Genomic DNA, 121,896 nt, shown 5'->3' with positions numbered 1-121,896 from the left:
TCAGAAGCATCTTAAATATTATTTAGCATATACTTAAATGTCATTTAGCGTATTATTTAGAATATACTGCCTTTGTCCAACACTCCTTTCCCTGAGACTCAATTCATTCTAGTAGGCTTGTTTTGTCTGTCATTAAAATACTGACTTCCTCCAGCTGCTAGTACCTCTTTCTTGGTCCTTTAATTGTTCTCCTCAACCATGAGTCAGCAGCTGGACTTGATGGTCAGAGCTCTCATGGAGAAAAGAAATTTTCTCTGGGTTCCAGCCTTATGTGATGTGTGCATTCTTGGCTCAGAGGGGCTCAGTGTTGGGCTGCACTCAAGGTGAGAGCGAGGTTTTCATTAGAAGGAGAAAAGCTCTACCTCAGGCTCCCACCTGTGAAGCACAGTGGAGGAGCAGAAGGTAGGGATGTTGTTGCCGTCTGGGGCAGGGGACAATCCTAGAGTCTGCCAATAATAATAAGAGCTAACTGTCAACAGCTATTCTATTTAGAAAATGGCTATCAATTGTTATTATTAGTACATTGGCTCCATTCTGCATTAATTTGTCTCTAGGAACATTACCAGCACAAACATTCAGGGCTTCTTATGGTCCACCAGTGGATTTTGGGTCAGTCTCAGTAAAAGATACCTTTTGGGGAGATGCCTCCCGAAGCACTTGGACAATGAGTATCTTCTCTGGTCCTCTCCAGGGTCAGTCCCCATACTAATTGCCTGCTCTATCCTTGACTATCAATATCTGTCGTAGCCTAATTTTATTGCTGAGTCAGACAATCCGTTTTAATTGCCCATTTCCACCTCCAACTGTGCCTCTGTCTCGCAGGAGGGAAAAATCTTTCTCTTAGGGCTTGGTGCCTGCTCATGCCCCTGGATCAGATGCCCAGGGTGGCAATGCAGGCCACCCAGAGCAGCTGTCCTCAGCCTTTTTTTGGCACCAGCGACCAATTGCGTAGAAGACAATTTTTCCATGGACCTGGGGTCAGGCCCATGGTTTTGGAATGATTTACATGCATTACATTTTTTGTGTGCACTTTATTTCTCATCTAATGCTGCCGATGATCTGACAGGAGTTTCGGGACTCCTGACCTAGAGGATCTCTTATAACTCCTGAGGCCCCAGGTTCTCCATTTTCCTGGGCTGTACTGGGGAAGATGAAGGTTTTGTTCATATGCTGAGCCTCTCCCACTAGCTTCCTGCCCACCTTCAGTGTGTTCTCTTCTAGAAGCTGGCCAGTGCTGTGTCCAGGTCCCTTTTTTTTTTGTCCCTCCAGACTCATTCTTCCATATGTTCCTCCTTGTCCTGGGAGGTGGGTCTGTTTGGACCCCATCAAATGGTTCCTTTGCTTCTTGGCTTCCAGCTGGTCTAGCGGTGAGATGACTGCAGGAGACCTGGGCAGGTCAGGACGTTTGTTCCCCTGGTGCTCTCTTTGTGGGATTCCTCAGGTTATCTCTCTGATGGAAGGTCAGAGCACCTCCCAAGGGGGCCCTCTCCTCACGGTTTTGAGTTCTGCTAAGCACTCCATCACTCAACCCTAGGAATGTGATAGATTAAATTATTGGCCCGAATTCTTTGTCCTTCCTGGTAGCCACATTTTTTGCCAGGATGTGACTTTGCAGCTACTCTCATAAAGGGGGTGGGGGCAGGGTGTATATTTCTCCTTGCCCTTGGGCCTGGGTCTGTGACTCACTCTGGTCAATGGAATGTGAATGAAACCAATTGTTTACACCAGTTTCAAGCCCAGGCCTTTAGAAGTATCATGTGTTTCTGTGTGTCTTTTTGTGCCTCTGCCAGCTCCGTGAGAAGAGCTTCCCCTGGGCACTGCTGCCTTCCTCAGTCTGGGTCGTAGAATGAACCTATGTGGAGCAGCCCAGACCTTTATCTGCAGAGGAGGGAAGCCCAGCTGGACACCAGCTTGAGGCAGAGCTCCCAGCTGAGCCAGCTGACCTCCAGTGAACCCACAGCCTGGGAGAAGCACATGCATATTGCTGCATTTCACCGAGATTGTGTGATAAAGGGTAACAACACCTTACTGCTACTAGCACCAGGGTTCTGCTCTTACACCACAAATACTCCCTTTATTAAGCCCTTGGGGAACCACACTACTTTGAGTGTCATCTGTTTCCTGTAGTGACACCAAGTGAATGACATAGGCACCAGTCCAGCTCTTCCCTAACATTATATCACATTGCCAGCAAAGCTCAAAATATGACATTTGATACCAGCAGCCTGTCTTCTGTTTCCCATTTGCTACTCAATATTCTCCTGAAAGCCTGTTCTTAGAAGCTAATAATGACATTTAATTCTTTTTATGTATTATTAAAATTTTCAGCCTTTTATTTGGAAAAATTTTGGAACATATAGACAAGTAGAGATATTATCAAGAACCTCCAGGTACTCATGACCCACTTTTAACAATGATTGACACTTTGTCAATCTTATTTAATCTCTTCCTCTCCTGTTTGTTTTCTAAACCTAATGACCTTTCAATTTCAAGAGGGAATCGTAGCTCTAATCTTCCTTACTTTTAAACATTAATCTTTATTGGAGTATAGTTGCTCTTGAATGTTGTGTCAGTTTCTACTGTACAGCAAAGTGAATCAGTTATACATAGACATATATCCACTCTTTTTCGGATTTTCTTCCCATTTAGGTCACCACAGAGCACTGAGTAGTTCTCTGAGCTCTACAGCAGGTTCTCATTGAGTGAAGTGAGTGAAGTCGTTCAGTCGTGTCCGACTCTCTGCAACCCCATGGACTGTAGCCTACCAGGCTTCTCCATCCATGGGATTTTCCAGGCAAGAGTACTGGAGTGGGTTGCCATTGCCTTCTCCAAGGTTCTCATTAGTTATCTATTTTATGCATAGCATCCCACCCACACTGCCCGCACCCCGCCCCCCACCTCCTTAGCTCTAATCTTCTATGATTTCTGTGCAGCAGTCGCTACTATGGCTTACCCTTCTTTTCTCTGCCCTTGCTATCTGTCTCCTGAGTTTCCTTTAATCTTTTGTGTCTGTTCTCAGTTTCCTGTGTTTGATTTCTGACTTGGCTCTCAAACGTTGGGATTCCCAAGGGACTTGTCCTATCCGTCACCTATTTTCCTTCTCTCTGTGCTCTCTTCCTGGGAGAGGTAATCTGTGAGCCTGTTCTGTGTTTCTGGGCTCTACTTTCTGTCTATCCACTAAGTGTCTTCACTTGGATGTTGTATGTACGTCACAAACCAAACTCAGCAACTTCTCAAAACTTCTCCACCTCCTCTTCTGGGTTCCCCACCCCTGTTCGGACCTTCTGTAGTGCCCTGTCATATAACTAGACGTGTTATTCCTTTCTTTGACGCAGACCTGACCAATGTGTTCCTCTAAATGCTAGCATCATTATTCTAAATCACATCATGCTAACACCATCCCAACTTGGAAATCTTCTATGGTTCTGTTCAGAATATATTGTAAACATTTTGGTGTGATATTGAAGCCTCTCCACCCCTCTCGTTCTAATCTCAGCTTCCATACCCCGTCCTCCAAACATCTGGCCCTGCTTGTTTCCCCATAATGCACTACATACTTTCATGTGGCCTGGCCTCATGCTCATCACTCTTTTATTTTTTAAGATTAAAAACAATGTGGCTCTGTTTCTCAAACGCTAATTTCAAAGTGACCCCCTTCTGTCATTCTTGAATTACCCTTGCTCTTCTGAGATTCTTGCTGACATTTGAATTTGCTGTTCCTGCCAAAGGAAACAGTCAACATGGTATTTTTTTTGAGCAGCCTCATTAGAGCTTCTCTTTTCAAAAGGGACCAATTTACCATGGCGATGAGATATTGTCTCCATAGAAATACTGGCCTGTAAAGTTTCTGACTCTCTGTAGGACTTTGATTCCTGCCCCTCAAGGCAGGAATGGTGTGCTACTCATCTCTTTAAGTATCTCCAGTTCCTGGCATGCAGGAAATGGTAAGTGTTTGTTTGAATTGCCGCTAAGTTAGCATTGGGATGAGGAAGTAAGATCTGGAGAGGGCACACATGTTGACAGCCAATTGCAGAGAAAGCTGCCAAACACATAATCTATGAGCTGAGAGGCTAGGGTCATGCCATTCCCTGCAGTGAGGGCCTCTAAGCCTGTCAGATGTCAATTGCGTTTGCAAAGCTAGGAGTTCAGGTGGAAGGTTGGATTTTTCTTCATTAAACTTGTCATTCCCCAAGGTGGGGCTCTGACAGGCACCCCGTGAGATGTCAAGCTGAGACAGCTGTTGCCAAACCTGGCGGAGGCATTTCAGACAGCTGCCTCAGACTTCATGGGCAACATCCTTTTCTTCTTAAAGGACATCAAAACGCTTAACAAATAAATAGGGTCGCAAAGAGTTGGACACAACTGAAGTGACTTAGCAGACACACATGCATGATGGAGACAGAATTGTATCTGATTCAGATCACGTGGATTTGAGTCTTGACTCTGATTGTTAGCTCTGTAACTAAAGAAATTATATCACCCCTCTGAGCCTCATTCTCCTTACTCATAACACTGGTTGCTGTGAAGACTGAATGAGATAATGTATATGTACATGTTTTATAAGTTGTTGGTCACTGTTCAAATATGAGGTAAAATTAGAATTAAAATTATGTTTAGTCTGCATGTCATGCACACACAATAAATATAGAATGGTTAAATCGATACATATTTGCTCACTCTGTATTATATGTCCAGCTCACTGCTTGAAACTGTGATAAACACAGAAGTTTATATAAGTCAGTTTTCTGACTTTAAGAAATGTATAATCTAGTTGGGAGAAGAGACCAGTTTATTTCTCCCCTTGTTTCTACACAGGGGAAGGCATTTCTACTCTACAACTGAAGGAGACCATTTCTCTCTATTTCTTTTCTCATTCTTCCTAAGAGAGGGAGCTGCTGCTGCTAAGTCGCTTTAGTTGTGTCCGACTCTGTGCGACCCCACAGACAGCAGCCCACCAGGCTCCCCCGTCCCTGGGATTCTCCAGGCAAGAACACTGGAGTGGGTTGCCATTTCCTTCTCCAATGCATGAAAGTGAAAAGTGAAAGTGAAGTTGCTCAGTCGTGTCTGACTAAGTAACCTACAATGTTGGTAAACTTGGGCAAAGGTACTAAGTGTGGTGGCTTGGCATTTTTTTTCCCTTCTCCCTTCGGAACTAGTAGATTACTGGGAATTCATACTGTCTTTACTCTCTGCCACAGTGTAATGTTTCAGGTGGTATAGGCTGGGTGAGAGCAGGGCTTGTTCAGATTTCTTTGTGATTGGATGGATAGGTTAAGTTCCGGGGGAGAGTGTTAGAAAGTACATTGTACCTTGGCATGTAGTACCAGTTCTTAGCCTTGATTCCATCCTAAAGTATGTTTCTTTATTTAAAACCTTGACATTTAAATCTCCTCCCAATTGTGGGGAAGCACCAGCCACTCACACTTGGGGTTTGAACCTATCCCAAGATCGAATGACCTCTCCAGGTTTAGATGATTTATTTATTTGTTTTATTATTTTGGGTTGCGATGAGTCTTTGTTGCTGTGCGTGAGCTTTCTCTGGTTGCAGACAGCCGGGGCGACTCTCCAGTTGTGGCGTGCGTGCTTCTCACTGCAGTGGCTTTTCTTGCTGTGAGCGTGGGCTCTAGGACACGTGGGCTCAGTAGTCGTGGTACACGGGCTTAGTTGCTCCATGGCATGTGAAATCTTCTCGGACCAAGATTGAACCCGTGTCCCCTGCACTGGCAGGCTGATTCCTACCCACGGTACCACCAGGGATGTTCCTAGATTTTTAAAATTAGCCCAATGCCTTAGGAATTCTGGACGTCTTTCCAGGTGGGCTTGCTACTCCAAGTCCTACAGAACAGGTCAGAATGTCCTCCAAATCTGATTCTCTTCTGCATGACTCATCAGTGTGAGTTGGTAGGGTGCTTCTCTATCTTGGGCTTCAAACACTGTTGGGTGTGGCTTTCTTTCTGTTTACCCTGCTGCTGCTGCTAAGTTGCTTCAGTCTGTCCGACTCTGTGTGACCCCATAGACGGCAGCCCACCAGGCTCCCCGTCCTACGTGGGGTTTATTGAGAGTCTTGGATCTGTCACTTAATGTTTTTCACCAAATTTGGGAAGTTTATGGTCATCATCTTTCAGTATTTTTTCTGTCCTGTATCAGTATCAGTCATGGTTCCAGCAGAGAAACAGTGGGATATATAGTAGGATATGTGTCCAATAGGATATGTGTGTGTAAAACATTTTTATTGCAGGGAATATTGCCTTCCATGAGTGTGGGGGCTAATGAGGCAAGTCTGAGACTTAGAGGACAGGCTGTCAGGAAGGGCAGACTGGGGTTTCTGGGGCAGGAATTGATCCTGAATTCCACAGATGAAATAAATATATTTTTCCCCCCTCAGGGAATCCTCAGCTCTGTTCTTAAAACTTTTTAACTGATTGGCTAAGATTCACCAAGATTACTCAGGAAAATGTCCTTTATGTAAAGTCAACTGATTATAGATGGTGGTAGTAGTGATGGTAGTGAAGTCGCTCGGTCGTGTCCGACTCTGCGACCCCATGAACTGTAGCCTACCAGGCTCCTCCATCCATGGGCTTTTCCAGGCAAGAGTACTGGAGTGGGCTGCCACTTCCTTCTCCAGGGGATCTTCCCGACCCGGGGATTGAACTTGGGTCTCCCGCATTGTAGGCAGAGGCTTCACCGTCTGAGCCACCAGGGAAGTCCGATTATAGATGGTAATCACATCTGAAAAAAAAAAAAAAAAAAAAAAAAACCATCACAGCAATGCTAGATTAGGGTTTCATTGAATATAGTGTTCTCATTTCATGGGTATAGTTTTTAATAGTCCAATATTATTAATATTAATACCAATTTTCTTTAAAATATTTAAAAGCCTCATAAGGAGATCCGACCAGTCAATCCTAAAGGAAATCAGTCCTGAATATTCACTGGAAGGGCTGATGCTGAAGCTGAAACTCCAATACTTTGGCCACCTGATCCCAAGAACTGACTCATTGGAAAAGACCCTGATGGTGGGAAAGATTGAAGGCTGGAGGAGAAGGGGATGACAGAGGATGAGATGGTTGGATGGCATCACCGACTTGATGGACAGGAGTTTGAGTAAGCTCTGGGAGTTGGTGACGGACAGGGAAGCCTGGTATGCTGCAGTCCATGGGGTCGCAAAGGGTCAGACACTACTGAGCAACTGAACTGAACTGAACTGAATATATACAATTCCAAATATAAATACAGTTTAAAGAATTACAAGGAAATAAACACAGTCACTACTTGGTTTGAAATAGAAGATTAGTCTTTTGAAGCACTATGAGTCTTTCTTTTTTCAGGTGCATCCCTTCCCTACCATATGGAAAGTTTAAAATATGCAGAACAATACTATATGTTTTTATGTAAAAGTATAAAAACATACGTATAATGATAAATACCAACTGAAGATAGTTATCTCCGGGAGGAAAGAGAATGGGATTGGATAGGTATATGAGGGTTTCTAACCTATCTGTAATGTTTCATTAAAAAAAAATGATGTCAAGCAAATGGGACAAAATGTAAAGATCTGGCTGTGTTTGCTACATTATTCTCAGAGAGCATAAAGGTAAAATAGCACAAGGGGTTGAGTACACAAGTTCTGGTACCAAATAGGTTTAGATTAATTTGTGCCTACTTAAGTTATTAACTGTAGAAGTTATACAAATGACGTAGCCTCCTTGCAACTCAGTTTTTCTTATCAATAAAATGGAGATTATAATAATACTTATATTAACTTTATAGTATTGTTGTGAGCATGACATTAGTTTACAGAAAACAGTGAAACAGTGTTTGGCACATAATGAGCAGGCAATAAATGTTAATTAGCAGCAGTAGAAAGTTTTACAAGTTTCATAAACTTCTTTTAAGAAACTGCAAATACACAAACACACACACACACACACACACCACAGACCCAAATTCCTAAGCTACAGAATCACAGTCATTTATTTGAAACTCTTGGGGCAGACATTTCATATTTCAGAACTTTTTGTTATTTATTATGTCATATCCCTAGTGGGGTCTGGGACAACATGTCCTAATCAAGCACATTATTATTTCTGCAATAAAAATTATGAATATTCATTAAGTAAGATACTTAAAGACTGAAAATCTTCATGTTAGTTCAGGTCAGGTTTTACCACCAAAGGCTTTTGCTGCCAGCTTTTTGAAAACTTTCAGTTTTCAGAGTGTTTTGGAATCTAGACCTGCATTTAAAAGGATCATGGACCTTTACTGTACTTCATCCACCTTATGAGTACCAGTTTGTTCTTAAAAAGAATGAGGCAGCTGGACATATTGAAATGATGAGGTAAGGCATATGTTAAGTAATAATACCATATGTGTTAGAGTATTTGGCAATTGGCCAAATAATATATATAATTCCTGTTACATTTATAGAAAAAGACTTCCCCATTTTTTTTTTAAGTATATAGGATAAATGCACTGAAAGGAGACACAGTCAGGTCAGCTGCTTGCCTCTGAAAAGCCAATATTTGAGAGGCAAGATTGAAAGAAAAGTTTGCTTTATTTTGGAGGCTAGCAATTGGGGGAGAGGGTGAATTCATGTCCAAAAAATGACTCCCCACTGACAATCAGTGGGCCAGAGCTTTTAAAGGGGAGTTTCAGGGGTGCAAAAGTGGAGGGAGCAGGCTGCGTGCAGAATAGCACAGTCAGTTCTGACAATCACTTGAAATTAGTCATGTGGTGGTCTGATCAGCATCATCTTGATTAAGGATAGCTAATCTTTAGTTCCAAGGTCAGTTTGTTCTCATTTCTTTGAGATCAGTTCTCAGAGTTGTGCAAGATGGAGCAACTTATGTCATGGCTACAGTCTGGTCATCATGCGTTAGGTTGGCCAAAATGTTCATTTGGATTTTCCCATAACACCTTATGAGGAAACCCAAACAAACTTTTTGGCCTGCTTAATTTCCACCTGGTGGCAGTTTGGTATCTACAAAGCAGCTCAAAGGACATGGATTAGAATATCATCTATAGCCGTTGAGAAGGAATAAAAGGTCCTTGACTTTGCTTAGTGACTAAACTGTTATTATTTTGTCCCATTTGATTTCTTTCCCTTTGTTTCTGCATTTTATCATTTCTCCGATTAAATTTATTCTTTGACTAAAGTTTTTCTACAGACAAAAGGCAAGTGGAGGACATGGGGGTTGGGGGGAGGGGGAGGACCATAGTGTCCTGGTCAGTTTCACTGCCGAACTTGTCACTTCTGGAGAGGGAAGTGGAGGAGGTGAGGGGGGGGCCACCACATTTCCCTCTACACACATCTGAATTTTTCTGAGTCTTTTGTGAAAAGGCACTAACTTACATTTGAGTAGTAAAAATCGGGGGAAAAACTGTGGAAAAGTAAACGGAAGCAGTATTGTGGACAACTTGTTAAGTTAATGTAAAAAGCAGTGGCTATTTTTGAGCAGATTAGTAACAGCAGGCTCAGCAGAGAAGTAAGTTGTAACTATAAGGTTAGGATTTAAGTATGGAAAAGAGAAATACCCAGAATCAGCCTGTGAAACTTTTCCACTTGGGTTCCAACACCAGGCTCAGAATAATAATACTCTGGATTACTGCCCCCAATGTTTGTAGTTCATGAAGAACCCAAGAGGTGATCTGTGATAACAATAGAAATGAATCTAAAAAGCTTCTTAGCCTCTACCAGAGACCTAAATGCTTCCATGTCACAGAAAGTGAGGGAAGATAGAATTTCATTAAATAGTTGGCCAGCAAGGTCATGTGGTGCTTCCACTTTTGCTTCTATCCAACATATTCTCCAAACAGCAGCCAGAGCAATCTTTGAAAATTCACAAACTTTGCTATGGTGCAGCTTCAGTGGTTTTCCTAGGATCTTTCAAAGTAGAGCCGGTGAGGAAGAGTCCTAGGTTCCTTTCTGGTTGTAAGCCTACAGCTCCCTAGGGTCATATTTCCCTTCCATCCTCTTGCTTGGAGAAGTCAGCTTGAGATATTCTGATAAAGGAGAGTACCAGGGATGAAAGACAGAGAGAAGGAAGACTAACAGTATTTAAGCCCTGAAATCCAGTCTCACTTTGAAGCCTGGTATGCCAGAGCTCTTTTTGAATTTGGTTATGTTTTTGCCCATGCTAATTTGAATTGTATTTCTATCTCTTGAATCCCAAAAGATTCTGAGTAATACCCTCCCCTTCAGTGTTGGGTTTCCTAGAGCATCTATCTGGGGCTCAATGTTTTTTTTACTTTTTTTTTTTTGCTTGTTCAATAAGTTTATTATTGTCTTTATCTGAAAAATCTTGATAGAAGTTTGTGGTCTGGTTTATTAACTCTTGGCAGCCCATTTGAGGACTAAGGAGCTTGCCTTCTTCTGAGCTACCTGATCTTTCTTCTGGGCAAGTGACATTTTGGGCTGATTCCACCTTTTCTTTTTAACTTCTTTCTTAGGCTTCTCATACACTGGATTCTCTTGTATTGCAGCATGGGCTTTTTTATACATCTCCTCCATCATGTATGGAGTTATGTTGTTCTTTATGAATGGAGAGAATTGTTTCTTATAAGTACCCTCATCTTCTTCAATCAGATAACACATGTTATCTGCAGCATTCTGCCCCATGATGTGCTTTCAGTGTACCTCAGCACTAAATTCTTTGCTTTCTGAATCATAACTAGGGAACCGTTTGGTACTGTGAGGGCTAGACAAACCTTCATTGCAAGCTCCCTTCAGGGCCCCAAAAACTTTATTCCCAATAGTAGTTCTGGCAAGTCCTGCATCGAAGTAACAGGTGAAGGCACCAGGTTGACCATCAATGTTTTCCACATTGTATTCGTCTCCAGTCACCTTGACTTGGCCTTCGTAAATTTTGTCCATACCAAACCTATTCAGAAGCCTGCAGGCCAGCAGCAGGCCAGTACAATGTGCCACAGCATAATTTGTCAGGCTAGCCTTCACACCATACTTTGGGAGTTCATGAGCATAAGCTGCACAAATGATCAGGTCTCCTTCTATACAGGCATAAGCAGTCTGACATTGATATCTCTGTTCATTACACAAACAATCATTCTGTATTTTGGTGTGCTGTACTTATTTTTATCTTGGATTACCAGTTATTTCCAAGCATAGTAGTCAGTTTTGCCCTCTTGCTGTCTTCTGAACGTTACTTGGTATCTCTTGAAGTAAGCCTTGTTCTTGACAGCTTTAACAAACCCCATCCAGCAGAACAGAGCTCGGACACTGCGGCTTGCCACTGAGTTGCAAGACCAGTACGGCTCTGGCTGGGGGTGGGCTGGGGTGGGGTGGGAAGCTCAATTTGAATTGTCCTTCTGGTGAGGTTTATGAGGATTTATGGGATATAAAGTCTTTATGTCTGCCTTATACAAACAGAATTCTACATAATTGAAGGGGGAAGTAGTCAGAGGTGACTCAAAGAGTCATGACATTTATATCCTAAAATAAATCTTGTCACTGTGGTAGTCATTAGGGCCGCTTACCATTATTCCAGTTCCTCTTTGAGTCATCACCCCCCTTGACAGTGGATGTAGCAATAAGATTTGCTTTGACAATGCAATGCAAATGGGAGTGACATGGGACAGTTCTAGACGGAATCTTCAAGAGGCTGCATGAAGTTTACATGTTCCTTTCTCACTACTCTGGAGATGATGAAAGCACATGTTGAGATGAAACTTCTATCATCTGAGTGAGTGATTACGGTGGGCTGAGACCTCCTGCCAGCCCACTTGTGATCACGTGGATGAGAAATAAATGTTTGTTAAGTCACTGAAATTTGGGGGTTGTTATTGCCATAAAGGAGAAGGCAATGGCATCCCACTCCAGTACTCTTGCCTGGAAAATCCCATGGACGGAGGAGCCTGGTGGGCTGCAGTCCATGGGGTCGCAAAGAGTCAGACACGACTGAGTGACTTCACTTTCACTTTTCACTTTCCTGCATTGGAGAAGGAAATGGCAACCCACTCCAGTGTTCTTGCCTGGAGAATCCCAGGGACGGGGGAGCCTGGTGGGCTGCCGTCTCTGGGGTCGCACAGAGTCGGACACGACTGAAGTAACTTAGCAGCAGCATTGCCATAAAACCTATCCTATCCTGACTGATACAATCATTCAAAAAGTTGAGTAATATAGTTCTGGAAGACTTCGACTTTGGACTTGAGAATATATAATGAACATAATTATGGGGAGAGTGGAAGTAAAGATCTCAACTGATATCTAGAAGACTTCACAGCTGCCTGAGATTTTGTAGACCTTGTGTTACATTTTTGATGGGGTCTGCTAATGATTCCTCTCAAATCTATTTTAAAGCTCTAGATAAAGGCTTTATTTTGCTGTTTTTCCAAAATTTGTTTCTTCTGATCCTTATTAAGCATTTTTCATGAACTCCTCAAGTACAATTCAATCTAGGTACACTCAAAATAGAAGCCATTTGATTTTTATAAACAGAAACCTTCTAGCCTTCAAAATTCCGTTTTTATTCATGTGGTTTGCTGTATTTTTGTTCAGTTTTTGTTCTAGTCTCATTTTTAGGAAAATTCTTATTTGGGTCTCCAGGACAGAATTTTATATGCAGAGCAAATGGTCTTTAGGGATATCTACAACATTATTTGTTGAAGGTAATGTATACAAAGGATATTTCCAATGGATTTGAGGTGACTTATCCTTACTGAGATTAAGGTGAAGATTTGCAATCATAACCTACAGTGCATTTATAGCTCTTACATCTTATGTATGTAAAATCACTGTATAAGGTCACATATGATAATTAGATTTCTCTATTTTTTACAGTTGTACTAATTCAAATTGAGATTCTTCTTTTTCCCCAAATTTCATATATAGATTTTGGTATTTATCTCATTTATCATTGCTTGCTGTAGGAGAAGATATGAATATTTAAGTAATATCTTGATGCCAAGATATTGGGAGCACCTAGATCCACCTGGATACTTTTTGATACTTGGGAGTAGATGTTAACAATTGTCACAAGATACCAAGATCCCACAAGAAGGTGAAATAATCAGATGAGACCCTTGAAAAGTAGTGTCTCCAGCGTGAAGTTGAAGTTCAAATTTGTAGATGATTCAATGTGTGTAGTGTGCCTGTATATGTACATCTTTCATTTAGAGACGGGTTCACACTGTCAACCACATGATACTAAGGGCTATCACAAAATTGACAAAATTCTTATGACTCTCCGAGTCAAATTGCTTTTGGTTCCTTTAATCATCCAGGGAACCCAGGGAGGCCACAGCTAGGAAGAGGAAAGGAAATTGTAGAGCGGGTAGCCCACTGATCATTGTGCAGAAATCTGGCAAGAATATTATTGACCTTCCATTGGTCTGTCACTCTAAGTTTGATGAGTTTAATACAGACACTACATTATTGCTGATTCTACAAAATCTGCATGCTAATATCCCTAAAGAATTCAGAATTGATAGAAATAGCCTTACATCCTAATGAGTCTCAAACTGTAGGTAAATATGGATGCCTGCCCTCCCAGAAGAGGAGGGTAAGTGTTCTCCTGGGTGCTGATGATATGGCTTTAATGTCATGGCCATAAAAATGCCTCAGTAATTGGTTCTGAATAATTAACCATTGTCAGTACTTTTGATGTAAAGTATTCAAAGTTAATGTTACTCTCATTAGTAGTTATTTCCCCAAATTTAGTTAAATAAATAACAAAACTAAAACAATAATTACAATAAAACTGGACCCATGTTCATATAAAAAGTTCAGTCATTTAATTTTCTTGGGGCTAGTTCATTCAGTCAAATCCATTGGGAAGTCACATGATTCAGGGATATATTATTGAGAGTTTTTAATAAGCCTTGGGGTGACTGTTAACATCTGCTTTGGATATTTTCTATTTCAAAACAATCTCAACCATGCTTTGTGGGACATAATTTTGTGTGGCAGGATCCAGGCCACTTCCTGAATAAAAAATAATTTTGCTAGTAGATTCATTTCTGTGGGAAAGGGGTAACTTTTGAATCAGGTGGAAATCCTGCCTAGATACCTCATTTTTAAAAATAAGGCAAGGACATTACTACCTGTGCAAGTATGTTCTCACACAGTGGTATGCTGGAGATGGTTCTCTCTGGTTTGTGAGACTGTACACATCTTTTCCCACATCCATGGTCGGTGGTGTCAAGTAGGTAGCTTGAAATTGGTCAAAGCAAGAGTATTAACACCAGGAGTTCTATGAGAGTGATTTTGCCCCTTTTGGGGACACTTGGCAATCTCTAGAGACATTGTTGTCACAACTTGGGGGTTGCTGCTGACACCTAGTGGGTAGAAGCCAGGGATGCCGTTCAATATCCTAAAATGCTAAAGACAGCCACCCCCCCACACCCCCTCTCACAGCCAACAAAGTATTTGTGTGTTCAGTCAGTCAGTCATGTTGGACTCTTTGAGCCCCCATGGACTGTAGCCCACCAGGCTCCTCTGTTTACGGAATTTTCCAGACAAGAATACTGGTGCCTGTGCTAAGTCACTTCAGCCGTGTTTGATTCTTTGGGACCCTATGGTCTGAAGCCTGCCAGGCTCCACTGTCCATGGGATTTTCCAGGCAAGAATACTGGAGTGGGCTGTTATTCCCTCCTCCAGGGGATCTTCCCAACCCAGGGATTGAACCTGAGTCTCTCGTGTTTCCTGCATTGGCGGACGGATTCTTTACCATTGTGTCACCTGGGAATTATCTAGCACAAAATGTCAACAGTGGTGAAGCTGAGGAACTGTGATTTATACCATGGAAATTGGAAAACTTTACAAGTGTGGTTTTTTTTTTTTTTTGAATGTCAGTTTATCAGCCACCAACCCCTCAAATTAATTCTTATGCCCTCATTACTGTATAATTTCTAATTCCTATCAGAAGTTGGCTAGGAGAAGTGATATTCTTGGGAAGACTGAAAGCTATGTTCTCCCCAGGGTAATCATATAGAGCACAGGTTGGCAATTTTTTTTTTTTTTCTGTAAATGGCAGATATTTTAGGCTTTGCAGACCATATGGTCTCTGTTGCAAATACTTACCTCTGCCATTATAGTGTAAAAGCATTTATAGACATATGGAAATTGAATGAGGATGGCTGTGTTCTAATAAAACTATTTACAAGGCTGGTCACAAAGTTTTCTGACCTCTGACTTAGATTATTAGCTTAGCCCCACTTTAGAACTGCCTTCACTGAGGCTTTGGTACTACACCTTCAGGTTTTACTACTAATAATTTATAAGACATAACCAAATTCTGTTTGCTGCAACATTTGGCACCAAAGGAAAAAAAAGACATTGAGAACACTCTCCATTGGGTCATTATGTACTTGATTCTTAAGGTCCCATAGGATAAGTTTCTTAAAATTCTTGGCTTCCCATTGAGGAACTAATTATGCTTACCTTTTTACCTGATTTACTTTGTATACTAGGATGCTCAAAAATATCTGTCTTCATGGGGGAAATTTAGATCAGTGCTCCAAAAATTTCATGTACGTGCAAGTCATCTGGGAATTCTGTTGGAAGATTCTGATATAGCAGGTCTGGGGTAGGGCCTGAGATTCTGCATTTCTGAAAAGTTTCCAGGAGATATTGACACTGTTGGTCTTGGGACCACAATGTGAACAGTAAGGTCCTGGAATATCATAGTATTTTGGTAACAAATTCTTCCCAGAAGATTCTTACCTTGGAATTTATCTCAACTACATTTCTCCTTTTGTGTTTTGGCTGCTTTAATTTATAATTTGAAATTTTATTTTTGGAAGTGATGAGATGTGGCATAGAAATAAATCTAATATGAATAACTTTGGATGCACATTTTTGTTTTTACAAGTTTAGTCTGATACTACTCAGTTGTACAATGAATCCATACATAACAAACAACAGGGTTAATTTTATGTTATTTGTTCAGGACAGGGATTTTTTTTTTTTTTTTTTAAGTTTTCAAACTTGGGATCTTCACTTTTGCAGCTGGGCAACATATTCCTGTCTACTTCATCTTAAACATGTGAAAGCTTAGAAAAGTCCCTCTCCAGCTTTTGCTTATCCTCTGGGCCAAGAAGTTTCTTAAATGCTGATTGCTTAGCCCACGAAAAGCTTCTGTACAGGATCAAGTTCCTTATTGAATGCTACTGCTATAACATCGATGGTCTTCCGCAAAAGGACCTAGACGGACAACCGAATGGCAGGAGAACCTGAGGACCTCTGAAGAATGGTCGAGATTCTGTTACCTGTTCAGAATCTCTATGGTCCCGAGCGCCGGCTAGAGCGGCCACGTTTCTCCTGGCTCCGCCCGCAGCTTCCGGGCTCCCAGCCTCGCAGTGCAGTACCGGGCGCCTCTTCAGTGGACGAAGCTCAGCTGACGAAAAGCTTCTCAGAGAAAGCGTACCCAGTCGTGTACTGAGTGCCCCTTTAAAACACACGTTCCTTCAGTTCATATTCGGGAATGAATAGGAGTTTTCGTGTCAGCGTCTTGTATGAGCAGGAAGATTTGTGAGTGAAAGTTATGCCATTTCGTGAGGAGATAATAGACTAATATTTCCACTTCTCCTTCCTGATGGTGGAACCTCAGGATGAAAATGGCCAGTTTCAGCGTGTCTTTTTCAGTCTTCTGCTGTTTCCCCTCGAAGCCCTTGGCAACTGGCAGGAGGTAGCAGAGGGACCAGTGGACCCTGTTGAGTGACAGAGGTTGGGCCTTTGGGCTCCGCATGATGTCTATCAGCCCCAGACTGAACAGCTTCCTTGGCTGTTGAGGTATTTGCAATGTCTCCTGAAGTTCTGGGCGAAGCAGAGAGGACAACGGTGGACCAAAAGCTTGTGGGACACCATGCTCTGGCCTCCAGGTGATGGAGGGCCGCTCTCTGTTCTCAGAGACTGGCTAAGCAAGTATGTTAAATTTCCTTTGTCACTAGGTGGCAGAATATAATTAAGATGTCTTTTTTTTTTCTTTTTTCTTTCTCATAGGGTTGAAAGGTGTTTCTAGTTCTTTCTTAATGACCTCTTTAATTACTTTGCAGTATTTGCTAATGCCAGTTAGGGCTGAAGGAATGAAATAAAATTTCTTCTGCAAACATTTCCTGTACTTAGGAAGGAATTTAGTTTTTCATTTAATTGGTTTGTGTCTTAAAGGGAAGTACCCTTATAAAGTGCATTCCCTTCCTAAAGTCTATCATTTGGACAATCCAGGCTTCTTGTTTTACAAATAACTGTTATTTTTAAAAAAATTTAATATTATTTAAAGAATGATTTTATTTGTTTGTTTTTGTGCTAGGGTCTTCATTGCTGCTCGGGCTTTTCTTTGGTTTCGGAGCACCAGCTCTAGGCACGTGGGATTTAATAGTTGTGGCAGGTGGACTCAGTAGTTGCGGCTCCCAGGCTCTAGAACACAGGCTCAATAGTTGTGGTTCAGAGGCTTAGCTGCTCCATGGCTGTGGAATCTTCCTGGACCAGGAATGGAACCTGAATCTCTTTCATTGGCAGGTGGATTCTTCACCACTGAGTCACCAGGGAGGCCCTTGTTATTTTTTTGAAACAAACTGCAGACATTATTTCACGTCTCTTCCTCCTATTCGGAATGCCTGTATCTAAAATAAGGACTAGTGGGAATTCTTTTTGTGGTCCAGTGGTTAGGACTTTGTAGGTACTAAGATCCTGCAAGCCAAGTGGCTTGGGGGAAAAAAAAGTACAGTTTTGATGATTAACACAATCAAGTAATTAAATATTCTATGGATCATAGTTTCAGGATATGTACAGTTATCCACAGAAGCCCAGTTTTGCAGGGGTGGGAGTGGTCTGACTGCTGTCTGTGAAATTTGGGATTTATTCTGCTGGGGAGAATACATCCTTGACTCAATTCCTGAATCTTCATTCAGCCCTCAGATAAATGTATACAAAGAGGTTTTTTTTTTTTGTTTTTGTTTGTTTTGTTTTATCAGAGTATATAATTGCTTTATACTGCTTTGTCAGTTTCTGCTGTACAGCAAAGTGAATCAGCCACATGTATACAGATGTCCTCTCTTTTTTGGATTTCCTTTCCATTTAGGTCACCACAGAGCACCAAGTTCCCTGTACTGTATGCAAAGAGTTTAAATGAACAGAAAGCAACAGACCAAATGTGTGGTCGGCATATACAAATTGAGAATCTTTCACATGGCCTCTGCCCTCTTTTCAGTCATCAGAGGGCCAGAGAGTCTTCAGCTGAATCTTTTGTGGCTGGAAGTACTCGCTTCTAGGCCTCAGTCTTGTGCTCCGTTCTCTGCTCTTCTAGGGTTGGTTTCACCCTTCATCTCTTTCTCAGTTGGAAGTTCACCTTCTTCATTTACCCTTGATTAGCACTGGCCCAAAGTACCCCTTTTACCCCTTTGCCTTAGTTGGGTTAGCTATACCTTTTCTGCAAGGGTTGCTGTATTTTCCTCTCTCCTCACTTCCTCTTCAGATTCCCATTTTTACATGAAGGCCCCTGTTGATTCTCCTTTCTAGAGTGCTAATACCACAAAGTTGACTGGTCGGCTTGCCCTCTTTCTTCTCTTTTTCTGACTTTCAGTTCCCCATGAGCTGGATGTGTGCCACACATCAGGGACTGTACTATGTACTGGGGCTACAAGAATGAAAGAAATAGAGTCTTGCCTTAGAAGATCTCAGAGCTTGGAGAGGTCTAGGTGACCAGGGTAATGGAGCATAGATGAGGGCGGTGCAACATGATATGTGTCAGAAAAAATGTAGGCACAGGTGATACAGGAACATGGAAGAGGGGTGGGCTTACTGTGTTTGGAAGAGGGTCTGAAAAGGTTTGCTCAGGCGAGCATTTTCTTTATGTTTTTGTATTTTAATTTTGGATCAGGTTATACATTCATATAGTTCAAATATATATGCATATATTTTAAAATAAATTGGTATGTAGATGTGTATATATATATATATATATATATATATATATATCTCCCCTAACCCCCGTTACTCTTCTGTCCAGCCCCATGCTATCCAAAAGTAACTATGGCTATTAGTTTCTTGTGTGTCCTTTCAGAATTTTGAATGCATATACAAGCAAAACATAGTTTTTTTCTTTCTCCCTTTTTTTTTTTACACCAAAGGTAGAATATTATATTTACTTGTCTGAACTTTGGCTTTTAAAATTAATATTCTTGTTTAGTGGTTAATAAAGTGAACTCTGGAATCAGAATGCCAACATTCAAATCCCCATTGTACAATTTACTAGCTGTGTGAACTTGGTAAATTTCTTAATGTTTCAAATTGCTTTAGTTTATACATCTATATCTGAGGTTTTCAAAATCTGGCAAATTTATCATATACTAAACTTTATCATAAACTTTAAGCAGATACATATGCAACTTTATCATATACTACATCTCATATCGCCATTTTGTTTTGTTCTATTGGTCTATTCATGTACCAGTGGCACAGTGTTTTAACTATTGAAGTTTTACATTATGTTTACGATTTAGTAGAGCTAGTCTCTACTTGACAATGGAAGGAAGACTGGAATCCCCCAGGCAGAGATAATGACAGCAGCAATGATGACCAACAGTACTAACTCTTAGCCCTACCACCCACGTTTTTACTTTATGCCTACTGTGTGCAAGTAGGCACGTTCCTAATTTTACTCTGTTTTTTACTATACTTGTTTTCCCTTTGCTCTGAATTTTTTTACTTATTTTAAACTAATTTAGTTGATCGTAGGTTACTTTTTAAAAACCGCTTTCAATCCTTTTGGAAACAAGGAGAGGCATAAGTAGAAAAAGATCCAGGAACTGTATTAGGTGCTTTGTATAAGTCCCTAATTCTCAAAACAACCCTACAAGGTAGGTATTATTATCCTCTTTTTACAGTTGAAGACACTGACACTTGGACAGGTCAAGTAATTTTCTCAAGTTTATATAGCAAATAAATGTAGATTCAGAATTCATACCAGGATTTGTTGGTGTTGTAATCTGTGGTTCTTGGTGCTTCTTAAACCATACTGGATGGGGTTCTTTATCAGGGTCCTTAGAAGGATAGCAGAAAGAATAACTGAGAAAGAAACTGGACCCATAATAGGGAACAATTTTACACATTTTCCTAATGGCTAACATACATATATAACTACAGACTATGTAGTACTACAGACTGTGTAACATGATCACTACCATGTGATTTTGGTGTTAACCCATTAATTCACCAAACATATATAGACTCTACCATGTCAGGCCCTGTACTAGGTGCTGGGGGTATGGTTGCAAGTGGGATCTGGTTTCTGGCCCTTACCTCTTCCTGTGGGAGTTAGCTAACAGGTCTTCCTGGTCTGGACCCTTGACATCTGTTGCACTCTGAGAGTATCTAATCTGTTTCTTCATCCCATGCTGGTTTATGCCTGACTTTTTTGCTTCAAAGCTGATAATTCATTTATGATTAACTAGTAGCAGCTTCTTGGAGTGTTGTTTTAAAGATTATGGGGCTGTATCTATAATCAGTGGCAGAGTACAGTGACTAATTAGTTCTGCTTGTGATGGGGGCAGGAGGGAGAATGAAGGCAAACAAGCTGTGTATTTTTCTTACCTGAACTAGTTGTCCAGAACAATTCATTTTTCTCTTCAGTTGTTATAAATGACACCAACTGTATTTTATTGCTTGAATTCACCATTTCTCAAACTGCTGCATAATCTCTTTTCCTCCTGGGAAGTCCTAGAGTAAAGAAATCCATTTAACTTGATTGAGACATAGTTTCTCAAACATATTTTTTTGTAAAGGAATATTGTATCTTCTTCATTGCTAATTGCACAGTCCATACCAGTGCTGGATGTATCACTTTGTCCTCGTCCACTATCACTGCCCATGAGTGCCTTTGATTTCCTGATGTTATTGTAGTGACTTCTGTTGGGAAGGAAAAGTCCTGGATTGAATGTTACTGCATTCTATGCAAACCCTTTATTCAATATTTTCTTCTTCTGTCTTACTATCTAAAATTCCTCTTGCTGCCATACCGGAAATGGCCATTGGTTGTTTGTCTGCAGTTTTACTGTTTAACTTTTTCAACATCACACACAAATGAGTCCTCGCATTTCTGAGGTAGCTCTGTTCATTCTGTTTGTTGGTTGAGTGTGTTAGTCACTCAGTCATGTCCGACTCTTTGCCACCCCATGGACTATAGCTGGCCAGGCTTCTCTTTCCGTGGAATTCTCCACGCAAGAATACTAGTGTGGGTTGCAATTTCCTTCTCTAGGAGATCTTCCTGACCCAGAGATTGAACCCAGCCTCCCACACTGCAGGCAGATTCTTTACCATCTGAGCCACTAGGGACACCCATGTTTGTTGGTTGAAAGCCACGCTAAATAATGGAAAACTTCCTCTAAGAAGTTAATCCTCAAATGGATCTTGCCTTATGAGAAATGCATTTGAATTGCTGAACAGGTTTCTCTCTGTCCACTTGTGGTTACCTCTCTGGCCAGGGAGGGTAAGGAGATGGTGGTAGTTGTGCTATAGAGTGTTATAGTCATGCAAAGAGTATTGCTTTTGGAGTCACTCATTCTATGTAAAGTTCTGGTAACATTGCTTCATTGCTATGTAAACTTAAGCCAATCACTTAAACTCTGAATGTCAGTTGACTTAATTATAAATGATGATTATAATAATAATTCTGATCTTCCGTCTTTAGGGAGTTGTTGAGAGGACTAAATGGGATGATATATAGAAAGTAATTTTGCAAAAATAAGTTGTTATTATTAGATGTCTGGGTTTACATTTTCCCTGCTGGTTTTCGCACTGCTCTTGTGTTAACCAGATGCATTATGTGCAATACAGTCTTTCTTGTGGCGTTTCCAGGTGTGCTTTATATGAAAAACTCGTGGGTGAAACTCCTGATGTTAAGTCCAACTTAGTTTTGGTGGTAGAGTTTGTCTTGTTTTTTCTTTCACCACTTCCTTTGTTCATCATTATTTATAAATTTTAAGCATAGTGTTGACCCTAATTCATAAATTATGCCACAGTGTTAATGACTTTTAGCAAGTCTGTGGAAAGAAGGAATAAAGAGATGTGCTTCTGTCCTGCAAAACTTTAAAAAAATTTTAGTTGAATAATTGCTTCAAATAGCTGAGTCTCTGGAAGAAATGAGAATATAAGAACAGAAAGGTAGAGTGTTAGAATTATTTATTTGGCAAAAGGTTAAGGGTCTATACTCTGTGCCTTAATGTAGGTGAAGATGTGAGGAGTTATGAGGAGGAATACCATTGCACACTTGGAGAAGGAAATGGCAACCCAATCCAGTATTCTTGTCTGGAGAATTCCATGGACAGAGGAGCCTGGCGAGCTTCAGCCCGTGGGGTGACAAAGAATCGGACATGTCTGAGTGACTAACACACACACACACACACACACACACGCCATTGCACACTATAGGGCTTTTTGCCATCTTACTGGCTGTGTGTCACTCGCTCCTTTTTTTCCCCCTATCATTTTCTCTTTCCTTTCTGGAACAAGTATCACATTCTTTCACTAGTGACCTGCAGGATGTTTACACTCAGACCCCCTCCTAAGAAAGTCTTATTGCTCAACTCCAGCAAGTGGGTCAGCAGACAGCTGCCCACTGTCAGCAGGGTCTGCTTCAGCAGCAGTACGACACCTTATCTGAGGCCACATCCTCCCCAGGGTGACCCACATCCAGTGACTGAGTGAGGTGGAAGTATAACGACTGTGCTATTTCCGCCTCATGTGAGACACTAATGGGCACCACTCACTCCAGAGCTCCCAGTCTGGTTAGCTGGGGCTTTGCTGGGCCTGCATCACAGTTCAGGTTCTTCCTCTGACAAGTTCTGCTTCTTCCTCCTTCCTTTCACAGATATTGATCCCTAACAGTTACCTTAAAAATTGTTTATTTTTGTTAATGTATAATTTATGTATTATAATAATCACTCTTTAAAAGTGTTCTACTCAGTGGTTTTTAATATATTCACAAAGTTGTGCAACTATTCTTACTATCTAATTACAGAACATTTTCATGATCCTCAAAAGAAACTCCATACATGTTAGCAGTCACTCCATACTACCTCCTTCCCCATCCTCTGGCAACTCTTTGTACTTTCTGCCTGTATAGATTTATCTGTTATAGATTTTTTTCATATAAAAGTGGAGTCACTCAGTTGTGTCCAACTCTTTGCGACCCCATGGACTGTAGCCTCACAGGCTCCTCTGTCCATGGGATTTTCCAGGCAAGAGTACTGGAGTGGGTTGCCATTTCCTTCTCCAGGGGATCTTTCTGACCCAGGGATAGAACCTGGGTCTCCTGCATTGTAGGCAGACACTTTACCATCTGAGCCACCGGGGAAGACATGGTATCATATAATATATGGCCTTTTGCAACTGGCTTCTTTTCACTTAGCATAAGGGTTTCAAGGTTATCTGTGTTATACCATGTATCAGTACTTTATTCCTTTTTATGGGTGAATAATATTCCACAATGTAGTTTATAGATCTACTATGATTTAGTCATCAATTGATGTACATTGGATTGTCCTAATGAATATCTTGGGCCTCAAACTCTGTATCAGCATCTACTTCTGAAGAGCATAACCCGCGAACTATCCTCATTTGGGGCCCCTAGGACCTCATCTTCTGCACCAGTGGGGGTTATCAAGAAATTCTTCCAATAAAGGTGCATGCATGCCAAGTCATTTCAGTCATGTCTGGCTCTTTGTGATCCTATCTACTATAGCCTGCCAGGCTCCTCTGTCCATGGGATCTCCAGGCAAGAATGCTGGAGTGGGTTGCCGTGCCTTCCTCCATGGGATCTTCTCAACCCAGGGATCAAACCTGCATCTCTTATGTCTCCTGCATTGGCAAGTGGGTTCTTTACCACTAACGCCACCTGGGAAGCCATCCCAATAAAGGCGGTTCTTCCCAAAGAAAAATTTTAGCACCAGATGCCAAGATAATTAAAAGTTCTCCATCTTATTATAATAAGTACTATAGGCCAAGTTGTTGGCTACTTAATCTTAAAGTAGGTGTGTTTGGGGAAGAGGTTAAGTGTGGTTGAAATCTGGTGAAAAAAGGAAAAGATGGGAGGGCCAGGTGAGAAGTGGGGCCAGCAGGACCAGTAGGGGCCACATTGTGAATGGCATTTATGCCATGATCAGATATTTGGACCCTGCCTATAGTAGTGAAGACTCGTGGAAGGCAAGAGAGGTGAGATCAGGTATGCTCTCCCTTCATTTGTGGATTATGAACAGTAGGCAGCTCATCTATCTTAAAAGGCATTGTGAGTTGGACAAAATCTGAGTAGCAGAAGTTGCTGGAGTTTAAGAGACGAATTGTAGGTTGAAGAAGGAGTTAGAATGACTGTTGCATTCTGGAGAAGATGCATATGAGACTCCAGGAAAAGTGGAAAAGAAGCATGGAAAGAGAGACAATGTGGCATATTGGAAAGAATATGGACTTGAAGTCTGATACACCTGGATTTTTATTCCTCTTTCATCCTTTATTAGCTCTGTGACTTCTGACAGGTTACCTAACTTCATCTTTTAGAGAGGCTAATAATCTCTACCTCTGAGCGTTTTGTTGTGAATTTGAAGTGATGTAGCCTATATATACAACAGACTGGTTCCAAATAGGAAAAGGAGTGCGTCAAGGCTGTATATTGTCTCCCTGCTTATTTAACTTATACGCAGAGTACATCATGAGAAACACTGGGCTGGAAGAAGCACAAGCTGGAATCAAGATTGCTGGGAGAAATATCAATAACCTCAGATATGCAGATGACACCACCCTTATGGTGGAAAGTGAAGAGGAACTCAAAAGCCTCTTGATGAAAGTGAAAGAGGAGAGTGAAAAAGTTGGCTTAAAGCTCAACATTCAGAAAACGAAGATCATGGCATCCGGTCCCATCACTTCATGGGAAATAGATGGGGAAACAGTGGAAACAGTGTCAGACTTTATATTTTTGGGCTCCAAGATCACTGCAGATGGTGACTGCAACCATGAAATTAAAAGACGCTTCCTCCTTGGAAGGAAAGTTATGACCAACCCAGATAGCATATTCAAAAGCAGAGACATTACTTTGCCAACAAAGCTTCGTCTAGTCAAGGCTATGGTTTTTCCTGTGGTCATGTATGGATGTGAGAGTTGGACTGTGAAGAAGGCTGAGCGCCGAAGAATTGATGCTTTTGAACTGTGGTATTGGAGAAGACTCTTGAGAGTCCCTTGGACTGCAAGGAGATCCAACCAGTCCATTCTGAAGGAGATCAGCCCTGGGATTTCTTTGGAAGGAATGATGCTAAAGCTGAAACTCCAATACTTTGGCCACCTCATGCGAAGAGTTGACTCATTGAAAAAGACTCCGATGCTGGGAGGGATTTGGGGCAGGAGGAAAAGGGGACGACGGAGGATGAGATGGCTGGATGGCATCACCGACTCGATGGACATGAGTCTGAGTGAACTCCGGAGTTGGTGATGGACAGGGAGGCCTGGCGTGCTGCAATTCATGGGGTTGCAAGGAGTCAGACGTGACTGAGCGATTGAACTGAACTGACTGAGCCTATATATAATGGAGAAGGCGATGGCACCCCACTCCAGTATTTTTTCCTGGAAAATCCCATGGACGGAGGAGCCTGGTAGGCTGCAGTCCATGGGGTCGCGAAGAGTCAGACACGACTGAGCGACTTCACTTTCACTTTTCACTTTCATGCCTTGGAGAAGGAAATGTCAACCCTCTCCAGTGTTCTTGCCTGGAGAATCCCAGGGACGGGGGAGCCTGGTGGGCTGCCATCTATGGGGTCGCAGAGTCGGACATGACTGAAGCGACTTAGCAGCAGCAGCAGCCTGTAGAAGATAACCGGCTCTTCTAAACTCACTTGCCCCGTCCTCCTAACCCAGCAAGGTGTGAGAGGCAGGACCCAGGACCTAGCATGGTGTGAAGAGTCCAGTCACCATGTAACCAGGGGCAGAGGATAGTGATGGTTAGGGGACCTGGGGACCAAGGAGTAGGACGTGGAAATGAGAGGAGGCCCAGACCCCAGGGAATTGTAGGGCTGGACCCAGGCAGAAGCACATCTGCAAGGATAACATTTCTCTCGAGCTTTGTCCTTTTTAAAGGCTCAGAACAATCTCTCCCTGACCCACCAGCTCAGGCCTCTCTGCAACTTCAAATGGTGGCCGCTGGGGTCCATTTGGATGGGGCATCTTGCCACACCTCACAATTTTAGACCTCTTATAGCTGGATGAAGTGAGGACAAAGGCTACATTTGGCAGGTGCAACTGCCTGGTGCTAAAGAGTTTCTATCAGCTTTCTTCTTCCTTCCTTTCTTGCTTACCTTTTCTCAAACTCTTTCACTGACACATGTCTTGATTTTTAAGATATTTTAGTTATTTTGCATCTGCTAATTTTCACTTCCAAGTGATATATGGTTGGGATCCGTGACCTCTGAAGCTCCTTGCTGTCCCGTGATGCTGGGACTGAAAATCAGGTAGAGTTCAGCAGCTGCTTACTGAGCTGTCTTGGACACTTGCCATCTCAGAAAGTTAATCTCATCCATCTCAGAGTCTGTCACTTAGCTGTGTGGAGATACTACCAGCCTCTGAAAACACTACAGTGGTAACAGAAAACTGTGTATTTGACCCTTTGGGGAATCACTCATCTTCTGTGTGGAGACACTGCCAAGCTCTAGAAACCTGAAAGTGCTACGGAACTTGTGTGTTTGATGTGTTGGGGCTCACTCACTGGCACTTCCAAATTCAAGGGGATAGAGATAACTGAGTATGTAATAGGGAGCTGGCGTCTCCTTACATCAAGTACTTTTCTTTCATTGATGCTTAACCAGAAATTGTGAGTATGTGGTTGTCTTGTGTTCACTCACTTGGTTAACATTTGCTAGGTACCTCTGAATACCCTGAAATTTATGAAATTCTGATTTTTTTTTTTTGTGGACCGAAGATGGTATAATTGTATAATTTTGCATGATTTGACCTAACACATGACAGGAACTATGCCAGAAGCTGGAGATAAAAAGAGATGAAGCACACATTTTGGCCAGAAGGAGCTTACAGAGTCCAGGGAGGAGGTGGACACAATAGTTGGAGCACAAGTGACACAGGTTCTATTACAGAGGTGTACAAAGGGCAGTGTGTGTTATACCCCACAGGGAAAGAGTAAAGGAAACCCTTTGAATAGGCCTCCTGGGCTTTGGTATAGGGACTAAGTTTTTTTGGTGAAATTTCAAAATTGACCAGCCTTGCCAAGGAATGTACAGTGTGGTGGCTTTGTACAGTTTAACTTAAGGCCTAACCACTTTAATAAATCCTATTCTGTATCACTCATCCTCACGCTGCTTCTCTGATCATCCCCTGACTAACGTATCCTGTAAGTCTCAGTTCACCTTGTATTTGATTGATTACTGTTCTTTATTTGGTGTTCACTTAAGTAGCAAAGAATAATGTGTTTGCAAATGTCTGCATCTATGAAGATGGCCCCTTGGGTTGAATCAGAGGCTAACTACCACATCCTAGCTCCCCACTCAGCAAGTCATGTCTTCACCTCCTGCATTATGTTCAATTCAAAGCAGTACCATCTACAGATTTCCTATTAGGATCTAGGTACTGTTTTAAGAGCTTTGCTTGCATTAATTCACGAGCTCAATCTGAGGTAGGTACAAGGGTTATCCCATTGTATGGCTTAAGAAACTGAGGCACAGAGTAATTAAGTAACCAGTACTCCATGTGGTTTCTGAATGAAAGAGAAACTGCTTACATCTCATTTTTCCAGCTTTTCATTTAGAAATAGAGATCCTGAACTGCATTCCTTTAACTGCTGGCTCTCTCCTCTGCTTTCCCCCATCAGAGGCTGAGTTCCCTAAACCAGACACAGGACTCTGAGTGTTCAAAGTTTCCAGATAGAAAAGCTTAAACCTGAGTGCATCCCTTGGGGAGGGTCTTCCTGGACCTGCTGCCTTCCTCAGTTAGCACTGTAGGAGTCCAGCTGCTGCCAGAAGAGGGCAGGGGGAGGGAGTGGTTCTAGCTTTTAGAAAATAAAACAATTTAGTAGCTGAGCCTTGAAAGGAGAGAGAACAGGGAAGATACAGGGCTAAGCAGTCTCATGTTCAAGGGCTTCCACGGTCTCTCTCCCGTTTGCCTTCCAGATTATGTCCACCCCTGACCCCCAGAAACAACAAATGATTCCTGGTGAATGAATGAACATGTTGCTGTCTTTTGTGCCTCTGTTTGCTGTGCCCTCTGCTGACTCACTCCTACTGACTTCAAGACTGAGCTGAAAGTCACCCTCTGAGACATCTTCCTTTAGGCTAGTGCATCTCAGACTTTAAGGTGCACCTGAGACAAGGTCTCACTTGGAGACCTTGCTGAATTGCAGATCTTAATTCAGTAGGTTTGAGGTGGGATCTAGACTGTGTTTCTAATAAGTTCTGGGGAATAGAGATCTATGGACCGCATATTGGTCTGTGGACCACATTTTGAATAGCAAGGCTCTAGGTCTCATTGTTTTTTTTTTGTTTTTTTTTTTTTTTTGGTGGGGGCACTTAAGTCTGTAAAAGTAATTATAGGGGAAACAAGATGTTTTGCAATGACTCAAGCTAATTTGGCATTGGTAGATTGTTCTGGTAGATATATAGGGTGGCCAGTGTCCTGATTTGCCTAGCATGCTGGGGTTTCCTGGGACATGGGACTTTCAATGTCCTGGACAAAACAGATTTTCATAGCTCTAATAGTTTCAGGTGGGTGGGACTAGAAATCATCTTCCTTACAGGCTCTACACCAGCTGAGGTCTTGGATAAAATTCTGCTAAATTTACGAATGTTTATTAGCTAGACAGTAAAAGAACAGTCCTGTAACTCACTCTTGAGGCTTTGGGGGGCCATTCTCTGCCTTTGGCACTGTAAACAGCACTAGCACGATTGGTTCTCTTTAAGGTGAACGTGAGGATTTTATAGTGATGGAGCCAGCCAACGTTGGAGTAGGTTCAAGTGACTGTCCTCTATGGAAAGAGACGCAGGACAAAAGGAACACTAGACCTCAGGCACAAAACCCAAAATGTTAGACTGCTTGGTTGAATTCATATATTTTATTCAAGCGTGAGCAATGGGTTTAATTCTGCACCCAGTGAGGAGCCCTGAGGGTTTTAGAGCTCTTCAGGGGTGTTAGGTTCAGCCAGGGAATCAACTCTGTGCCTCTCTCAGACTTAATTAGATTAAGGTTTTGTTGGTCTTTTTTGATATTTTGCCTGGAAGGTGAGTGAAAGTTCAGCTCAAGAAAGGACTACCATTCAAAGCTATTTTATTCCACATTGCAGTATATCCCAGATAAAACCCCCTTGAGACTCCTGTATTCTTGTTCAACATCAGAAGAAAGAGGGGCACAAAATTGGTTTCTCTGGGCTCTGAGGAGCACACAAAATAGCAAGACCCCTCCCAGGGTTCAGAGAAGCCAAATCGTGTGGGGTCCAAGGGCTGCTTTGAAGTTGCTTCAAGCTTTTTTTCCTGAAGATCTCTTTCTGATTGAGCCTTAGTCTCTTAAAAACATTTAGAAGAATCACTTCTATTTGTATTCCTGGAAAAAAGGAGAGAGAGGGAGAAAAACTATATCTTTGCCTCTAGGCCTTTCAGAAGAAACCAGCTGGGGGACGGGAGGCCGGGCTGCTGAGACGGAAGTTCTGTGAACAGATTTTTCAGAGCAAGTGCTAGCGTTAGTGAAGCTTTCATCCTCCCTGTGGATTTGTACGCCAACCTCTAATACCCATTCAGCAAAGCAACTTCCCCTTTCACCTACTTTCTTTGTTTTCCAGCTGTTTGGTGTATGCTCTGTGTGCACATGTGAGCAATTCTTGATGATATTGTTTACTTATACCATTTTTTCCTCAACAGAGAAAGAAAAGACATACTCACTGAGGATGTAAAAGTTGGGATACTAAGGGGCTATGAGTATGTTAGTGTAGGAAGTGACCCCAAGGGGATCCAGATTATGGCCCACAGTTGGATGGCAGCCCTGACTTCACACAAAGATCCTTCATTTTGTAGATGATGAAACTGAAACTTGCAGAGGGGAAATAGCTTATGTTGAGGCTGGGAAATAAGTGGATCTGAAAGGTTTTTTTAATGCTCAAAATTCATGGAGTCTCAGGGTTGAAAGGGTTCTTAATTTCATCTGCAACTTCAAGTAGATGCCTGAATTCTGGCGTCTAAGTCCTTGTAAAGTAGCCCTATGGCCAGTGCTGGCCTCATTGAGTAATGGGGTGATCATTACTGTTACAAAAGTGGGCCTTCTTTTGATAATTTCTTTGGGTATAGGATATTTTGACAAGACCATGTTTTGAACTCTCTTTCTGAATACATTAATTTCAGTTAGAATTATATCAATATTGATGAATTTTCATTGAGAAGGTATTTCTTGGAGCAAATTTCATTTAACTTTGATCAGTTCATTGTAGGACACCTAAAAACCTTTCATTTCCACAAGGGATGAAGCCTCTCCTAAATATAACTCTATTATTTGGGACAGAATATCTTGTAACTAAGAGTTCTATAGAACAAATTTAGGAAAATGTTGATCTGAGCTGTGGAATGAAATTCTAAAAAAGATACATGTCAATCTCAGGTTTTTGAATCAGATAATATTTTAAATATAATAGAGGAATTTACCACTGAAAGGCAACCAATGGAAAACATATTGCTAAGTGAGAAGAACTATATTTGTATAACATATATCAATTTTAATTAATACATATTATAAATCATTTGGAAGTATGTATATAAATGTCTTAATGCTTATTTTGAACATGAAGTTTTGGGAGACTTTCATTTTTTATTTTGCTTGTTTATATTTTCTAAATTTCTATATTGAATAGTACCCTAACAACAAAAAGTCTCAAAATATCCAATGATAAATCCTTTAGAAAAACGAAGGATGCTTTTGGTAGGGAGAATAAGCTTTATCTCCTCTTTTATCTTCTTTGTAGCTCAGGGAGAGTCTCATCTTCTGTGAGAGATACATAGCTAAACTATTGTTTTCCTTCTTTTTAAAAAATTTATTTGCTTATTTTTATTTTTTGGCTGTGCTGGGACTTTGTTATTGCACAGACTTTCTCTAGTTGTGGAGAGTGGGGGCTACTCTCTGGCTGTGGCATGAGGGCTTCTCATGGTGATGGCTTCTCTTGTGGCAGCGCACACGCTCTAGGGTGCATGGCTTCTGTAGTTGCAGCCTGTGGGCTCTAGAGCACTGGTTCAGTCGTTGTGGTGCATAGGCTTAGTTGCTCTGTGGCATGTAGGATCTTCCTGACTTCAGCGATCAAACTGGTGTCTCTTGCATTGCAAGGCACATTCTTAACCACTGGACCACCAGGAAAGCCCCTTCCTTCTTTTTCTGTCAAAAACTACCATGATACCTGCCTGCATATCAACTCTAATCTCCTCTGCCTTATTGTTAAGACCTTGTATAATCTCTCAGATTCACCTAATTTGGTCCCATTTTTTTAATTAAAATTTTTATTTTATATTGCAGTATAGTTGACTTACAATGTTGCATTAGTTTCAGGTATACAACTGATTCAGTTATACACATTCATGTATCCCTTCTTTTTCAGATTCTTTTCCCATGTGGGTGTTTATAAAATAATGAGGAGAGTTTCCTGTGCTATACAGGAGGTCCTTGTTGATGATCTATTTTATATGTAGGAATGTATATATGTTAGTCCCGAACTCCTACTTTATCCCTCCCCTCAACATTTCCCTTTCATTAACATAAATTTGTTTTCAAAGTCTGTAAGTCTGTCTCTATTTTGCAGATACGTTCATTTGTATCTTTTTTTTTAGATTCCACATATAAGTGATACCATATGATATTTGTCTTTGATTTACTTAGTATGATAATCTCTAGGTCCATCCTTGTTGTTGCAGATGGCATTATGGTCCCATTCTTTTTTTTTTTTTCTTGTTCAATAAGTTTATTATTATCTTTACCTGAAAAATCCTGATAGAAGATTGTCATTTGGTTTATTAATTCCTGGGCTTCTCTTGTGGCTCAACTGGTAAAGAATCGGCCTGCAATGCGGGAGACCTGGGTTCAATCCCTGGGTTGGGAAGATCCCCTGGAGAAGGGAAAGGCTACCCACTCCAGTCTTCTGGCCTGGAGAATTCCATGGACTATACAGTCCATGGGGTCTCAAAGAGTCGGACATGACTGAGCAACGTTCACTTTCACTTTATTAACTCCCAGCAGCCCATTCCTGAATTCTAAGGAAGCTTGCCTTCTTCTGAGCTACCTGATCTTTCTTCTGAGCCAGTGACATTTTGGGCTGATTGCACCTCTTCTTTTTAACTTCTTTCTTAGGCTTCTTCTCATACACTGGATTCTCTCATATTGCAGCATGAGCTTTTTTATATATCTCCTCCATCATGTATGGAGTTATGTTGTTTATGAATGGAGAGAATCGTTTCTTGTAAGCATCCTCATCTTTTTCAATCAGATGACACATGTAATCTGCAGCATTCTGCCCCATGATGTGCTTTCAGTGTACCTCAGCACTGAATTCTTTGTTTTCTGAATCATAACTAGGGAACCGTTTGGTACTGTGAGGGCTAGACAAACCTTCATTGCCAGCTCCCTTCAGGGCCCCAGAAACTATTCTCAGTAGTAGTCTTGGCAAGTCCTGCATTGAAGTAACAGGTGAAGGCACCAGGTTGACTATCAACGCTTTCCACATTGTATGCATCTCCAGTCACCTCGACTTGGCCTTTGTAAATTTTGTCCATACCAAACCTATTCAGAAGGCTGCAGGCCAGCAGCAGGCCAGTACGATGTGCCACAGCATAATTTGTCAGGCCAGCCTTCACACCATACTTTGGGAGTTGGTGAGCATAAACTGCACAAACTGTTATATGTCCTTCTATATAGGCATAAGCAGTCTGACAAATGATATCTCTTGTTTGTTACATGAATGATCATTCTGTAATTGGATGTGTTGTACTTATTTTTATCTTGGATTACCAATCGTTTCTGAGCATAGTAGTCAGTTTTGCCCTCTTGCCGTCTTCTAATTTTACTTGGTATCTCTTGAAGTCAGCCGTGGTCTGGAAAACTTTAACAAACCCCATACTGTAGAATAGAACCCCGACTCTGCAGCTTGCCACAGAGATCTGTGGTCCCATTCTTACAAGACTCACTCCAGTCGAGTTCATTTCTTGACTGCAGGCCTCTGGACCTAAGCTCTTTTCTGCTTCATTGTCATTATTTTTTCTAGATTGGAATGTCCTTTCTATCTCTCTAAATTCTAGCTGTTTGTTTTATAAGACCCCTCACTGATTTTTCCCTTTTCTGACTTTCGATGGCAGTTCTACTCTATACTGTACTATGCAACATTCACAGATTTATTATGCTTTTCTAGGCTCAGCTCTTGATGCTGGATGGCAGTGGCTAACTTATCTTGCTGGCTGGAGGGTCTGAATACTTTGAAGACACACTGATAGTGAATAAATAGCCAAGAATGATGCAGTGAGTTGGAATCCAGAGAAACAGACCAAGTAGACCTCAGTTGGAGTGGCTGAGAAACACTAGAGCAAGTAGAGGGGCTTGCAGTGTGGATAAGCATAGACTGATTCTCTTATTCCAGTTGAGAGAATCCCAAAGAAGGGCTCTGGTTAGCTCTCCTAGGGTCAAGAGCTTCATCCCTAACTAACCAAATGTGTTGGGAAAGACAAGGCCACATAGGAATTTACCATGTGGATAGGGGTGGGGTGAGGAGGGGTTTTGGCCAAACATGGTTGGCCTATGGATATCTAATATATTAAAAGCACAGCAGTGACTGTCCACTGGTAATGTCCAGTATAGGCGTGTGGGTCAGTATGCTGGCAATCAGGAAGGAAGAACTATGGTGTAGCATACCACCCTTCCTATTGTTAGAACAGAGTCAACAAGTCTTTATTGAGACTTACTCCCTGGGGACTTGATAATTGTTGGACTAGCCTTCAACTCTGTACACTGTCATTTTTTTTTTTTTCCTGTTACATTAACCCTAGGACCTGCGGCTCCATTTAGACACCCAACAGCCTTGACATTTCTCTGCTCTGCGAGGAACCACTGACAACTTGCACTGTTATCTTGGTCTTAATGACTGCTAAGTCACTTCATTTCCCAGAGGGAGATTGTGAAATCATCAACAGTGTCAGATCACTGGCAGCCTTAAGCTCTGGATGGAATGTTTCCAGGAAGAAATGCGAGTGAGAAAAAGAGCTGGACACTTCCTTTTAGAGGAAGACTATTAGCTCATCCTGGGAAGGTCAGCTGGATGGTGGCATAGTATAGAAGTATTAGCATTAAATGCTTAACTCTGGATCGGTCTTCCCCAGCACTAGGGGGCACCAAAGTCAGCAACTTCCTGATTCTTAAGGCTGGTAGCATGTCAGCTGTTAGGAAATAAGATGAGGGACAAAGCTGTGAGGTAGGGAAGGTGGCATGGCATGAAGACCCTGGCATGTCTAGGTCCCTTTGGTCCATCTCTACTTGCTCTGTTCTGGCTTCTGCTGGTTGATCTGGGCTCCCCAGCTGCCTACCTGCCACCATATCCCTATTTCTTATAGCTGCTGGGTTTTGGACCCACTACTTCTTTCAGAATTTATGCCTTTGCTTCATTTGTTTGGCATGTGGATATTTTGTTAGACTCTGCAGTGCTCCTTTGAACCTTGTCTTTTTGTGACATATTATGGAGGTGGTTTATCCAGGTGACTCAAGGCAGCACAAGCTCCGCATCCCACATCCGGCACCTGGTTCTAAGCTTACTAGTACAGCTTCCAAATATACTGGGTGGAGTTTCTTTCCTTGCTGGGCCTCCACAGTGCTGTATTAGCATTGCCTGTTAACTCATGACTGCGTCCCCTCTAGCCCAAGTCAAACGCATCTCTGTACCCTCGGCCTCTGTCACAGAGCCTGGCGCAGAGCGGCATTAACCATGACTGTGAAGTGATTGGAAAATGCTTACTGCCACCTCTGAGTGTGGCCTGGACTTTTCCTCTGAAAATATGACTTGCTTTTCCCTGTCTGTCTGTCCTTGGGTTCAGATGCAACTAATCACCACACTCCTCTTCTCCTTTTCCACCTACTGTCTTTGCTTTTCCTACCAGTCTATCTGAGAGAGAGTGCAGTGTAGTGGTTAAGAACATAGATCCTAAATAGGATTTTCTGGTTTTAAATCCTGGTTTTATTACTTATAAGCTGTGCAACTGTTAGCAAGTTGCTTTGCCTGTCTGTACCTCAGTTTCTTCCTCTGTAAAGTGGGAATAATAAGAATAGGACCAATCTCACAGGGCTGTTGGGAATATTAAATGTGTTACTATGAACAATGTACTTGGAATAGGATTTGGTACACAGCAGGCATTCTAGAAGCGTTAGCTGTTGTTACTGTTCTCTACCTTCACTGCTCAACCGAAAGTAAAGGTCATCTGACTTTGTTCCCTCTTGACTTCTTGGGCTTACCTACCTTCTTCTTGTACTCAACTTGTGTGCCTCAGTCTCATTCTCTGGTCCACTTAGCTGAATATTTACAAATATTTACCGATTTCTAAAATGGCAACCCACTCCAGTGTTCTTGCCTGGAGAATCCCAGGGACGGGGGAGCCTGGTGGGCTGCCATCTATGGGGTCGCACAGAGTCGGACACGACTGAAGTGACTTAGCACAATAAGCTAACACTGAGTTGTAGCCCAGGAGATATCTAGATTCATTCCTTTTAAGTATCACCTCCTCTACTCATGGTTCTTTCCTCAGGTCAAGTCCTGATTCAGACCTTGGTCTTTTAATGGCTGACTGTGGGGGCTGTGAAAAAGTAAGATTTATCTCTGCTGCTAGACAAAAATTTGACAAAGTTTTTTTATAATGGGCTGGACAGTAAATTTTTTTTTTGATGGAAGTATAGTTGATGTACCGTGTTGTATTATTAAGTTTCTGGTATATGGCAAAGTAATTCAGAAACATTTATGTGTATGTATATATGTATTTTCATATTCTTTTCCATTAAAATTGTTATAAGATATTGAATATCGTTTTCTGTGCTTTGCTTGTTGTTTATCTATTTTATGTATAGTGGTGTATATCTGTTAATTTCAATCTCCTAATTTATCCCTTCCTCCCTTTCCCCTTTGGTAACCATAAATTTGTCTGTGAGTCTGTTTCTGGTTTGTAAATAAGTATCACTTTTTTAAAGATTCCATATATAAGTGATATCATTTGATATTTGTCTTTCTTTGTCTGACAATTCACTTAGTATGATAATCTCTAATTCCATTTATTAATATGTTTATTTGTGTGTGTATCACATCTTCTTTATCCATTCATCTGTTGATGGACATTTAGGTTTCTTCCATGTCTTGGCTGTAGTGCTGCAGTGGTTGTTGGGGTACATGTATCTTTTTGAATTAGGGAATTAGAGTTTTCTCTGGATATGTGCCCAGGAGTGGAACTGCTAGGTCATATGGTAATTCTAAATTTTTAAAGCAACCTCCATACTGTTTTCCATAGCAGCTGCATGAATTTACATTCCTACCAACATTGTGGGAGGGTTTCCTTTTCTCTATACCCTCTCTAGCATTTATTATGGTCATCATTCTGACTGGTGTGAGGTGATGCCTCATTGCGGTTTTGATGTGCATTTCTCTAATAATTAGCAATGATGAGTGTCTTTTTATGTGCCTGTTGGCTATCTCTATGTCTTCTTCAGAGAATTGTCTGTGTAGGTCTTCTGCCCAGTTTTTGATTGTGTTGTTTGTTTTTTTGGTATTGAGTTGTATGAGCAGTTTGTATATTTTAGAAATTAAGCCCTTGTTGCTTGCAAATAAATTCTTCAGTCTTTAGGTTGTCTTTTCATTTTGTTTATGGTTTTCTTTGCTGTGAAAAAGTTTATAAGTTTGGTTAGACCCCATTTGTTTATTTTTGCTTTTATTTCTATTATTTTGGGAGACTGACCTAAGAAAGCATAAATACGGTTCATGCCAGAGAGTGTTTCGCCTATGTTCTTTTCTAGGAGTTTTATGGTATCATGTCTTATATTTAAGTGTTTAAGCTATTTTGAGTTTATTTTTGTGTATTGTGTTGAGGGTGTGTTTTAAATTCAATGATTTACATGAAACTGTCCAGCTTTTCCAACACCACTTGCTGAAGAGACTGTCTTTTCTCCATTTTATATTCTTGCCTCCTTTGTTGAAGATTAATTGACCATAGGTGGGTGGGTTTATTTCTGGGCTCTTTATTCTGTTCCATTGATCCATATGCCTGTTTTTGTGCCAATACCACAATGTTTTGATTAGCTTTGTAGTATTGTCTGGAGGGTTATGCCTCCAGCTTTGTAAATATTTTAGGCTTTGCAGGCCACACAGGGTCTCGGTCTTGTCTCCTCTTCTTCCTCTTCCTTCTTCATTACAACCCTTTAAAACTGCAAAAACCACCCCTAACTTGAAGGCTGTATTAAATGAGTTTAAAAGCCACATTTGATCATCAATAAGTCCCACGAAGGCAGGAACAATCTGTCTCATTACCCTGATGGTCTAATGCTACCCAGGCACATGATAGGCCTTTGATTAGTACTTGTTGAATAAATGAATAAACAATAAATGAGTTCAAACAAGCCTCTGGCTTCCAAATTTAAGAGAATTTCTGTGTAAGTTCTACAGTGAATAGGAGAACCCCAGGGAAGCATTCTATTAAGCTGACTCCTTGCTCTGTCTGCAGTTGTCAAAGGGTACAGGTGCTTTCCATGGAGTCTACCTTAGCCTAGGTACCTACCTGCAATTCCACTGCCATCTTCTAGTTGAGAACCGAGCCTTCCTGTAGCCTCAGTTCCATACTAGCAGCGTGCTGATAAATATTTAACAACCAGCTACCCAAAAAACAAGCAAACAATCCCTGATTTATAGTATTTGCCAATTTCCATGGTGTCAATACTTCCACCATGGCCAATTTCATGCTATAAAATGAAGCCTTCAAGCCCAACTTGAAGCTGGGAAGAGAGATGCCATTAAACCATACTTCCTGCCCTGCTCACCTCTGCAGTCCTAAGAACCATATGCCTCCTTGGAGAGTAATTGAAAGAAATGTTAGCTCTCACAGTCTCTGCCTTTAGGATTGGGCTCTTCTCTGTGTTTTGGTGGATGGGTACCATTATCTTGCCTTCCCAGACTTCCTGGATTTTGGCTTTTGCCTACTTTGATCCCCAGGCCCTGAGTGCTCATTGACCTCCTGACTCCCTGTTTCTTGCAGAACACAGATGGCTGGACTCTTCCTGACCCACCCTAGCTTCCTGGCTGTCAGGTTTCTGATGTGTTTCCGAGCACAGAGACACACAAGCCACTCTACCTCCTGCAGGGTCTTCTGGTTTCCAGGCTGTGATGTGCTTTGACCACTCACTTCCAATTCTCACAGCACACCTCTCTTGACTGCTGGGAGGTTAACTCTCATCCTACTGATTGGGAACTCATTTCCCAGCTCATTTCTTCTTGCTCTGTCTTGGCTTCTGTTTAATTAGTACCATCTGCTTCTAAATCTGTATATAATTTTCACCTTTATTGATTCACACAGAAATAATTACTGGGTGCATTTTTTATGTACCATGCTGTGTCTAGGCATTCTCTGTCCTTGGGGGGCTTATAATAAAGTGTGAGGAAGTTCATACTAAACAATAGGAGTAATAAATCCTATATTACAAAAGAAGGTGATAAGTAGGATGGAAAAAGCAAGTAGGGAAAGATGGGTTGACAGTGCTGATAAGAGGCACATGGTTAGAGTGGCCTCTTTGAGAAGGTAACATTCAAGTAAAGCCTTGCAACACATACTACGTGTTCTGTACTCTCATACACGTCTACTCATCATCAACTCCTGGTCATACAGATATGTGGCTCACTTTAGCCTGAGAATTTCCAGGATTTGTTTCTCACAGAGGGACTATTTCCTGTAAGAGAGAAGGAGAAAGTATTGTGATTATACGCTTGGGCTTTGGTATATGATTTTGAATCCCTGCTCTCTGGTCAATTAGGGCAGCTATTGAGGTTTACATAATCTATTGGACAATGAGTTTCTTGAGGGGAGGGACTGGATATCTCTTGCTCACCCTATAGCCCCCATGCCTAGTAGAATCCAACCTCTGTCACTGTTGCTTATTAGCCTTTTTTGTCCTGGGAAAATTCCTTTCTGAGATTTCAATTCCTTATATGTAAAATTGGGATGTTAATAACGATAATATAAGTATCCACCTCATAGGGTTGCTCTATGAGTTAAATCCAGGTGTGTGGTGCTGGAGAGGCAGCTGTACAGCACTGGAGTGACTTTGAGGGGATACCCCATGTCCAAGGTCAGAGAAGCCACAGCAAGACGGTATGAGGGGCAAATTCACATTTAGAATCAATCCCCATTCCCCCCAGAGATGCTCGGAGGGCTCAAACAAACCTTGTTGCACCAGGACCCAGAGACCCCACAGAGACTGAGACAAAACTGTGTTTAAGCATCTCCTATGGAGGTACAGGTCAGCAGTGGATGGCTGCAGGGACAGGGGCTCTGGGTCCAGCAGACTTAGGTAGGCATAAGCCCTCTTGGAGGAGGTCACCATTAACCCTACCATAGAGCTTCCAGAACTTACACAGGAATTGGAAATAGACTCTTGGAGGGCACAAACAAAACTTTGTGTGCACCAGTACCCAGGAGAAAGGAGCAATGACCCCTCAAGAGACTGCCCAAATTTGCCCGAAAGTGTCCAGGACTCTCTAGTGGAGGTGTGGGTCGGTGGTGCTCTGCTGCAGGGTTGGGGGCACTGAGTGTAGCAGTACACACATGGGACCTTTTGAAGGAGGTCACCATTATCTTCATTACCTCCCCCATAGTTTCAGTTCAGTTCAGTTCAGTTGCTAAGTTGTGTCCGACTCTTTGCGACCCCATGAATCACAGCACGCCAGGCCTCCCTGTCCATCACCAACTTTTAGAGTTCACTCAAACTCATGTCCATCGAGTCAGTGATGCCATCCAGCCATTTCATCCTCTGGTGTCTCATCCTCATAGGGTTGGTCTATGAGTTAAATCCAGCTGCATGGTACTGGAGTGGCGGCTGCGCAGTGCTGGAGTGACTTTGAGGGGATACCACACGTCCAAGGTCAGAGAAGCCACAGCAAGATGGTATGAGGGTCAAATTCACGTTTAGAATCAATCCCCATACCCCCAGAGACACTCGGAGGGCTCAAACAAACCTTGTTGCACCAGGAAGGAATCAGTTCTTTGCATCAGGTGGTGAAAGTATTGCAGTTTCAGCTTCAGCGTCAGTTTGGCCACAGGCAAATAACTGGAGGGAACACAGCTCCACCCATCGACAGAAAATTGGATTAAAGATTTACTGAGCATGGCCCTGCTCATCAGAACAAGACCCAGTTTTCCCCTCAGTCACTCTCTCCCATCAGAAAGCTTCCATAAGTTTCTTATCCTTCTCCATCACAGGGCAGACAGACTGAAAACCACAATCACAGAAAACTAACCAAACTAATCACATGGACCACAGCCTGTCTAACTCAGTGAAACTCCGAACCATGCCATATAGGGTCTCCCAAGATAGATGGGTCATGGTGGCAGGTTCTGACAAAATGTGGTGCACTGGAGAAGGGAATGGCAAACCACTTCAGTATTCTTGCCTTGAGAACCTCATGAACAGTATAAAAAGGCAAAAAGATAGGATGGCATTGAAAGATGAACTCCCCAAGTCGGTAGGTGCCCAATATGCTACTGGAGATCAGTGGGGAAGTAACTCCAGAAAGAATGAAGAGATGGAGCCAAAGCAAAAACAACACACAATTGTGAATGAGACTGGTGATAGAAGCAAAGTCCAATGTTGTAAAAAGCATAGGAACCTGGAATGTTAGGTCCATGAATCAAGGCAAAATGGAAGTGGTCAAACAGGAGATGGCAAGAGTGAACATTAACATTTTAGGAATCAGCAAACTGAAATGGACTGGGATGGGTGAATTTAACTTAGATGACCATTATATCTACTACTGTGGGCAAGAATCCCTTAGAAGAAATGGAGTAATCATCATAGTCAACAAAAGAGTGCGAAATGCAGTACTTGGATTCAATCCCCAAAACAACAGAATGATTTCTGTTCATTTCCAAGGCAAACCATTCAATATCACAGTAATCCAACTCTATGCCCTGACCAGTAATGCTGAAGAAGCAGAAGTTGAATGGTTCTATGAAGACCTACAAGACCTTCTAGAACTAACACCCCCAAAAGATGTCCTTTTCATTATAGGGGACTGGAATGCAAAAAGTAGGAAGTCAAGAAACACCTGGAGTAACAGGCAAATTTGGCCTTGGAGTACAGAATGAAGCAGGGCAAAGGCTAATAGAGTTTTGCCAAGAGAACACACTGGAGAACATATTTGCTATGACACTGGTCATAGCAAATACCCTCTTCCAACAACACAAGAGAAGACTCTACACATGGACATCACCAGATGGTCAACACTGAAGTCAGATTGATTATATTCTTTGCAGCCAAAGATGGAGAAGCTCTATACAGTCAGCAAAAACAAGACCAGGAGCTGACTGTGGCTCCGATCATGAACTCCTTATTGCCAAATTCAGACTGAAATTGAAGAAAGTAGGGAAAACCACTAGACCATTCAGGTATGACCTAAATCAAATTCCTTATGATTTTACAGTGGAAGTGAGAAATAGATTCATGGGATTAGATCTGACAGACAGAGTACCTGAAGAACTATGGACAGAGGTTCATGACGTTGTACAGGAGACAGAGATCAAAACAAACCCCAAGAAAAAGAAATGCAAAAACCCAAATGGCTGTCTGAGGAGGCCTTACAAATAGCTGTGAAAAGAAGAGAAGTGAAAAGCAAAGGAGAAAAGGAAAGATATACCCATTTGAATGCAGAGTTCCAAAGAATAGCAAGGAGAGACAAGAAAGCCTTCCTCAGTGATCAGTGCAGAGAAATAGAGGAAAACAATAGAATGGGAAAGACTAGAGATCTGTTCAAGAAAATTAGAGAAACCAAGGGAACATTTCATGCAAAGATGGGCTCAATAAAGGACAGAAATGGTATGGACCTAACAGAAGCAGAAGCTATTAAGAAGAGGTGGCAAGAATACACAGAAGAGCTATACAAAAAAAATCTTCACTACCCAGATAATCACAATGGTGTGATCACTCACCTAGAGCCAGACATCCTGGAATGCGAAGTCAAGTAGGCCTTAGGAAGCATCACTACGAACAAAGCTAGTGGAGGTGATGGAATTCCAGTTGAGCTATATCAAATCCTGAAAGATGATGCTGTGAAAGTGCTGCACTCAATATGCCAGCAAATTTGGAAAACTCAGCAGTGGCCACAGGACTGGAAAAGGTCAGTTTTCATTCCACAGAAAGGCAATGCCAAAGAATACTCAAACTACCTGCACAATTGCACTCATCTCACACACTAGTAAAGTAATGCTCAAAATTCTCCAAGTCAGGCTTCAACAGTACGAGAACTGTGAACTTCCAGACATTCAAGCTGGATTTAGAGAATGCAGAGGAACCAGAGATCAAATTGCCAACATCTGCTGGATCATTGAAAAAGCAAGAGTGTTCCGGAGAAACGTATATTTCTGCTTTATTGACTATGCCAAAGCCTTAGACTGTGTGGATCACCACAAACTGTGGAAAATTCTTCAAGAGATGGGAACACCAGACCACCTGACCTGCCTCCTGAGAAATCTGTATGCAGGTCAGAAAGCAACAGTTAGAACTGGACATGGAACAACAGACTGGTTCCAAATTGAGAAAGGAGTATATCAAGGCTTTATATTTTCACCCTGCTTATTTAACTTATATGCAGAGTACATCATGGGAAATGCTGGGCTGTAGGAAGCACAAGCTGGAATAAGATTGCCGGGAGAAATACCAATAACCTCAGATATGCAGATGACACCACCTTTATGGCAGAAAGCAGAGAATAACTAAAGACCCTCTTGATGAAAGTGAAAGAGGAGAGTGAAAAAGTTAGCTTAAACCTCAACATTCAGAAAACTAAGATCATGGCATCTGGTCCCATCACTTCATGGGAAATAGATGGGGAAACATTTGAAACAGTGACAGACTTTATTTTTTGGGGCTCCAAAATCACTGCAGATGGTGATTGCAGCCAAGAAATTAAAAGACACTTGCTCCTTGGAAGAAAAGTTATGACTAACCTAGGCAGCATATTAAAAAGCAGAAATATTTCTTTGCCAACAAAGGTCCATCTAGTCAAAGCTATGGTTTTCCCAGTAGTCACTAATGGATGTGAGAGTTGGACTATAAAGAAATTTGATTGCCGAAGAATTGATGCTTTTGAACTGTGGTGTTGGAGAAGACTCTTGAGAGTCCCTTGGACTGCAAGGAGATCCAACCAGTCTATTCTAAAGGAGATCAGTCCTGAGTGTTCATTAGAAGGACTGATGTTGAAACCGAAACTCCAATACTTAGGCCACCTGATGTGAAGAGCTGACTCATTTGGAAAGACCCTGATACTGGGAAAGATTGAAGGCAGGTGGAGAAGGGGATGACAGAGGATGAGATGGTTGGATGGCATCGCCGACTCAATGGACATGAGTTTGAGTAAACTCCGGAAGTTGGTGATGGACACAGAGGCATGGTGTGCTGCAGTCCATGGGGTTGCAAAGAGTTGGACATGACTGAGCCCCTGAACTGTCTGACTGATGAATTAGATTGTAACAATTTATAATATGTGTAGAGCACTTGGCACAGGGCCTAGTAAACAGAGAGTGCTTACTAAATAAATATTAGAAGTGGTCACTGTTGTTAGAGTCACCATATAGAATTAATGTTCTCCAGTTGAAGAGATGTTATTCTGGAAATATTCCTTGCTTCCCTAATAACTTGGTCCCATTGCCAAACCTATACAGTGCTTGTTAGAACTCTGAGGAAATATGGGGTAAATGGTGGATAGGGGGTGCGAGGAGCCTTGGGAGGGGGAAAGAGCCCAGGTGGCAGGACTGAGGTGGTGCCCAGAGCACTGTGGCCAGGCCCGAGGCTGTTGTATAAACAGACAGTCAATCAGTCACAATAGAGAACTGGAATAGCAGTGACTAGATGTATACACAGAGCAAGGGGATTAATGGAGCTGAGATTAAACTGTTAGCTGAGATTAAAGAAAGTAATTTTCCTTAGGGCATAGGCATCAGTGGTGGGGTCTGGAAACAAGACGTTGACCATGTGTCCTATACCTGGGTCTTTCTTCCTCTTAAAGTGTTCTCTCAGACCCAGTTCCTTAGCTTTCCTAGCAGCCCCCTTGGAGAAGGAAATGGCAACTCACTCCAGTGTTCTTGCCTGGAGAATCCCAGGGACAGGGGAGCCTGGTAGGCTGCCGTCCATGGGGTCACACAGAGTCGGACACAACTGAAGTGACTTAGCAGCAGCAGCAGCCCCCAGTATCTGCTGAACGAACTCTCTTGTCTCTTTGGCTGCTCCCGTCTGGTCTAGGTTTGTCTCTCATAAAGCCGTCAGTCTGGATGAGGACCCCTGCTGCCTCTGTGGGCACAGCCAGGGGCGCCACTTGCTAACTCATTAGGAATGTAGCCCCCGCTGCAGCTGTTCACAGGCAGCGTAGGCCGTCCTTAACGCTGTGACACAAAAGGCAGCATCCTGACCAAACAGACCTAAGCAGAAGAGGCTTCTCTTCCTACTAGGTGCCTGGCTGGAAGCAGATGCTTTATGCAAGTCAGTTGCCATCCAGATAGTCAGCAACATTTGTTTAGGAGCCGCTGCACGTCTGTCCCTGTGATGAGGGAGACAGTATTGCAACGCAGAAAAGATAATGAACCTCATCAGAATCTCTGATTACTTCCTGAGGATTGATTCTGAGAAGTGCCTTTAAGGGTAAAAACACTTTTAAGGCTCTTGATGCATATCGCTATATTGCTTTCCAAAAAGGATAGACAAATTCACATGCCCTTTTATTGCATTTGATTGTGCCCATTTTATTATACCTTTGCCAGGACTGAGTATTGTTAAAAATTTAAAAATATGTGTAACAGAGAGGCAAAGTGACATTTCTCTGATTGAATCTTTATTATTTTATTAACAGGGGTGTGAGCATTTTGACGTTTCTTTGCCATGGAGATAATATTTGGTATCGTCTCCATGGTAGGTCTGGAGGAATAGTGACTAGATTTTTTTTTTACTGAGTTTTATTTATGTTACTTATTTTTAAATACCCATACAGTAAAATTTACTTTTGTTGTTGTGTAGTTTTGTGATTTTAACAAGTACACAGAGTTATGTAACTACTAAGACAATCAGAATTTAGACAGTTTTCTCCCTCCAAATTCCCTATGCTGCCTCTTTGTAGTAAAACCCTCTACTAACTCTTAGCTCCTGGCACTTAGTGATCTATTCTATGCCCTTTATTTTGCTTTCCCCAGAATGATATTACAGTGTATTTAATAGAGCAAGATTTTAAAAATTTAAGTCCAATTTATCAATATTTTTACTTTGTTTATTGTGCTTTGTTGTCCTAAGAATTCTTTGCTTAACCCAAGGTCACAAATATTTTCTGCTAAAAGTTTTCTAACTTTACCTTTTACATTTAAGTCTATGATCCATTTTGTTAAATTTTGTACCAAGTGTAACATATTGGCCAAGATTCAAGTTTTTGAAGTCTACAAACAATAAATCCTGGAGAAGGTGTGGAGAAAAAGGAACCCTCTTTCACTGTTGGTGGGAATGCAAACTAGTACAGCCACTATGGAGAACAGTGTGGTGATTCCTTAAAAAACTGGAAATAGAACTGCCATACGACCCAGCAATCCCACTGCTGGGCATACACACCGAGGAAACCAGAATTGAAAGAGACATGTGTACCCCAGTGTTCATCACAGCACTGTTTATAATAGCCAGGACATGGAAGCAACCTAGACGTCCATGAGCAGATGAATGGATAAGAAAGCTGTGGTACATATACACAATGGAATATTACTCAGTTATTAAAAAGAATGTATTTGAATCAGTTCTAATGAAACTGGAGCCTATTATACAGGGTGAAGTAAGTCAGAATGAAAAACACCGATACAGTATATTAATGCATATATATGGAATTTAGAAAGATGGTAATGAGGAACCTATATGTGAGACAGCAAAAGAGACACAGATATAAAGAACAGACTTTTGGACTCTGTGGGAGAAGGCGAGGGTGGGATGATTTGAGAGAATAGCATTGAAACATGTATATTATCATATGTGAAATAGATTGCCAGTCCAGGTTCTATGCATGAGACAGGGTGCTCAGGGCTGGTGCACTGGGATGGCCTTGAGGGATAGGATGGGGAGGGAGGTGGGAGGGGGGTTCAGGATGGGGAACACATGTACACCCATGGCTGATTCATGTCAATGTATGGCAAAAACCATACATTGTAAAGTATGTAAAAAAACCATACAATATTGTAAAGTGATTAGTCTCCAATTAAAATAAATTAATTAATTAAAAAAAGAATTCTAAAAAAAAAAGATTCATGTTTTTGTAGTATATTGATGGCCATTTGATCTGGCACCATTGCTCACAAATCTTTTTCCTATTTTATTGCCTTTGTATCTCTTTCAAAAACCCATTGGCCATATGTGTTTTTTTTTTTTCCTGGCCCCTCTGTTTTGTATTATTGATCTATCTTATATTCATTAGCATCTGGTCTTGATTATAGTAAGTTCTTATAGTTTTGTCTCTTCCAGAATGACATGCAAATGGAATCTTATAGTATTATAAAATTTGTCTGGCTTGTGTCACTTAGAATAAAGAATGTGTATGAGATTCATCCAAGTTGTGTATGCCAGTCTTTCATTTTTTTTTATTGTTCAGTAGTATTTCACTGTATGGATATACTAGAGACTATCCATCCAATTGCTGTTCGTTTTTAGATTTTGTTTGTTTATTCTAGTTCATTTGCCTTTTTTAGAATCAACTTGTAAATAGCTGTAAAACTTGATTAGGATAATGTTGGGATTTCCCAATGTAAGTCTAGAAATAAATTTTAGGAGAATTGATATATTAGCATATTGAATCTTCCAATCTATAAATATGATATATCTTCATGTATTTAACTCTTATAAAAAATTATTTCATCAGTGTTTTATAGTTTATAGCTGACATCTAAGTATTTCACATTTTGGAATTGCCAGAGGTACTGTTTCAAAAATTTTAAATTCAGTTTCAAATTGTTATTGCTAGTACAAAGAAATACAATTGATTATTTGTATATTGGTTTATTTCTAATGTTGCCCTCTTGTTAGCCACTTGCTGTGTAAAGAAGTCCAGTCTACTCTGGTGGAGAGAGATCCTAGAACACAAGCGATCATGTGACAAAGAACTGAGGTTTCCCATCCTACGGTCAGCCACCACTGCCAGTAGCGTGAGTGAAGCCATTTTCAGTATTCTTGGCTTCAACAGCATGTGAATGGAGAACTTCCAGATATACAAGCTGAATTTAAAAAAGGCAGAGGAACCAGAGATCAAATTACGAACATCTGTTGGATCATAGGAAAAGCAAGAGAATTCCAGTAAAACATCTACTTCTGCTTCACTGGCTACAAAAAAGTTAAAGCCTTTGACTGTGTGGATCACAACAAACTGGAAAATTCTTAAAGATATGGGAATACCAAACCACCTTACCTGCCTCCTGAGAAACCTGTATGCAGTTAAGAAGCAACAGTTAGAACTGGACATGGAACAATGGACTGGTTCGCAACTGGGAAAGGAGTACTGTCACCCTCCTTATTTAACTTATATGCAGATTACATCATGCAAAGTGCCAGGCTGGATGAATCACAGGCTGGAATCAAGATTCCAGGAGAAATATCAACAACCTCAGATATGCAGATGACACCACTTTAATGGGAGAAGTTGAAGAGGAACTAAAGAACCTCTTGATGAGGTTGAAAGAAGAGAGTGAAAAAGCTGGTTTAAAATTCAACATTCAAAAAACTAAGATCATGGCATCTGGCCCTATCACTTCATGGCAAATAGGGAAAAAGTGGAAACAGTGACAGGCTTTATTTTCTTGGGCTCCAAAATCGCTATGGACTGTGACTGCAGTCGTATTAAAAGACCATTGCTTCTTGGAAGGAAAGCTATGACAAACCTAGACAGCGTATTGAAAAGCAGAGATATCACTTTGCTGACAAAGGTCCACATAGTCAAAGCTAAGGGTTTTTGCAGTAGTCATGTATGGATGTGAGAGTTGGACCATAAAGAAGGCTAAACGTCAAAGAATTGGTGCTTTTGCATTGTGGTGCTGGAGAAGACTCTTGAGAGTCCCTTGGACAGCAAGGAGAACAAACCAGTCAATCCTACAGGAAATCAACCCTGTAAATTAATTGGAAGGGCTGATGCTGAAGCTGAAGCTCCAAGACTTTGGTAACCCAATGTGAAGAGCTGACTCATTGGAAAAGACCCTTATGTTTGGAAAGGTTGAGGGCAGAAGGAGAAGGGGATGAAAGAGGATGAGATGGTTGGATGGCATCACTGATTCTATGGACATAAGTTTGGACAAACTCTGGGAGATGGTGAAGGGCAGGGGAGCCTGGCGTGCTGCAGCTTATGGGGTTACAAAAAGTCAGACATGACTTACTAAGTAAACAACAAAAGCAACAAGCCACAGCCCTGCTCAAAGCTGATGTAGCCACTCAGCCAACACTGCACGGAGCTGAAGAACTGCCCCTCGGAGACTAACCAGCCCACAGAATTGTGAGAAATAATACATCTCTGTGGTTTCAAATCACTAAGTTTTGGGGCATTATTTAATATTGTCCTAGATATGGAGCTTAACAGCAGTTCACTTACCCAACTCTTGGTTCCATGGCCTGGCCATGAGTCTTCCTGAGCCTCCTTGTTGCCAGTCAGACTGAAGCCTGTGTCTCTAGAAATAGCAGCTGGCTGCCAAGTCACAGCTCTCCCTCTAGCCTACACACTCCACAGTGGTGCAGTCCAAATAGTCTATATTTTTGCTTGAACTCAAGTTGGCCACTGTGAGGCCTCTGCCAGCCTTGCTGTGTTGACCTTTACCGCTGTCTGCTTGCTCACTTGGCTGACGACACACCTGTCTGCCTGGCTCTCCCTGGCTCCCCACAATGTCCTCTCTCTGGCCTGATTGAATGCCCCAGGAATTCTATTTGCAGTGCCTCCTTCCCACCTCCTGATATGAGATTCTTTCTCTGTGGGGCTAGTTTCATGCTGCTACAAGTGGATCAGTATTCCTCAGGCCTGAAACCCCAACTCTAGTTCCAAGAATTGGCAACTGTTTAAATCTGACCTAGAACTTCCGAGTGGTTGGATTTTATTACCTGTTCAGTAAAAAGACTTGGAACCCTGGAGATGTTAATTGGTTTAAAAAAGTAAATCAGGGCAAACACTTCCTGGCCTGTTCTTACTAGCTGTTCAATCTGGGACAAATTCCCAAGCTCATGTAAACCACATTTTCTTCACTCATAAAGCAGGGATAATAATACATGAGAAGATACTATATGTGCATTGCTGAGCAACATGCCTGGCACACAGCAATTGCTTAACAGTGGTAGTTACCATAATTTGTATGAAAGTGAGTGATAAAAGGGGCCCTTAGAGATTATTTCGTCTGAGCACCACATTTTTCAGCAGCAGAAAGTAAGGTTCAGAGAGACTGAGTGATTTGCCCAGCGTCACCACACCTCCTAGTTGAATAAAGACTAGAACACTAATTTTCCAGCCTCTAATCTCATACCTTTCCCACTGCGCCATGGTTTTTTGGCTTAGGAGGCCCTGGAGAGAAAAGGGGGAAAAGGAAGAAACTATCAACTACTAAGTGTCTACTCTGTTTTTGCTTTTATATATATTGTGCCATTTTATCCCCATAATAATTTTTAAGTTATTATCTCTGCTTTACACATGAAGACACCAATGCTTAGAAAAATTAAATTCCTGCCTGAAAATCCCATGGGTGACAGACTAGGGGTTGCAACTCATGCCTGTCTGACGCCAAAACCAGCCCACGCTCCTCCACCATCTCATGCCCTTTCTGGGTCAGGCTGGGGAGGGGAAGAGTTTCTGCATAGCCTGGCACTACCCTGGCTGTGTTTCTTCTCAGTCCTCAGATGCAGTAGCTGGTCTGCACGCAAGAGCCTTTCATCCTTCCTTCCACACAATCCTTTTAACTGAAACCAAGTGGCCAAAGCATAACTGTAATTCTGCGGAACTGGCGGCGAGAGGCCTGGTGGGGGCTTGGGCTGCTCACCCTGAACGTGATGTGCACAGAGAGTGGGGCTGACATTGTTTAGCTCTCTGCTCAGCAGTGCCCAGCCAAACCTCTTGGTCTAAATTGAGCCCTTAATCGTTTTCCTGGCATTTGCTCAGACAGGATTTTATTTTCTAGTAATAAAGGCGCCTACATTGTAGGAAAAAAACCAACAAAAACTGATCTGCCTCTTTTGTAGCATTTGTGAATGCTTCACCACCTGTCCATTGCCTGCCTTGTTTTCATGCTTGGAGCAGAGCCAGGTTGTTTTGTGCCCACTGTCAAGTTTGGGGGAGCTCTGCGTGGGCAGAGAAATGCACTCACATTGACTGCTTCTGCTCATTACCTGGGGCCTCGCACCTCCTGGATTGAGAGGTTTGACTTCTGAGTCTGCAGGCTTGACTTCTGGGTCTGCAGGTGGCGCAGGGGAGATGGTTCTGAGGAAAGAGGAACAAAGTGAGTCACCAAGGGCCTCCCATCTAAGTAGTTCTTGATGGCTCACACTTGGTTAGCTCAGTCTTTCCCTTAAGAATTTTCAGTGACTCTCGAGTGCCTGCAGAATGAACTGCGTACTTCCTAATATGATATTCAGACGTACATTCTCAGCCTCTTTTCTTTCTTTTTTTTTTTTGGTAAAAAATAAAATACAATATGGATACCTAAGAAAGTAAAATTGAAATTCACCAGAATCTTCTCCACTATAACCAATGTTAAAATATTGGCGAGTATTCTTCCAGACTTGTGTGAATATATATTGTTGTTGTTGTTCAGTCTCCCAGTTGTGTCCGACTCTTTGCAACCCCATGGCCTGCAGCATGCCAGGCCTCCCTGTCCCTCACCATCTCCTGGAGTTTGCCCAAGTTCATATTCATTGCATCAGTGATACTGTCCAGCCATCTCATCCTCTGACGCTGTCTTCTTCTGCCCTCCATCTTTCCCAGCATCAGGGACTTTTTCAGTGAGTCATCTGTTTGCATCAGATGATCAAAATACTGGAGCTTCAGCTTCAGCATCAGTCCTTCCAGTGAATATTTAGAGTTGATCTCTGTTAAGATTGACAGGTTTGATCTCCTTGCTGTCCAAGGGATTTTTAGGAGTCTTCTCCAGCTCCACATTTCAAAGGCATCAATTCTTTGGTGTTATGCCTTCTTTAGGGTCCAGCTCTCACAACTGTATGTGACCACTGGGAAGACCATAGCCTTGACTATACAGACCTTGGTTGACAGAGTAATGTCTCTGCTTTTTAACACGCTATCTAGGTTTGTCATTGTGAATTTCATTGTCATTTGTGTTTATGTATATATATGTACACATATTAAGATTTTGAGGCCTTTTCAGTTTCAATTTGCCTTTCTAACATTCAGTTCAGTTCAGTGCAGTCACTCAGTCATATCTGACTCTTTGCGACCCCATGAACTGCAGCACGCCAGGCCTCCCTGTTCATCACCAACTCCCGGAGTCCACCCAAACCCATGTCCATTGAGTCGGTGATGTCATCCAACCATTTCATCCTCTCTCATCCCCTTCTCCTGCCCTCAATCTTTCCCAGCATCAGGGTCTTTTCCAATGAGTCAGCTATTCGCATCAGGTGGTGAAAGTATTGGAATTTCAGCTTCAACATCAGTCCTTCCAATGAACACCCAGGACTGATCTCTTTTAGGATGGACTGCTTGGATCTCCTTGCTGTCCAAGGGACTCTCAAGAGTCTTCTCCAACACCACAGTTCAAAAGCATCAATTCTTCAGCACTCAGCTTTCTTTATAGTCCAACTCTTGCATCCATCTTTTGACAACTCCCACAATACACTAAACATTATCTAGACTGAATTCACCTTCTGTAAATATATCATGCACTTTCATGTTTCTAAGACTTTATTTCTGACAATCTGTCTGCCCCAAATACTCTTTATACATTGCCTGGCACATAGTAAGCTCCAACAAAGCTGGTTACTCCACTTTCTTTCTTGCCTGGTAAGCTCCTACTTACTATTTAAAATTCTGCTGAAATGACCCCCCTCCCCTTCCCCTTCATAAAACTACACTCTCTCCCAAGTGCATACTTGTCCACTCACTAGTTAGTCACTCACTGTCCATTTTGGGACCTGCTGCCTCCCACCCCGACCTATTCTAATACTAAGTTCTTCCAAGGCAGTCAGGGGCCATGTCTCCTTTACTCCGAACCATGACTGGCACCCAATATGAGCTGGGGAAACTGGCATCAACTCTGTCAGAGGCAGCAATCTGCTGGTGAAGCTGAGCTGCGATGAAGCTGGTCAGGGTGGCCTGTGAGTTGCTGTTTGGACGGAGATCCCAGATTGCTAAGTAGACCCCTTTTCTTTATTCCTCCCTGTCTGGCAAGAGCCAACCTTCAACCTCAGCAAGCACTGTAGTACCAGCGAACTGTCTTGGCAGACCTTGGATGAATTATTTACTCTCTTCTTGCTAAGTGAATGCAGGTGTCTGTGTGATGCATCCAGTTCTGGGTATGTCTAAGGTGCCTCTCAAGGGCCAGAATTCTGGACATAATGATAGTGGGCTGCAGGGAGAGAGAAAAACCCAGCATTCCTACCCATGGCCAGATTGCTTGCTCTGTCTTCAGAGGGGGGACATTTTGTTCTCTATGGCTCACCTTTGCCCCCAGCTCCCTCCATTGCCCTCCCACCCCCGTCTCCACTTACAATGGAAATTTTACATTTTTTTGCTGTTGTAGTCCTTGCTCCTCTCTCCTTCTTTGCCACACACCATGCAGCTCCTACGTCATAATCTTACACACTTTCTATTGGTCTTCCCTCTTCTTCCAGACTCGAAACACTGATAGGAACCAGGGAAAATGGTTTACTGGATACTGTAGCTGATTTGAGCAGCTTTTGTTGAAAGTGTGAATTGGGTGCTTTCGAATGCCTTGGATCACTTTTGGGTGGTCATCCTCAAGAGAAGGGGTTTCTAGTCTTCCTGGGTTTCACACTTCCATCTCCAAATTCCCTGAGAGAAAACAAATGAAGCAATAGAAGTGACTGGAAACAGTGTCTAATGCTACCTTAACTCACATGGTATCAAACAGTCAGCCTGACTTAATAATAAAGTTTCTGAGTTTCTCCAGGCCTTATCAACCTGTGGGTATCAATGTTGGAATCTTATTAGGGGCAATGATCTATATTTTGCTTTCTCTTGCTCTTGCGACTTTGTTCCTTAGAAAAACTTCACAGTTGCTCACAAGTACCCCTCTCATTCTTCCTCTCACACCAGTATTGGCAGTGTTTCTAGATCACTTGGCAGCTGAGGGGATAGGGTGCGGTGGGTGCCTTATGTGCTCTTGTCTCTATTAAGAACACTTTCTCCTCATGTGGAAACTCTTCAGGTGACTAAATAGTATTGATTGGAGTTTTCCTGTGGGAAGACCACTCCCCCTTTCACTTCTCTCTACCTCTACCCCCAAACTTGCACTCTGCCACATTTTGTATCTTGGTTTGTCACTAGGCCCTAACGTGGTGATGTCCCTTTCTGGAAACAACCCTCTCAGGTCCTGCAAGAAGGCCCTTTGTCTGCTGAGTTCTGACTGTTGCCATGGGGTCAGCCAGACACAGATGTCTGAAGCTTCTCAGACTCATCTTTGTTCTTTTTCTGGCTTGTGAATCAAACCACTTCCTCCTCTTCACGTGGAGTGACTCCCAGACACCCTACATACCAGTTCTTCAAACACACCACCCAGGGCTGAAACCAGTTTAGGCTCACGTTGGGACCTCATTGAATTAATGTTTTTCCCAGTTCTTTCCAGTTTACAAAACTCTTTCACTTACACTTTTTCACTTAACCCTTAAAATACCATTTTGAAGTATGTGTTGTCTTTATTATCACTTTATGGGGAGTAAAACTGAAGTTCACATAGGTTAGGGAATATGGATATGGCTACTAGTTTTCTTAATTGAAGTATAGTTGATTTACAGTGTTTGTTAATTTCTGGTATACAGCAAAGTGATTCAGTTATACATATACATGTTGTTGTTGTTCAGTCGCCCAGTCAGGTCTGACTCTTTGTAACCCCGTGGACTGCAGCACACCAGGCTCCTCTGTCCCTCACCATCTCCCAAAGTTTGCCCAAGTTCATGTCCATTGCATCAGTGATGCCATCCAGCCATCTCATCCTCTGACACCATCTTCTCCTTCTGCCTTCAATCTTTCCCAGCATGAGGGACTTTTCCAATGAGTTAGATGGTCGCATCATATAACCAAAATACTGGAGTTTCAGTTTCAGCATCAGTCCTTCCAACAAGTATTCAGGGGTGATGTCCCTTAAGATTGACTGATTTGATCTCTTGCTGTCAAAGGTACTCTCAGGAGTCTTCTCTAGCACCATAGTTCAAAGGCATCAATTCTTCGGTGCTCTGCCTTCTTTACGGTCCATCTCTCACAACTGTATGTGACCACTGGGAAGACCATAGCCTTGACTATATGGACCTTTATTGGCAGACTAATGTCTCTGCTTTTCACCACACTGTCTAGGTTTGTCATCACTTTCCTGCCAACAAGCAAACGTCTTCTGATTTCATGGCTGCAGTCACCATCCGCAGTGATTTTAGAGCCCGAGAAGAGGAAATCTGTCACTACTTCCACCTTCTCCTCCTCTATTTGCCATGATGTAATGGGGCTGGATCCCATGATCTTAGTTCTTTTAATATTTAGTTTTAAGCTGGCTCTTTCTCTATCCTCCTTCACCCTTACCAAGAGGATCTTTAGTTCCTCTTCGATTTCTGCTATCAGAGTGATATCATCCGCATATTTGAGGTTGTTGATGTTTCTCCCGCCTATCTTGATTCCAGCTTGTAACTCATCCAGCATTTCTCATGATGTGCTCAGCATATAGATTAAACAAACAGGGTGTCAGCAGGCAGCGCTGTCATGTCTGTACATGTACATATAGTTATATATATACACACACATGTACATACATGCATACATATATAGGCATACACAAACATATGTATTGTTTTTCATATTACTTTCCATTTCAGTTTTTTCCAGAATATTGAATATAGTTCCTTGTGCTATACAGCAGGACCTTATTGTTTATTTTATATATAATAGTTTGTATCTGCTAATCCCAAACTCCTAATTATCCCTCCCTCACCCCTTTAATCCTCTGCTCACCATAAGTTTGTTTTCTGACATGGGTACTTATTTAGTAAATGATGGAACTAAGATTTGTCAGTTCTTGCTATTCAGAATCCTAGGTTCTCTCTTAGAGGACCACAATGGCCAACATTTAGATAGTTGAGGGGGATGTGGAGAAAGTCAAAATGCCTATAACTTTAGACCTGAGTTAGATGCAGCCGGTACCATCCAGAGGTGATTGAAATCTCTGGTAGAGTAATGACTAGAATTGTATTGTCCAGGCCACAATAGCTATGGTATTTTCTCAAGAAGTTTATGAGACTTTTCTGTTGTTTTGGCTGGTCTTCTTATTTTACCTGTGCTCCAAGTATTTGGCTAAGATTTATCACATAGTTGTTTTTGTGGGTCTCTTACTATGTTTGCTCTACTTTAGGATACTTGAGGGCAGACACATGTTTTTGGCATTGTTGCATGCTCCAAATCAAGAGCTATGAATGTAGTAGGTGCTATAATATCTGTTGTTGGAGTGTTTTAGAATGAATGACTATTTCTTAATGTTACCCTCTTGGATTTCCAAGTGGATAATTCAACTGTAGCCATTTCTTCCCCACTGGCACCTCTGACAGAGGGTGAGCATGGTGCATGATCAAGCAAAATAACTCAAACCTATTGGTCTCTTGCCTCAATTTTTCCAAGTACTTAGGTTACCCAGCTGTCCCCTTTTGGGCCCACTGATACACTTTACTGTCAGTTGCCCTCTCTCCCTGTCCCCCCTCCTCATTTCTGAGTGCAAACCAATTCAGGTAGGAATTAGATCAACAACCTCAGTGCCATTGGAAGGACTTGCTGCTCAGTCATCTGACTGATCTTGGGTTGGGTATAGTGACATATTTTCCCAAGTGACATTTGTTCTCTTCCCTGTTCACTGTTGGTCTAAGCCATAGATCTGGCTTATACCAATCATTAATTTTCCTGCTCAAAGGCACTGTTCCCTTTTAGGACTTGACAGTGGCCCTGGACTCAGCCTGGGACTGGGTCCTGATGTCCTATGGGGTACTTCTCCCTGGGACAAGAACCTGGATCTTTATACCAGTTTGTTGTTGCCCGTGGACAATTTACCTGGAAATCACTTCCCACCTGTCTGTCTGCCTGACTGGGGAGGGCAGACAGGATGCTAGAATTCTCACCATTGTGCTCTACCCATTTGATTGGAAGAGTTGCTTCAATCATGCTTGGGCTTGCTGTGTCCTTTGGCCATTGTGCCTCTTCCATCTGGCTGCCAGTCTTGTGTTTACCTTTGCAGCTAGGCCTATTCCTCCTGCTAAAGATCTGACTGTATACTTCCAGGGTCAGAATTTCACTTTGTCTTCTCTTCCTGCTCTGCATGGCTATGAGATGCCCATAGTGTCCTGTGCAAAAACAAAAGCCCCTTTGGTTTCATCTTATTGTGCCCTTTAAGAGGTTTGGTGCGAAGGACAGTTTGAAACTAACTGGATAAATTAAGGGTTAATGTTTGGGATGGTTTTTATTGGTTAATTCTGTCTCTATTATTGCCATTTTTTTGGACCCACATTCAGTCAGATACTAAATATTGCTTTCTAGTGTTTCTGAACTTGGGTTCAACTGCTTGCTGCTTGAATCAATACTCATGAAACAAGTGCTGGTAGGGATGGAAAGGTTGTTTTAATCAGAAGACTAGCTATCTAAAGAGAAGGTGGACTTATGTCCCAGAAACAACTCTGAAGATGCTGCTCAGCCATGGAAGTTTTTAAAGGGAAAAAGGGGATGTAATCCAGCCATGAAAGTTTTTAAAGGGACAAAGGGGATGTAGTCTCAATTCATCATTGAGGTAGGTGGTCAGATTTGTTGCCATCTCCCACTGGGTACGGGCTTGTTGACTCCTTATAATCTATCTCTAGATGCTGTCTGGTTCACAGTTTGCTCTTGAGAAGGAGAAGCTGAGGAAAAGTTCTAGACATCCATTAATTACTTATTCTTTGTTCCCATTTCTTTGATCTAATGAAAGAAACAGCAGGTCATGCAAGGCATTGTGTGATCAAAAGATTTGAAAAGTGTGCTTAGATCAGAGGTTAGTTGAAATACAGCTTTGCTAAAGTGACAAGACAAAAGGGTCTCCTGCAGAGAGCTGCTTCCTGCCATGGAGCTGCCTGCATTAAGCTGCTCACAAATCCCTACTGTGCTCTTTAAGAGGTTCCACCATTCCATTTCTACGGGATTATGAGTGAAGATCTATCTTCTGTAATTTCTTCATGATGATATAGGACACCACATTCTCAGAGTGGAATATGTTGACATGGGTCTGTGGCATCTTCTTGGTAACAATTTTAGTTGCCTGCTTACATATACAGGCAGAGCAAGCTACAATCATTTTGATGCCCACAGAGATACAGATGATTATGAGCAGTAGTGTTAATCCCATTCTCTTGAGGCCAGTTCTTGGAATAACGCTACCCATAGGTTCAGTATTGCTCAAGATGGAGTAGCTTATGCTGTGGCTATTGTGTGAAAGTCGCTCAGTCATATCTGACTTTTTACGATCCCATGGACTATATAGTCCGTAGAATTCTCTAGGCCAGAATAGTGGAGTGGGTAGTCTTTCCCTTCTCCAGGGAATCTCCCCAACTCAGGGATCCAACCCAGGTCTCCTGCATTGCAGGCTGATTCTTTACCAGCTGAGCCACAAGGGAAGCCCCATAATAATGTGCATCAGACACTAAAATATTTGGTGACTCTGTCATGATAATCATTAACTGAGTTGCTCTTTTATGACTTTGGAAGGCTTGGGAGGCTTCAGTTTTTTTCTATGAACAAGAGGCAGGGGACATGGAAGGGCCTTTGTACTTGGCGGGGGGTGCTTGCAGGGTTCTGCTCAGTTTCACTAGGAAACTACTATAGAAAAAAGACAGTGAAAAAGCTGGCTTAAAACTTAGTATTCAAAAACTAAGATCATGGCATTTGGTCCCATCATTTCCTGGAAAATAGATGGGGGAAAAGTGGAAACAGTGGCAGATTTTATATTTTTGGGCTCCAGAATCACTCCAGACAGTGGCTGCAGCCACAAAATTTAAACATTCTTAGTCCTTGGAAGAAAAGCTATGGAAAATCTGTGTGTGTGTCAGTTGCTTAGTCATGTCCGACTCTTTGTGACCCCATGTACTATATAGCCTGCCAGGCTCCTCTGTCCATGAAATTCTCCAGGCAAGAATACTGGAGTAGGTTGCCATTCCTTTCTCCAGGACAGTGTATTAAAAAGCAGAGACATCACTTTGTTGACAAAGGTCTATATAGTCAAAGCTATGGTTTTTCCAGTAATCATATACAGATGTAAGAGTTGGACCATAAAGAAGGCTGAGTGCTAAAGAATTGATGCTTTTGAATTGTGGTGCTGGAGAAGACTCTTGAGAGTTCCTTGGACTGTAAGGAGATCAAACTAGTCAATCATAAAGGAAATCAACCCTGAATATTCATTGGAAGGACTAATGCAGTAGCTGAAGCTCCAGTACTTTGGTCACCTGATGCAAAGAGCTGATCCATTGGAAAAGACCCTGATGCTGGGAAAGACTGGAGGGCAGGAGGAGCAGAGGATGAATGATTGGATAGTATCACCAACTCAATGGACATGAATTTGAGCAAACTCTGGGATAATCCCAATAGTTCATGGGATTGCAAAGAGTTGGTCACAACTTAGTGACTAACAACAAGAAACTCAGATATATCGGATATATGTCAGATATATCCCAGTCATAAGGGTCCAGGCTTCTTTTGGGTGTCATACTTCATTGGGCTGGATGTCCTACACAGTATGGAAAAATAATTGGCAATCACCATTTGCAGACTCTTTTAACATAATTGTAAAAGGTTTCTTAAAATAGCAGTAAGTTTCATTAGTACCTTTTAAAGAAGAGTGATACGCACCGGCTCAAATAAATTAATGTTCCCATCTAGAGAAATAGGTGAGGGGATGCACAGTGAAGAGAAGTGTGCAAGAACCATGTTACAATTCGATGATAGATCAGATCAGAACCTCACTCTTTAGGGAAAAAGAAAACATCAGGATTGACAGACATAATTAAATATTACAGCCTTGTAAGGAGGCTTGAGGACTGTATAGCTCCAGACTTCCAAAAGTCGCCTTCATTCTATGAGATACCTCCATTTGGTTTTCTAAGATGTATCAAATTTACCTTGTCCCTAACTGAACTTCTAATTATCATTGCCGCTCCCCCCCGCCCCCTACTTCTCATGCCTCTTTTACAACCTGCTTCACTCAAAGTAACTTCACTTTAGTGCACGGCAGCTCTATCCTTTCAGTTGTTCATATCCCAAACCTTGAACTCATTCTTGACTCTCTTCTTTCTTTAACACCTTATATCCAGCTTCTCAGAAGTTCTGAGTTCCAGTTTCAAAATAAATTGACAATATGACCATTTTCCACCATCTCTTATTTCCCTGGTCATAGTGATCATTGTTTTCTGCTTGAGATACAGAAATAGCCTTCTATTAGTCTCTTTGAGTCTACTACAGCTCCCTCTTCTTCTCCCCTACTTCATTCTGTACACAGGCTTTGGTTTCAGCCATGGCTCCTGATGTCTGCTATGGCTCCTCAGTTTACCCAGAGAAAAACCCAAAGTCCTCATCATAGCCTCCAAGGGCTTCAGGCCCTCAGTTACTTCTGATCTCATATCCCTTTACTTTCTCCTTTTTTCACTGCCTTCTGGCCATGCTGACCTTGGTATCAGACATGTTTTTGCCTCAGGGCCTTTTTGCTAGATGTTGCTTCTTCTTGAATAGTCTTCCCCCATAAATATGATATCTTCTTCTTTTTTGGCTGCACTGTGCAGCATGTGGATCATAGTTCCCCAACCAGTGATTGAACCCACGCCCCTTGCAGTGGAAGCATGGAGTCTTAACCACTGGACTGCCAGTGAAGTCCCAATCTGGTATCTTCTTGACCAACTTCCTTTCATTCTTTGATTCTTTTCTTAAATGTTACCTTCTCAATGAGGCCTACTGGGACTAACCTCTTAAATACTGCTCTCTGCAATGCTGTCTATTCTAATTTTTTTTAAGTCTATTCTACTTCTTTCCGCATAGTACCCATCACCTTCTAACATACTGTAGTAATTTACTTAGTATGTCTACTGTTTATGGAAGTGCTTTTAGCACAGAGTCTTTCCAAGAGAAGATTCTGAACAAAGGTTAGTTCTTGTATTGTCAGAGATGTTTAAAAAATCTTTTAATTTAGGTTTGCTTTACAAACTATAGAACTTTCTTAAACATTGTCTTTTTTTTTTTTATTGAAGTGAGAGTCACATAATAAAAAAGTTAATCATTTTAAAGTGAACAGTTCAATGGCAGTTAGTACGTCCACAGTGTTGTGTGGCATCTACTTTTGGTTGTACTTTTACATATATATTGTGTGTGTGTGCTCAGTCATGTCCAACTCTTTGCTACCTCCAAAATACATTTGAATCAGCAGTATCTTTAGATATGGTCTTCTAGCAATTTCTTTTGCCCCTCAAATTTAAAGACAAAAAAAAAAGAAAAAATGAAACCACAGCGACAAAGGAGATTGTCTGACCTCTTAACTATTTTTCAAGAGGGAAATCTCAAACCAGACAGCATAGATATAGAGTTAAAAATAAATCCCTCTATGGTTATAGGCCTTAGAAAAACAAACTAAGTTTCTGTGAAGTTCAGTGGTTTTGTTAATTGCTTCAAGATGTTGGATGTTTTAAACTATGTTGTAAAAGCCTGATATGATGACAAAACAGAACTCATTAGCTAGTACTTCTCTGTTGGAATTTTACTTAAAAATGTAAAAATGTAAACGTTTGTGCTAAGGCAGGCTTCCCTGATGGTCTAGTGGTTGAGAGTCTGCCTAGTGGTGCAGGGATCACCAGCTTGATCCCTGGTCTGGGAAGTTCCCGCATGCTGTGCAGTAACTCAGCCCCGTGCAGCACAACTACTGAGCCAGTGCTCTGGGGCCCGTGAGTCACAGTTCCTGAGCCCCTGGCTGCAGCTACTGAAGCCCACGTGCCTACAGCCTGTGTTCTGCAACAAGAGAAGCCACCGCAATGAGAAGCCCACATACCTCAGGGAAGAGTAGCCACTGCTCACCACAACTAGAGAAAGCCTGAGTGCAGCAGTGAAGACCCAGCACACCCAAAATAAATAAATAAATCTTTTTAAAAAGTTCATAGTTAGGCAATCTTACACCTGCCAATTTAAACATATTAAATCAGAAAAGGGAAAAATAGAGATAACACTGATGCACCTCTGCTTTATTGAGCTAGATCTGGGAACCACACATCTCATTCCCTTCATTCTCTCCTTGTCCCTTTAGAATGCTATAAAGTGAATTCAAGAAAATTCCTGGAAGGATACACGAGAAATTGCTAACAGCTTTTGCCTCTGCAGAGGGGCTCTGAAGGTGGCAGGAGGAAGCCTTATTTCGTAATTGCATAATATACCTTGGTGTACTGTTTGAATTTTTACCCTAGGCATGTATTACAGTTTCAGTAAAATAAAAAATAACACCAGGAAAAAGCTAATATTTCCCCAAGTACCACATAGTTCTGGGCATTTATTAGTCAGGGTTCTTTAGGATGATGGAAGCCCATTTAAACAGGCCTCCACAGATAAGGGGGGTGGTTTATTGGATCACAGGCAGAGATGGAGTAGTGCACAGAATTTAAGGAAAAACTGCAATAATCAGGGCCTCAGGGATTAGAACTAAGGCCTCTGTAAACCCCCGAATTTTTTCTCCTGCTCTCCTTATCATCTCTACTTGCATTTTTGCATGTCGGTATCATTCTTTCCTACTTTTCCATATAAACATGGCTGCTGATAGTCGTAGTTTAGGAATCAGAGAAAAGAAAAAACTACCTATCTTCCAGAGTTTCTAGTTCACTCTTGATGAAAGACTTTGATTGGCTTTACTGTACCTTGAACCACTGTGATTGTCAAGGGAGTTGCCTTACCTGGATCACCTACTCGGCACATGGTCAGGGTAGTAGAATTTCTTAACAGAAGGAACATATGAAAGCTTCCTGAGGGGAAAATAAGTTACCACAGTCTTCTACAATCTACCCCTTGACTGTTCAGTCTAACACAAACTCTCCTTCCATAAACTAGTATTTTAAAAATGTTCTAGGCCAAAATAACACAACCGTCATACAGATCCCTAAAATGTACTCACCCCCTCCCAGAATCAAAAACAATTTGTAGTCTTTACTAGCTGATTTAATGCCAAGTCCAAGTTGCTGGGAGGTCTTCCTTCTTCTCAGGTAACTTTGAATCCAACTTCTCTTGGTCAGAAACCCATGTCTAACTGAGGTGTTAACACCCACAATGAAAAGCAACTATTTAGAAAAGAGAAAAAAGGAAACACAATATGCAACAGTAATTTTTCTGTGATAAATATAACCTCCTACTGATCAGGGATAGCAGAGATTCACCTCTGTGGAGAAGGAATGAGTTTCTTTGACACAAAATACAGCAACTTCAGGTTCTCCCGACGAGAAGCAATCTTTCCAAAGTGAAGTATAGAAGACCCTTGAAGAATACAGAGTTTAGTGGAGGTGACCCTCCAGTGGAAAATCTGCATATTACTTATAGTTGGTCTTCCATATCCTCATTTCTCTACATTTGTGTTTTTGGATTTGTGGGTTCAACCAACCAGGGATCGTGTAGTGCTATAGTAATTGCTACTGAAAAAAATCTGTGTATAAGTGGACCCATTTAGTTCAAACCTGTGTTGTTCAAGAGTCAGCTCTAATTACCCAGGGCTTAGAGGCCAAGCTTTCAAGGTCCCCCTGGTCCTTCAGATAGCCCCATTCCAATACCTACAAGTACCCAGTCTTTTCAATAAGAACATTTTTGTTAGTGGAACTTAAATCATTATCTGCAGGCAGAACAGACTTTGTAATAAGACTATATATTATATATATTTATTTACTTAATGTTTAATTTCTGTTAAAATAGAAACTCAAACTTTATTTTTGTTACAGTTTTGAATTAGAAAGAATCACAACTCATTTCTGAGTGGTGGATACCTTCCTCCAAGTTGTGTATGTATATGTGTGTGTGTATGTGTGTGTGTATATATATATATATATATATATATATATATATATATATATTCATTCCTCTCCAGGAAATAGATAATATTAGACAATGTTAAGCAATAACATTAAGCAATATTATTTTGTAGATTATTGTTTCAAAAGTGCTTTCATGCTCTTGAGAAAGGGGGAGAGGATGCTATTTGTTATTGATTTCCTACCTTTGCTATCCTGCTTTGATTTTTCACTGGCTGTAAAAGTTCTTTCTGATGTTCCCGAGTCTAGTCATTGAGAACTTTAGTGAGGAGGATAGGCAAAGAGAATAAAACTTCAGGTGTGAAGGATGAAAGGTATGTGGTGAGAAAGTTAGAAGGGCCATTGACTCTAAGTCAAAAAAGTAATTCATGAGTAGTTGGGAAGACTTATGTGATTGGCCTTGTCTTTATTGCCTTGGAGTCATATTGGATCAGAAACATTGCCAGCTGACTATGAGGTTTTCATAGGACTGAAAATCTTCATTACCTGTTCTGAAGATCAAGTGTTCACTCTTCATGAACCCTTTTTATATTTTACATCAGACATCCTCAAAAATGTTCCTTCTAGCAGAAGCAAAGCCCAACTTACCAGCTTATACTGTCTACTTCTGCCACTAAGTAGCTACTCCTTATGGTGTTCCTACTAAAATTATGAGACTAAAGGGAACCTCTAGACCCTCAGATAAATGATGGGAAGGAGTTTCCACACCAGAGCCCCAAGCTGGGGTGGTAATAAGTTGATATTTTCCTCAGTCTATTTTAAGTCAGGCAACCTGGAGCTGGATTTTTTTCTTTCCTCTTTCTAATGATACTTTGCTTAAGGTTGCACGGAAGCTTAAGGTAAAAGTTTAACTAGCTGATTCCCCATTGTATATCTCAGAGTTTTATCTCCTCTGCTAGTGTGGAGTGTGGTGATGGAAAGGGAGGAAAGTGTCATCATTCTTATACAACAATCATTCTTAATTTCTTTTGAGTGTTTATTTTTTACATCTACTCTTCCTGGAACCAAATTGTTCTCAGTTAGGGACTATTTGGTTTCAAGGAAGAAAAGCACTCAAATTAGCTCAAGTAGAATGTTTACTGTGTGGTTACAACATCTCATGTTCTGGACAGTGAGGCAATGCCATGGATGTTTATGGAGAAGAAATGAAGTATAGTTTGGCCTTAGAGCGTCTGAAAAAGGGAAATAGAGAATAAGGACATAAACCTGTTCTTTTTAAGAGACTCTTTGATCCCTGTAATCTGTTTCTGTCTACTCTGATCTCTCTGCAGAGCATGAATTTTTCCTTATTCATGGTATCTTTGAACCTATAGTTTCAACTTGGTTCAGTGTCTTATAATGGAGGAAAGGTAGTTATCCAAAAGGAAACTGGAATCCAAAAGGAAACTCCCTTCTCCTAAGAAGGGAGAATGAATTATGGGCTAAAAAATGAAAAATTTCCATGATAATAACCAATATAATCAAACCAATTCAAGTTGATTGAATAGTTTTCTGTGTCTAAAGTGAAAGTTACCATGCCACCAAGCCAAGGTACATGGCTCTATTCCTGAAACTGGAATATATCTAGCAATTGTTTGCTGACTAGTTGAATAAGTGAATGAATGATTAGAGGTGAAGCTAGATCCATGTCTGATCTATTGTGATTTGTCTTTATAATATTCAAATAGCACCTCATATGCTAGGAGATTTTGTACATGGTAGTTGCTCAGTAAGTATAATATTAACAGAGTAAATTTCACTTCCTTTCTTCTGAGTATTTCACTCTTTTAAATGACCGAGTCATTGTGTAGTACAGTGGTCTCCAAAGTAGATTGCACTGGGGTATGAAAAAGTCATGACTTCTTTGTGTGTTTACCTGAAAAATAAGAAATATTAAATATATAACATAGGAACTGACACTGGTGCATTCACATAAGTCAAATGTCAACTGTAGTTCACAAAGTGCTCTGAGGAAGAGCGACATGGGAGGCTTAACCAAGCTGTTTTCTCATAGGTGTTGGCTTTCAGCATACTTTCATTACAGTGGATCCATGAACACCATGGGTTTGAACTGTGGCGGATCCCCTTGTACATGAATTTTCTTCACTAAATATGTACTCCAATATCCATGTACTCGTGATCCATGGTTGGTTGAAATTTCAATGCAAAACCATGGATATACAGAGGGCCTACTATAAAGTTATACATGGATTTTTGACTGCATGGGAGTCAATACCCCAACGTTTGTGTTGTTCAGGAGTCAGCTGTTTATGTGTGCAGCTTATGTGTGCCTATGTAGATTGTGAAAGTAGTACAATTTTATATTTTTAATTAAAGTAACTCACAGAGTGGATAAAAGGCTTATAAAGATATCTATAAAGGAACTGTGAATTGAAGATAATACTTATGATGGCAAAACAAGGAAACAGTGAGAAAATAGGCAAGTAAACTCTTATGCTCCTGTTATGAGTTATTTGTTAGTAATGTTAAGAGATAAAACAAATAATTATCTAGTCAGATCTGACAAGAAGTAGTAAAGAAAATTAGACATTTTCCTGGAGCCTCTTTGTACTGTGGGTTTAAATATAATACTGTTAACAATAGGCATTGACCCAAAATGAGCATTGTGCTTGACTTTTATCCATGCAGCTGTCAGTATTATCATGACATTTAGAAACAGCATCCAGAACACGAAGGTCAGATTTCTACACCTTTTTTACAGTGATGTTGTAGTTAGGCAACACTCAAATTCACTTAGTATGATTTTACTGCCTTTACAGTTTTTGCTTAACAGAAGTTAAAAAGTATACGTGGTAAAAGCTGCCTGAAATAATAAACAAAAATGTGTTCCTTTGTTGGCAAATATCACTGGAAGACGCCTAGAAAACACTGCTGAAGATCTGAAGAAACTGTCATTATAAGGAGAAATTTGACAGTGTAAAAAGTTTGTGATATGGCTGGATGAAAGTACAGATGTTTCTAACTTGTCTTAGTTTATGATATTTGCTAGATTCTGTTTCAATAATGAAATACATTAAAAACTTTTTTTTCTCTGTCTCCACTGAGAAAAAGATATCCTAGAAGGCATATATTAATTATACATATATTAATGACTTCTTAATAAAAGAAGGGATAAAGCTAGAGGGACAGAACCACAGGAGAAATTTAATCATGGCATCATCCATAGGCAGATATTGCAGCAAAGAACTCAGAACCATAGTGATTAAAATTCCAGGAATGTAGGTGTGGTGAATCTTGTGAAACAGAACCTTTAATAGTAAAACTTTAATAATGATCTATAGCAGGGGTTGGCAAGTTTTTTCTGTGAAGAGGAAGACAGTCAATGTTTGCAGGTCTCTGTCACAACTATTCAATTCTGCCTTTGTAGGTAACTGTATTGTTCAGTTGCTAACTCATGTTCTACTCTTTACAACTCCATGGACTGCAGCACACCAGGCTTCCCTGTCCCTCACTATCTCCAGAGTTTGCTCAAACTCATGTCCACCAAGTCAGTGATGTTATCTAATCATCTCATCCTCTTCTACTCCCTTCTCTTGCCCTCAGTCTTTCCCAGCTTCAGGGTCTTTTCTAAAGAGTCGGCTCTTCGCATCAGGTGGCCAAAGTACCAGAGCTTCAACTTCTGCATCAGTCCTTCCAATGAATATTCAGGGTTGATTTCCTTTAGGATTGACTGGTTTGATCTCCTTGCTGTCCAAGGGGCTCTCAAGAATCTTTTCCAGCACCGCAATTCAAAAAGGAGCCATAGACTATATAGAAATGAATGCTTGTGACTGTGTTCCAAAATACAACTTTATTTATAAAAATAGGAACAGGCTGAATCTGATACGAGGACTGTAGTTTGCTGACTCCTGCTTTGTTATGAACAAGGAATAGCCATGAACATAGAGATTCATTGTTTATCTTGTGCCAAAGCACTTTAAAAGGTTGTTGAAGTTATAAAGACAAAAACTCTGATTTATTTACCTTTTTGTGTGATGACAGGTAGTTGTTGGTGTTGTGCAACCCAGCAGATAAATTAAAAGAAAAATAGGCACAGATTAAATAGCTTGCCTCTTCTTGGTAAAAGTGACATTTAATAATAAGAAACAAAATACTTCAAAAAAGAAACCCAGAGGGCATTTTTGAAAATAGTTCTTGGGGAATGTTTCTGTTATTATTATATTGTTCAATTATAGAAATTATATATGTTTGTCACCTACATACCTAATAAACTTGGAAACAGAATTTTCCAATATATTTAATAATCTCCCAGAGAGCCTTAGTTGGTTTTAAATATGTTTATTGAAAATACCAATAAATATGTTTATTGATATGTTTATATATCATATCATAAATAAATATGTTTAAATATGTTTATTGAAAAGTATTCAGTTCCTTATAATTTGTTTGCAGGAATAAATTTTTGGCATCAAGAATGATGGGAAAATAAAGAATGATGGAAATTGATTAGCTAAACTTAAACAATAATCTCTGTATAAGTAGTGACCAGAACTGAAAAATGAGTGTTATGACTTAATAAGTGTAGTCAGTAAAAGACTTATTTAATTCTATTCCACTCAAAGTTCTTTTCCCACCTATGACAAACATTACAATTAAGTGTTGATATAAACTGAACATAGATGCAAGCCCTCAAACTGCCCTGACACAAACCATTAAACCAAGATTCTAAAAACAATAGCAAAGCATATTCAAATGCATTGCTTACAGTTTTTTGTTCTAGAAATTAATGAAATAAAAGTTATTTAAAGGTATTTTTTCATACTGTACTGGATTTTTTAATGTTTATCTTCAGTTTTAACATATAAAGTAGCACATATATATTACATAAATAAGTACACGTGTATTGAAGTATATATGCTAACATTAAAAAAATTTATAGTGTGATATATGATCTAAAAAGTCCAGAGGCTGTTGTGTTGGTAGGAGGCAGTGCAGCATAGAAAAACAGTCATAGACATTGGTGCCACATAGATCATCTGTGATTAATAATGGTAATTACCATTTAATAAGTTACTCCTAGAGCTAGGCATCATGTCAGATGCACTGTAGAAATCATCTCATTATATCCTGTCCAAAATCATATGTGGGAAGCATGACACGGCTGCATGTCCTTTTGTTTCTACCAAGCACATTTTCCAAGATACTTGGCAGGCTGGGTCTTCTGCTTATGAGTGAGGGCTTTGGGCCTCAGGTTCTTTTCAACTCTAAAATTGCTAGTTGAGCTCTAGTCTCCCAGGTGCTAAAAATCATTAAAAGGTATTTCTGTGGCATCCATTGAACAAAAGTAAAATAATCTGTAAAATCACCCTTTCAGTTCAGTTCAGTCACTCAGTCATGTCTGATTGTGACCCCATGGCCTGCAGCATGCCAGGCCTCCTTGTCTGTCACCAACTCTGGGAGTTTACTCAAACTCATGTCTGTTGAGTCAGTGATGCCATCCAACCATCTCATCCTCTCTCGTCCCCTTCTCCTCCCACCTTCAATCTTTCCTAGCATCAGGGTCTTTTCAAATGAGTTAGTTCGCATCAGGTGGCCAAAGTGTTGGAGTTTCAGCTTCAGCGTCAGTCCTTCCAATGAATATTCAGGACAGATTTCCTTTATGATGGACTGGTTGGATCTCCTTGCTATCCAAGGGACTCTCAAGAGTCTTCTCCAACACCACAATTCAACAGCATCAGTTCTCCGGCACTCAGCTTTCTTTATAGTCCAGCTCTCACATCCACACATGACCACTGGAAAAACCATAGCTTTGACTAGATGAACCTTTATTGGCAAAGTAATGTCTCTGCTTTTAAATATGCTGTCTAGGTTGGTCATAACTTTTCTTCCAAGGAGCAAGCGTCTTTTAATTTCATGGCTGCAGTCACCATCTGCAGTGATTTGGGCAATGGCACCCCACTCCAGTACTCTTGCCTGGAAAATCCCGTGGATGGAGGAGCCTGGTAGGCTGCAGTCCATGGGATCGCTAGGAGTCGGACACAACTGAGCGACTTCACTTTCACTCTCCACTTTCATGCACTGGAGAAGGAAATGGCAACCCACTCCAGTGTTCTTGCCTGGAGAATCCCAGGGACGGGGGAGCCTGGTGGGCTGCCATCTATGGGGTCACACAGAGTCAGACACAACTGAAGCGACGTAGCAGCAGCAGTGATTTGGGAGCCCCCCCCTCCAAAAAATAAAGTCTGTCACTGTTTCCATTGTTTCCCCATCTTTGCCATCAAGTGATGGGACCAGATGCCATGATCTTAGTTTTCTGAATGTGGAGTTTTAAGCTAATTTTTTAACTCTCCTCTTTCACTTTCATCAAGAGGCTCTTTAGTTCTTCTTCACTTTCTGCCATAAGGGTGGTGTCATCTGCATATCTGAGGTTATTGATATTTCTCCTGGCAATCTTAATTCCAGCTTGTGCTTCATCCAGCCCAGTGTTTCTCATGATGTACTCTGCATATAAGTCACCCTTTAACATATGATTATAGTCAACTCTCAATTCAGTGAAGGTTTTAGCAGGTAAGGATGGAATGGCAGCTTCAGAAAAATCTACTGCCACAGTTAAAACAATACTGTAGTCAACTGTTATCTAGAGATGATTAAACGTAATGTTGGCTGGACCTTGGACAGGTTCATTTTCCTAGTGGGTCTGGGCTTTCAGATGAGCCAGAGTAAGTCCATTCTAGGAAAGCTCAGAAGGCAACTGGTCCCCTCTCATCTTGCTTCTTGTTGGAGTAGAAGCAGGTAATACAAACTCATTGTTTGCTGACTAGTTACTGACCCTGCAGTCTGGGAAGGCTCTGCTGCACTTTGACCATCATTGTCCTACCCTGATAATACAATGTGTACTGGGCATTGCCATTTCACAGGTGAGAAAATGGGCTACTTTCTCACTGACAGAAAATGATGTCAGAATTGGGATTGGAGCCCAGGTGCGGCTGATTTCAAAGCCTCCATGTCTTTCACTGCTTCTCTACTGATTATCTTGTGGGGTTTAGTCCTACTGGGACAGACATTTTGGACCAAGATTCTTTCTTTTTGACTCTCAAAACACGTTACGTTGGCAGATGCCAGTTCTGCTTATTCCAAATGATACCCTTTGCTTCTTTCCTGTGACTTTGCTGAGAATTATAAGGGACGTTGAAAATTATCCATTCCAATGCTCTCATTTTGTAATGAACAAAATTAATACCCAGAAAGATAAAGTAACTTACCCATGTCCCCATCGTAATTAGTGACGGCTATAAACCTGCTGTGTTCAAACTTTTGAACTCCTCACATTTTGGGAAAACAGATGCCAGAATATAAATATGTGTGATTCAGCTAAAGTTTTCAAACATCTATAATTGAGCAACAGAGTTATAATTTTCTTAAAAAAAAAAAAAAAAAGGCCAAATCATGGTTTTCCATCAAACTTGTTTGTGAAATCCACTTGGGGCGGCCCTTACAGTCTACCAACCTTGGATTTGTTCTTATTCTTGTTTCCTTTGACTTAAAAAGATGAGCCATGTGATTCCCAAGAGTTGGGAAGGTTTTCTGATGTTTTCAATACAACAGTGTGTAGACTTGGAGCTCTTCTATTTTAGAATTTTTTTCCTGGTCATGAGGCAGTTAGTAACCATCACTAAACTCTTTCCTATTTCCATCTGAGATTGAATTTCTAAAAAACTCTGATTAGTTTTTTTTTAGCTTGCACCTGAGCCTGTGGAGTTACACAAAGCCTTTAACTGGCCCTTTCTTCTTGTTATAGCAACTGAATTTACTAAATAGCAGCTAAAAGCAGAAGAATTATTTGTTCTCATTCATTCATTCAAACAATTAAAAAATATATTGAGCACTTACCAGGAGCCAGGTCCTGTGCTCACTGTCATCCTTGAAAAAACATTCATAGTCTAGGAGAAGAGATATAAACATAAAGAAATACAGTATTTGCAGGGATACATCATGATTGTTGTCACAGAAGTGTGTGGCACTGGGAAGCATTTCTTTGTCCAGAGGAGGTGGGGAAGACATTGGAGGAAGTGACATTTGATCTGGGCATTAAAAGATGGCTAGGATTTCATCAAGTGGTATAGAAGGGAAGCTTATTTCAGAAGAAAGAATAACACAAAGAAAGAGAGTAGTGGATTTCCATTGAGTAATACATTTTCGGTGGTTGATAATGTATATGTGAATGAGTGGTATTTCAAAATATTGAAGTCTATGAAGACTGATTTCAAGTTTTTAAAATCCACTTAAAACTTAATTTTTAAAGCTAAGCTGTAATTATTGTTGGTGTTGCTGGCTACTCTTGTGCTTCACTGTGCTATGTGCTTTAAAAAATATTTAATCTTCACACCATTCAATGATGTAGCTACTTAGGAGGAAATTGAGCCACAGGGAGCATGCTTTTCCAAGGTCAGAAGGCTGGTAAAAAAGCCTACTAAGAGCTTTACTCTTCACTTGCTCTCAATAAAATTTTAATATTTAACCAAAATGATAGTCTCTACTATGAAGTGTAAAACATTTATAAAAGACCTTTAAGAATGATTTATTATATGGACTTTAAGGTATTACATAAGATAATTTAAAAAGAGTTCATCATATCCAAGGCTTTGAGAATGAATCACCCAGAGAGGTCAGATGACATGTCCATTACATGGCAAGTTGGGGTAGCAACTGATCGCCAGCTTCTTTAGACGCTGCTCTGGTCCTTTGACACTGGGGGCCAGGTGTGCACCTGTTAGATACAAAAGTGGATAAGAAACAGTGCTTGCAGCAAAGTTCAGTAACTGTCCAAAGCTCGCAGAACCCACAAAGAAGGCAACGGCACCCGACTCCAGTACTCTTGCCTGGAAACTCCCATGGACGGAGGAGCCTGGAAGGCTGCAGTCCATGGGGTCGCTAAGAGTTGGGCATGACTGAGCAACTTCACTTTCACTTTTCATTTTCATGCATTGGGGAAGGAAATGGCAACCCACTCCAGTGTTCTTGCCTGGAGAATCCCAGGGACGGGGGAGCTGGGCTCTGGGGGACTGCCGTCTCTGGGGTCGCACGGAGTCAGACACGACTGAAGCTACTTAGCAGCAGCAGCAGCATAGAACCCGGGCAGTCTGGCTTCAGAGCTTTGCACTTATGGAGGAATGGAGATGGGAATGGGATGAGTAGCCTCATTTTAATTCTGCTCTAAGACCTGAAGTTTCTTAAATATATTTAGTGCCTTAGTGTCCCCATTTGTAGTCACATTTGCCTAATATGTCATAATTTATAAGGTAAATGAAGAAGTTTGGCTTTGATGGTACTTCGCAACAACCCCAAGAGGTACAGGGGAAGATTTTGTTATGCTTATTTTACAGATTAGGAACCATGCTCAGAGAGGCTAAAGGAGTTGTTCAGCTTTATGCAGCTCTATGCAGAGATGGGATTAGAACCCACAGAAGAGTAATCACTGTCCCTAAAATTGCACTCATCTCACATGCTAGCAAAGTAATGCTCAAAATTCTCCAAGCCAGGCTTCAGCAATACGTGAGCCATGAACTTCCTGATGTTCAAGCTGGTTTTAGAAAAGGCAAAGGAACCAGAGATCAAATTGCCAACATCCGCTGGATCATGGAAAAAGCAAGAGAGTTCCAGAAAAACATCTATTTCTGCTTTATTGACTGTGCCAAAGCCTTTGACTGTGTGGATCACAAACTGTGGACAATTCTGAAAGAGATGGGAATACCAGACCACCTGACCTGCCTCTTAAGAAATCTGTATGCAGGTCAGGAAGCAACAGTTAGAACTGGACATGGAGCAACAGACTGGTTCCAAATAGGAAAAGGAGTATGTCAAGGCTGTATATTGTCACCCTGTTTATTTAACTTATATGCAGAATACATCATGAGAAATGCTGGACTGGAAGAAGCACAAGCTGGAATCAAGATTGCCGGGAGAAATATCAATAACCTCAGATATGCAGATGACACCACCCTTATGGCAGAAAGTGAAGAGGAACTCAAAAGCCTCTTGATGAAAGTGAAAGTGGAGAGTGAAAACGTTGGCTTAAAGCTCAACATTCAGAAAACTAAGATCATGGCATCTGGTCCCATCACTTCATGGGAAATAGATGGGGAAACAGTGGAAACAGTGTCAGACTTTATTTTTCTGGGCTCCAAAAGCACTGCAGATGGTGATTACAGCCATGAAATTAAAAGATGCTTACTCCTTGGAAGGAAAGTTATGACCAACCTAGATAGCATATTCAAAAGCAGAGACATTACTTTGCCAACAAAGGTCCATCTAGTCAAGGCTATGGTTTTTCCTGTGGCCATGTATGGATGTGAGAGTTGGACTGTGAAGAAGGCTGAGCGCCGAAGAATTGATGCTTTTGAACTGTGGTGTTGGAGAAGACTCTTGAGAGTCCCTTGGACTGCAAGGAGATCCAACCAGTCCCTTCTGAAAGAGATCAGCCCTGGGATTTCTTTGGAAGGACTGATGCTGAAGCTGAAACTCCAGTAGTTTGGCCACCTCATGAGAAGAGTTGACTCATTGGAAAAGACTCTGATGCTGGGAGGGATTGGGGGCAGGAGGAGAAGGGGATGACAGAGGATGAGATGGCTGGATGGCATCACTGACTCGATGGACATGAGTCTGAGTGAACTCTGGGAGTTGGTGATGGACGGGGGGCCTGGTGTGCTGCGATTCATGGGGCCGCAAAGAGTCGGACACGACTGAGCGACTGAACTGAACTGAACTGTCCCTAAAATGCTTATCATATAGACTGTGGTAAATTTGTGTCCACAAATGGAAAGCAGAATGTGATATGTTTTCTAAGAGGTTCTGAGCAAGGTGTCTAAATGTTCAGAGGAGAATTAAATTATGTCCTGTTGGCTTTCTGTTAGAGAGGCTTATGAACTGGGTTATGTATATAAGAAAGATATGGACAGGCATTCCAGGGGGAGCATAAATGGAGACCTAGTGTGTGAATGTTTCATCCTCCACTCCAGACAGCTGGTTCATTCATCACTGAATTTGAAGTCTCAGATTGTCCAGGCCCATCTGAAAAAGAGGCAGGTAGCCTGGCTGCTTTCCTTAGAACTGAAATCAGCTTCTATGATGTTCTCTGGATTCCCATGATACTCCTGAAGCCATGGCCTGTGGCTTTAGTTTCTGCTGTCCTGGTTATCTGACCACCCCATTAGGCCACTGGCACCCCAGTCTAACATTCAGAAAACTAAGATCATGGCATCCAGTCCCATTACTTCATGGCATATAGATGGGGAAACAGTGGAAACAGTGGCTGACTTTATTTTTCTGGGCTCTGAAATCACTGCAGATGGTGATTGCAGCCATGAAATTAAAAGACACTTACTCCTTGGAAGGAAAGTAATGACCAACCTAGACAGCATATTAAACAGCAGAGACATTTCTTTGCCAACAAAGGTCCGTCTAGTCAAAGCTATGGTTTTTCCAGTGGTCATGTATGTATGTGAGAGTTGGATTATAAAGAAAGCTGAGCGCCGAAGAATTGATGCTTTTGAACCGTGGTGTTGGAGAAGACTGTTGAGAGTCCCTTGGACTGCAAGGAGATCCAGCCAGTCCATCCTAAAGGAGATCAGTCCTGGGTGTTCATTGGAAGGACTGATGTTGAAGCTGAAACTCCAATACTTTGGCCACCTGATACGAAGAGCTGACTCATTTGAAAAGACCCTGATGCTGGGATAGATTGAAGGCAGGAGGAGAAGGGGACGAGAGAGGATGAGATGGTTGGATGGCATCACTGACTCAATGGACATGGGTTTGGGTGGACTCCAGGAGTTGGTGATGGACAGGGAGGCCTGGTGTGCTACAGTTCATGGGGTCACAAAGAGTCGGACACGACTGAGCGACCTCACTAAACTGAACTGAACCCCAGTCTAATATCTGTGGGCTTTCTGTTCTGTGGATGATATTTACTGTCCTCAGCATTGGATACCATCCACTGTCCACTCGGTTGACCCTATACAGTTACTCAGGCAGCTCTGAGCTCTAGCCTACTTTCCAGTTCTGTTCTCTTCTCAAGATGCCTCAAGGACCTGATCTCATCTGCCTGAGAGCTTGACAGGAGAAGGAAATTCAGAATTGCCAGAGTATTGGATGTACTTTATGAACTGTATAAGCTTTCTAAGAATGGAGATATGTCTTTTTTATAAAAAAAAATTTATTTTTTGCTGCGCTGGGTCTTCACTGCTGCAAGTGGGCTTTCTGTAGTTGTGGTGAGTAAAATAATCTATTTCTCTTTGTAATTCTATTCTTGTTGCTGAGTGTGGGCTCAGTTGTAGCACACAGGCTTAGTTGCCCTGTGGCGTGTGGGATCTTCCCAGACCAGGGATCAAAACTGTATCCAATGCAGGAGGATTCTCAACTCACTGGACCACAAGGAAAGTCCAGAAATACGTATTTTTTAAAAAAATTAATTATTTGGCTGTACTGGGTCTTAGTTGTGGCATGCAGGATCTTCAGTTACAGCATGCAAACTCTTAGTTGTGGCATGTGAGATCTAGAGCATGCTCTGCGACAAGAGAAGCCCATGGTCCACAATTATTTGGGTAATTTTTTTCCTTAAATGTTTGGTAGAATTTGCCAGTGAACCCATACAGGCTTGGTGCTTTGTTATGGGAGGTTATTAATTACTGATTTAATTTTTAAAAATAACATGGGCCTGTTTAGTTTATCTGTTTCTTCTTGTGTGAGTTTTGCAAGTTGTGTCTTTCAAGAATTCAGTCCATTTAATCTAGTCTATCAAGTTTGTGTGCATAGACTTTTTTATAGTATTTATTATCCTTTTAATGTTCAGAAGTTTGGTAGTGATGTCATCTCTTTTATTTCTGATACTAATAATTTGTGTACTCTCTCTTTTTTCCTTAGTTAGCCTAGTTAGAGGCGCATTGATTTTCTTGATTCTTTCAAAGAACCAACTTCTGGTTGCATTGGTTTTCTCCATTGATTTCCTATTTTAAGTTTCATTGATTTCTGCTTTAGTTGTCATTATTTCTTTTCTTCTGCTTATTTTAGATTTAATTTGCTTGTCTCTTTCTAGTTTTCTGAGGTAGAAACTTAGATTATTGATTTTAGATCACTCTTCTTTTCTAACATGTGCATTCAATATTATGCATTTCTCTGCAAGTGCTGCTTTTCACTGTATCCTGAACATTTTGATAAGCTGTGTTTTCATTTTCATTTAGTTCAAAATATTTTAAAATTTCTCTCGAGGTTTCTTATTTGATTCATGTGTTATTTAGAAATGTGTTTTTTGTTTTTGGCTACACCATATAGCATGTGGGATATTGGTTCCCCTTCCAGGGATCAAACCAGTGACGCCTGCATTCAATGTGTGGAGTCTTAACCACTGGACCACCAGGAAAGTCCCAGAAGCATGTTTTCTTTTTAATTTTTTTTTCAAAATCTCCACATATTTTGAAAAATTCCACTTATCTTTCTTTCATTAATTTCTAGTTTAATTCCATTGTCATCTAAGAGCAGACATTGTATGATTTCTATTCTTTTAAATGTTGTTTTCTGGCTTAGCATGTGTTTTCTTTTCATGAATGTTCCATGTGAGCTTCAGGAAGAATCTTTATTCTGTTGTTATCAGATGAAATAGTCTATGGATGTCAATTATATTCAATCCATTGATGATGCTGTTGAGGTCAGCTCTGTCTGGATTGATTATCTGCCTGCCGAACCTGTGAATTTCTGGTAGAGGGCTGTTAACACCTCCAACTATGAAAATGGGATAATCTCTTTCTCTTTGATACTGGCTTTTCCAGGACACTAGCTTGGTCTTGACCAAAATACTTCAGTGTTACCCCACTGCCTTTAGAATAAAGACAAAATTTCTTAACCTGGTTTATAAGGCCTTTCATGTTCTTTCATTAATAGCCAAATGTGGAGAGTTTAATAAATATTTATTGAATAAATATGTATATGAAAGCATCCAAATAGCAAGGAGAAATAGAGACTGGTCTTTGCTTACCTGTAAGAGATGCTTACAGTTCATCTCTATACCATGTTTATCTCTACTTCACATGCTATATTCTAGCAATATTCTTCTGATTTCTTAAAATCTCTGTACTTGATGTTATCCTCACATATGCCATTTTCTCTTCCCCCACTATCAACACACACACACACAGACACACACACACACACCCCTAAATAACTTTTATTTGTTCTTCAGGACTCGCCTTAAAAGACATTTCCTCTGGGAAACTTCCATCCTTTTAGAGTTTGTGGTTCTCATTTCCTGTATTTCTCATTTATAGCAGTTAGCCTTTTGTGTTCTAGTTATTGCCTGTTTTCCCTGTTAGACTAAAAATACTCATACATATATTTTAAAAACTTTTTTTTAGTTAATAAATAATGAAAGCTTCTAAACAGAGAATGGAAACAAAGAACAAAGGCTGTCCCACTCCTGTAGACAGGATGTCCCAGTTGAACAGAAAGCAAGGAGGAGCTGAGCCCTGATCTGGAGCCCCCAACTAGAGAGGGATATTTAGATGTGTAGCATCAGGTCGCCCCTCTACAATGACTTAACCCCTTCTGGGAATGCAAAGAGAGGGGCTGTCACACTGTAATAGGCTACCTGCCTTTGAGGAACCTAATACAGTAACCCTTCAATGTCTAGCAGTCCAAGATTTGTCTGAAAGAGATGGACTCTTGTCTCCTTACCTTGCAACAACCTTTGAGGGTCTGAGAGTGGAACAGCTTTTTGAAGGTGGTGGAGCACTGAAAAGACTCCCACAGTTTTGTAATGGTATTGATCAAGGAAGCATCAGTAGCCACTGAAACATGTCTCTGAAGAATAGATGGCTTCCAGTAAAGGAACAGGCAAAGGATATTTCTTGAAGCTAAATTATTTATGTTCATTGCTTTTCTTTTTTAATTGAAAGACATTCCATTGGAAAGAACTTCTCAAAGACTGAGAGGGAAATTTTTAAGAAAAGGAGTTAAGAAGGTAACTGTGGCTTGGAAAAATAGGTTTGCTGGGTCAGCTGTCATTCTTATACCCCTTTTAGAGGAGGTGGCACTTCTCCGACTATGGCATTTCTTTGGCTATTCTGATCTCACCTTCTTGCTTTGCCCTTCTTCAGAGCCACAGAAATTATAGTAGTGGTCTGCTTTTCCTTATTTCCATTCCTGAGGTTCTCAGAGCTCAGTGCATCTCTTCTTGAACTGTTTTAGAACTATGAAACCTCATTTTAAGCAAAATGCATATTCCTGAAAAAATTGTGGATAAATTAAGATAATTTTGAAAAATAATCAGGAAAACTTACTGTTTGCAAGCTGAAAATTATTTGTAACAATAATGCCCTGATGTATTTGTCTTATGAAGTTAAGTGAAAGTCGCTCAGTCGTGTTCGACTCTTGTCCATGGAATTCTCCAGGCCAGAATACTAGAGTGGGTAGCCTTTCCCTTCTCCAGGGGATCTTCCCAACCCAGGGGTCAAACCCAGGTCTCCTGCATTGCAGGCGGATTCTTTACCAGCTAAGCCACAAGGGAAGCCCATTTGTCTTATAATTTCAGTTTTTAAATGTATGGCTTATTTAAAGCTAAAAATGTAATTTCCATAACTTCCAGCATTACTCCCTTAACATAGGATAGAGTCTCACTTGAAGAGATCTTAACTAAGAGGTAATAACAACTGATAGTAACAACTCAACATGCTTTCCTGAAAATCCTGTCTTTGGACCCCATCATAGCCCTGTAGACAAGAAGGGACATAAGATGCAGAGGAATAAAGCAACAAGTCTTTGACTTTGAAGTACGACAAGAGAGATTTATGTGATTTTTTTTCATTTTAGAAACAATATGGTTTGAATTAATTTCTTTCTTGTCTTGCTTAGGGGACCTGCTCTCTGCAGGTTAGTACTGGGCCTTGGTTCTTATTTATTCCTGTATTTTGGGGAGAAATAATTTTGTTCACAACCTTGAAGTAAAATCTGAACCATTATTGTCATTTTGGGCAAATTACTTAAAGATGAAGAGAAGAAGAAAAAAAGGATGAAGAGGAGGAAAAGAAAAATGTCATTAATTGTGTATTTGCTACATGGCCAGAAGTAAATTGTCCATTATCTCATTTAATTCTCTTCTATGAGACAGATATTATTTTCATTTTACTTTATAAAAAGTAACTCAAGGTCATGACAGTTTTTTTTTTTTTTTAAACAGAAAAAGTCACAGAATTTCCTATCTACCCCAAATGTACTATAACCACAATCATTATTTTCTTGGATTGCCTTCCAGAAATATTCTGTTCTTAAATGTTTTTAGAGAGTGTATTGGGGAAAGAGAAGTGATTGAAGCATTAAAATTACTGGAGTTGGGTGGACAGACTTGTATAAGGAATCCAGGGGCCTTTAGGGAGGGAAAGGACTCATAACTTTTCTTATCTAAGAGCCAAAATTATTGACATTAATGATTGACAGGGAGTGGCATTGAGACTCCTAGGATAAAATCTCCATTAGGAGAGAAAGAAATGGACTATTGGGCTGAAGGTGTTAAGTAATGATGGATCCAGGTCTACATGCTAGATATCTTTCTTTGTCCTTTCCCATCCTAGCTAAAATCTAGAAGCCTGACTTGTATAGACTAACAGAAGACACCGATGGGGACTTCCCTGGTGGTCCATGCTTTCATTCCAGAGTGCACAGGTTCAATCCCTGGTCAGGGAACTAAGATCCTGCATACCTGTTAAGTGTGCCCAAAAATAGAATAGAAAAGAATAGAATAAAACCAGTAGACTTCCTTGACTTCCACTTTCTGCTTGATTCTGGTCAATGAAAGCAGGAAATCAGAGGGAGGTCATGGGAAGAAAGTCTTCATGTTTATTCCTCTGGCTCATTTTCTAAAACGTTACCTGGGTCTGTCTACCTCTCTAGACTAAAGTACACAGTTCATCTTAAGACGGCCTTCTCCTTATGCCCGTGTTCAGTTTCTGCTAACTGCTCCTTTCTCTCATTCTTATGGACACAGAGGTCGTAACATTCCACTGTGGTTGCTAGATTGGAATTACCCCACTATTCCCTGTGGGGGCTCTATATCCACTCTTTGTAAATAGTCCTTTATTTTTTCTAATTTGAAAATATTATATTTTTTAGTTGGGACCCTGCTTGATACAGTCAGTTTGGCAGTGGATCCTAGTACCTATTACAACTGAGTTGTCCTGGTGGCAGGCTTATGTCCTGGAGAAGGGGTTGGAGAAATGGTCTGAATAATCGTGTCATAGGGCAATCTTGTTCAAGTATAATGCAGACTGGAGTCATCCTCCCTTGCCTTTTGAGGAACAGTGTCTTCTGGGAAGGGATTTCCACTAGTGACGCTGCAGCAATCAGAAGCAGAAGCTTGGTCACAGTCATGGGCTTCTCATGTGCCAGGCGACAATGGTCTGTACAGGGAGCCCAGCCCAGCCCTCTGTGATGACCTAGAGGGGTGAGATAGGGGTGTGAGGGAGGGAGGCTCACAAGGGAGGAACTCTAATATATATACTTATGGCTGATTTGCATTGTTGTAAGGCAAAAACCAGCACAACATTGTAAAGCAATTATCCTCCAATTAAAAATTAAAAAAAAAACCCCAAAATTATGGAGAACAGATTAGTGGTTGAAAAGGTTAAGAACATACAGGAAAGTAGCTGTAGTTATTAAAAGACAACATGTGTGATCTTTTTGGTGTTGGAACTGTACAAATAAAACTGATGAAATCTGAAAAAGGTTGGTAGATTACATGGGTGTCAAAATTCTGATTATAATATGGTACTATATTTGGGGGAAATGAGTAAAGTTATGTGGGATATTTCTGCATTGTTTCTTACAACTGCATGGGAACCTACAATGATCTCAATGTAAAAGTTTAATTTTAAAATGTATGATTTGGCATAAGAGAGTCAGAAGCTGGCAAAGTCTATGAGAAATGATTTTTTAAAATTCATAAGAAGGAAGCCATCTAATAATGCTGTATTTTCATAGCTAAATTGGAAGCAGAATTATGAGAAGTATTTTTATGGAAAATTGCTCTATTGGTCAACTGTGCATTAAAGGAAAAAAATAGAAATGTGAATATAAATGGAAATGGCATGCTCTTATCTTCTTTGGAAATAGTGTTAAATTTACTTCTTAAAAATATAACAAGCAATTTTGTTGGTAAAAAATATTGTACTCAACTATCTATTGCTGTATATCAAATTTCCCACAAACAGAGTAGCTTGAAAACAACAGCCATTTTGTTATCCCTCACTGTTCTGGGCTCAGTAAGAAATTTCTCGCTGTGTTCTGTCATGCAATAGCAGTCAGATGGTGATTGGAGCTAGAGTTATCTGGAGGCTTGAATGAGTTGTTCGTCCAAATAGCTTCTTCATTCTCCGTCGGGCAAGTTGGTGCTAGCTACTGAGCAAGAGTAAATCTGGAGCTCTCCATCAGAAGTTTGGTTTTCTACCCATATTCACATGTGCCAAGTTGCTTCAGTTGTGTCCGACTCTTTGTGACCCCATGGACTGGAGCCCACCAGACTCCTCTGTCCATGGGATTCTCCAGGCAAGAATACTGGAGTGGTTTGCTATTTCCTTCTCCAGGGGATCTTCCCGACCCGGGGATTGAACCCTCATCTCTTGGGTCTCTTGCATTGGCCAGCAGGTTCTTTAAAACCAGCGCCACCTGGGAAGATATATTCACATGGGTAGCTTGGAATTCCTCATAGTATGGTTGTCCCAGAGTAGTTCGAATTCTAACACGAAGACTGGCTTTTCCCAGAACACATTTTCCAAGAGAGTTAGAAGCTGCATCAATTTTTATTCAGCCATGGAAGACATGCAGCATCACTTTGGTCACATCTATTGGTTAAAAGCTAGTTCCAGGTCGGCCCAAATTTAAGGGAAGAGAATGAATATACTGTGGTTGATTCCTAGGGTAGTCTTTTAGGACTATCTACTATAAACTCCAGGGATAGTTATTCTGGCACCAGTGTTGACAGCAACAAGGATTAGAGATATCTCTTTGGAATGCCAAAGTTTCTGTTACAGACAAGGCTATAACCTTGACAGCAAACAGAACTAGCTTTTCATTTCATGTGTATGCAGGCTGGGGGTCCCTTTGGAAAATCAGGAAAGGTACCGAACTGGGAGTCTTGCAAACTGGGGGCTTAAGTGTTCTACTTCAGGGCATTTAGTATTCTGGAAGCAAAATACCTCAGTTTCATATAAATGAAGAACCTGAAGTTCAGAGAGATTAAATAAATGGTAGTGTCAAGATTCAAACCTAGGTTTGCTGCCCCAAATTCTTAATACTATGCCAGGGGTACAGAACTCAAAATGTCTGTAGGGGCCAGACAAGTTCAATAAATGCATCAAGCTAGAGTAAGACACCTGGCAAGAAGCAGCTCATATTGTAGCCAAGCTGAACACCTGCATAAAATAAACTGCCCTTTAACCTACAAAACCAAACTAACCAGCCAAACAAAACTCAGCCTGAAGGCAGTGGCGTAGGTGGTGTAAATGATGGCTGTGGACAGTTGAGATGTATTTGTGCTGCTTCTTCCAAAGAATGGGATTAGAATTTACAGACTGGTGTTTTTCATCATCTGCCTGTAGAATTGCACATAAAGGTACAAGTACTCTGTGAAGAGCCTTTTCCTACACTCCTACCCAAGGGCTGTCAATTAGATTTTACCACGATTTCCCCAAATATATTATTTCATTTAATCTGCACATACCCTTGGAAGGCAAGTATGATTATCTTCATTTCACAAATAAGGAACTGATTGCAGAGAAGTTACACAACTTATACAAGATCGTAAGGTATTAGGACCAGAATTCAAAGCCAGGTCTATATGATCCAAAATCCTTATATAGAGAGGACTTTTTCTTCTATTATAATGCCATCTTCATTGCTTAACCTTTCTCCTTTATGTGCAAAATCAGGATAATAGTACCTGCTTTGCCTACTTGAAAACATGATTGTGAAAATTAAATAAAAACAAATATTAAAATGTGTATCATTTGTAAAGTGCTAAACACAAGCGTGCAGTTGTGTTAATTTGTTTAACAGAAATGTATTGAGGATTTACTGTGGTCAGGCACTCATGCTGGAATACTGCAGTGCTAACTCACAACAGATGAAAGAGCCTACATTTGTGAAGTTTACATTCTCTTGAAGCATCTGTACAACAAACTAAATAAATATGTAAGTTACATATGGCATTTTGAAAAAGTGATAAATGCTAAAGAGAAAAATCAAGCAAGAAGGAAGATCAGGAGGGGTGAGGGGTAGATTCCCTCATAAATAATGTGGTCAGGGAAGTCCTCTCTATCAGGACAAGAAAGACCTCATATCTTCTTGGCTGAGAGGTAGCAAAATGTAGCACATTGGTCAAATCTGCCTGTGGCCTGTCCTCATAAGGCACACAAACTAAGACTTTTTAAAAACATTTTTTAAAGGATTATAAAATAGCAAAGAGGAATATGTGCCTGAAAAGTTTAAAATATTTACCATCTGATCATTTACAGAAAAAGTTTGCAGATTTGACCCATTTTTCATCCCACTACTGTGGCAACCAGCTTTTCACAGATAAACCTGACAACATCTGGCTTAAGCTCCATTGAGCATCCCTTGATTTCTGCCGCCTCCCACCCCTCATTCTCCATAGAAAGCTGTCTGACCCTCACACATGTGTAGCCTGGAGGTGTGAAGTCCTTAACACACATGGAGAGTGACAGTGGGGAGTGGGGGCTAATAGATAAATACCTCCCCCCATTCCTCTCAGGCAATTGCTCTCGTCTGTGTCATATTCTATATGCCTCCCCAGAAGGTACTGGTAGGATTAAGCTCTGCTTCCTTAAAGTAGTGACCAACTTTGGCTTTTCCTTTCTCTGTTTCTTTCCCTTTAGATCCTCTCCCTTCCTAACAGCTCTTGTCTCAGGCTCTGCTTTTGAGGGGAAACCCAGTCTAAGACAACTAGTGTCAAGAGTGGCCCTAGGAAGCTGTCTTGCAGGCTGAGACTCTGGAACTGGGTTGTGGTCAGTCTTCTGTGTGAAGTGATGAACCACAGAACAGAAATGTTTTGAGCAGAGAAGTAACCTGACCTGACTACTATTTCAAAATAATCAGTTCTAATGAGGTGGATGAAACTGGAGCCTATTATACAGAGTGAAGGAAGCCAGAAAGAAAACCACCAATACAGTATACTAATGCATATATATGGAATTTAGAAAGATGATAACGATAACCCTGTATGCGAGACAGCAAAAGAGACACTAAGGTATAGAACAGTCTTTTGGACTCTGTGGGGAGAGGGAGAGGGTGGGATGATTTGGGAGAATGGCATTAAAACATGTATAATACCATATATGAAATAAATCACCAGTCCAGGTTTGATGCACGATACTGGATGCTTGGGGCTGGTACACTGAGACGACCCAGAGGGATGGTACGGGGAAGGAGGGGGGTTCAGGATGGGTAACATGTGTACACCCGTGGCGGATTCATGTTGATCTATGGCAAAACCAATACAATATTGTAAAGTAATTAACCTCCAATTAAAATAAATAAATTTATATTAAAAATAAATAAGTAAAAATAATCATTCTAGCTGTTGTATTGACAATGGACCTTAGGGAAGATGTTTGCCCTGGTGGTGATGGTCACAGTGAAGGTGGTGAGGAATGGTTGCATTCAGAATATAACTTGAGTCAGTTAGGTTTGTTGATGATTGGATGTAAATTGGGCTTTCCAGGTGGCACTAGTGGTAAAGAACCCACCTGCCAATGCAGGAGATGTAAGAGACTCAGGTTCCTTCCCTTTGTCAGGAAGATCCCCTGGAGGAGGGCATGACAACCCACTCCAGTATTCTTGCCTGGGGAATCCCACGGACAGAGGGGTCTGGTGGGCTACAGTCCATTGGGTCGCAAAGAGTTGGCACAACTAAGGTGACTTAGCATGCACAGATGTAAGTTATTAGAGAGAGGCATCAGAATAACTGTTTGGCCTGATCAACTTGAAAGATTAATTGTGATAGGAAATACTATGGGAAAAACAGGTTTAGAGAATCAGTGTGATGCATCATTATTGTTTTTTATTATTCATTCTTTCAATTTGTCAAATATTAAGTGGGCAGCTACTCTATACCAGGAACTGTGCTCGGCTCTGGGAATTAAATAGTGAGTTAGAAAAATACAGCTCAATCCTCCTAAATACTCAAAGTCTAGCAAATTTGGTTTTATAATTTAGTGTGATAAATGCTATGGTGATTAGATGAAGAGTCCTAAGATCAGAATGAAGAAAGAGGAGGAGGATCAAGGGAGGAAGAGAACAAGGAAGAGGACAAAGAAGAATTTCCTTGATATTGAGCTTCTACTCTGCACATGGCTCCGTGTGAGCTGCTTTATCCTATTTAGTCTCATTTAGTCCTCTCTACGCCTCTGTGACATAGACATCAGAAGGAGTAGTGGTGGGGCTCAATGGGATGACATTACTCAAGTTCTGTAAGAGACATGTCCTGATTCTATAAATGAAGAAAATACCTAGGCTTGTGTTAGAAACCTAGTGCAAATCTTTGTGATACAGGCAAGGTGAGGTCTTTTGAAGTCTTTTTTCCTAAATTTAAACCCAAATCTTAGGATGCCACCATCCTGTAGCCAGCTATATCACAGGAATTCACAGAAAGGAGTACACGATGGCTGTGCCTCCTTCCTTATGGGAGAAGGCTCTGCTCCTCTGATTATTCTTACCCCTAGGGAAGGAGGTATAGGAGCAGGTAAGCTACCAGTCTACATGACCTTCAAACCCACCCAGATACTGTATGTAACTGAGATTAGTGCTTGGTCTTCTTGGGAGAAGAGAGAGATAAGTGGGCAGAAAAGTGGAGAATTTCTTTTCCTCCCGAAGCTTGGATTCAGTTTAGTTCAGTTCAGTCGCTCAGTCATGTCCGACTCTTTGTGACCCCATGGACTGCAGCATGCCAGGCCTCCCTGTCCATTACCAACTCACAGAGCTTGCTCAAACTCATGTTCATCGAGTTGGTGATGCCATCCAACTATCTCATCCTCTGTCATCCCCTTCTCCTCCTGCCTTCAATCTTTTCCAGCATCAGAGTCTTTTCCAATGAGTCAGTTCTTCACATCAGGTGGCCAAATTATTGGAGTTTCAGCTTCAGCATCAGTCCTTCCAATGAATATTCAGGAATGATTTCCTTTAGGATGGACTGGTTGGATCTCCTTGCAGTCCAAGGGACTTCTCAAGAGTCTTCTCCAACACCACAGTTCAATAGCATCAATTCTTTGGTGCTCAGCTTTCTTTATGGTCCAAAAAGGTAGGATTACTTCCCTTTTATAGATGAGAAGTTTAGTAACTGGTTCAATCAGCTGAGTAGCAGAGCCTGTGTCCAACCTAGGTCTGTCTGATTTTTTTGGCAGAACCAGTGTCTGTGGCCTTTGAAAAGAGAACCTGTAGTCAAGTGGAGAAAAAAAAATGTGGCGTATTAGAAGCTGCTTTAAAAAGTCTAGAGGGCACAGGAGTTCTTAAGGGACAAGAGAGTACCAGGACAAATGAAATTTATGGGACATGTGACTGAGCATGCCATGAAAATACTGGGCTTGCCAGATTTCAGTTCTTTCTGAGAAGAATTTAGATCAAGAAAACAAGCTGAGATTGGCTAATTGTTACCCAGATTTCTGACCCTGCTGAAATGTCTCTCATGTAATTCTCCCTGGGTTTCAATGTACCATGCTCATGTTTCTTTCTTTTAATAGTTTAAAAAATATGTAAATGACAATTTGACTATAAAAACAATCCATGTTAATTGTAACAAACAATAAAATAATTTATAAAGAATATTAAAAAAATTATCCATAATCCCCCAACTCAGGAGATATCACAGTGAATTTGTCAGTACACATCCTCCCAGATTTCAAAACTGCATCTATGTTTCCAAGTGTGACATCATGTCCTTTCCCTCACTTGTTAATATATTCCAAATTGGGTGTAACTGAGGAAAGTCTTGAACAATGCAACTCCAGGAAGATAATGAATCAGATCTACCATGGGGGAGACTTTTTTCCCTTTTTCTCTGTCACCTGTCAGGTCCAGGGTAGCCTCCAGGGGTATCCTGAGAGTCTATAATGAAGGCTCCAGACTTGTTGAGAAGTTGGAAAACAATTGAATAGAGAAGAGAGGCCAACTCTGAAATCTCCAGGCCTGTGGATTCTGTTTCATTTAAAATATAGGACTTGAAACCTATGTTAAAGTTTTGATTATTCTTTGGGCCTCCATGTGTATTCTCAATGCACTAAAGCAAGAGTCAGCAAGCTTTTTCTGTTAAGGGCCAGATAGTAAAATATTTTAGGTCTTCTGGACAATACTTTCTTTCTACTCAACTCTGCCACATTAGCAGAAAAACAACCATAGATATGTAAATGGTGGCCATGATAGTATTCTTATAAAACTTTATTTATAAAAATAAATGGGAAGCTGGATTTGGCTGGAGGACCATAGTTTACTAATCCTTGCCTAGCTAAGGAAGAACACTTAAAAAGAAATTATAGCATTTCTCTCCATCACCAAAGGCAGGAGCACTGGGCCTACACACACACACACACACACACACAGACATTCAGCACATTCACTCACACATTTCAGTTTTTAAAATTGTGGTAAGTATACATAAGATTTACCATTTAAATGAGTTTTAAGTGTACAATTCAATTGTATTAAGTACATTCACATTATTGTGCAACTATCATTACCATTTATCTTCAGAACTTTTTTTGTTTTGCAAAACTGAAACTCTGGATCCAGAGTTAAATAATAACTCATCACCCTTTACCCTCAGTCCCTGGCAACTAACATTTTACTTTCTGTCTTTGTGAATTTGACTACTATAGGTCTCTCATATGAGTAGAATTTTTCATTACTTGTCCCTTTTTGACTAGCTTATTTCACTTGGAAAACCTACTTAGGAAAGTATAGTTGCAGAACAAACAAAATTAAAACAGGTCACACTGTGACCCACAGTGAAAGGGAAGCTCCTAGTTAACTCCATCACAGTAAATAATCTGAGTTTGTCTTTTTTTTTTTGTACCCTTACTAACTTGGCAGGCTAAACTAGTATATCTATCACTGGATGATTGATGTTTACAAATAGTCCCCTTTGCTGGACATTTAGGTTATTCCCAATGTTTTGCTGTTACCAGCAATGCTTCAATAAGCATCTTTGTACATAATCCTTTTCTGCACATCAAATCACTTTTTAGTGATGGCTGAGTGATTGTATCTTCAGCAGTAGCTTTGTTGTGACCGTGGATTGTTTGACTCCAAAAAAGTTGCGGATCCAAGATGACTACTGCTAAAAATATTGCTTGACTGGTCTTCAAGAGAACTGGCAAGAGCTAGACAAGACTTCCAGACTTCAGCCCTACAGGTTTCTTCTCAGGGCAGAGATGAAGGTTGGTGGTGGAGGACAGGAAATCAGGAAGGACATTAGAGCAAGACTGACCAGGAAGAAAGGCCCTGGACTTAAGCCCAAGCTGGTAAACTGAGCCTGTTTATTGTGGATTCCATTGAGGGTGAAGGAGAAGTGGGGATAGAGTTCTCTGAAGAGTAGTTATAGAAGTCAGAGGGACTTCCCCTAGCTTGGGGAAGATCCTTGGTCTGTTGGATTTACAGGAAGCTTGGAGGAAGAAAGTAATCACATGGTTCTATTCCACACTGTGAAACTGGCTATTTTAGAACTAATCAGCCATATACAATTGTCTCCACTTTCTAGGCATATGGAAGGATATGTTTTCTCATCTCTTGCATGTCATCAGGGCCATGTGACTAGTTCTAGCCAGTGGACCACAAACAGAAGTACTGTATTATTTCCAGGATGAGATGGTGAAAAACTCAAGCTTTAGCCTCCCACCATCTTAGAATGCCAGAAGATGTTGTGCTGTGATGGCGATATTACAATATAGAATCTCTTTTAACTTGGATCCTTGGCTGATTTTGTGGAGTACATGTGATGAGAAATAAATTTTAAGTTGCTGAATTTTTAGCACTGTTGCCTATTCTATTCTGACTGTCCCTGTGCAAGGTCTAAGGGCAGAGTTGGAATCTAACTCTAAGTCTCTGTAACCTTAAGACCTGTGTTAGTATTCTTAAATCATGCAAGTCTCTGGTTGGTGTGTTTTTGGGAACACAGTGGTTTTGAGGCTAGGACATCAGATCTTGGATCTAGGAATATGACTAATCCTGAAACTCATAAGATTGAGAGAAGGAGAACACAGGCTACTGACCATACCTCCTGCTCCTATTAGAAGTAGGAACTGATTTGGGATGCTGACCCCACAAGCAGAGACATCAGTAGATTCAGTGTTAGATAGATGAGTAAAGCAAAGAGAGGAAAAATGAGAGGAGGATGTGGGTTGGTGATGCTCCTTGTTACCACTGAAATCAAGTAACTCTCATTTCTAGAAAGACAATGCAGATTCGTTTAAATTTACCTCAAACTTCCATCCTAGCTTACATTGCTATGTGTGGGTAGGCAAGGCATCAGAAGTCACAGATATCTTAGTGTCAAAGAGTTGTTAATCCGGCACAGAATAGAGTTACTGCTCACTAAGAATTAGCTTTCTTTTGGATTTAGTCACCTTGTCTTTACGTCTTGCAGTCTCAGCATCAAATGATCCCTCCCAGGCTTAGGCTTCATGTGGGTCCTGGTTGATAGGTCCCTGTATTCTGTGAAATCTATGGAGAGCTTCTCAGTTCTGATTGGGTCCATCAGGCCAAATTCACTGACAGTTTTAGTCTCTCCTAAGCTCCTAGGTGCCGGGGTCCAGCCCAGATGGATCCAGGAAATTCGAAGCGGGGACAGCGTCGGCAAGGATCAGGAAACAATTGCTTAATTAAATGTTAATTAAGGATATAAAGAGTGGTTAAATAAGGATGGCTCAGTGAGGAAATTCAGTGGAGAAAAGAGGCTGAATAATTCAGCCAGAAGGTGAGAGAAAGAATGACATGGGGAGACCAAGCTTCGGTGAACAAGGCCTGCACTTTATTTTCCAAAGTAGTTTGTATACCTTAAGTTATGCATAGAGGATAATGGAGGAAGGGGTAGAGTCATGCAGTAAGCCAGGCTTTCTTCCTGCAAACTTATCATATGCAAAAGTTTAGGTGATTTGCATCATCTTCTGGCCTGGAGGCCTGTTAACATTTTAAGACCCTTTCTTCAGAAAACGTATTTTTCTCTAAAAGTGATTAATCAGGCGCCACCCTCCAAAAGCATTGATAAAGTTGCATTCCTACAGGGCAAAGGTGTGGTGGGCTATAACAAGAAAAAGAATTAACTCAAGGGTCCAAGTTTACAAACATTAAAGCTACTACTTACACCAATTATATTAATCAATACACTGCCAGGGACACAGCAGGTAAGGGATATGGAAACTTAGCAGCAAACATTGGCCCAAGAAGTGAAAAACCCTTCACCAATACAATTTCTAATCAATCTTTTAACTGCTCAAAGGAATCTGTATTTAGACAGTTTAGAACTTCTCATGCCTCTCACAGTTGGGAGGCTCCGAACAATCACATGTGGCCGGAAAAACCTATTCAGGCAGGCTAGAGGACTTCCAAAGTAGTTTGTAGGTTGAAACACTGTCACATCCAGGAATTATTAGCTGGAGCTGTAAGTTAACTCTTTTTTCAGAGAGAGGTAGTGGGGGACAGCCCCCCGTAAAGTCAGAGGTGTAGGTGAGAGCACAAAGCAGAAAGTAGGCAGATTCTGGTTTGGGGGGTAGATGCTCGAGAATTTCCAGGGGGACTCCTGAGGCTTGATCCCGCCTTTGCGTAAGCCGAGCCTCCTTCCTCATGACCTTTGCCACGGGCAGAGCTCCTCATGCTGGCTCCCGGCACCTAGGGACTAGAAAAAGGAAGAATGTTGTGGAGGATTTCCCTTTATTTCTCTTTCATATGAGAGCTTGGGATACAATCCAGAACTCCAGGAGGAGAGACACAGTGGACTACCAGGGTCCCCGACGGGAAAGAAGAAACACAAAAATCATTTTTTTTTTTGGAAAGTTTCATTTTATCACCTCAACCATAGGCATGATATCTACCTTATAAGATTGCAGCAAAGATTAGGTGACATACCCTTAGAATAGGGCCTGGCAGGCAATGGGAGCTAGATAAGTATTCATTCTCTTTCTTTCTACTATATCCTCAAACCATTTGTGTGTGTGTGTGTGTTCAGATATTGTAATCAAAGTGTACTAAACAGGACCATCTCATCCCAGAGCAATGTACCACCAAGAGATCAACACCTACAGGATTATACAAGCCATTGACAAGAGTTCCTAGAATGTATGATTCCATCAAACATAATCTGTCTGTGGGGCTTGATCTCTGAATTGGGTTCTTTTGGTTGCAACACATAGAGATTCAGTCAGGTTAGTCCAAGAAATGTCTGTGGGGCAGAGGGGAAACAATCTCATGGAAATCCAAGAACAACAGGCAAAACAAGCCAGCCTACATGGCACTGGAGGTGAACAGTGGACCAGTGCCTCTAAGGATCTCAGCAGCAGACTTTAAGGGTCTTCTCTAAAGTGTTCCCCTGAGAAATGCCACACATATTGTCTCTTAGGTCTGCTTCTTGTATCTGCCCATTTCTCTCCTTGCTAAAAACTGACTTCTTCTCTGTATACTCTGTGTCTTTTGTCTACCTTGTGGTTTTTGCTGTCTTCTGACTTGGTTCATTTACCACTGATTGCAGCATCTCCAGCTTCTCTCAAACTTGTGACCCTCAGTTTTCCGTATGAAGTGAGTGAAGTTGCTCAGTCGTGTCCAACTCTTTGCGACCCCATGGACTGCAGCCTGCCAGGCTCCTCTGTCCATGGTATTTTCCAGGCAACAGTACTGGAGTAGGCTGCCATTTCCTTCTCCAGGGGATCTTCCCAACCCAGGAATCAAACCCAGGTTTCCTGCATTGTAGGCAGATGTTTCTGCCATCTGAGCCACCAGGGAAGTCCCTGAAAAAGTTTTCTGTATACTGCCCAGTATATTGGGCATATTTCTCAACTTAAATTCTTAAGGATTTAAATATATTCTAAATTTAATTCCATCAAGAGTAGAAGTGAGTTGGTCCAGTCTTCTCTATATGGCAGATCTTTCTCCTGGGCCACATAATAAGCCTCTGTCTGCCTTGGGATTAGGTGTTCATGCTAGTGTGGCGGGAGAGAGGATTCGAGGGTTTGAAGGAAGCCAGGTGGCTGCATGGTGGAATTTAGGGTATAGCCGCCTAGATTCAAGGACTGCCGAAAGACCGTTTCCTGTAGAAATGGCTATGAATATGGCAGACATACCTTGATTGGCATGTATAATAGAGATGCATTGAATTTTGAATTTTTCATTATCCAGTTTAGAGATAGTCTTATCAAAATCCTGTAGTTTGCATATGAGGACCAGAAACTCAAAGAGGTACAGTGATTTGCCCAGTATTACATTCTAAGTAGTAGAGTAGAAATTAGAATTTGACTCAGTGTGTTTTCTAGTATATTAAGTGTAAATATTTTTAAAAAATTCTTGATGACCTAGTACGTGTGAGGCACCAGAACAAACCAAAGGACGATCCTTGCCCTTGGGGGCTTATATTCTAAACGGGGAAGAAAGATAGTAAATCCAATCATGAAAAACAAGTAAATTATATAGTGTGTTAGAAAGTGACAAGTGTTATAGCAGAAAGAGAGTTAGGAGGATTAGGAATGCTGGGGGTGGAGAGCTATAATTTAAAATAGGGAGTTCATGCTTTACTGTATACCTGAAACTAACACAACATTGTAAATCAACTCTGTGTGTGTGGGCCGCTCAGTTGTGTCCTACTCTTTGCAACCCCATGGCCTGTAGCTTGCCAGGCTCCTCTGTCCATGGAATTCTCCAGGCAAGAATACTGGAGTGGGTTGCTAGTCCCTTCTCCAGGGGATCTTCCTGACCCAGGGATTGAACTCAGGTCTTCTACATTGTGGGCAGATTCTTTACCATCTGCGCGACCAGGGAATAAAAATTTAAAAAAGTAAGAAACTCAGTATAGGTCTCAATCGGATCATAAGAGAGAGCAAGTTCCTGAGAAATAAGGCTATGTGTATTCCTTCTTCTTCCCCTGGCTTAATGCCTTGACTGTACTGAGTATGGAGTAACTGTTTATTGAATGGAACACTTGTAGAAATGCTCTGAAGGTTAAGGAGGACAATAAAAGTCTCTAAGTTTATCTCCTTTTTTGGTACCTTCCTGAGTCACTTCATTTCAGCAGCACGCTTCATGAAGCCCCCTCATTACCATATGAGTCATTGCAGAAATGTGCCCTTTCAGTACTCCTGGGACTCTTAGACTCATGAAGTGCCTTGTAAGCACTCTAAATACAAAGTTGTGGAGAGAGATTTAATTAACAGAGAAAACACAACCTAAGTATCAAATACAACACAACTCAAAGTCTCACAAAATCCCATTCCCTTGGAGGCATTGGAACAGTGGGCAGGCTTTTTGTCAGTGGTGTGCTGGTAAATGTCTGACAACCAGCTCTCTGGGGCCGGGAGGAGATTATGATTTGTAGGCTTGCCCATTTCTGTGGTGTAAATACTCTATGGGGTTTAAAGTTTAGTTAAAAACTGATATCGCTGGACATGGGCTTGGGGAAAGAGGAGCAGTAGTACAGTATGGTATCATATTTCTTTCATACTGATAGCATGGATGTAAGTAACCTTAAGAGCACATCTAAATACAGTAAAATAATTAGAAAGTGATGAGTTTTGAGTTTTATTATTATTGCATTTAAAATAATTTACTTAACTGAAAGTTCACATAATTTTAAATAATGTTTAACAACCAGTTAGCAAAAGTTCTGGAAACTTAACGATTGGCTCTCATGAGATGATACCTGGCAGCCTCAGTGTACCATTGATCCCGGGTCCTTTTGCACACCATTTTCTTGACAAGGATCAGCTCATTCCTTGAATTCTTGGGGATCAAATGTAAAGACAGCTCCATTGCTTCCTTGTCACCGCACTGCTCACGTCTCCCCATGGCTGCCGTCTGTGCCTTCTGCCACATGACCGAAGTAAGTGGAGTTTTGTAGAGTCTTAGGAAAGTGCCCTTTTCCAGGCCAGAGCCACCTGGATTGGGCACATGCTTTTATTCTTCAGTGGACTTTGATGTCTTCCATCCCCATATTTGTCGCCTCACATTGCTCATGCCCCCTACTGTACTGTGTTCCACTGCCGAGCTCCGGGCTGTCAGATTCCAGCTGTTGAGCAGGCGTTTGTGGAGCGCACACTGTGTGCTCACTCCCCTCCCTCTTGTGTTACTGGGTGTCAGGCTCTGGGCTCGGATCCCATTCTCTCATGAGGTCCTTGCAGCAACCAACTAGACAGCGCTTGGATGTGTGTGTGCTCAGTCGTGTGTGTGTGTGTGTGTGCTCCGTCATATTCGACTCTTTGAGGCCCCATGGACTGTAGCTCGCCAGGCTCCTCTGTCCATGAAATTTCTCAGACAAGAAGACTGGAGTGGATTGTCATTTCCTACTCCAGGGAATCTTCCTGACCCAGGGATCGAACCCAAGTGTCTTGCGTCTTCTGCATTGGCAGGTGGATTCTTTACCACCAGCACCACTTGGGACGTGCTAAGATGGGTCTTAGTATTTTGATATTGCAGATGAGGGCAGTGTGGCCTAGAGGGAGTAAGTGACTTGCCCATAGTCCAGAAGTCACATCTTCAGTGAGACATTGCCTTTGACATGGAACATGCAGACATATGCAGTGCGGAGACAAGGAAGCAACAGAGCCGTCACCCCTGGCTGTGGCTGGTTGTAGACTCATTTTGCTCGATTTAGGGGGACTCAGCTGTATTTTCTGGTGTGCTCTACTACAGAATCCCAGCAGGGAGACATTTGGGAAGAAGGATAGAGCTATATTTGGGGTCAGGTCTGCTTCCTGGGAATGTCCATGACCCCATCACATTCCCTCACACACACTCGTGGCTGCCAGAGCTGGATCCTGGCTCCTGGCTGCTGAAGGGGAAAAACCACAGGGAGGCCAGCTCGGCTCGTCCCAGGGCCGGCATTGATAGTAGGCCGGGTGCTGTCCAACTGAGCAGCAGATGTGTCCTCTGGCAGCTTTCTTGAGAGGAAGCCAGTTTTAGCTACAGAGCAAATGTTGAAGACCAAGCAGGAAGAGGAGGTGAGGGTTGTAGGGTCATAAAGATTAATTTCCCAGAAATCCTGCATTCAAGTCAAAGTGCTCCTACTTATTAGCTTTGTAGCCTTGAGCTTAAAACTCTGCGAAGTTTCCTCTTCTGTAGAATGCAGGGGAAGGGTGAAGTATGATAGAGGCTGCTACATGCTTGTAAGGTGTAGGGCTCTCTACATGTAAGGTGCTGCACTCAGCACACGCTCATTACTGTACAAGATGGCCCAGTGCCAGACTCATGGTCAGTATGCAGCAAATGCCAGGTATTATTCTATTAATCCTCATAACCATCCTGTGATTAATAACAACATAAAGAATGATTGTTGCTAGCATTTCCCGTGTACTTTCTATGTAGCCAGCCATTGTTTTAACTTATTATTTAACTTTCCCGACTATCCCATGAGATTGATTCTATTTTTAACTCCATTTGGCAAATGAGTTAAGTTGACTACATTGCCAAGGTCACATAGCTAGAAAGTGACATGCGTGCTTTTATTGTCCTCACTTTACAAAGTTGGTCACTGTGGCACGGAGGGGTTGCGTGGCGTGCTGAAAGTCAGAGTCAGCGGAACTCCTTTCTGTGTTGCTAGGCAGGTGAAATGACATTACAGAATGAAGACTGCCTTTTTGAACTGTTGTTCTGTTTGCTTCAGGCAGGGGTGAATAAACTTCACCTGTTCTGTTTTTCCTGGTCTAGGTATAGCAGCTGGCCTGAGACACTGTGGCCTTTAGGAAGTCCTGTTTGGACCTGGGGGATTATAAGGAGGGTGCTGAAAGCCAGTTTGGTATGTAGGCCCTGGACTTTCCATCCCCTTGGAACAGCCCAGGAGTCACAGCTTATCTGACTTCAGAGCTGCTGCCAGCTGGAAGCCTCCAGAAGGGAGCTGACTGACAGCTGGCCATGATCACATGCAGCTAGGTTACCAGCAGTCACCCTGTGGGTCTCTTCTAACTACAGTGACCGTCTCCAGAGCCTGAGCCCTCACTGGTTCCCAGGGCAGCAGGCAGCTGGGCAGAGGGAAGAAGACCTGACATAATCGGGGTGTCAGGGAGACTCTCTTAGGTCTCTCTTCTTGCTGGTGCTCCCCACATGCCCCCTCTGTCACCTGGGAACCTTCCTCTTCCCAGGTGCCCACTTCCCAGGATGGAGTGGGGATGACAGTTGTTAGGTTTTTGTGGAGGGGTCCCAGAACCCCAAACTGAGATGCTCTTTGAGAGTAGGTTGGTGCCACGTACCTCTAGGACTGTCTCCTTACTACATTGAGAGCCTTCTGGGCAGGAGCAGCTCAGGGTCCTCCTTTGCTGAGTCAGCACAGGGCCGGGGATGGTGTTGGGGACATTTCCTGAGGGAAGGCCTCTTGCGATTATTGGGTTGGAACCTGATGTTGTGGGTGGAGGTGGTGGTAGCAGTGGCAGCATGGTGTGTGTGTGTGTGTGTGTGTGTGTGTACATGTGTGTTGTGTGTGTGTGTGTGTGTGTGTGTGTGTGTGTGCAAGGAGTTTTAGGGGAAGGGGAACAGAGCCAACCTATTCTGGAAAGGGGCAACGGTGCCAGTCTGGTTGTCCTATTTAGCAAACGTGTATATTGCTGGTGTGGCAGGAAGGCTTTGGATACAGCTGAATGTGGCCTTGACTGCTTGCTCCCTCTTGTATGGTGTGGATGAGATGGTGGTCATGCACACCCTTTCTCTAAGCCTCTTCATCCCTAAAGAAAAGGCATCTGTCCTTGGTTTGTGGACTGTCCTGGGTAGAAAAGGTGAGAGCCTTCCTGTCTGTCCCACTGTGAGTATCTTTTACCAAATGAGGGAGCAAGGAAGCAAGGGAACAATGATACTGGTTCAGTGTCTCTCTGTTGGGACTGGCATTTGCTGCTCCTTAATCCTGTCTGCCTGGAAATCCCCAGGGGTAGCAGGAGAGTTTCTGCCAGGAGATGAGGTACAGAAGAGGCCTAGCTTCCTGAAGCGGAGTCCTCACCAAGTTCTGCTGGAGGTTTGACCTGTTCTCTTACTAAAGGGCATATAAAGTCCTGCAAAGAGCACCAGATTGGAGGATGAGATTTGGGATTCTGGCTATGTCATCTGTTGAATTGCACCAGGGGATGGGGACAAGTTTCACTGTTCAGGCATCTGAAGGAAGTTCTATCTGGATGCTTCCTTGTTACCCCACCTTTGTGTCTCTGTTACTTGTCCTCCTCCCATAATGCCCTCTTTAAGACTCCCTTTTGTCTCCTCCTCCAGACACTCTTCCTTCTCCCTGCATGACAGTCCCCAGACCTTGTCTCTCATATCTTGAAGACTCTGCACTGGAGGCTGCAGCTGGATGTGAATAGACGTTTCCTCTGCTCAGGCTCCTGAAAAAGCCAAGGGAGAAGCCTGGGTGGGTGACAGGCTAGGCTTCCTGAGGATGGGCTCAGTGGGAGGGTGAGAACTAGACTTCAACTATCAGTAATGACCAAGCCCTCTTTCTTCCTGAATAATCTTAAGGCAAATGTCTGTATAAGAATTATTATCTTATGAAGATCATACAGTCCAGTTATAACATGAAATTCCTCTAATTAAAGTGATTTGATCCTATGTATGAAATATTAATCTTGACAGTATTGTGCTAGTTATATATTCTCCTCCTCCCAGGGCCTATTTTCACTGCAAAGGGACTGTGAGTTAATGAAGATGAATTGAAACTTCCAGAAAACCTGTTTCGTTGTGACCCCTAGATCCTCCCTGAGAGGAACTGGTAGTGGGTAGAGATACTGTTCATATAGCTGCCACAAATGGTTCCCTTCACCCCCATGCCATCCCCTTACAGGATTTTATGTTTTACAGAATCACCATCATATGCATTATGTGAAATCCTTAAAACAGAAGTCTAGAGTAAGTAGTCCCCTCCATTACCAAGTTGTAGAAAATCTAAGACTCGGAGGGGTGACTGAGCTCCCTGTGGTTACACAGATATTAAGCAACTCAGAGTTTCTTAAACTGCCTTCTATGCCCCCTTCCCTCTGCTCAGCTGCTTCAGCCTACACTCTTTGTGGGAGAGGCCACATCCCACCCACCACAAGCAAGGAAAGAAAGTGCTCAAAAGATAACCAGTTGCAGCTGGTGCAGAGCTGGCAGGAATGGGAGAGGGGAGCAAATGTCCTCTAGGCTGGGAGTCCAAGTCATCATGGGCATGGGAAAACTGGAGGGAATCAATCTAACAGCTGCCTTCAAACCTGTGTGGTTGTTTCTGTGCCCCACTTCCCAGTGGATGGCCGTACCATCCACCAGCTGCCCCGCTGGAAACCTGCTGTGATTCTGATCCTCGAATCCTCACATCCTTTTGACTTTCTGCCCAATCAGTCACCAGTCTGTGTCCTGTCTACATCTTCCATGGCTCTCCTGCAGTCCCCTCATCTCCATCTCCATGGCTAGCACTCTGGCACTGTGCCTCCCTTCCCCAGTTGTTTGGCACTCTGCCTGTGGGCTCTCTCCCCTCCTCGCAACTATCTATCCTCAATGAGATCTTTGCAGTGAATTTTAGAAAGAAAAAAAAAAAGCAAATCTATTTGTGTTATCCTTCACTGGCTCGACATTGCTTTCTGAATGCAATGAAAACCCATTAGCTGGAGCATTAAATTTCTTAGGTTGGCCCCTGCTTACTTCTCTAGCTTCATGCCCCGCCCCCGCCCCATGTGCGTGCCTTGCTCTATCACATGCTGAATTTGCCAAGCTCCAAGGATTCTGTCTTCAGAGAAGGCAATGGCACCCCGCTCCAGTGCTCTTGCCTGGAGAATCCCATGGATGGAGGAGCCTGGTAGGCTGCAGTCCATGGGGTCGCTGAGAGTCTGGACACGACTGAGCGAATTCACTTTCACTTTTCACTTTCGTGCGTTGGAGAAGGAGATAGCAACACACTCCAGTGTTCTTGCCTGGAGAATCCCAGGGACAGGGGAGCCTGATGGGCTGTCGTCTATGGGGTTGCACAGAGTCGGACACGACTGAAGCGACTTAGCAGCAGCAGCAGCAGCAAGGATTCTGTCATCTCCCTTCTTGCCCTGCTCACTCCTATTCCCCCTTCAGTTGTCATTTTCCCCGAAAAGCCTTCCTCTCAACACCTCCACAGAGACTGGCCCCTCCTCGGTACCCCTTCGTGTTTATCCCCACAGGAGGGAGGGGCTGAGAGAAGCTGGGAAGGTGGTTGAAAGTCTCCTATAGTGGAGTGCCCACTATAGAGAGGTCACACATTTATCGTCCAGTTTGTTTGTGCATTTTGAAGTGAGGCAAGCCACTACAATGTCCTCTCCCTTTTCTCTCAACTGTCAGTAAAGTGTATCAGTATTCAGGAATATTTGTGTGAGTGGGTTTGTGTGTGTGCCTGTGGGGAGGGCAACACTGAGGAAAGCTCTTTGAAGCTGAATGCCTGGGTCAAGCTGGAGACCACAGATGTGGAATAAGATTCAGGGGAGACCTTGGAATGTTGGGAGGCCCTAGGAAGCCACAGAATCTCAAGGAGTCCTTTGAGCTGCCTGAGGGCATTACTGCGAATTTCGAGGCTAACAATTGGAGATTTGAGACTAACAACTTCCCCTGATATCTGAATTATATTGGAAAGGAAAGCAAGTCTCCAAGGGAGCTGTGGAAGTAAGAATAAGATGCACTTTTGTGCCTTAATAATTTAGCTGCTAGGGAAGAAGTTGGGGTGGGGGGGCACAGGTGGGAGAGCTGGACCCTCATCTTCTAGACACCTGTGGCTCTCTTCCACATCATTCAGGCCTCTGCTCATATATACCCCTCACAGAGGCCTACTCTGGCCAGCAGAACTACAGTTTGTGTAAAGAGTAGTTTGAGAAGTCAAATTTTGAAAACCTCTATCTTAAAACTAGAATATTCTGAAAAGTATCATGTTATTATCTGTTGATCTATCAATCATCTATCTCTAATGGGTCATTTGATTCAAGTAAAACTGAGCCTGAGGCCTCCCAGGCTGCTCTAGTGGTAAAAGACCTGCCTGCATATCCTGTGAGAAATAGGAGCTGCTAAAGCCTCTAAGTAGGAGTGATATGTTTCACATATGTTGTTCTTGGAACAGCAATGTTAGGAAATAGACTAGGGGTGGGTAGACCTCTTAGATGACTGTCCAGATAAGAACTAATAAGATCCTAAACCAGGGCAGAGGGGATGGAGATAGGGATCTGACACTAGAGAGAGTTCAGAGGTAAAACTTGTAAGAAAGTGAAAAGTGAAAGTGAAGTAGCTCAGTCATGTCCGACTCTTCGAGACCCCATGGACTGTAGCCTACCAGGCTCCTCCATCCATGGGATTTTCCAGGCAAGAGTACTGGAGTGGAGTCAAAAATCTCTTTTCTGCTTAAATTAGGTCAAATGGTTTTGTTTGCAGTTAGAATCCCTGAGGGATATATTTCTCTCTGGTAGTTTGGCTGCAAGCAACAGAAACCTTCTCTTCCTCCTTATTAAAATAAGTAACTAGTCACCTCAGAGTAAAAGTTACATAGTGGCAGCACAATCATTGTTATAGATATGTAGTAAACCTTTACTGTGTGCTGGTTACTCTTGTAAAGTGCTTTACACAAGTACTTCATTTACTTCTTGTATAAATTATCTTGGGCTTTCCTGGTGGCTTAGCAGTAAAGAATCTGCCTGCAATACAAGACACAGGAGATCTGGGTCCGATTCCTGGGTCAGGAAGATCCCCTGGAGAGGGCATGGCAACCCACTCAAATATTCTTGTCTGGAGAATCTCCTGGCAGGCTACAGTCCATAGGGTACCTAAGAGTCAAACATGACTGAAGTGACTGGGTACGATGCACACACACATTTCTTAATTTAACTAAAGAGGAATAGAAGCTGAAATATCCCAGTATCACACAGCTAGTAAGGGTTAGAGCAGCCACTTGAACCCTGGCAGTCTCATTCCAAATCTGACATTCTTAACTACCCAAAACTATCTTGTTGTTAGAGAAGCTCATCATTTATGCAGCCTTATATTTCATCTAGTCCAAATTGTATATCATACCTGATTTCCTTTGTTGTACCCCCAAACAAGTGGAGAGTGATTAGCTCTCACTAAGGGAAATGGGGGTATCCCTGGTGGCTCAGTGATAAAGAATCCTCCTGCCGATGCAGGAGATGCAAGTTTGATCCCTGGTCTGGGAAGATCCCCCGGAGAAGGAAATGGTAACCCACTCCAGTATTTTTGCCTAGGAAATCCATGGACAGAGGAGGCTGACAGATTACAGTCCTTCAGGTCTTAGAGAGTTGGACATAGCGACCCAACAACAACAAGAAGGAAAGTGGGTGTATGGGACAGTATTAAGAGGGTGGGGTCTTTGAGAGCTGATTAAATCACAAGAGGAGAGCCCTCGTGAATGGAATTAATGCCCTTAGAGACCCTGGAGACATCCCCTGCCCCTTCTTCCATGCAAGGGAATAGTGAGTAGACAGCCATCCTTGAACCAGGAAGCAGACCCTCATCACACCTGTATCTGCTAGTGCCTTGATCTTCGACTTCCCATCCTCCAGAACTATGAGAAAGATAAATGTTGTTTAATCAAAAAAAAAAAAAAAAAGATTAAATGAGGCAAGAAGATATCCTTGAAATCCCTCCCTTTCCAAGAAGCAGGTACCAGGCCGTACTGGTTAGAATGTGTTTGGCTGCAAACAACAGAAGCCCCAATAAGTGTCTTAAATCTTACAGAGATTTGTCATGTCATTTATCAAGAAGACAGGATGTAAACAATTTCAAGCCTGGTTAAGTGGCTCCACATTATCTTAGATCCAGGCTAAGATCTAAGCCTGGATCTTGTATCTTTCTATTTTGGAATATCCCCTGGACAGAGCCTGTCAGGCAATAGCTCATGGGGTCACAAAGAGTTGGACCTGACTAAGCAACTGAGCACAGACATTCTGCATCCACAGAGGACTGGATTTTTAGCTTCAGACTAACAAAATGGCTGTCCTAGATAGCTGCAGACATTGTGTTTTTTAAAGATTGATTTCAGCATGGGAAGTTGGGTGTTAACAGCAAAAAGGTGTCTCCTTTCCAAAATGGTACTCACTTCTAAAAGTCTGACTGGCAGCCATACCTATGTTTTGGGTCTTCCTGTAAACCAGTCACTGACAAATAGGAACAAGAATACCATGAATGGCTTAGATGATTCATCACCTGGAGAAGGGTTAGTCCTACCTTCCCTGAGTACTTTACTGTCTGCCTAACACCTAAACAAAATCTGGGTTCTGATGTAAGGAAGAGGATATGTGGAAGCTTGCCCGTTGCGTAGGCAGTAGACAGGGTCTGCCACAGTTGACTGTGGCATCAGGACACACTGGGCTTCTGGTCTTGGCTGATTTATTTATTTGCTTAAGAAATACATATTTTTAATTAGCGTCGAGTATGGTGTGATCTTTGGACCTGCCCATTACTTGCTGTGTGTTTTGACAAGCCATTTGACCTCTCTGGGCTTCAGCTTCCTTCTCTTTAAAATGAAATGGCCAAAGTAGATGATTTTGAGGTCTTGCCTCATATTCCATTCATATCTCTTTTGTCTTTTATAACAGGTTTACATTATGAACTATAATTTTTGATTTAGGCTAGTTTTGCCAATGGACAATTTATACCTTCTTGCCACTTAAAAGCTGTGTTTTCAAGGTGGGACTCCCATACTCTTGGGGTATGAGTGGTGAGTCAGTGGGTATGATAAGCCCTAGGATAAGCACGGTGCATCTTCCAGAGTTTTGCCCAAAGATTTGGAAAGAAAGCCTTTGAAATTTTTGTTTTCTATATAATTGTGAGCCTATTATGGAATATGGTGCAAAATTCTCAGACTTGGACAATGGCCACATCTCTTTTGGGGATATGTGTTTGATTTTCACTGTAGCTGTGGGTCTTTAGATAGAAAACCTTGTGTGTAGCAATGACTAACCTTTTCTGAATTCAGAAAGTGACTTAGGTTATTTGCATATCACTTGGGTTTGCTTTCTTTAGAGTTCCTCAACCTCAACACATTGACATTTCGAGCCAAAAAATTCCTTGTGGGGGAATTTGTGGGGTGCTGTTTGTGCATTGTAGGATGTTTAGCAGCATCTATGGTCTCTACCCACCAGATGCTAGTAATGGTCCCCTTTGTGTGACTACCAAGAATGTCTCCAGGCATTGCAAAATGTTTCTGGGGGGTTGGGAGAATGGCTCCAGTTGAGAATCAATGATGTAGATGGATTAATATTTGAATCCTTAACTCTGCTTGTTATTTGGGATTAGTAGTTCTGCAACCTTGGACAAGATGCCTGATTTCTATAAACTTCAGCTCCTTTATCTGCCAAATAGGGCAAGTTCATAAGATTGTTTGTCTACATTAAATGAGTTCACAGGTATTGAGTTTAGTACAGTACGTAGTCTTAATGGCCTTCCACTAATTTTAGTTTTCTTCTTCCCTTTGGTTTTCTGGAGATATAGAACTTTCCAATTGGAAGGGATCTTAGAAGTCATCCCACCAAAATTCTTCATTTTATAAATTAAGAGACTGAAGTCCATAGAGATAATCTGTCTCCTCAACCCTGAATTTATCTTATGCTCAACTAATGTAAAAGAGACATACCGAGGTGAAACTGTACTGAGTAGATAAGTTCAAAGGCTCTTTCCTGTCAAGGTTGATTTGCAAGATTCTTGTCCCTGTAGATTTCCTCATGATGTATTACCTCTGAGAGAATTCCAAAGCACTAAATTCTACTTGTGACTCAGATGAAGTTCAAATGTTTGGTTTCAAGGACTATCAATTGTCTCTTTGGAAGCACTTGTCCTGTGCTCTTTGAATGTTGGGGAATGTTAAGCACTGAAACAAAACATATGAAATATGAGAGTTAATATTTGAACCAGCCAAAGTTTTAAAAAAAATTTATAATCATCAAGAAAACGTAACAGCTGTTCAAGAAACAGCAAAAGAAAGAATCAGGAAGGTTAACAGATGACTCCAATTTTGCTTTCTTCTCTGTCAAAGACAAGGCTATTCTGACAAAAAAGATTGGGACAGACTGATAAAAGGTACAGAATTCCCTGAAAGGGGAGACATGGGGATAAAGGCTGTCCTAAAAGAGTTTGTCTTCTGGGCTAAGCAAATCACTTCACAAGCTATTGGGAGATTTGCTGGTGAGCTCAAACAGCCACTGTCAATAATCTGAGGGACTCACAGAAAATGAGTCACCAGAAGGACTAAGGATGGGCAAGTGTCTTGATTTTCAGGAAATACAATTAATTTTCCCACTTCACCCCCACTGACTATGAATTCATGAGTTTGGCACCAGTCTTAGGCAAAGTTCCACAAAAGATTATTCTATTAATGGCTGATGAGTGCCTACAAATTAAGCAGCAATGCCTCTAAGCCAGTAGCATTTCAGTAGAACAGGTCATGCCAAAGTAATCTAATTTCCTTTTCTGATTAGGGTGGTTAGAATGGCTGAGCAGGGTTGTGAGGTGAGCATAGAATATCCAGATGACAGCAAGGCATGTCTCTTGTGATATCATTAAAAGGCAAAATGAGGGAAGATGGGCAGGATACAGATATCATGTGGTGGCTGCATAATTGTCTCCAGTGAATAACAATTAATGGATGAATAGTGATAAGAAAGCAGATCCTCAGTGGCTACTGTGGGGCATTGGCCCTGGGCCTGGGCTTGTACACACTTTATTAGCATATTAACCAGATCAGACCATGATATGCTGTATGTTCATGGTCATCCTGTTCTCTGGGAGATCTACTTGGCCCTTAGGTCTTAATGAAATGATAGATATGGGTAGCCATGGTTTGTGCCAAGTGACCCCAAGTTCCAGGGTATAGCTTATTGAACTCGTTGCTCTTGGGCTTTGTGCTCCATCGTGTCGATCCTTGTAGATCTGGCCCATCCCTACCTCCCTAGTTTCATTTTTGCTGCCCTCTTTCCCGTGCTCCCAAGGTTTAGCCATACCAACCTGTAGTTACCTATGTATGCCATGTTGTTTTATGTCCCTTTATTTTGTACATTTTCCTGTATCTGACTTGAGTGCCTTTCTTTCTTTCCTATTTCTTCATCTGCCTGACAAGATTCAGTTCAAGACTCTTACTCAAGATTCAGTTAAACCTGGCTTTCCTCTGTACAGCCTTTCCTTTCATTCCCACCGTTTTCTGGCACCATTCCTAATAAATTCTTCCTCATCTGAATTTTGGTACTTGTACCTACCACTGTTTAATAATTATCACTCTATATCAAAAACCTACCTACTTATCTATCTCCTCTGCCCTCTGTTCTCTACCCCTACCAATTAACCTACCCCAATTCTCTACCCCTACCAAAACACTTTCAGGTCATCGAGGACAGGGACTAGATCCTATCCAAAGCCTGGTATTTAACAGAGGCACTCAGTAAAGGAATTAATGAATAAAAAATCAATGCGTGAATAAGTAGCTTGTATGAAATCTGCTATTTTGACTCTCTGTCACTGAGTTTCAGCCTGCTGAGAATCACATCACATTTTTATATATCCTGGGTACTTAGGTGCAGCTTTCTAAAGGATTAAAAAAAAAATAAATGGGATTCCTTTCCTATTGCCGCCTGCTACCTCAATAAGGGTTTGTAAATGCATTGAAACAGCAACAGAACTGTTTATCAGGGTACACACAAACCACACTGCCACAACCTTGCAGAGTCTCCCAGGGCTGTTAGTGCCTCAGTTCACTGGGAAGCATGCAGCAAAAGCCCAGTATTTTAAGGCTCCCCTCTGTACCCAAGAAAGCACATCTATGCCACCTAGATATCATGAGGCATTTTTAGAAATGTTATCTGTACTTTTGAAAAGGGCATTGAGCCTTACTCATCTTTTTTCCTAGACTCAGAAAGTAAGGACCATTTTATTTAAATGCAACCAAATCAGGGAGGCATAAACAATAATTCAGCCTTCCTGGTACTTTAGGAAGAGTCTAATTATTATGGGAAGATCTCGGCCTTTTAAAAGAATGCTCCACAGAGCATAATGAAAGAATTCAAATTCAAATGGGGGCACCAAATGCAAGTCAGCAGGCATTTATATCTGTGCCAATTATTCAGTTCTAAATAGCTAGACCGGGCAGCATTTGTTGCAGGTTGGCCCAGTTGCCTGACTGGAAGACTGGCAGCCTGGCTTGCTACCAATATCCCTGAGTCCATTCTGGTCCCTGTGTAATGAGAGTTGGCATTTAGTGCCCTCCAAAATGCAAGGGATGATACTCCACTCATGATACTTCACACTCAGTCAGGACTGGCCTCACATATAAATTCCTGCCAAGCCAAGGGGCAAAAAGCCTGAGGTTTAGGAACAGGCAGACCAGGGTGTGAAATCTGCAATGAAATCACAGTGTCTGAAAGAAACTCAGACCCAATTCAGATGCCCCTTTAAAGGATCGAGTTGGTTAGTGCTTATTAATAATGTCATATATTTAAGTAGAAGTTTCCACCATGGCCTCCATGATCTCATATGCCATGGCTAGGAAGCTCTACAGCAGTTGGATCCTGCTTTGCAATTGAGAAATGAGGGCTAGAGGGCTCAATAGAGTGTGAAGATAAATAGAAACTTAACATGTTTGTGGCTATTTCTACAGGGGAAGTGTCATGGGCGAAGATCCCCATAGATATCAGAATGGGGCATGCGTTTAATCTGCTGTGGTTCAAGCTCCCCACTTTTGGAGACAAGAAGACACTGGATCACACTCATTGCTCTCTCTGCTTGTCATTTGAGGTCTAGTGGCTTGAAAAGACATCTGCAGGACCTAGAGAAGGTAAGACTGGGCTCAGAAAGAGAAAAAAATGTGTTGAACACCTGTTTTTAGCCTCCTTAAAATAACCAGAGGATATTAAGTAATTAGGGCTTTGTGGGACCCACTTTCAAAAAAGAGTAGGGCAGAGATAAAATCAGATCCCTGACTCACACGATGGTTAATTTTATGTGTCAACTTGGCTGGGTTATGGTACTCAGATATTTGGTAAACCACCAGTCTAGATGTCTCTTTAAAGGTATTTTTAAGATAAGATTAACATTTATGTCAATAGATTTGGAGTAAAGCAGATTACAGATGCTCTCTGATTTAGGATGATCCAACTTAATGATTTTTTGACTTTATAAGGTACAAAAGCAATATTCATTTTGTAGAAACCATAGGTAGAACTTTTTGGATTTTTATCTTTTCTTTGGCTAGTAATATGCAGTAAGGTACTCTCTCGTGATGCTGGGCAGGGCAGGGAGCCTCACAGCTCCCAGTTAGCCATGCAATCACAAGGATAAATAACCGATACATTTATATCCATTCTGTACCCAGACAACAATTCTGTTTTTCACTTTCATATAGTATTCAATAAACTACATAAGATATTCAACACTTTATTGTAAAATAAGCTTTATATTAGATGATTCTGCCCAGCTGTTGGCTAATGTATGTGTTCTGAGCATGTTTGAAGTAGGCTAGGCTAAGCTATGATGTTTGGTAGGTTGGGTGTATTAAACACATTTTTCACATCATGTTTTCAATTTATGATGTGTTTATTGAAAAGTCATCCCATTGTAAGTCAAGGAAGATCTGTACCCTCCATAATGTGGGAGGACCTTATCTTATCAGTTGATAGCCTCAGGAGAAAAAAGACTGAGGTTGTCTGACAAAGAGGGAATTTGGCCAGCAGGGAGTTTTGGGACTCAAACTGCAATATCAACTCTTCTGTGAGTCTCCAAGTGCTGATCTTCTCTGAAGATTTTGGACTTGCAAACCCCCACAATCACATAGGCCAATTTCTTAAAACTCTCTCTGCACATATACACACACACACACACCCTAATTGTTCTGGAGAACACTAGCACATATACAGTACACTAGAGTAAATTCAGTTGAATTAAAGAATTAAATGTAAACAAACAAAAAGATAAAAGTACTAGAAGGAAATATTGATACATATTTTGGCAGAGGTGGGAGGGAGTGAAGGCCTTTGTGAAGAATGCACACCACTGGCAGAAACCATAAAGAGAAAGATGGATAGATTTGACTAGGAAAAGTCTATATCTTCTAATTGTCCAAAAGTACCATAAGCATATAAAAAGGTAAATGGTAAACTGGGAAAAATTCACAATGTATGTTTCAGACTAAATTTATATTTAATTAAATTTATATTTAATACACAAAAACTTGTCATGAAAGAATAAAATAAACTGACTATCGTAATAGAAAAGTGGGCAACAAAATGCAAGTCATGAAGAAAAATAAGAGGTCAATAAACATAGAAACATATTCAATATCAAAGAAATGCAAATACAAATAAAATGTAATTTTTCCCTATCAGGCCATCAAAAGCTTGAAAGTATGCTTATATGCAGTATTAGCAATAATGAAGCAAAAGGGACCACTATTGGTGGAATATAAATTCATATACCTTATCTTAGCCTTCCCTAGATTTCCCTAAGATTAACAACAGACAAATGTACAGACATATATGGAACTATGGTAATCTCTGTACTACTTATAATAGCACACTGTTGAAAACAACTTAAATGTCCATCAGTATGATCTTTTAGTTAAATAAATTATGGTAAATTCACATACTAAAAATGGACTTATGTATTTTTAAATTTATAACTGTAAAGTTATATTCATTTCTTGAGGCAGATACCCATTATTATTAAATGAAAAGGAGAGTTACAAAAAAATATGTACAGTACAATTCCAGTTTTGCAAAATATTTATAATATATGTATATAAATCAACAGTCTTAAACAGAAGAAAGACTGGAAAGAAATGTATCAAAGTGTTGACAGTAGTAGGTGAAGGGATTATGGATAGCTTAAATTTCTGTTTGAGTGTATGGTGGAAAATGGGGGATGTTATCTACAATTTTCTACTACAACTGTATATTACTTGTATACTAAGAAAAGGGTTGTTATTATTTTATAGTACACTATGTATGAGGTGGAAGAGCTGACAAAGTGGGGAGGAGCAAGTAGAATTAGGAACTAAAAATCAGAGGCAACAATTTCCAGAACTTTGAAAGTGTTCAAAAAGCTCCTGTCCTAGTCTCACATTTATTTTTGTCATTCTTGTTTCCCTGACTTGATTTGCAGTATACTTATGAAAAGGGGGCTTTTTGTGGGAAAGCAGAGAACGGGGGAGGCAAAGGAGACCGCATCTTGTTCATAACCTATCTGATAGGGATGAGAGTGGGAGTCAGCACTAGAGAGGGAGCATAAAGCCTGTAAAGAGAGTAGAGAGCAGACAATCTCTAGGGTCACAAGGAGACACGGGTGGAATGGCCTCTCTGAAGGAAGCAAGAGAGGTCTATCAGGAGCTGGGAGTTTGGGGGCAGACACATATGGGGTAGACCCATCCCAAATATTTGCTGGTCTCACAGCAAGAGGTCCATATACATATTTTCAGATGTGCATTAAAGTTTGAAAAACCACTGTATACAATATTCACAAAAATCCAGCAGCCCTGCATGTATATCACAAGGAGAAAATTTAAAGGATTCTTCTCTGGAGAAACTGTTTCCAGGTGGAAAGTTTGTATATACTGGCACCCACTGTGAAGAAAGCCAGCTTTCCCAACAGTCAAGCCCAGCATTTAACAAGACTTACCCCTGCAAACACACCCTCCATCAGCATTTTAGTTCCCCATGATTAACCATGAATGGACAATCAAGAATCACAAAATATTTAAGGAATACTTCCAATATTAAAAGAGAGGCCAAACCAAGTACAGGGGGGAAAAGACCATATATGCAGCAATACTACAAAGTTTAGAATTAAAATTCTCTAAAAGAGAAGAGAAGATACTGCTTTTCTTAAACAAGAGTTGTGGTGTGTGTTTTTTTTTTTTTTTTAAAGGTACAATCAGAGATAAAACAGAATATATAGAAGTCAAAATATATGGTACCTGAAAGTTTTAGGGATTCCTATGACTACCCACACATCCAGTGATTCTGTAGAAGTACTCAGACTCTGAGATGACTGTAATCATGTCCATTATTTATTACAGCAAAGGATACATAGCAGGATCATAAAGGGGAAGGCACATCAGGCAGATTCTGAAGTTGTCTAGCACAGGTTTCCAAAGATTTTCCTCTGGGCAGTGTGGGGTTGCTGCACAGAATATGCTTTGGCTTTCAACAGTGAAATATAGAAACCCGTGCAGTATTTTTGCCAGATAAGCCATTTTAAGACTCACAGTTCACAGTTTTTAATGCTGATCATTTAAGTACTCTCTGCCTGTGGAACCAGCCACAATTACCGAAGTTCCTGACTGTCAGAAGAAAAGCAGGTGTTCATCCTAAATCACATTGTTTGCACAAACACTCTAGTCAGGCTAATAGAAAAGAATTCAGTGCCCCAGGCACTTAAAACACTTTAACACTTTTATCTCTTAGCAGCATGGAGTGCATGCCAGAGACCAAGTTGCCAGGAGCCATCTTTAAAACCTCCTAGAGACAGCACAATCAGACCTGCTGCGTTAACTCTCTCCTGCAGAGAGAAACTGAAAATTCAATAGGGAAAAAAAAGAAAGACAAAATTGAAAAAATGTTTTGAGAATAGGATGGGAAAAAAGCCAAAGAACTAGAAAATACAAAAATCATAAAACTAGGGAATTGGTCCAGGAAGTTTGATATCTAAGATGAGCAAACAGAAGAAAATAGAAATTTTATTCTGTAATATAATAGAAGAAAAATTTCCAGACCTGAAAAACCAGAGTTTTCAGATTAAAAGAGTCCATTACCAACACAACCCAGTAGAGGCCCATGAAGAACGGATTGTGAGTTTTACTAGTGTCTGGGCCCTCCAGCTATACCAAGCTGGCACCGTTTGCTCTTCAATAATTCATTAACATTTTGGGTGGCTTCTTTTTACTTGTTTATCTTGTGACTACCATTTTTCCCCTTCTTTCCCAAAAGCAAATGTTTATGTGTCTTATTTCTCTTTGAAAGAATTTGTTTGAAATTCGTGTTACTCAGTTGCCTTGTGACCTGAGCTCTTCAATATACTCAAAAAATTATCATTTTTAAAAGATTTTTAAAAGGATGGGAAATCTGTTTGTATTTTTTTTTTAGCTTAAATTATTAAGGACATGTTCATTTCTCAGCTCTGCATTTGGCTCATAAGCTCTCTATTTTCTTTCTTTCTTTTTTTGGGTGGGAGGGGGTAGCTGGCAGGTTTATTTATTTATTTATTTTTAATTTAAATTTATTTATTTCTGACTAACCGTTGGTATGTAAGTTGTTCAGGGGGTGTGATCAGCCTCTTTTTGGTCAACACCATTTGGAGACCAATGATACTCATCTAACGAAGGTTTGAAAACCAAAGACCTCAGGGTTCTTCTGTGAAGACTTTAAAAAGAGAGTGTCAGGGTGAATGTAGACATATTTCCTCTCTTCTTAAGGAATTATAATTTCTCTCTTTTGTTTTAGAGTTCAAGTGGTTTTATAGCTTATTAGTAAAAAGAAGTTAATCAGATATTTCTAACTCAAGACATTTTCCGGTAGTCTAGAGAGCAAGAAAATCTTAAGTAAATTAGTCATATTTTAAAACTTTATTCACTAAGATTTATTAAAATATAGTGGATTTCTATGAGTCTCTGTTACAAATATAATCTTTTTTCTTTAAAAAAGCACATAATGTAAAATTAAAATGAACTGTTTTTTAATATGAAGCATATGTGCAACCTTTGTAGAGTCCCTTCCCCTCTTTGGACCTTCAATTATAAAATGAATAATTGAACTAAATAATTTCTGAGGTTTCATTTGTTATTTTTTTAGCAGGTTTATTGTGATGTAATTCACATACTATATAATTCATCTCCTTAAAGTGTACAATTGGGGTGTATTACATTGTTTGTAATGTATTGGGGTGTATTACATGGTTAATTTTTTTAGTTGTGGTTAAAAAATGCAAAGTAATTCAGTCCTGTCCAACTTTTTGCAACCCCATGGACTGTAGCCTACCAGGTTTCTCTGTCCATGGAATTCTCCAGGCAAGAATACTGGAGTAGGTAGCCATTCCCTTCTCCAGGGGATCTTCTGACCCTGGGATTGAATCTGGGTCTCCTGCACTGCAGGTAGGTTCTTTACCATCTGCACCACCAGGGAAGCCCCTAAAACAAAACATAATGTAAAATATATATGTGAAAAAATATAAAACACAACATTTTTCTTTTAAGCATTTTTAATAAAGTAAGTGTATAATTCAGTGGCATTAATTGCATCCACACTGTTGTGCAACCATCATAACTATTTCAAAAACTTTTTTTTTATTCCCAAACAGATAATTCTGTTCTAGATAAAACTCTTCTAAGATCCTCAAACCCAAACCAGAAAAAGACTAATTTCAATTCCCGATCCCAATGTCATTAGGTCTGTTATGTGCTATTACACATTTATATACACTCTGAGTGTTTTCTAAGCCCCATCACAGGCACATTAATGGCTCTAAAGAAAGTCAGAGTAAAAGGGGAGAATGACATGTTGGTTTTAGTCAGATCTTGTAATTGTGAGACACCAGAGAGTCTTCATACTCCCATCATCAGGTTTCAGTTAACTTTCAAATTAAGCCAGATGGCTTTCAAAAAGTATCCACTACCAATTGGTGAATTTTGGAGCTTTGGGATGCTGTATCCACACATTCTCTTAAGGAAGTGACTGGAAAGCTGTTATGGACACCCCTGCTGAGAGAGGATCTGCATGTCCCTGGATTTTCCTTCAGGGTTTGTGAATTGTTCATAGCACAAGAACTGGCTGAAATTTATTTTCTGGTCCTGAGAATTTGTTATCCTTATACATTGCAGTACCTTCTTTGGATTGTTGCTGGATTAATATCTCCATGAGATCAGAGAGAAATAAAACTAGAGAAGTTGCATCTGTTGGCATATTGACCACATAAATTAAACTTGCTGTCCTGGTGGAATGGAGCAGAACCCTATGGTCCTTGCTGCCCATGCCTTCAGCCTACCTTTTGTCTGTGAAAAAACTTTAGCCATAAGTTTAATCAGAGAAATGAGAAAATACAAAAGCGAAGGAAAACCAAATAATAAGTCAAAGAAGACCAAATAACAATAATATTGTCTTAAGCACGGGCTTCCCTGATAGCTCAGTTGGTAAAGAATCCACCTGTAATGCAGGAGACCCCAGTTCGAGTCCTGGGTCAGGAAGATCCTCTGGAGAAGGGATAGTCTACCTATTCCAGTATTCTTGGGCTTCCCTTGTGGCTCAGCTGGTAAGGAATCGGCCTGCAATGCAGGAGACCTGGGTTCAATCCCTGGGTTTTGAAGATCCCCTGGATAAGGGAAAGACTACCCACTCCAGTATTCTGGCCTGGAGAATTCCATGGACTGTATAGTCCATGGGGTCGCAAAGAGTCAGACACAACTGAGTGACTTTCACTTTCACTTTCAAGCATAGTCAAGGACCTTTAGTTCCTCCTCAAGGGCTACAGATAATATTCTGAGCCATTTCCTGTGAGCTGTCTTATAGATACTGAAACCCCCACCAGGTGAAAGAAGTTAACTACATGATGACCAGACTGCAGCCATGATATTGTTGTTGTTCAGTTGCCCAGTTGTGTCCAACTCTTTGCAGCCTCATGCACTGTAGCATGCCAGGCCTCCCTGTCCCTCATTGTCTCCCAAAGTTTGCCCAAGTTCATGTCTACTGCATTGGTGATGCCATCCAACCATCTCATCCTCTGATGCCTTCTTCTCCTCTGCCTTCAATCTTTTCCAGCATCAGGGACTTTTCCAATGAGTTGGTCGTTCACATCAGATGACCAAGATATTGGAGTTTCAGCTTCAGCATCAGTCCTTCCAACGTGTATTCACAGTTGATTTCCCTCAACCAGATTGAGTGGTTTGATCTCTTGCTGTCAAGAATTTGCCTCAAAGTGATGGAAACAAACTGACCCTGAAACTGAGGGCTAACTGCACCTAAAAACAATAAGACAAGGCTGGTCAGATCACCACATGACCAATTTCAAGATAACTGTCAGAGCTGACTATGCTGTCTCTGAATGTAGCACCACCCTTCCTCCCCTCCCCGACTCCCCACCAATGGCCCATTGCCGGCATACAAAATAAAGCAAACTTCCCCTTTCCCCCAGCTTGCCTCTTTGTTGGGTTTTGAGAGATGAGTAGCTGGACCCCACTTTTGTTTACACTTGGAGTTGCCATCTTTTTCCTTCCTTGTTCTTTCTAAAGTCTTTCAGGGATGCTGCTCCATCCATTATTATCCAGAAATTGCACCAGTGAGTAGAAGGATTAGGAAAGTGAGTTTCAGCTGCTTTAAAATAATGTGAATTTACTGTCTAATGCATTTTTAGACAGTAAATTCTCCACTACTTGGTATTCAAGTAAATGTTGGGTCATTAGGTATCAAAGATATGGAAGATTGTTCATGGATGCTATAGGACATTGAGAAGGATGATCAATAAGATTCCTTCAAATTCTGAAACTCTAAGACATTGTGGGTAGCATTGCATAGTGGTAAAGAACTTTGACTTAATCGTACAGACCTGGGTTCAAATTCTGGATCCTTTACTTACCTAGCTATGTAGCTTCAAGCAAATTGTTTAATCTATTTTTTATACTATCTCCATCAGTAAAATGAATATAATCATAAGATTAAATAAATTAATGCAGGGGAATGCTTACAACAAGTGTTTGGCAGTTTAATGCATACTTACTAAATATTAAACATTATTGTGATTTTTATAAAAATAGTAAGAGCCACAATTTTTAAAAAATGAGTTAAAAGTTCTATATTTATAACCTAGCCCTGCTTCTCAATATCCATATGACTTTGGGCAAATCACTTCATATGTTTGGGCCCTGACTTCCTAATCATAGATATTTAGATATACTTTCTTTTAAGACTTCTAAATGGTCTTTCTTTCAATCAAAGGGTCTTTCTTTATTTCTAATCAAAAGAACTACGATGATTTTTATGGGATAGTAGTTTTTTCAGTTCAGTCACTGAGTCATGTCCAACTCTTTGTGACCCCATGAACCGCAGCAGGCCAGGCCTCCCTGTCCATCACCAATTCCTGGAGTCCACCCAAACCCATGTCCATTGAGTCGGTGATGCCATCCAACCATCTCATCCTCTGTCATCCCCTTCTCCTCCTGCCCTCAATCTTTCCTAGTATCCGGGTCTTTTCCAGTGAGTCAGCTCTTTGCATCAGGTGGCCAAAGTATTGGAGTTTCAGCTTCAACATCAGTCCTTTCAATGAACATCCAGGACTGATTAGGAACATTAAAACACAGAAATACATGAACCAAGAACTTGCAGATGTACAAGCTGGATTTAGAAAAGGCAGAGGAACCAGATATCAAATTGCCAACAGACACTGGATCATAGAAAAAGCAAGGGAATTCCAAAATAAATCTACTTCTATTTCAATGACTATGCTAAAGACTTTGACTGTGTGGATCACAATAAACTGTGGCATATTCTTAAAGAGATGGGAATACCAGACCACCTTACCCACCTCCTGAGAAAGCTGTATGCAGGCCAAGAAGCAACAATTAGAACTGGACATGGAACAACAGACTGATTCAAAATTGGGAAAGGAGTACGTCAAGGCTGTATATTGTCACCCTGCTTATTTAACTAAATGCAAAGTACATCATGTGAAGTGCTGGACTGGTTGAAGCACAAACTGGAATCAAGATTACAGGAAAAATATCAACAACCTCAGATATGCATATGATACCACTTTAATGGCAGAAAGTGAAGAGGACTAAAGAGCCTCTTGATGAAGGTGAAGGAGGAGAGTGAAAAGCTGGCTTAAAACTCAACGTTCAAAAAACTAAGATCATGTGTTTACCAAATTAAATAAATTTAAAAAATAGTGGTTTGTGTAGAAATTGGAGAGAATTGTGTTTCATATTTGGTCAATCACAACAGTGCTTCTCTTGTTGTGAAATGTAATTAAATACTTTGCCCTCTGGAACTTGAAAAAAAAAAAAAAAACTAAGATCATGGCATCTGGTCCTATCACTTCATGGCAAATAGACAAGGAAAACATGGAAACAGTGTCAGATTTCTTTTTCTTGCACTCTGAAATCACTGTGGATGGTGACTACAGCCATGAAATGAAAAGACACTTGCTCCTTGGAAGTGACAGACCTAGACAGTGTATTTAAAAAGCAGAAACATCACTTTGCCGACAAAGATCCATATAGTCAAAGCTATGGTTTTTCCAGTAGTCGTGTATGATGTGAGAATTGGACCATAAGGAAAGCTGAGTGCCGAAGAATTGATGCCTTCAAACTGTGGTGCTGGAGAAGACTCTTGAGAGTCCCTTGGACTGCAAGGAGATCAAACCAGTCAATCCTAAAGGAAATCAACCCTGAATATTCATTGAAAGGACTGATGCTAAAACTGAAGATCCAATACTTTGGCCACCGAATGCAAAGAGCTGACTCATTGGAAAATACCCTGATGCTTGGAAAAATTGAGGGCAAGAGGAGAAGCGGGGAGACAGAGGCTTAGATGGTTGGATGGCATCACTGACTGAATGGACATGAGTTTGGGCAAACTCAGGGAGACAGTGATGGGGTCGCATAGAGTCAGACATGACTTATCAATTGAACAACAGCAACAAAACACAGAGAGGGACTCTGGCTTTATGGGCAAAGTACTAAAGTAGGTGTTCAGCCTCTGATTTGAGTATTGAGATATTAATTTTGTGCTATCTTGATACGCAACCTTAGGCCATTGTTTGATAACTCCATGGCTAGGTTTGTCCAACAAAATTGGAGATAACTGTCTATACCTTGTCTTTGTCAGCAAGGGATGGTTCGAGGTATAGTGATTTTTGTTGTAATAAAATGGCCTTTGCTAAATGTAGGGTCATATTATTTTTATGAGCTAGAGAATCACTTGGGAACATATAGTTGACAAGGTTAAATCATCTCATTTGTTTAAAGGCAATGTTCTTTCTTTTTTATTTCTTAAATTATGAAAGTATGATTACATATTTACAGGAGACTTGGAAAATATAGAACAAAGTTATAGGTAGTTCCACTATTTATTACAATTATTTTAAGTAGATAAATTAAGATTTTTAGTTGTAATTTTGATATCAAGCTCTCAAAAATTAATAGAATGAATAGACAGAAAGGTAGAAGGATATAGTAGACCTGGAAAGCACTATGAACTAATTCAACATAATTAACATTTATACAATTTTCACACAAGAGCAGGATACAAATTCTATTCAAGTTCCCATAGACTGTAAACCGTGAGACACTGGAACATATCCAGGTACATAAAATAGGATGCAAAACTTTCATGATCTAAAGGTATTGAAATTATAGTCTGTTCTCTTATCACTGTGGAATTATGTTAGAAATCAGTATCAAAATGTATTTTAAAATAAACCACATATTTTCAAGTACAATGGGACATTTACTGTGAGAGTAAATTATCTCACTTTTTATATCAAAATTGAGATCTCTGAGAGTTCTTGAAGAGGGATGTTAATTTTTAATTTAACAGGGAACCACTGATGATCTAGGGGGCTTCCCTGGTGGCTCAGTGGTAAAGAATCCACCTACTAATGCAGGAGATATGGGTTCAATCCCTATGTCAGGATGATTCCCCTGGAGAAGGAAATGGCAACCCACTTCAATGTTCTTGCCTGGGAAATCCATTGGACAGAGGAGACTGGCGGGCTATAGTCATGGGGTTACAAGAGTCGGACTTGACTTAGTGACTAAACACACACATACATTAATGATCTATTACCTTTTCCTTGTTGTTGCCATTAAACATCTGTTTTTCTGCCTCTAGATAGGATTTCTTAGAGTGTATAATTTGCTTTTCTGGACAAATTGTGATTTCTACTCTTGTGAAACTAAACTTCTCAGTTCTTGTTCAGTGTTTCCCCTTGTTAAGTCGATTCTTAATCAACTGTAAAACTGTGGGACTGCTAAGAATGGAAAGAATGGTGGAAGTGGTGGTTGTAAATCTTCTATCATACCTAGTCTTTATAATGATTGGATCATAAGCAAGAAGAAGGAGTCATAGAAGCTTTATGGGATCAACTGGATGTTTCTCCTAGCATCCAGGAGTGTAGAGCTGTTACCTGTAAGACGGAAAGAACGTAAATAGATAATAAAGTGGAGAACCTGAGAGTCTTTCTAGACAGACTCAAATTTCTGTCTATGCCTGGGAGGTCTGATCTCTCTGCCCCATTCCCTGGTGTCTCTCTGTCCCATAATTCTCAAACCAATTTCTAATCCATACTTCTCCATAGGGTCCCAACCCAGAGATATCCAGCTGTGGGTTGTCCCACAGTAACCTTATCCATGTCCCAAACTGGACTTAAGAACTTTCTCTACCTCATGCTATTCTTTCCCTTGTATTTTAGTCTCTCAGTTCAATCAACCATCCAGATACCCAAGCTTAAATATCTGTAGCCATGTTCAACAATTTCTTCTCCTTGACCCTGCAACATTCATTCAATAGACATTTACTTACCATTTACTACAAACCTTAGAAAGCATCACTACAACAAAGCTAGTGGAGGTGATGGAATTCCAGTTGAGCTATTTCAAATCCAGAAAGATGAAGCTGTGAAAGTGCTGCACTCAATATGCCAGCAAATTTGGAAAACTTAGCAGTGGCCACAGGACTGGAAAAGGTCAGTTTTCATTCCAATCCCAAAGAAAGGCAATGCCAAAGAATGCTCAAACTACCACACAATTGCACTCATCTCACACGCTAGTAAAGTAATGCTCAAAATTCTCCAAGTCAGGCTTCAGCAATACATGAACCATGAACTTCCAGATGTTCAAGCTGGTTTTAGAAAAGGCAGAGGAACCAAATTGCCAACATCAGCTGGATCATCGAAAAAGCAAGAGAGTTCCAGAAAAACATCTATTTCTGCTTCATTGACTATGCCAAAGCCTTTGACTGTGTGGATCATAATAAACTGTGGAAAATTCTGAAAGAGATGGGAATACCAGAGCACCTGACTGGCCTCTTGAGAAACCCATATGCAGGTCAGGAAGCAACAGTTAGAACTGGACATGGAACAACAGACTGGTTCCAAATAGGAAAAGGAGTACGTCAAGGCTGTACATTGTCACCCTGCTTACTTAACTTATATGCAGAATACATCATGAGAAATGCTGGACTGGAAGAAACACAAGCTGGAATCAAGATTGCCAGGAGAAATATCAATAACCTCAGATATGCAGATGACACCACCCTTATGGCAGAAAGCAAAGAAGAACTCAAAAGCCTCTTGAAAGTGAAAGAGGAGAGTGAAAAAGTCGGCTTAAAGCTCAACATTCAGAAAACTAAGATCATGGCATCTGGTCCCATCACTTCATGGGAAATAGATGGGGAAACAGTGGAAACAGTGACAGACTTTATTTTGGCGGGGCTCCAAAATCACTGCAGATGGTGATTGCAGCCATGAAATTAAAAGATGCTTACTCCTTGGAAGGAAAGTTATGACCAACCTAGATAGCATATTCAAAAGCAGAGACATTACTTTGCCAACAAAGGTCCGTCTAGTCAAGGCTATGGTTTTTCCTGTGGTCATGTATGGATGTGAGAGTTGGACTGTGAAGAAAACTGAGCGCCGAAGAATTGATGCTTTTGAACTGTGGTGTTGGAGAAGACTCTTGAGAGTCCCTTGGACTGCGAGGAGATACAGCCAGTCCATTCTGAAGGAGATCAGCCCTGGGATTTCTTTGGAAGGAATGATGCTAAAGCTGAAATTCCAGTACTTTGGCCACCTCATGCGAAGAGTTGACTCATTGGAAAAGACTCTGATGCTGGGAAGGGCAGGAGGAGAAAGGGACGACAGAGGATGAGATGGCTGGATGGCATCACTGACTCGATGGACGTGAGTCTGAGTGAACTCCGGGAGTTGGTGATGGACAGGGAGGCCTGGTGTGCTGCAGTTCATGGGGTTGCAAAGAGTTGGACACGACTGAGTGACTGAACTGAACTGACTGGGCTTCCCAGGTGGCTCTAGTGGTAAAAACTCCGCCTGCCGGTGCAGGAGGCTAAGAGATGCAGGTTCAACCCTTGAGTTGGGAAGATCCCCTGGAGGAGGGAATGGCAACTTACTCCAGTATTCTTGCCTGGAACATCGCATGGATAGGGTCACAAAGAATCTGACATGACTGAAGTGATTTAGCAGGCATGCACGAACCATTGCTAGACATTATACCTTAATAGAAAAGACAAAGATGATTAAAGACATGACCTGGAATAGAAGCAGCTCAGTTCAGCTAAAGCAGCAAACAGGCAAACACAAAACAGTCAGATACAAGTCCTTTTTGTTCTGTTTCTTAAATAATTCTGTCTCTTAAATAATTCCCTCTCCATTCCCACTGCCAGTACTTAAGCTCAGACCTTTTATTTGGCCTGGATTACTGTAATTATCTGGCATAGTTCCTTCTTTCTGCTCCTATTCTGGAAATACCCTACTCCGAGAGTAATTGTTTTAAAGACACAATCTGCCTCAGCACACACACCTTTCCATTTTTACCTCCCAGCATTCCACATATCACTCTAGACACTGTGTGTGTGTGCTAATCACTTCAGTTGTGTCCGACTCTTTGCAATCCTATGGGCTATAGCCTACCAGGTTCCTCTGTCCATGGGATTGTCCAGGTGAGAATACTGTAGTGGGTTTCCATGTCCTCCACCAGGGTATCCTCCTGACCCAAGGATTGAACCCACTTCTCCTGCATTGCAGGGGATTCTTTACAACTGAGCCACCAGGGAAACTCCACTCTAGACACTATCCCTCACCTAATTTTAGTAATAAGAACTTTTGTGGCCTTGAGAATACTATTTCTATGCCTAGAATTCCCTTCTGTACATAGTGGATTTCTATTTGTCTGGTTTATGTCCATTCCTCCATGAAATATTTCTCAACTATTTAGATAGGACTTAATGCCCCAGAGAACTCTTTATACCTCCATTTATACCATCAATTATGCTACACTTTTTTTTTTTTGATTCATGTTGTTATTGTTGTTTTTTACTTATTTATTTATTTATTTATTTTTTGTATTTTCTTACTAGCCTGTGCCCTCCAGCCATCTCATCCTCTGTCGTTCCCTTCTCCTCCTGCCCCCAATCCCTCCCAGCATCAGAGTCTTTTCCAATGAGTCAACTCTTCGCATGAAGTGGCCAAAGTACTGGAGTTTCAGCTTTAGCATCATTCCTTCCAAAGAAATCCCAGGACTGATCTCCTTC

At 41.2% G+C, this 121,896-nt stretch overlaps 2 long non-coding RNA genes and 2 pseudogenes across 2 annotated transcripts; 2 read left to right on the top strand and 2 right to left on the bottom strand.

The window, feature by feature from the left end:
* Nucleotides 1–443: 443 nt before the first annotated feature.
* On the top strand, nucleotides 444–2,345 carry LOC129650587 (uncharacterized). The gene is made up of 2 exons (XR_008713845.1): nucleotides 444–1,395; nucleotides 1,791–2,345. It is a non-coding gene; the product is annotated as an uncharacterized LOC129650587 (long non-coding RNA).
* A 7,982-nt stretch (nucleotides 2,346–10,327) lies between these two features.
* Nucleotides 10,328–11,226, bottom strand: LOC129651055 (60S ribosomal protein L5-like; annotated as a pseudogene).
* Nucleotides 11,227–15,972: 4,746 nt separating this feature from the next.
* Nucleotides 15,973–114,738, top strand: LOC129650586 (uncharacterized). The gene is made up of 3 exons (XR_008713844.1): nucleotides 15,973–16,879; nucleotides 107,253–107,429; nucleotides 114,394–114,738. It is a non-coding gene; the product is annotated as an uncharacterized LOC129650586 (long non-coding RNA).
* LOC129650585 (60S ribosomal protein L5-like) lies at nucleotides 32,181–33,069 on the bottom strand (annotated as a pseudogene).
* Nucleotides 114,739–121,896: the final 7,158 nt, after the last annotated feature.

This window comes from Bubalus kerabau, chromosome 4 (assembly GCF_029407905.1).
Source record: "Bubalus kerabau isolate K-KA32 ecotype Philippines breed swamp buffalo chromosome 4, PCC_UOA_SB_1v2, whole genome shotgun sequence".
In the NCBI taxonomy this organism is placed as follows: domain Eukaryota; kingdom Metazoa; phylum Chordata; class Mammalia; order Artiodactyla; family Bovidae; genus Bubalus; species Bubalus kerabau.
Note: the sequence above shows the minus strand (reverse complement) of the source record. Positions and strands in the feature narration are given on the sequence as shown.